The sequence below is a fragment of the Ornithodoros turicata genome, chromosome 7 (genome assembly GCF_037126465.1).
Source record: "Ornithodoros turicata isolate Travis chromosome 7, ASM3712646v1, whole genome shotgun sequence".
NCBI classification, from domain to species: domain Eukaryota; kingdom Metazoa; phylum Arthropoda; class Arachnida; order Ixodida; family Argasidae; genus Ornithodoros; species Ornithodoros turicata.
The window spans coordinates 4,133,285-4,277,463 of NC_088207.1; the positions used below are offsets into that span (position 1 = coordinate 4,133,285).

The following is a 144,179-nucleotide window of genomic DNA, read 5'->3' on the forward strand; positions in this document are numbered from 1 at the left end:
AACTGCTCGTAACTTGTATTGCCAACTGTAGGATGGGACAAGCCTAAGCTTACCCACATCACAGCGGAGCGATGGAACAGAACACCTCGTATCGCCAACTGCTCGTAACTTGTATTGCCAACTGTAGGATGGGACAAGCCTAAGCTTACCCACATCACAGCGGAGCGATGGAACAGAACACCTCGTATCGCCAACTGCTCGTAACTTGTATTGCCAACTGTAGGATGGGACAAGCCTAAGCTTACCCACATCACAGCGGAGCGATGGAACAGAACACCTCGTATCGCCAACTGCTCGTAACTTGTATTGCCAACTGTAGGATGGGACAAGCCTAAGCTTACACACATCACAGCGGAGCGATGGAACAGAACACCTCGTATCGCCAACTGCTCGTAACTTGTATTGCCAACTGTAGGATGGGACAAGCCTAAGCTTACCCACATCACAGCGGAGCGATGGAACAGAACACCTCGTATCGCCAACTGCTCGTAACTTGTATTGCCAACTGTAGGATGGGACAAGCCTAAGCTTACCCACATCACAGCGGAGCGATGGAACAGAACACCTCGTATCGCCAACTGCTCGTAACTTGTATTGCCAACTGTAGGATGGGACAAGCCTAAGCTTACCCACATCACAGCGGAGCGATGGAACAGAACACCTCGTATCGCCAACTGCTCGTAACTTGTATTGCCAACTGTAGGATGGGACAAGCCTAAGCTTACACACATCACAGCGGAGCGATGGAACAGAACACCTCGTATCGCCAACTGCTCGTAACTTGTATTGCCAACTGTAGGATGGGACAAGCCTAAGCTTACCCACATCACAGCGGAGCGATGGAACAGAACACCTCGTATCGCCAACTGCTCGTAACTTGTATTGCCAACTGTAGGATGGGACAAGCCTAAGCTTACCCACATCACAGCGGAGCGATGGAACAGAACACCTCGTATCGCCAACTGCTCGTAACTTGTATTGCCAACTGTAGGATGGGACAAGCCTAAGCTTACACACATCACAGCGGAGCGATGGAACAGAACACCTCGTATCGCCAACTGCTCGTAACTTGTATTGCCAACTGTAGGATGGGACAAGCCTAAGCTTACACACATCACAGCGGAGCGATGGAACAGAACACCTCGTATCGCCAACTGCTCGTAACTTGTATTGCCAACTGTAGGATGGGACAAGCCTAAGCTTACACACATCACAGCGGAGCGATGGAACAGAACACCTCGTATCGCCAACTGCTCGTAACTTGTATTGCCAACTGTAGGATGGGACAAGCCTAAGCTTACACACATCACAGCGGAGCGATGGAACAGAACACCTCGTATCGCCAACTGCTCGTAACTTGTATTGCCAACTGTAGGATGGGACAAGCCTAAGCTTACCCACATCACAGCGGAGCGATGGAACAGAACACCTCGTATCGCCAACTGCTCGTAACTTGTATTGCCAACTGTAGGATGGGACAAGCCTAAGCTTACCCACATCACAGCGGAGCGATGGAACAGAACACCTCGTATCGCCAACTGCTCGTAACTTGTATTGCCAACTGTAGGATGGGACAAGTCTAAGCTTACACACATCACAGCGGAGCGATGGAACAGAACACCTCGTATCGCCAACTGCTCGTAACTTGTATTGCCAACTGTAGGATGGGACAAGCCTAAGCTTACCCACATCACAGCGGAGCGATGGAACAGAACACCTCGTATCGCCAACTGCTCGTAACTTGTATTGCCAACTGTAGGATGGGACAAGCCTAAGCTTACCCACATCACAGCGGAGCGATGGAACAGAACACCTCGTATCGCCAACTGCTCGTAACTTGTATTGCCAACTGTAGGATGGGACAAGCCTAAGCTTACCCACATCACAGCGGAGCGATGGAACAGAACACCTCGTATCGCCAACTGCTCGTAACTTGTATTGCCAACTGTAGGATGGGACAAGCCTAAGCTTACCCACATCACAGCGGAGCGATGGAACAGAACACCTCGTATCGCCAACTGCTCGTAACTTGTATTGCCAACTGTAGGATGGGACAAGCCTAAGCTTACACACATCACAGCGGAGCGATGGAACAGAACACCTCGTATCGCCAACTGCTCGTAACTTGTATTGCCAACTGTAGGATGGGACAAGCCTAAGCTTACACACATCACAGCGGAGCGATGGAACAGAACACCTCGTATCGCCAACTGCTCGTAACTTGTATTGCCAACTGTAGGATGGGACAAGCCTAAGCTTACACACATCACAGCGGAGCGATGGAACAGAACACCTCGTATCGCCAACTGCTCGTAACTTGTATTGCCAACTGTAGGATGGGACAAGCCTAAGCTTACACACATCAGAGGGGAGCGATGGAACAGAACACCTCGTATCGCCAACTGCTCGTAACTTGTATTGCCAACTGTAGGATGGGACAAGCCTAAGCTTACCCACATCACAGCGGAGCGATGGAACAGAACACCTCGTATCGCCAACTGCTCGTAACTTGTATTGCCAACTGTAGGATGGGACAAGCCTAAGCTTACCCACATCACAGCGGAGCGATGGAACAGAACACCTCGTATCGCCAACTGCTCGTAACTTGTATTGCCAACTGTAGGATGGGACAAGCCTAAGCTTACCCACATCACAGCGGAGCGATGGAACAGAACACCTCGTATCGCCAACTGCTCGTAACTTGTATTGCCAACTGTAGGATGGGACAAGCCTAAGCTTACCCACATCACAGCGGAGCGATGGAACAGAACACCTCGTATCGCCAACTGCTCGTAACTTGTATTGCCAACTGTAGGATGGGACAAGCTCACGTTTTAAAAAAAGCGCCACCAGCGGCAAAGTAAGCGTAACTTTGTCATGAAATGTTAGTGCGGCGACTGCCGCGAACGGTGTGCTGCAGTCTGCCCACGGCCACATATCCTCAGTGCCAGTTATCCACCTTTGGCGGTGTGGCGGTAGCTTAACAATAAAAGTGTTAGCCTCTCACGCCACTTAGCGGTACGCAAAGAGGACGATGTTCCACTTTTGAGGGCAAATAAATGTTGGTCATGGTGCACCCTTAAAAATGAACTTCACTGCATAGCACCATCCTACGCTCTTAAAAATGCACTCCACCACATAGCACGCTCCTAGTCAACCATCATTCCGAATGACGCCGTTGTCTCCCCTGATTTGTTGAAAACGGGGGCACACTTATGCAGAAATGCTAATTGCCACAAAAAGGCGTACGCCCCGCGCTTTCCGCAAATCAAGAGTGATGAAGGTATCTCTCTGTACAATGGCCGGATTTCAGCGTGCTATCTGGTGAAGCTTCGTTTTAAGAGTGTGGCCATCCATCATCACGGATGACAACGTCGCCTCCCTTGATAGCATGAGTATGGGAGGCGTGCGCCTTTTTTTGCAGCAATTGTGCACGACATAAGGACAAAAAATAAAAATAAAATGAAAGGCTCCCGTTCTCGATAAATCGGGCGAAAACGCTGTCATTCGGGATGATGGTTGGCTAGGAGCGTGCTATGTGTTGCAGTTAATTTGTAAGAGTGCACCCTAGTAGTTCACAGCGCTCCCGGCGCATTCGTTATCATCCATGATAAGAGCGCGCTATCTTAGCTACGGAATCACAGAACGGTCAGCGTCAAAGTGTCAGTCGTGTTGAGAATAGATACCAAAGCGTCTCTTGTGGCTGTTCCGAATCTTCCTTTTCTTTTTTTACTTTCGTGTTAGCGACGAGAAGCAACTGTGGCTGTGAGCAGCGTACAGATGAGGACAGATGGAGAAAGGACAGCAGGAAGGAGTGGGGAACAGGAGGGGTTAGTATGCGTCCCGGGCCTACTTCAGGGTGAACTGTGCCGACATTCGTCTGGAAAGTCTTCGGAAAACCCAGAGAATACCTCAAACAGCACAGCTGGTGGTGGGATTCGAACCCACCCCCTCCCGGTCAGCACGACACCAGAGAGCCAGACGTCTTAGGGCCAGTCCTCACTTGGCGACGCCCGACGCGGCGTTGTGAGCGGGCGGCGGAAGTAGAGGCACATTTCCGCCGAGTGCACGATTTTCATGTTCCCACCACAGTGGCATTCCGTCGTCCAAAGCAGACGAAAACTCAGGAGGCGTGGCCTTTCTCTGTCACCTAATTGGTCGCCAGCTGTCGTTCTCTGCAGCTCTCGCCGACCTCGTGAAAGAAGGTCGGCATGGCACGTTTTTTTACATGCGACTAGCCACAGAGTTATTCCGCCCTCCGATTGGCTCACTGTGCGCAGGCGTGGTAGGACATTTCGAGCGGGTGACTGCTTCGCTCCCGTTTTCTTCTGTAACTGTGACGGACTCGTGGAGACGTGAACGCTACTTGAACTTGGAATTATGTATTGCTGACGCGCTCGTTTTGTGAAGGCATTACCAACCGGTTTGCTTCTTCGGTCTGTAAGGACTGTGTTTTCTCTAGCGCTCGTTCTTAATGCTGCGACGTCTCTTATGAAAAACAATAACATGCAGGCCTATTTGTTTTTGCTTTAGTATATTTAAAGAGATTGAAACATTTGTTTTACTGAAAAACAAGCTTTCGGACGGAGTCTCTCGTTCACCAGGCACTTCTTCATCCTTCTTCCTCGCACCTGATGAACGATGAACTCCGCCCTTAATCTTGTTTTTCAGTAAAATAAATGTTACTTACTTACTTACTTACCTTACTCACTTGCAAGTGCTAGACTTCTCCCATTTTTTTGGCTGTTAGTTTGCTTTTGCTTTGTAAGAATCGCCTGCTTGGCGATTAACAAGACGACGCCGGGCAAAGTTCACAACAATGAAGCTCTAACGTGACATTTTTCAAGTCAAGTGCGAAGATTTTTAGGAAATGTATAAGATTTATCATCACAAGTTGTAGTATTATTGGAAGTTTTGTACACTTTCAAGATAAACCTTAGCAAGTACGAACTAAGGAAGGGCGTAGAGAGTGGAATATATATTAACGTGGTTTGCTCACATTTTAGCTAAACAACCCGTTGTTAGGAAAACTCAAGTAAGCTTACACAGCCTCGCTCAGAGTGATGCGATGTACAACGCATACCTCCACCCAGAACTGGCCACGTCTACCCACGTCTCTCTGCGCCACGACGTCACCCGTAGACCTCTCCAGCTTCCGTAAGACGGCCCGCACCTCGTCCACACCCGCCAAGGCAACACTGTGACCATCCAACTGCCGAACCGCCGAGATGTCCTATCCATCGACAGGGTGAAGTCGGCCTTCCTCCTGCCGGACGCCCCGGCTCCTGTGTCACGCATGCCCCTGCCAAAACCTTCAGCACCTTCACCTGCAGCACCTTCGCCGACAAGGGTCCGGTGGGCGTCCGCCCCGCCTTCGGTGCGACTCGTGCCGTCGCGACATTAGGTCCAGGGGGGGGGGGGGGGGGCGCTTGTAGCGGCACTGTGCGTTAGCCGACGATGAAGATTTCACCAGGCCCGTGTTGCCCGCGCCCACGCTCTTCTGCACCAGCCACCCAGTCATTCTCATTCTTTTTTCCAGCTGTTCGCCAGTAAACAGCCTACACTGTAAACTGAAGAACACCCTTATCGGTGTAAATGACTTGTCCTATAACTCACACCGCTTTTTACACCGTATGGTCTGAAACACAGTATTTAGAGGGTGCATTCTGTGTAAAACACCATTTGAGAGGATGCTTTTCCTCGAAACCGCCGTCTTTTGCACCCTTTATACACCCTTGTTTGAGGGTGTATAACAATCTTACACCCTCCTAAAAGGGTGTTTAAAGGGTGCAAAAGAAGGTATTTCCAAGGTGAAGCACCCTTTCAAGGGGTGTTTTACACAGAATACACCCTATAAAAGGGGTGTCCCAGACCATATGGTGTAAAAAGTGGTGTGAGTTATAGGACAACCATTTACACCCACAAGGGTGTTTTTCAGTTTACAGTGTAGCCCCGCCTTACCCCTTCGGTCTCCTTCACTCTCGGCCTAACACTATAAAACGCTGCGGAGTGTAGTTTTCAACTGCTAAATAATTTGTCCGAATATACCTTCAGCGGACTTCGTATCATATGCGCTATAACAGCACAGCCTACCGTACTGCATTTTTTTTCTGGCTTTGTAACTTTCTAGACGAGTGATGATGGCTGGCGATGGCCGTATTTCTCAAGGGATATTTTTTACGCTGCAGCGCCTTGTTCCAGTCTCCCTCAATTGACAATGACGAAGGAGAGCATAACTACGCACGAAGATGCTGCAATCGAGAGTTCTGTTGAACGTGACCAATCGGGCGGCTCGTAAATGTTATTGCAAAATGCTACAAAATGACTGGACCAGTGTCAATTTGCAAAACACCTTTATTTCGCAGCGCCAAAGAAACGTCATCACTCCCAATGACAGCGTCCCTTGCATTCCGGTTGGTTACTGCAAAAACACAAGACAAAATTGCTACAAAATAAATAGTGTAGTGTAGCTTTAGAAAACGGTTTAAAGCATTGATTGAGAAGTTACGGGTCAAAAAGAACTCGTTACAAGTTAGGTTTCCGTGTGCAAAATCTAACTAAGTTCATAACGAAGTTCTTCAGCCTGAAATGTAGCTCGCAGTTACTGAGTTACTTAAAAAAAAGAAGGAGTTACTTCTAAGTTACTTGGGATACAAAATAGCATTACGCAGGTGCAGCGCGTGAGCAGTTGAGTTAGACCTTGAGCTGCCTGCGGAGGAGTGCAACACGCTTAGATCGTTTTCGTTTAGGTCCAACACTAGACCTCTCCCTGTTGTCAACAAATGACGTCATAGTGTTCGACAGCGCCACAAATTTGGTAGAATTGAACTACACTCGAAGCTAGAGGTGAACAAAGTCGCCCCCGAAAGCCACCGTCTTGAGGGGATTACAATATGGTCCCTTAAAGGGACGTGACCCTCGGTCCTGCTTTTCTTTCAGTGGGAGGCAGGGAACAAGTGCCCGTTCGTGGAACCCAGCCCGCGCCCTCCGATTTGTTTCGGTTTCAGTCTGTCTACCAATGTCATGATAACGTTTCTCTGGTTGAGGTCTATTCGAACGCTTTGCATCTTACTCCCTGTGGGCGCACAGTGGTTCAGCTTAATTTCAATGGCAGCGGTTCTTAGTCCTGAATAAAATACTGTCATTGATTGAATATCACGTTTTATGCACAAAAATATGGCCATGAAGGAACCGGAGAGAAAACAAGAAAATATTTGGACGTCAGTGAAAAGCGAGTTAAAAGTAACTTGGCACTTAAGTTACTTTGGCAAAGTTACGTGAAAAAGGAACCAGTTCCTCTGAAAGTTACCATGGCGCAAAAGTACCGAGTTAAGGTACAAGTTACCAAAGGAAGGAACTTAGTTACATTAACGAGTTACCTCGAACTCTGGTTTAAAGTGGCACTACGGACTAAATATCGTGTTATCAGAATCCTACAAAATTTATGTTACTGAAATCTTCTTGTCGCACTTTACATTCCTGCAAAATATTTTGGCTCTATATGACGCGAAAACTAGAGAAAATTAATTTATATTTCTCAGAACTGTGACATCACGTCCCGGCGTACCGCGCCCGGCTCTCATCTGGCAACGTTGTTGCCCTTCGCGGCTTCTGGGGGGGGGGCTAACTTTTTGCACTGCGTGAGCGGAGCCCCACGTGACATATGATCCGACCGTTCCGCCCTTGGAGGAAACACAAAGGAAGGAGAGAAGACATCTCTCCCATTTTTTCCCTCTTTCCATCAGTGGCACGTGACTTCTCCACCACGTGACCCTACCCAGACAGCAGCGTCGTTGCTAGGAGACGAGTGTCCTCTCCAGAACTTGACATCATTGCAATTTGTGCACTTATGATGACCTCATTCGGTCGTCGCGTCATCGAAACTTGTGGAGGCTCAGCACGTCATCAAACATTGACAGAAATGCACAGTTTTCGTGGACAGCCATGAACTTTTGCGTATGAAATGCTTGAGGCATCTTCTTTTCATCGACTGAATAACATAAACGCTGTTTTCTGAGTCCAGAGTGACACTTTGAAGAGTTAGGACGTATGCTGAAGAAGTTCCCACACTTCTGCGCAACTTGTGTAGGATAAATGTAAATGAGTGTTATTTTTATGACGTCATCTTGTATTCAAATTTTTCTTGAAAGGGGGCAATAAACGCGCAGAAAGTCTATACTCCTAATACAGAAAGTCATATAAACGTGACGTCACGGGAGGTATTCTATGGTAGGAAGGCGGGAAAAGTGTTTAGAGAGCCAATAGTGATGGACCTAGGCCCTCTATCTCTCCTGAAATCTAGGCTTCACGGCGAAGTCCTTCTAGAGCTTGTATCTCAGCAACATGTAGAACAATAATGTTGTACACTCGTTATGGCTTTAATGGAAGATGGCTGGCATGTATCGCAATGCACGCATAATATGGATATCTAGAGGAAGCGCACTAGACGGATACAAAAAGCACTAGATAGGAAAACTGGTTAATATGAATAAGTATAGCGTAATGAGCATAATATAATGAATGCAATGGTGCACATTAGTGAGACCGTTGCGGTCCCTTTGAATGCTGCAGACCGACTTTTGGCTCAAAGACACACGCTTCTGGGTAGTTGATTGATTCATTTCCGCTGCGTATGAACAGCGTGGTGTACGTGCGTTTTAGGCACTCGTATTCCCCCAGTCTACAATGTTCCGTGAAACATACATTGTTCCCATTTTGGGATCGAAGTTTAGATAAGGGACGCATCATTGAACTGTCTCACGTTTTGCTCACAGTATCACAGTACAGTAGACTGTTGCTGCGCGCCTTCGGTTTTCGTTTTAATCTGTTTTTTATACTTCGTCGCTTATGTCCAGGGTTTACTTCTGAACCGGCACTGGTATGAGTTCATGACTGTCGTATGACCGAAGGTGGACCTTTCCGGCTGGCACCGGCAACGATGATTTATCTGTCTCAGGTATATGTGCGAGATTGCCGGGGCACCTTAAAGAACCGCAGGCGGTCAAAATTATCCGCAGTCTCGCCCCGCGGCACATATAGCATGTAGCCATATAAGTGTTGGGGGGTCTCGCCTTACGTGTAAATTTATTTTCAATTGTTATTATCTGCCTCAGACCATTTGGAGTGCGTTGGAACACACACGCGAGGGAAAGACAGCGATCAGGTGATCGGAGTTCAAGCACATAAGTTTCATAAGTGGACAATTAAAGTACCACTACGGACTAAATCTCGTGTCTTCAGGATCTCACCAAAGTTATGCTACTGAAACCTTCTTGTCTCACTTTACATTACTGCAAAATATTTTGGCTCTGCGTAATGCGAAAGCTAGAAAAAATAATTTTTATTTTTGAGAACTGTGACGCCATGTTATGCTCCAACGGAGCACCCGGCTCTCATCTGGCAACGTTGTTGCCCTTCGCGTCTTCCTGGGGGGCTCACGTTCTGCACTCTGTTCGTGGAGCCCCACGTGACATACCCAACGGACAGTCTGACCTTGGAGAAAACACAACAATGGGAAGCCATCTCTCCCATTTTCCCCTCTTTCGATCAGCGTCATGTGACTTCTCCATCACCTGACCCTGCCGGACGCCGGAGTCGTTGCTAGGAGACGAGTGCCCTCTACAGAATAAGACATCATTGCAATTTGTGGGCTTATGATTACGTCACCCGCTCCTTGCGTCATCGAAGCTTGTGGAGGCTGGGCAGATCTTCAAAAATTGGCACAAAATGCACAGCGCTCGCAAACAGGATTGAAATTTCGCGTATAGAATCCTTTAGGCACCTTCTTTTTATGGACTAAATAAAATAAACGCTGTTTTTCGAGTCCGGAGTGGCACTTTAAGGAATAATGATTAGCCTTTTCCAGGCCAGCCAGTGTTACCTCCATGAAAGCTAGTCTTAACCTATCTCATCTCTCACTTCGACGCAGTGTTACTCGTCTTTGTCTATTTCACAAAATATTTTATCATAGCGATATTTTCGGACGTTCTTTTATTTCTCGTCCGTCACATATCTCTTCACGGCTGGACCATGAACAGAAGGTTGGAACTCCCTTTTGCACTACTAATACATGCTCTCGGTCATTTCTGCCCACAACTTCTTTCGAGTGGAACCACCTTCCCGGCTCTATTTCATCCATTACTGACCCTTCCATATTTAAGAAAGTTCTTTGTGATCATCTGAACGCCACGTAGTGGTTCTTTTTGTCTAATTGTTCGTTGTTTGTTTTGTATCTCTGTATCCATCCACTTATATTTGAACTTACTGTTACGCCTCTCCCCTCTCTAATGCTAATAAGCCCTGAGGGTATCATAAGTAAATAAATAAATAGTGTACAGTTTGCTTCCATGATGCGTGATTGCGATGCTTTCCATTCTTGATGTGTTGTGTCCACATACATGTCGAATACTTGTGTCACAAGTGTTGCAGTTTTTATTACGTGCTTACATTTAGCGTATTTTTAATTGTCTTGTTCGAAGTAAGACATATTTTTAAATAACGACTCCAAGTACCTCATCTAATGGCAAGTAACGTCTTATTCAGCCTTACACATATGCCTCCGTTTTACTTTTTTTGACAGACAGTACAAGACTTCATGTATGCTGTCTATTACAGCTTAGAAAGTAGTTCAAAGAAAAGGGTCCCTTTGCCATGTCGACCTCACCCCTCATCCACGTTGAAATTACGTTGGTCTTTAAACCATTTATAACTGTTGAGGTAAGCAAGATGGATTTAAACTTAGTTGGACTTGTTACCTCAAGCACAGATACTTATAATTTCCTTTATATCCGCAAACTGTTTTTGCATAATGCTATCCGCTACTGATATCGGGGCTTACCTTCTTTTCGGGTCCAGCGGCTAGGACACCGAGTCGCTGAAAAGGCAGAAATAGGCTCTCATAAGTTGAGAACTGACTCGACCATTGTCACAGCTATGTTCAGAAGCAGTGGAAACCAACTAGCAGGGAGTTTTTTCAACCCAGGAAAAGCAACAACTACTTGGTGGATGACATTCAAATGTTTGCGTTGTTGTCGACATTACCTCACCGATCCCAAAGATGCTGTCACGAAGATTCTGGTCGACCTAGGAACGTAAAAACACAATGCGCAGTAATAAATATCAGAACATACGTTGATGGCTCACTTCGTCATTAGCTCCCGCCGAGATGTTCCGCACTCTCATTGTAATCGTCAAGCGAGATGATTCAAAGCGATTTGGTAAGCCTCATAGAAAGCACAGCAAATAACTTCCAGTATGTTAGAATGAAATTAACTTCTCAAAGTACAACTGCTATAGTTCTTTTCGACAAAGTATACAACTATACGTGTGTTATTTGCAATGGATGTCTAAACCTCTGGGTGAGGCGTTTCATTGCCGCATGATCAGTTTAGAAGGTTATGGCTGCAGGTAACAGATTCAGAAATACTCTAGAAACAGAACTTGGACAACACAACACACTCAAGACCAAGCAGTAACGTCTGAATTGAGGAGAGAGGGTTTAACAGGGGTGACATTCAGAACACTTTAAAATATATTCATTAATGTCAATATATATATATTATCAGTATTGTAATATATATTCTAATGCTTGGGAACCACTAGCGGGTTTTGAATCTGGCTACCATTTACCCCGCATGGCGGAGGCGCCAATCCCCGATGAGGCATTTTGAAAAACACATTTTTAGAGGCATATTTTTGACAGTATATTTATTAACGTGTATTTTTCAAAGGGGATTTTTGAGCGATTGTGTTTTAGCGCGGATTTGTAACCGTATATTTGAGGTGATACATTTTCCGTAGTACATTTTCCACGATTGGTTTTTGACGGGATGGAATGGCAGTGGCTTACCCAGAATTTCGTCCTTGGGGGGGGGGGGGGGATCCGCAAGGGATGGTCCTTCATGACGAAATATTGCGCAAATATTGCGAATATTGCGACGAAATATTGCGCATTGACGAAATTGACGCATTTGACGAAATATTGCGCATTTTCACAAAATTTTAGGGGGTCTCCTGCTGATTTTTGGAGAGGGGGCAGATAGGGGGCGAAGGGGGGTCTGGATAAATCACTGTCGAAGAGTGTACAACCGTGGTTGGTGTAATCACACTCTCAAAAATGGTTGTCTTTTTATACCATTTAGCGGGGTACTGGCTTGTCTCAAACGTTAGCCCACAAATGTGTCAACTTTAATCGCTTTGACAGAGTTGTACGGTTCAACTCTGGACGTGGGTCCTAACTTTATGGACCTGTGTCAAATTTATACATTTGAAATATACAAATGGATCGTCTGAAAGCATATGACATTTAAGTTGTGGACAGTACGACTTCCTCGAAATATGCTCATAGTGTATGTTTTGTTGCTCCTTTTTTTTACGTTTTAAACATGATACATGCATACGAAATTCGTTATTTTCTCGCTAATTTCCATCTATATAGCGTAATTTCGCCGTAAAACTTCGACTTACCAGTTGTTACCGATGATAAACAGAAAAATCAAGAAATCTTCTTCACCGGCCGATCACGAGCGCAAAAAAAATTGCAAACTTCGTACACAAGGTCGTGCAGACATGTCATGAATTAAGGAACACACGCAATTGGCTGAACACAGATTCTATTAATAGGCTGCGACATCCCAAATACTGAGGTCCTATTCGTCTGACAAGCGACTTTGCAAGTGAGGGTTCGGAGATTTCCTCTTCGTAGTAACGGAAAATATGCCGCAACAAGTGACAACATTTCACATTAAACTACAACCGTGTTTCTCACTGTAGTTTCTACTTAAATTACACCTCAAATACGACGATACCGGCTCTTCCAAAAATTATCGCTGTGTCATGTAAGAGACTGGTGTACCTTGGGTGGTAAATTGGCTCAGTTACCACCCTAAATATGTTGTCGACCGAAAGATGGCGCCACAATCGAGGAAATAAACTGTCTTCCTTTCGGAAAGGAAACACTGCCTCCGGGAAATGTAAGAGAGCGGAGGATACCACTTTTGCAAACATTTCGAAATGAAAGTTGTTGGTTTGAGTCTTGTGTTTGTGTTGTCGTTCTGTTCATACTGTCAGTAGAAGCATCAATCACGAATACTCACCACGAACCCGTAGTGATAAAGGATAGCGCCCACCTACAGATTAGACAGGAACTTCATTAACGTAATGATGCTTCATGTTTGCGCGCAAAATACCGCACCTTCTATGCTAACATTTGCCTGGAGAAAGCCGTAGCATACCAACCACTACGGAAATCAGCACCATTCAAATGAACGACCTATAAACCAGCATCCGCGCGAACCTCTACCAGCTATACGACATCCCAAGCTTAGTTCAACATCGTGCCAGAACTGAGTTTTGCTGTGTCCAAGCTCCACTCTGGGTTCGACAAGCTTACTTTACTTTCTTTCATCATTAAAAGCTTACTTTAGTCATCAGGTGCAGTCATTCCTGCTGGAATGTATTTTGTGATGAAACAAGGAAGTCACTGAAAAGGTTAGCCAGCTGTAGGATTCGAAGCAACATCTCAGCCTCAGAACATCAATTGCCATCATGTATTTTGTGTCTGTTCGCGATGGTGTCTAGCCCAGCAAATGCAGTCTGACTTCAGTGTCAACTAAAATTTCAGCGTCAGTTTCATGTATCAGTTCTGTTCAGTTACTTCCCTTCAGTTCACGCAGTGAAATCGATGCTTTCGTGGCACCGCGAGAAGACAGGTTGGGACGCATTTTGTTAGAATTATGCTGGGTCGCAGAGTAGCAGAGTTCGGGAAGCACTGACGTACGGGACATATAAGAACAGATCAGCAGACACCTTGACTTGTTCACTTTTAGTTGTACAATTATAAGGTATTCAGCACTCACCTCAAATATCATACCTCCAAGATCCGACTGCCATTCCTAAGGTAGAATGGAAAGTAAAAAGAAAAAATTAACGATACGTGGTATGGATTCTTGGACGTAAACGATGGAAACTAACAAGATGGCCATAAACAATTAATGTACAGCGTAAAAGAATTGTTGCAACCGGCGGACGGCATCTGCGATTACATCTGGCGCAGTAGGTGTTCTGTACGTTTGCTGTCGATATCGAGGTGTTCGAGAACTCGTCTCGACTAAGAATTAATTTATTACTTATAATAAGTAATAAATAATTAAGTAGGTAAGTAATTTTTTTAGACCCGCGGAAATGTGGCAGGTGTAGCTGACATACAAAGCCTATCCTGTTGTTTCATAATATTACAAGCCCATTCAATGTTGTATCACTGTAGTTTGTTTTTGGGTTCATTTTTGCCATATTTCCAGAGGTCTCTCCGAAAACTCTGAAACCCGGAAGAAAATTTTGCTAGAACATAAGTTATATTGTAGCAAACATTTTCTTTAAACGTACGGGAGCCGAGCACTCTTTCGGAGCAAAATGGCAATAGCGCAAAAGTCGAGGACTGCATCACTGCACCTCTGCAGTGTCCGCGTTAATTAACGCCCCTCGTGGCAGTCAAGCAAACTTCACGCAACCGGCACGAGCTCCCGACAGGCCGCACCAAAGAAGCAAGCAAAGGGCTGTGACTTCATGAGGTAACACTGGACCAGTCGCCAGCTTCAGTCAGCTTGAACATACACAAACTATACAGATCAAGCTTACAATACCTAAAGGGTGATGTACACCTTTTATTCCAACTGGTCCTTATCAAACGCACAGAATATTGACAAATTGCCACTAGGTGTCGTTCTAACAATCAAGCATCGTTCTTTGACGGCAAATTGAATGTCATTCCCAGCGAATGACATTCGTTCCCAGTCACACAGTGAAAACAAATGGCAATACATGCGAATGATGTTCGACCAGAGAGGGTGAAGAGATGTGATGGTTCGATGTGAGGAAGCACAGTGCCACCTCCGGTGTCGAAGATGAGTTTTACCTTACGAAAACAAATAAAAAAATAAATGTATCGGGTGACTCTATCGGAACTGCCCTTATCTTGGGTTGCATTTTCTGTTTCCTTTTAATCTTTCTCCAGCACGCTAGAGGCGATAGTGTGCTCTTCCACCCTCTCCCGTTGGGGGTGAAGGAAAGACGCGTCTCGGAAGATGCGCAATGAACAAATAAAGAAAAAATGTGTTCCTTCACCAATTCTTTGCGGACGATCTATCGAACGGATTTTTGTTCTGAAAACTGCGCCGGTATCAGGTGACCAAAGGGACCAGATGTTCTCATTGGGACAACTTCGTATAGCTTTTATAGTTAAACCGTTAGTCATTGAAAGTTAATTAAGACTTTCTCTTACGAGTTTGCTAATGTATTTCTAAGGAGAGCCCTTCATGATATGCTATATTGCAATTGATTTCGTCTCGGAAAAAGTGAGATATACATTTAAAAGAAAATTGTTCGCATTTAGCTGGGACACCCTGTGTATGTATGTAACTGTGAGAGCATAGCACTGGCACAGTGAGCGGGCAGATGTGCGCTGGTTCGCCATGTGGAGAGCACTATGGGCACCACATCAAATAGCTTTCTATGTGCTGCTGGCCAACTTGTGATGTAGGAATGTGTCTTACCTGCTGGTTTGAATGGGAGTAGTATGCCTCTCTTAGCTGTTACGGATGAAAAATTATATAAATCAATGTTATGCTGAAACACGCACGTTCTGTCGCGAGCTCTCCGAAGGTATTCTTTCGTTTATATGTAGAGGAACACCGCCTGCTCTACATTTCACATTAGACACTTTAAGGCCTGTTCCGACATATAGCGATTTCTTATGCAGCCCTAGAAAATAGCCCAAAATTTTCCTCCCCATAGTGCTCCAAATCGCTAAAAATTAGTGCTTGCAGGAGGTGAGCTCATATCAACTTTTTCAGCGCTAGTATTAGCTTTGTATTCGTGTTGGCCAATGAGGAGGACCTTCAGCGATGACATCAGGGAGGTCAACGGCCACAGGCCAGGGAGGCCACATTCGTGAGGCCAACAACGGCAAGCTGGTTTACGCCACCACCACTACCATCAGGGAAGTCGTGGAGTTGCTTTGAAAAAGCGTAGTATGATGACGATCATTAACTTTAGAAAGATACATCTCCCGTGAAATATCCTCCACGCGCGCTGCACAGTTGCGCTACGCCGGGGGAAATCACACCCTCTATAGTCTAGTGGCTAGCGCGGCCGGCGGCATTCAACGCGCTAGGACGTCGTCCGCGCAGAATAGAGCATGTTCTATTTTTCCCCGAAAGCGCTCGCGCAGTCGGAGTCGCGCTGCTGCAGTCACAGCGACTTTGCGCATGCGCAACGGTTGCAGGCCACTGCTGACGCGCGCGCGCGCGCGCTATAAACGCAAATTTACCGGATCGCTTTGCTTGGCGTGTCTGACTTCGGCTGTCGCTGACTGCGACGCCAAAAACGTTGGACTATATCTGCGCCTTTAGTTGACTTAGCGCGCTCTAACATTAGGGTTTTCCTTTGTACACGCTACACATAAAGGCATCGCCACATTTAACCGCAACGCGGGGTCGCGTGCACTGTACTGACGTCAGCGCCGCCAGCATCCACGCTGAAATACTGGATCACTGAACACAAGCGTCTTCACTCAGGGTGGCCAGATATATGCATATTTGGCTACTTTGCTACTACTGGCTACCTCCAGACTGTCGTATCATCTAATTTTGAGCAATGGCGACTTGCTACACTCTGGTTACTTGTGTGGATACTTCTTCTGACTACATACAGGAAAGAGGACTTATGCCCAGTCATATAGCCTAAGCTCAAACTAATAGAAAAAACTAAGCATGATACATTGATCCCATCGACACGTACCACATTCAAGTATCAAAATCACACAAGTATCAAATTCAACATTATAATGGATCGCAGACGTTGATACAACAGCACGAGACATCACAACCTATTTGTTTGTCCCCATAAGGACCAAAACAGGAGATGCAATAAGGGCACGGATAGCAGTACTGACGGTGCATAACACTCCGAAAGAGCGTTAACAAACTCTGTAACAGTGCTCAACACTCAACAACAGCAGGTTGTAATGAGTTCCACTTTACGAGAGTTTCAGGAAAAGACCATGACCGATCGTGACTTTGTGACACAAAGGCATGGTCGGTCATTACTACTGCGAAAAAAAAAGAATAAAAATTACAGCAGTTACTGGCACAAAGTTTTTGCCAGTAACTGCAGTAATTTTTCTCTATGTTTTCGGTATCTGTCCTCAGCTTATAAAATAGTAGACAATCCAACACTGATTTCAGACCAGGCGTGATTTCCTATCTCCGTCTGGTCTTCGGTTTTTCCCAGACGAGGCAAAACCTTCGAGTACGACACTGTGCTCATGGCTGAAAACCGAATCGAAACGACTGTACCTTTGGTAGCAGCTTAACCATGGTCCAGTATATCTGAAAGACATTTTGTCGGTAACTATAATCGCGCTGTAAAGTCATCACAAATAGTGGACCACAAGAAGAACAAACGCGTTTTACTGAAGCGACAGTCGAAGACCCAAGCGACTCATACCAAAGATTTAAAAAATAAAATAGAAAGCTATGTCTGATGCTTTCTTTTTCATGGTCAGTGTCACCGTACAAAGTATTCCAATTTGATGCAATTCAGACAACTAGTTCTAAATGCACTTTGTTGTCCGCGCTCTGCCGCGATGCATTGTCAGTGATTTCGTGATCCACCGAGTCGAGACTAACCCTCGAATTCGTAGATGTGATATGATCTCTACTTGGCGTGCAGATACTTTGGAAGAGCGCCAGTGCACTTCAGAAACCCTGCTCGGCTTGTAGCGTTCTCACGCAGCGAGCTCGAGTTTACACGCGGTCAGTGCTCTGGCTACCTTGACCCTGACTTGAATAACGCTAGAGTACGGCAGCTCCGGGAAGTCACGTGACACTCAGAATCTTGCCTTGGCTTAGCTTAGCTTTACGTAAGCTGATTCATCATCAATTTGTGTACACATATTGTAAGTCAACGCTAAGAAATGTCGTTTTTCACACAGCAATGCAAATTTTAGGCGCTAACTTGAGCGAAAATGTCGCTCCCAGTCGTAATTAAAGTTTGCAGGCTACGGCTTGACGAAGTAAGCCAAGCGCGAGGGTTCATGAAAGACAAAAAAACGGTTTGAGCGATGACAAGTCTTGGCGCAGACTTGCACGAGTCAAGACGCGGCATCAAGTCAAGTCATATCTACGAACTCGGGGGTAAACATACTGATGATACTGTTTCCCATATCTCGAGACTCGTGTATCGTCTATATCGCGATCGTGCACCCTTGCGATGTCCGTTGAGGTGGGTAGCTGATGCTTACGTCACCGTGCAGCCGAAACAACCCGTAAACATGCAGTTCGTGTCTGTTTATTATCTAAAAATTAGTCTGTTTTGGCAGGACGTTTGAGTTGCAAACATCATAATGGCTTGTGTACGTACGTTCTGCCTACTGCTCGGTGCCTGAACAAGGTAGCCGGTCAGCTATAACGGGAAACATGTGGTGTAATCAATGAAGTGTGAGGGAGAGCAGAACACACGAGGGTAAACAGTTAATGGTGACATCATCCATACCAATGGAGGAATTCATAGCATGATTCCAACGTGATATGCAACTTCAAATGAACGCTCGCATCCGGAAACACATTTATGAAACACATGCTACTATGGTCGGCACCGGCTTATGGAGAAATGTTTTGCCCTAAAAGTGCTTAGATATTAAATGAACGAATTTTAAAGATCAGTGCTGCTTCTTCCGCTACAGTGCGCTGAGGTGTCAGATGCGAGCGTCATACGCCCCCACTGCTGCGGCGGCACTGCAACACCACCTAGATAGAACAACGCCTCTCCATGCTTCCCTCTTCCGCGCCGTGACGTCACGCAATCCCGCCCAACTTCTGCTGCCGCGAGATTTTACATTGCTGGACTCTAAAAATAGAACTTTACCGCATAGCACGTTCTGCGCCAACCATTGCCACGAATGATAGGGTTATCCCTTTGAATTCGAAGAGAAATGGGGGCGTACGCTTTTTTTGTGGCAATTTTCCTGTATCCAAATCGACATAAAAAGGCGTACGCCTCCCTCTCTACTCCAACGAGAAGCGATAACCGTATCATTCCTGGCAATGGTTGGCGCAGAGCGTGCTATGTGGTGAAGTTCAGTTTTTAGAGTGTATACTCTGAAAGGAGAACTTCACCGCATTGTAACGGGACCCGATACTTCATTCCGCGCTTCAACAACTCCCCACCCATCATCCTGAAATAAAGTTGTTGTTGTTGCTTCGGGTGCCAGACCAATTGTGACACGAGTGTGAAACGGAGAAATTTTAAGCTTCCTGAAGCCTGAAGAACACAAGCAATCATAAAAGTGCCAACTGTGTCAAACCACCTTTACATTATACTTGCGAGCTATCTCCATCAAGTAGTGTTACTACCCATGCACATAACGAATTGTTTGTTGTATACGAATGTTGTGTACGAATAACTTGTTGTTCCAGCCTCAAAATATCAGTTCTCCAATGAATAACTACTTCTCTGCTATTTTTCTCCCTTCCCTTGTGCGCATTCTTCAGCATTCTGTGGCAAGCAGGATGTCTTCCAATCTGAGCGGCAAAACTATTATTAGTTTCATGACGACTGGACTTGGTTAGGGCTGACTTCACGTCGTCTGTTGCAATCTATATTCTGATTGTCTTAGAGATGCTAGAGTAGAAGGGCATGAGTAATTTCTGGCATCTCCGTTGGTAAGTCCAGCAAAGATGCTCGCCTTTTCGGAAGTGAAAAAATTTTTCACTACGTAGACGACATTCTAGTAATCAGACCAGAGATAGACAGCAGCTGTTCGGATCAAGTGGCTACTTTCTATGAGCGAGCAGCCCCGGTACTTAGTTTCACAATAGAAAACATAACCAATGTCAAATTCCGAATCTTGGACTTGAGATTAATCAGAAAAGGCCAGAATCTACGCTGGAGGCACCGACAGAGGGGCCGGAAACCTAACATGCTATTCTACTCTAACATCTCTAAGACCATCAAAATAGGGATTGCAAGAAACGCCGTGAAATCAGTTTTAACCAAATGTTCTCCTCATGCGACTAATAATAGTTTTGCCGCTCAGGTCGGAAGACTAGTAAACGCTGAGCACAATGAAGATTTTCTGGTCAATATTTGCCACAGAGTCCGGGAAAATGCGCACAAGGCAAATTGGGGAAAACAAAGAGTGGAAGACGAGAAGAGGATATGTACGACGTCGTTGCTGTCCAAAGCGACACCATGTACCCACGTGGTCCCAAGGAGTGTGCGCTCCCGATCTTCCACAATTGACTGAGAGGCCTGGACGTTGTTGGCGTAAGCTCGCTTCGAAGGGATGTGTCTGTCGGTCACGCCCCTATTTTTGCGTGGTAAGTGCGACGCCGGTGCACTGAATACGGTTAAAAGTCGATGTGTGTATTATATGAGGGATAATGAGAAACGTTTCATCGGCGTGACATCTCTTCAAGTTTCAAGAACAGTGGTATTCTGATCGCTTTCCAAGGTGATGCACTTCATTTTGTTTAGTTTTGTGTGCTTGCATATCAGCCAAGGCAACACCAATAAATAATACAAAGCACAAATATACACCCACTTTTGTAGTTTCCATTTCATTTTGCCTCCAGAAGTTCAATGAAATTGGGATAGCGTGCTAGAGCTTCCTACTCGACCGATTCGCGAGCTGCATGGGTTGTCATGCAAGCCTGACAAAATTGACAAATATATAGGCTCTCGTCAGCTGCTCCCCCATTCATTAAAATGCTACTGTGACAACAACTGAGTTCCTTATCTGAAATTCCTGTTGAACTGAAGCGTGATACCCTCCCAGTCACAAATATATATGCAGCAACGGGTTCCGCAGGTAAAAGTATACGGAATACGCTAATGATATAAACGTACTGCAATGTGTCCCTGATCGTACTGAGTGGAACTGCTGGAGGTATATTCTTCTTGTTCTGTGCGTTACAATTGTCAGTTGGAAGTTACGGTACTGACAGAGCACAACTATATTACTCTAGCTCTGTCCGATAGGTTATTTCTTTTCTGCCACACAGTGCGCATCTCGCAAACCTAGAAAGTGGGTAGTTTTCTGTGTCGTCTCATCTCAACTACGGCTACCGGACTACAAGTTGTCTTACCTCAGCCAGAGCTGCCTGGTATGTGTAGTCCTGAAAAACAACAGGAAAAATAAACACGTCAGACGGTATACGAACCGTCGTGAGGCTCATTTTCCCTTTCGCGGGCATCTTTTATGAGCAGTTCCTTTATTTGTTTTTTTTTACGTATCTGTTGTTCATTGACCGTTCACGTTTAGGGTACTCAGCACTGCTAACGCCGAAAAGAATGTCCCTTGGCAACCATCACAACAAAATTGTTCTCTCTCGTGATACGTCATACGTACTGGTCATACACCGTTTCTTGTCAAATTCAATTTGCATAAAGTGTCACTGAAAGACTGAAATAATTGCAGTCGTCGAAAAACCCATACAGTGGCGAGAGTCGAACCCCACACCTCTCGATTGCTGGTCCCGAATGGTTGATAACCATTACGCTACGTGGAAAACAACTTCCCTACCAAGGGAGATATGACAAAAAAAAACACACACACACACACAAAGACAGACTAAGGCGACGACGAAAAACTGACACACACAAACAAAGTCTCAAATACAGCTAGAGCTTATTTGCAGAAGGATACAACTTCTAAAGAGTCCTCAAGAAGGTTAAGGCGGAGGGGATGATAGTCTCATCAAAGGGCCGAAGGTCGTGCCGACGGCTTACTGACACAGTTCCTACACGGACGGATTGAGAAGACTTCTCTCAAAAGCCGCCTGGTGTGATCATTACCAACAGCCTTTACAACAGTATCTTGCCACGTAGGAACACGAGCCGTTACAACATAACGATGCTTTGCAATATCAGAGGGATGAACGATATACTTTTTCAACGCATGTTCCTTGAAACGATCGTTTACGCACCTCTTGGTTTGACCTGTGTAACAGAAGCCGCATGCTTGCAAAATTTCATAGATGACATTTGACTGACATTGGACATAGGTCTTATGGTTTTTATAGGTTGCTTGAGTCTTTTCAGAAGGTGTAACATCATATAAGCGAAAATAATTTTTAAGAACAGTGACATTGAACATACGTGTTACAGACAGTAAAGTGACCATCTCCATATTCGCGTCGCCCCTGACGGCAAAGTATCGAACGTCGTATCTTTCGTCACAATAGACGACCGGACCCCCTACGTGATCGATTACGACTTGCCACCATGCCAAGGTAGTGGTGGTGGTGATGGTGAAAGCGCTCGCCGTTCTCCGCCTCACAGAGGTGGGCAACGTCACGACTGACGCCCTGGGGGAATGTGCGTCCTGGGCCGACTTCGTCCTGGGCCGACATATGTCTGAAAGCGTCTGAGGAAAACCCAGGAAAAGCCCTAGACAGCACAGCCGGCACCGGGATTGCTGGTGGCACTGTCAGCTTTATCAGCCTATCAGCCTACGCATTTTTCCCGCTTCTTGCCTACCACAGCAAAATATAACCTCGAACCGGTCTCGTCATGACATCACATGTTTGTGAACAGAGGGTCGTCTATAACCATGGGGACGCTATTCGGCCTGGCATGTTCCGTGGGAAATTAGCAAGAGACCGTTGTAAAAAGAATGCGGAAAGAGTGAAAGCGTATTCTACTCATTGCGAGTACAAAGCGTCGACAAGTCACGGCCTGAAACGTGTCCCCCAGCGAACATGGCAGTCGCCTGCAAGTGGCTGCGCATGCGCATACGCTTACACGGGAAAGGTCCATTGTCTGACTCAATATGAAAATAAGGTACTACAACAGAAGAAGAGGAATACGTGGCAGAAAGTGTCTCCTCGTAACTACAAAATTACTTAGGAGAGTTAAAAGTCAGTGATGTATTAGCAATTCGAAACTCTACCCCGATCATAGAATTTTCGTCTGAAGGATGTGAAGACATGCCGTTCATCGTATGAGTCGATGTTGGTGATTTAGATTACTCGATGCCTCATAAGGCACTGTTTGAGGCAGTGAGGGAGCGCATACAACTAAATGACAAGGTCAAGTTGCAGAACCTGCATGGTGTATCTGTAGAGAACTCCTTAGACATTTTGCAGATATATTTAATCCCTACCTACATCAGAGACGACGAAGACGTGTTTGTTCAAACAACAGGAATATGCAGAGGGTCGTGCATGGCACCTATTCTGAGCGATATTTTTCTACCATCTGTAGACCGTCAACTGTGCACTGCTCTGGTGCCCCTTGGTGATGTCCACGCGTTTAGATATGTTGATGCTTATCTGGTGTGTTGCAGAAATTGTTCCAATCCTCTTCCAATGGAAGGCGAACATATTCTTCAAATGTCTCACAACCATGCGTGTGTAGGGGTCTCACCTTTACGAGTGAGGCCTCGGAGGGCGGATGTTTGCAGTACACCCGACAACACCTAGAATACCAGCAAGTGTGCTTGCAGTATGAACCCCGAAATAAAAAGGGTTGTTCCCTTACCTATCAACCCATTCGAAAAATTCGCTCCAAAAGCTGGCGGTGTTGGCTGTACAAACACGTAGGACGCAGGCCAGAAACAGCATTCCACGAACCGATCTCAGACTTCACCGCGACCTACAGTCCCCATCATTCCCGCCATCACTTCCATCACACCCCATCACTCCCGGACGCCAAGGTCTCTCTGGCGCCCCCTGATTGGCCTCGTCCCCGCCAAGGGGCGCTCTCTGATTGGCGTTCTCCGAGTGACGTCTACAGAGAGGGAATTACGGAATGCTCTCAACATGCGTCGTGTGCTGTTGCCATGCGTAAGATCCAATTCCATAGAAACATCTCCACTAACTCGCCCCGGATTTTCGGCGTGATTATCAATGGTGAACGAGGAGTAAAATGGGACTGTAGATTTGCAATCGACCTCGGCGGATGCGATAGTCCCCCTTTAAGCATGAGACCATGTCAGCAATGCACAAATGACATGAAAATTCGCGCTATAGCATTAGAACGGAGAGAGACGGTGAGAGATTAGAACGGATTAGAGTCTCCGTGGAACGTACTTCTGAGATAACCTCCGGGGACCTTTTTGCTGAGTGACCTTTTTCCTAGTGACGTAATCCCCAGAGGCATTTTTCCGGGGACCTTTCCTCTAGACATAAAAGATTTTTACTATTATGTGAATCCATGCTTCTGGCCGGGGTGAGGATCTATTTGGCAGATCACATCGCTCGTTTCCAATCGCCAGCGGGCATCTCTGTTACCGGCTTTTTGCCCATACTTGAGCAGTATCTAAAATCAACAGCTATATACATTAACGGTCAGTTGTTCGCTCAAAAGACGGGTGTTTGTACTTGATCCGCCATAGCTCCTGTCATTACTGAAATCTACTTGAACACTGATTGTGTCTTTTTGTCGTTTGATGAAGATGTCATGAGTAAAAATGAGCGCGGGTGTCGGTATACCCGCGGATATCCGCGCAATTTTGTTCTTCGCGGCTAGACATTTCCGTGTCATCTCGGGTTGCCAGTAAGGCGCGGGTATACCCCGCTCTGTCTCCGAGGTTTACGCGGGTCTACCCGCAATAACCAGCAGGCGCAAAGCCATCCCCTCGGCTTTCTGTGCACGACCCGAGTCATTGTGAATATTTAGCACAAAGTACTTTCCAAAACCGATACCAAGACCTTCCGTGGTGTGACAGCATTCTAATTCACTGGCACCGCGTTTTATGCTTACTCTTTGACTGTGTTTGTACGGCTAGTACGGTTGGCGTTAGTAAGCTGGCAGCCATGTCAGCACTCGCAACAGCGTCTGGCGCCTTGGAAAAGTGGCTCGTAATTCCCGGCATTCCCACCAGCAATGGCAACAGAGGCTATTGTGAATGTTCTGGTTTCCCTTCAAATCAGCGTACGCGGTGGAGGGGGCAAAAAGAGAGACCGCTCTTATTTTTAGGGCGAGAGCAGCCTAAACACCTTTATCCTATGTTTGGTAAGTATGTACTTTCCATTCATATCACCGTGGCATCGTCACTGCGGATGTATCAAGTAAAAGTAAGTGCACATTATATTAAGTTTTAACAGTCAGAACAACGTACGGTTCATAAACGTCCCACATTTGTCCCAATATCTTGAAGTGACATCGCAGGGATATACCCGCGACGTTCAAACAATGCCCATATCCTGGTCTCCTAGATGTCACATGGATATCAATGGGATATTCAGGCTGATCCCACCAGGGATATCCTATTGTCCAAGAAGGACATCCTGCAGACGTTTGTCAGGACATCTGTTGTTTGTTGGGATACAGATCGAACTTCAGAAATTTTAAAGCGTCTTGTATGTCGTAAAGGCTGTTTTCTTATGTGGCAAGATACTGTTGTAAGGGTTGTTGATAATGACCAGACCAGGCGGCTTTTGACAGAAACCATCTGAATCCGCTCCGTGTGGGAACTGCGTCAGTAAGCAATAGCTGACCTACTATCCCCTCCGCCTTAACCTTGTTGCAGACTCTCTAGAGGTTCTTTCGTCATGTATTCAAGTCACCAGCTCACTTCGTTCTTAAGTCGTTCTTTCAGTATACCAAGGGACCTCATTCAAGGAACAGGACATGCACATACTCTCGTCACATCTTCTCCTGTACTGGTTTCTTGTATGTGCATAATCATACCTATACGGAGAGGACGAGATAAGGGCATCTCGTCCACATGGTGGAAAGTAACTATTCTGAGGTTGCAACACAGGCGTGTCACATCACACATGAGTGTGATGTGATATGAGTGCGAGCTCTCATTTGCCTTTTGGCTTTCATGACTTTGCTTTTTTGCACCGTCGTTTATAATGTGAATTGAAACATTTAATGCGATGGGAGGCTCACACAGTAGCTATACAGCATAGGAGAGTAGACCTCCCGAATAGGCTGGACTCGAAAGCAGCTCTTCCTCGACGTGGCCTTCCGTTTATTGCCCCTGGGTCATTATTAGAAAAATTCAAACCAACCCATTGATCGAGTACCGCGAAGTGGTGCTCGACCATTCTCAATTGCATTTCCTTCTCTGTGTAATTAAGAGTATCTTACAGGATATGGCTCAAACGGGTTCCGGAACAGCAGTCACCACAAATTCTTATATCGTTATGCTCACTTATTTTTCAATATATGTTTGTCAAGTCCCGGTGAAACTCATAACTTTTCCTACTCTGCCAAGACCGTCATGTTTACCAAAAAAGAAAAGAAAAGCAAAATTCGGTGCTGTCAGGTGCTTCATTACATCATGTCGATCCGCTGGCAATGAAAGTCCCCACTCATTACCATTTAAATAATGTTGTTCTTGGGAAAACTAACCAGGCAACCAGGCAACCATGTGGAACACTTTGTTGCGAGAGATACCCACAGGAACGAATGTAACGTTATGAAGAGGTTCATATTGCTTTTCAAGCGGTTTCTGACCCTTCGTCGCGATATTTTGCAGGTCACATCTATAGAAATGCCAATGGCCTCGTTTTCGGTAAGGTCAGTAACTTCCTACTGCACTTACCTTTTCCGCCACGCTCCTGATAACACCATTGAGCATCTTGAAAAAATAAAGTAAGAGCTACGTTAGTGCGCGCGACCAAGTTTGAAAGAGGTTGTCTCCCGAGTGATTTCTAAAGCATAGTCTAATACCCTAGTCAGACGGCAAACCTAAGTTCTTTAGCGGAAAGGCCGTTACTTCACCTGTAGTCCAATCATCATTTAGAATGACATCGTTCTCTGCCCTGATTTGTTGAAAATGAGAGAACGCCTTTTGCTCCAGCAGCCCACATGAACATATTCATGCTTATCTTCCCCCTTGCGCGTCTTTGGCGATATCATTTCGGTCCGAATCGAATTTCGCGATTATTTCTGACGTGAAAGAACCATATCTGTGTTGAGGAATATCACTGGTTCCGGATTTCAGAGGGCGACGCGCACCGCAGGCTGGCTGTGTCTGTGTAGTAGGTGTGTAGTGTCGTAGGGTGCGTCTGTGCCGTCCCTAACTGTGGTCTGCTTGGGCCATTTCACATTGTTTACCGGTGAGACTCATGCTATTGTTGCATTCTACGTACAGAGTGTTTTCGTTGAAGCGTTACAAATTTTCTAATAAAAAACGTTGAGAGTAGCACAGGCACATCGTTTTTGCACGTAAGTGCATAGCGAATTTCAGAAATGGATGTCTCAACGTATCAGTGGGGGGCAGTATCGCTGATACGTGTATCTTCGATACAATCTTTCGATACATTTTGTGTATCGGTATTAGGTATCGCGTGCCAAAAATGAGAGTATCGGAGTATCGGTATGGAAAATACATTTTTAGGGTATCGTGTATTTTAACGATACTCGATACTAAAAAAAGACGCAAATATTGAGGCTGTTTTGAGACTTAGGGTCGGCGGGTCTCGCTCAGGCGGTAGTACAAGCCAGGCCGCAGTGGCGTAGACATGTCGACCATACATTCGTTCGAAGCTTACGTCCGCGCGCGCGCTCCATCGTCAAGGTCGCCCGGAGAGGAGGCCCTGGGCCCTGCCCTGTGACGCGCTCGTGGGCGCGCGCGGCTTGTAGTTGGTTCCAGAAGAATCTCTTCCGTCTCTTTCTACGGCGGGCGCGCCGAAAACGCATTACACAGGACCAACCTCACGGCTTCTGGAACTGCGCTGCCCGATGTCCCCCTCCTCAGTGCGCAAGAGCACGTCCACTTGACTTGAAATGTGGATTCCGCGTCTGCCATGCGGAAAGAATAACCGCCGGCTTAGCTTGAGCACTGTAACCCGTTCTACAGCTCACAATTCACAACGGCCAACTAAGAAAATCAAGTCAGAGGCAAAGTCAGAGGCTACCGGGTAAGTACTGCAGTACCAAACGATAAAAGCAGCAAAAAAAAAAGTTTCAGGTTTATTCGTATGTATAGTCAAGTGCTCACAGACCGGTACGCACGAAGAACATTGTCTTAAAGAATTGTTTTTTGCTAGGCTGCTTATTGATGCGATCGTTTCAACGTACCCACGGCTTCAGTCTAAAGTTCTAACAAGACTAGCTGATTAGACAGTGCAGCCTCATTAAATCCGTGCGGTCGGATACGTTCAAGCCCTGTCAGAAAAAGTGCGCTATAAAAATACACTAAAGGCTCTAGAAAAAACGAATAAATGTTCTTACTTCCCTAATCATATTACCAGCTTTATTATATTGTTATTTCAGTGATGTAAACTTCGCGAATCATAACACCAGCTTGATTATATTGTGATTTCAGTAATATAAACTTCGCTAATCATAACACCAGCTGTATTATATTCGGGATTTCAGTTATGTATCGAAGTAACGACGATACAGTACCGAGTATCTGTATCGAAAATCAATTTCGGTTCTGTATCTTGTATCGGTATCCGAAATACAATTTTTGAGGGTATCGAGTATCGGCATCGAAGATACTTTTTGAAGTATCTTGCCCAGCCCTGCAACGTACGTGCTGATTTCAGGATGTCGAAAAATATAGTAGCTTCCAGCGTGGATTTTCTTCCATTCTGCTGCCTCATTTTCGCCCAGAATTACTGAGCTAAATGAATTGTAGTAATTGTTTATCTAGTAGTTACACTCTGTTCCAGAGGATGTCCACCTCGCCGTACAACTGAAATGCAGGAACAACATTTATGCTCCTCTCATAGCTTTTGTTTAAAAAATATGTTGCGAATTAAGAAACCCGTATACAGGGTCTCCCAGAAAGCGTGCTCATAAATTATATTGAGGAGACTACGCCACCTAGAATCACGAGGTCAACGACATTTGTTCTTAAAGTATTCTTGCCAGCGCCCGATGTGAATATAATCTAACTTAATTATACGTCAGTTCTTACGAACTGGGCTCGGAAATTTGCTAAGGTCGCTTTCTTACCCCATCGATATGAAGCGCGTGCCGAATTTACCCAAGTTCACGGTAATTGGCACGGATATTGAGGAATAGCCGAACATACTTGCGTTACGGAGCGCCCTATAGCCTAGCGTTCGACAACTGTTAGGGCGCCCTCGCTCTCAGTCCGACGAAAGGAGTTTGGTAAATCCAGCCAACCAATATAGTGGCGTTCTCAGCCATGTTCGAATCGGCAACCTTACGATCAGGAAACGGGAGTGTTGCCGCCAGTTTGACGCATTCAATATTTTCCGTTTTTTTTTTTCTATAATCAAACTCAAACTCAAACACAAGCCAATTTGACGCATTTCAATTCAAAATCATGTTCCGACGAAGCCGGTATACTGAAGGCTCAGTTCACAGAACCAATATTCTACATGTACCCAATCTAACATGCGTCAAGTTACCACTTAACGTATAATTTATAGCGACGGCGTGATACATGAGGATTTAACACATTTAAAACTATTTACAGTTCGAAGTGACCATATGTCCTGGTGATGATTATGATTGAAACGATGAATTCAGAATCAGGTTCGAAATAGTATACTTCATAGATTTCGCACAAGTTCCCGTCTACGTGGATGCTACGTGTAACCGTATCTTACCTCCAAGCTATAGTTTCCAAAGTCCCTCCAAGTTGGCAAGTCCTGTGTGGGCAAACCAATTCAAAGATGAGGATTCAACGTTATGAATGGCAAGTCAAGACAAATGGCATTGAAAGGGAAAGAAGATCCGCTAGATAAAGAATAAACTTACTGGCAAAACGCAATGGCAACTGAACCTCACTGTTAACAGAGAGCTCCACAATATAACACGCTCCCAGCCAACCATATTCTACCCCATTGCTGGTGGGTGCAATGGAATAATGAGGCACCTCACAGTGAGGACCGAAGTGCTACGGGATCCAATAAGGTTAGAAGTGATTTTAGGGCAGAACGGTGATGGGCTGGATTTGGCCACGGACCAAGCAATCTTGACATAATGAGAGGGCAAGAGTGCAGGTGATTTAGAGACACTGAAAGTGTGGATCTGAGAGCTTCGTAGCTCGGGCAACCGAGAAGGATGTATTTAGAAATACCAACAGAACCATTGCCATTACGATTTGGAGTGCAGGCTATACACATGATTTGGAGAAGATTCGGGATATCTGGAGAACGAGAATACTAGATTACTCGCAAATATTCTCAAATTAGCTTTGTGGCCCCAACAACAACAGGTACATGCGTGACGATGGGATACAGTGTTTCGCCGCAGGAATTGCGATACCCTACCTCAGCGCATCTGGGTTAATATGTGAGCGGGATGGCGATGAAGCTTTGTGGCAATTATGAAAACACTTCTCATGTTCTCACTCACACACACACATAGATGGAATGATGATGTGGTAGTTCATTCATCGCCGTTATGGCGGTACATTGCTCCATTGCGCTTGTGGAAGGGATGAGAAAGTGAGGACGATGGAAAGGGGTCCTATTAGAGTTCGTTCATGTTCTCAATTAGCAACGTTGATTTTGAAAACCCAGATATTAAAACTTGATGCATTGACAAGGAAGAAACGTAATAACATGACTTACCCTGGCCAAGGTGAGAGTTTCACGAAGCTCCCTTGACGGTCTCAGCCTTAGTAGTTGATTGCACAGCGTCTACAGTATTGCACTTTCTGTTAGTAAAAACGCTCCAAGAGCAGGACGTTCAATCAGTTATACCAAAAAGCTCAATCACTTATGTTCCTCTTTCTCAAGCGCTATTCTGGTGTTAAGGTGTGTGGGACAGCGATACCGTTCTCCGAAGTGTTCACCCAAATAGACTCTATACTGATCTACGCATCCGGGCCACGTCCATAATCAAGTTTGTTTGACGCGCTTCTTTGGTTTCAGCAGTCCACCAACATTGGACCAGTCCACCATACTAGGGCTTGGCGGCCATTTCGACGTCTTCTTCATCAGTAACACTTAAGAATCCACGCTTCTGATTGGAGAGCTAGTCCTTCATACCCTTTATGGTTTAGGACATGATGTTAGCCAAATGGAAAGTATGGCACAGTCTTTCAACATGGTGGCATTTTCCCTTCATGGACACCGAGGTTCACTCGTGAACCAACCCGTTTTCTAACTTCCTCACCAGCCAAACACAACACCAGCCAATCACCTAGCACATGTGCTGAGCTTTAAAAAAGCATTTTTCTTTCCGTTCACAGAAGGAAATCGACTGCACCGTACCGCGAATGCGAAAAACGTCATAGTTATCTGCTCCCATGTGAGCGCTCAACGTCGTATCTACGCGTGCACAACCGTGAGGAATGTCCTGCTACACAGCCACAAGATACTATTCCATAACGAACGAGAGGAAAAGACGGTGGCGATGTCATCAGCTGAGTACGAAGTGCACCTCTCATACTTCGTCACCGTGTGAATGCTCAGTATAATACGGGGAGGATCCTCTGCTTCGTGAGCAGTATTTTTGTTTTTTCTTCCACTACAATCTTCCGTAATGAACATCGCGCGTGTGAAAATACGGTCAGAGTCAAATTTTGTAGAGTTCCCGTACGAAGTTCGTCTGGAAAATTAGGTATTTCATACGAGTGGGAAGTGGGGGGGGGGGGGTGCATGAACAGTTTCAGGCATACACCTTGTACAGCAGTTACCCAGCAGTAATCCGATACAGTAGTCGTCTATTCACACGAGCGACATCTCCACGAAATATCCTAGTCGAAGAAAAATAAGAAAAAAAATGCTCAAGAGCAGGAGGTGCCAACGCGTGCCAAGTTGAGCATTCCCACGGCGCCGGAATATCGGGAACGGCGTACGGCAGGAAATATTGTGTCGTCTGCTATGGAATAGCTTGTGGTTGAGCTGCGATATATTCCCCATGATTACGAGAGAAATATGACGTTAAGCACGTGCCAGCGCAAAGCTATGACGTTTTGAGTTGACGAAGGTGGAGCAGGTGCCAGGGGTACTTACGCTCAATTAAAATATTAAAACTCCACTGGCAACTACCACCTTCAAACAGTTAAAATCATAGCTTTCGAAACTCATACGGGTCTCTTAATCGGAAATGAAATACCGTGCCATTCAATCGCGCTATTTGTCAAGCAGGGCATATAGCAATCAGGAAGTGGACGCGGATGTTTGTTTGTGCGTTCCTTATTCTTTTTTATATGCCAGATGTTTCCTTACTTCCCAACGTCCTTCGTTTGCCAGAATGTTAGGGAAGTCCAAGTTTACCGCGTGACCTGTTTTTCGCACGTGTCCGCAAATCTGAGTTTGTCAGTGTCCTTAATAATATGCCAGTGTAGTAGACCGCTACCGGTAGCCGGGTAAGCTACGCTTTGTTCTGGTAGGCATTGTAAGTTAACGGTGACGTTATCAGCAGTCTACTAACACTCCCTCAGCTTACTTACTCCCTCAACACTCAGCTTATTGTTCAGTCTTCTCATACCATACAAATTCTGAAGGGTTTCGTGAAAACAACAAGGAATGTGTAATACCTCTAAAGAGCACGCTTTTCAGAAATATGAGAAGCTTTTGCTTACCCATTTGGCCCATTCACCAAGTTCGTTGCCCTTTGCAGGTTCGCAAGAAAAGAAAACAATGAGAGTCACACGTTACGCTTAGGTTATGTTTCGTATTAATGTGTCTTTGTTAACAAAGGCGCCGGAACGCTGTTCCATTAATCAAATTATGTCTACCTACTTACCGAGAGCCCAGTTGTGTGATATATTATTTTGTCAAAAAGCGTAGAATTATTTCTCAGAAAATTAAAAGTTCAACAAGAGAGATCGCATAATGCTGTACGGGATAGTCTATGCAAAATAACACTTTGTGTTATTGACATTCCAACAAAGGATACCCGCTAGAAGCGGTCTTGAACATTTTCATCACGAAGCCACCAGCTCGCTTGCTTTTCATCTATTTTATCATTAGTAGCAAGGCCGGCGAGAGAAATTACGGGTCTCAGGGGTGACTCTGGACGAGTCTGGCCCCGGTACCCCCCCCCCCCTCATGTCTCCTGGTGCTGGCAACCGTCAGGCCTTGGATAGGGTGGGCCCTCTAGGGCCCTCTCTCCGGTCCTGATTATTAGACTACATTGTTGTAATCATTGTGCCTGGGTTGTTTCATCGCGAAAGGCCATACCGTGCTTTCTTGCCCCTGGTACTTTGGTTGAGTGAACTCGGAGTGAACTCTAAAGTCCTACTTTGCACATTTCCTCTCGCGAAGAGTGTGTTCGTTTATGTGAATGTGGGAGCGACTGGCAACAATGTAAGGGATAATCTGTTGACGGCGAGTGCGCGCCCCCGTGCTTTCTAGCGTTGCTTAGTGCGTTAAAAATGAATTCACACAAACGTTTCTTGAGGCGGAGACGCGAAGCGCTTCCAACCGTTTTTGGAGAACCGCTTCGTGCTGCAACTTTGGCGCGCGGCTCGGCAAACGCGTTTTCCTCCAGCCAATCGGAGCCCTCGCGGACGGGCAGAATGAGGCTTGTGCAGTGACGTCACGTTTAGTCATGTGACTCCGGAAAACATATTGCCGCACCGAAGTTACAGTAGGAGGGCATGTCGTAAGTTTTGTGGTATGCGTGATATTGGAAAAACACATGCTGTTACCTCATTCGGCCCGCAGTAGGACGCATGTGACGCATCCACATGTTTTCCCGAGTCAAGTGGCTCAAAGGCGCTTAAAGGCTGCGCGTGACGTCATGTGCACGAGCCTCATTGGTGGTGGTGGTGGTGATAGGGCTTGCCGTTGTCGGCCTCACGTATGTGGGCAACGTCACGACTCATGCCCTGGGGGAATGTGCGTCCTGGGCCGACTTCTAAGGGAACTGTGCCGACATATGTCTGAAACCGTCTGAGGAAAACCCAGGAAAAACCCCAGACAGCACAGCCGGCACCGGGATTCGAACCCGGGTACCTCCCAGTCTCGACGTGACATGGCCAGCACGCTAACCACTGAGCCACGGGAGCTGGTAGCCTCATTGGTTTTCTTTGGCGCTGGCTGATCTCCCAACACAACAGCAAATCCGCGCGAGGTCCATCTGTCTTTTTTGTGTGTGTCTAAACAACAACTTTATTTTTAAGATGATGAATGTGGAGTCTTTGCCTTGTCCCGCATGAGGATTTTCTTGGAACTGCTGCAAAGAACACCAAACAAACCGCCTTCACTGCGGGATGTGAGTAAGTGTGTCGCAGATCATCTGTGACCCATATTTGGTCCAGGGCGGTACCGGAGTGAAGATTAAATAATTGTTTTCCCCTCGATAACGTGTACTCCGTGACACATCATCGATAAGGTCACTATTTCGTGACGATTTCCACTGTTTTCCACTATGCGGGCCTGGTGTCATTATGCGTTGCATTATGCACGCGAGCTGCAAGCTGGAATCTTTGAGAACAAATGCTGGTTCATGGAGTGTGCGGATATTCAGGAGTAGGCGAATGAAATACTTCGGTTTTCTTATTCGCATCTCACTCCACTGCCCGAAAGAAACAATTTTAAAGCCGCGTTTTCCAATCAGAAACTGAATAGTCATGAACGAGAGTACCCTTTTGGAGATCGGGAATGCCGACGCTGATTAGTACATATGATCACAGCCGAGCGGCTACCAAGGATATGGATTATCTTTTTTTGGTTCTGCTTAAGAGCACTGTAAAGTGAAACACGAATCGTCACGTTTTGAGATACCATCATGCAAAACTTGGATTTGGATTTGGAACACACAAGTCATCAGCTCTCAGTTCTTCATACTTTTTGTACTAATTAGTTTTGAACTCTTTTACACCGCGCTTTCGATCGCGAACACTTGAGAACGCTCGGTATATCGCACATGCAAAACCTCGCATGCAGCCAGATGGCTAGCCTAGTTTCTCACGATCTCAATAGATGACGCGTGAGCCGTCTCAGGGTTACCGCATCATCAAGTTCGAAATTTTTGCATGGCGCAATCTTCGAAATTAGATTGCTAAGGAAATGCCGTCCAAGTTACACGTTCTCAGAAACGCACACAGTTTCTACTAGTCTACCATTTTTTTACAGTCGCTTTATCAGACCCCAATCTTTGACTCGCACATAACAAGCGTTATCGCTAGTTTTAAAGGAGCAGGAGTCCGACAATCACAGTGGGGGCCTCGGTTTTTTTACATCTGGCGATCCGTCGAGGACAGCGAGATCAATTCTTAAACTTTTCGAAGAGAATAATTTATTATTTTATTTATTTATTATATTTCTCGGATGACCATGAACGGCGAAATGGCCTCTCTACACTGCATCCATGATGACACAATGATCGGCCTAGCGTCAACAGCAACTGCTCAATGGAGATGAAATAACTCTATGCGCAAAGGGACCACGGACAACTTTCCAAACGAACGTACGCTTGATTGAAAGCCGCTGACGTGTCTGCCTTTCATCTATCCGGATTCCTCGTTATCCGGAAATCTCGCTAGAAACAGTCAATGCGGGATAAACAAGGGTCGAATGTATTACGAAAATTTGTTGAACGTCTCACCTTATCGCGTTTTCATTTTCTTGCTGAATGCTTATAACCCCGACTTAAACTACAACTCACGTCGATATGTGCTATTCGTTGCTTTATGTGAATATTATGCATTCAGGTGTTAGAAAACCCGGTTGAAAGCTGATCTGTTTGTTATGCGAGGAAGATATTTGTGGTTCGTTATGCTGTCTATATAAATTTACAGCACACTTATAAAGTGTGTAAAGGACGATGACAAGGAAAGACGAAAGACAAATCAGCTTTTGGCATCTCAGGTAAACAACGTGCAAAGAATGCGTACGTCTCTCCTGTGATTTGGATCACCATTGTGTTCTCCTGTATTACTTAAAAGTACTCTCGGGCACTGCAACATCACAAGCAGCACAATGTACTGAAAGTCGAGTGCAATAGGGGTGGACGGTATGTGTCTTATCAATGTTCTTTAGTTTCACGAGTCTGTTCAAGGCCTTCCACCTACCCGTCCACCCCTATTGCACTCGACTTTCAGTACATTGTGCTGCTTGGGATAACAACGAGTGCTTTATCATTTTTATGATGCAGTGACGGAGTGTACTTATGGGACGAACATGCCTCTCCTTCGGCTTGGACTGTTTTGAAATGTTGTATTTATCGCTTGAAACGCGATGGCGCACCTGCAACACCGTGTCGACTGCTGCTACAAAGAAGCCGCCTCTCAGCACGAGGGATGACATCAAGAGAAGTCGTAACCTTTTTGCCGTTTGAAAACCATATCCATCCTGTGAGCTCCAGTTGTACGCGTATCGTGCGAGGCCCCAGGTGGCAGGGATTTTAACGTTCCATCCTTTAGATGCCGGGAGAGTCGCCGTTCATAGCGTCAGTAAGTTTGGGGTCGGTCTGCTAAACGTGCTTGCTTCACGCACGTCGGATACGATCAGGTATAGCTGCCTTTGCATTAGCATTTCTTCCGTTGGAGAACAGTTTGCTAAAACTCTTTAATATAGCTCAAAGTGGAACGCGCAGCTTACCTCTAGAATTGGAATTCCGGATTGTCCAGACATTGTTAGAAGAGCCTGGTTGAGAAAGTCGAGGCATTATAAATAAGAGAAAGAGGGCAGGGAAAAATAGGGCAAAGACCCAGACAGAAAACCATCTCACACGGACGTCCGAAATAGATCCCAATGTTCATATCGGAATACGTCCGTGGGACTCCCCTGGGATATTTATGGAGGGACACCCGTAGCCGTAGGTCTGCGGAGACATAGCAGAAGTCTTGTTGCGTCTGTTTCACGGACTGTCAGAATCAGCTCCGTGATGGGATGCTGTATGGACCATGTATTGCACTGTTCTTTTTCTTTTTGTTTGCTTTTTTCAAACACCCAATTGCCCCTCATGGGAAACAAAGAGGAGCAACAGAAAATAAAACGACCGGCGATGGTGGCAGATATTTTTAAAAAAATGGCGCAAAGACGCTTTAGATTCCACTACAAAGCATATGCTGACATCTAAAAAGAGATAAAGTAACACTCGCAAGATACAGGCTGCATCCCAAACAGCTCCTGCTTACGTCGGTATCTCCTGGTTATGTCCGCAAGGTGGACGTTCGTAGGAAGTTCGAAGCCCGGCCTAGTGGATCTCCGTAGTGTATCTGCTGGAGCAATATCATTATTCTACGGATATCCCTACCTCCGTCAAAGTATATCCGATGGACATCCGTGGGACATAATTTTCTGACTGCGATTACTCCAAAGCTACCGAAAAAAAATTGCTATTCTTTGAATAGCACGCAAAACGCCTCATGTGTGTCCCTTACCGAGGTCACTTCCTCTCCGATTGCAGCCGCTGCCTATACAGGATCAAAACGCGTGCAACAATGGGGTGAGTCATGGCATAAATAAAAGAGAAAATTTCAACGACCTCACCAACTTATATTATTACGAGATGTTTTTAAATGGCTAAATAACTAGAAATATTCATTGACTCATCCTTCACGAAACCGCTCCGAGGTTGCTTCATTACCTTGCGAACCTGAGACACGTGCCCAGTCCAAAGAGATATAACCTGCAAATAAAGTCGCAAACCCAGTCATACTCTGCCGTGTGTAATTACCGAAACTGGACATTGCTTATCGCATTGGTATTACAACGGCCGTTCACCGTCAGTGAAACGAAAATTCTCGAGTTCATCATTTTAAGGCTCGCCAGACATTGGTGCAGAAAGAATGAACCATTCCCGTTCACAACGCGAGATCCCAAGATTGGAAAATAAGCTCGCCTTTTTCACTTCGTTAATGTTAATGAACGGAACCTACTGCACACTACCGATTATGGTGAAGGTTTGCAGAAAGTATATCTCATTATTCTTTGGCATACATCTGGCACCTTTCAAAATGTATATCCCAGTTAAATAAAGAAACGGGTCGCGGGAATGTTAGCATTAACACGTTGAAATCAATACCGTAATGCACGCAAATATGTGGCCGTGGAGTAACCGCGATTAGTCGACGACAACGCTGCATGTATATTTTTGAGTCTCCAAGTAGTTGAAAGTGTCTCGGAAAATATATGCGTACCAAGGCGTTTGTCTCCACCTTCACAGCCTCTGCGTTGACGAACTGCAAATAGAACGATTCATTCTCTGAATTGCATTATTGCACAGTGTGATCATTGAAATTCAATTACAAGCAACGGAATTACGACTGAGCTATGCTGAGAGGATGTAGACTTGCACAACCGATTCTCGCCTCTATAACTTCGATGTCGAGCGGGAAAGGTGTGAGTGATTAAGGCTACCGTATTTTCACGCGTATTGGCCGCACCGCAGATAAGCCGCAGGACTCGTTTTTAGATACATTTTGAAAATGTTTTTGCAGATAAGCCGCGGGTAATACGACGCGACTGCTTTGTGCGCTAAACCAGTGATGCACAAACAAAATCAATAGAGACGCTCAACGCTCGTCGACGCCGTACTCCCTGCCAGCTACCCTATTCCCGTACTGGTCCGCGACGTCGACGACTTTTAGTTTGAAGCCGCTGTCGTATGTGTGCCTCCGCGTTGGAGCCATGCCTCACCTCTTAACTGCCGTGCCCGTGTCCACGAATGCTGGTGCTCTGGTCAAATGAGAACTGACGCTTAGCTGACCACGTTTCATCCCGATGTCAGGTGTATTGAACCCTTCCAGTGGGTCTGCCGACAAAGGAGACCGTAGGGAAGGCCATAAAGCCTGTGGTCCACATTCCGGTGTCGGCATAATGTATAACAAAGGAGGTCAGTTCTAGTGTTCTACTAAGATCGGATTGTGCCCTTGTTGTGTGTTTTTCGTGGATTGACGAGTTAGTGGTGTTCCAGGAGACATTAACCACTGTCACCCCTTTTGTTAAAGATGCGTGGGGGAATGTATTCGGAAGGTCAGTCCACTCGAATGTGGACCCGCCCCTGTTCGGTATTGTTCGTGCACTGGCAGGGCGGTCCTGCTCCTAAAAACATGAGGCACTGCCGGCCCTTTCGTTTAATCCGGGGTATGGGGAAAATACCGGCGAAAAATAGCCATCGGATAAGTCGCACCCAGGGATAAGCCACAGAGCGTCCGCGGAAAAAAAATCACGCATAAGCCGCGGCTAATACGCGTGATAATACGGTACATATCTTGTACAGTGTATAGAGGTCAACACTTCCTTTATCTCCCCATGAGCGAAAGTTGATGTGTCAAATGCACGCGACAGTGAGAGAACGAACAAGGAAAATATCATTTTGCAAAAAAAAGAAGCCTATGAAACCATTATATATCTTTTTGTCCCTCACTCCCGCTTACGGCCAGCACGTGCAGTAAGTAAGTGAGCATTGCTGCAATGTCCTGCAGTATTTACTGCAGATGCTGTAAGTTAGCCCCGTGACTGGTGAAGACAAGGGTAAGCTGTTCACATCACCACCTAAGTTACCTTTGTTAGTTCTGCGAGGGCTGCAACGTACTCGAACAAAGCCTGTAAAAGAACCAGTTTTATTTCCGCTTAAGTGGCAACAATGAAGATGGAGTATTTGTCTTTCTTTCTGTCCCGTACCAAAAGTTCGACAGTGAACAACACATTGGACTTAACCGTAGAGAAACATCGTCTGCTCTTCTCCTGTATCATGTGAACGAATTAAGATTACATTATTGGTTAATCTATTCAAATCCGTACTGAAGAAAGCATGCCGTTACGCGAGCACGCGCGTGCACTCCATATGACAAGTGCAGGGTCGGATGACTGTCAACAAAGCTGTTCTTATGCTCGTTGGTGCAATCTGTTTAGTTTGAAATGCGCCAAGTACGAGAAGGACTGGGCATGTAAGAATAACACACGAAAGATGCACGGTGGTGATGTATGTACATTTGCGGCGAAGAGCCGAAAGACACTGGCCTTCGTTCATAAGTAGTGGAAGCTTGCGCAGTCTTTCACGTTATTCTCTCTATCCCATCCTTCTCTTAAGTAGCGCAGTTCAAACTAAAAAGGAAAAAAAAAGAAAAAGGAGCGAAAGAAAAACGTAGCAAGTGGCTGTCACTTGTCCTCGCACTTTTTCGTGGTACAGCAATTCCAATGGCAGCGAAATGATTATCAAAATCGTATCGAACATTGAGGAAAGTTTTATGCACTTTGGGATAAAGTGATATAGAAAACATCATCATGGAAGGCGAGTGTCGTAGATTGTTCTCCTTCGTTGGAGGGCCAAGCAAAGGAGAGCAAGTGATTCCTAAAACCCCGGCAGTTGCCGAACAAATTATTTACATATTCTATCGCAGGCGGAAAAAAAATTATTATTGGCGCAGGTGGTGCCAGTTGGCATTAAGAACGTTGTAACTTTCCGTTATGTAGGATAGAATGCTACCACAATCATTCTGCCGCATCTGGCCCTAACCCATAATGCAGAGGCGGCACCGCATTTTCAAACTCGTGTGTGAATCAGCCTTTAGAACAGCGTGAAAAAGATGTGTTCCTCTGGCCAATAAAAAAAAAATGTTCATTAAGGGTTTGAATTGGGGATAGAATTACATCTCCCCTGTCATCATTAGTGGGACGTGTTGAAATGTTTAGGTTCGTCCTTCCTGTTCTCTGTTGGTGCTATTCGGATCGAGTTGTATCCTGAGACACGCAGCGCCCTCGAACATGTTAGCGAGCAATACACACATGTATGGGACACGCTAGATTCTGCGACCTTGAGAACATGAACCAGCATCTAGATGTAAGCCATTGTAAATCTGAGCAATAATTACCGCTTCGGAGTCATCTTCCGCCGGGTATTTCTGGGGTTCGATCTGTAGAGGGTAATAGTTAAAAGGTAAAGGTAGCATGAAACAATGAACCCACAGAAAAGCGTACAAGCACTCCATTGCCGACGTTAAGTCAAATTGCGATTGGCATCATACCGCCGAATTGGTATTTTAGATTCAAAACCCACGACCAGCTCCGTCGTGGGCCTGCACGAAGGAAAGAGAGGAGGAGCCCTACTGCTCCGAGAAGTGAAGCCGAGATTCGCGGCCACTCCAGTGACATCACCGCTCGCTTTCCTGTTTCGGTTACATATATCTCTATGGGAGCCCGCAACGCATATACAGGCCGAAAATGGGCCAGGGGCTAAAGAAAAAACGGATGCTCTACACGAATGGAACCAACTATACGTGCTTGGCAGTTGTGTGGTCTATCAAAAATTATGTTTTTCATCGCCCCTTGTCAATTAATTAGCGGAATTAATTTTCTAACTTTTTAATGATCGGTTTTAGATCTTAGATGTCAATGAGGAAGTGTAGTACATGTCGAAAAAGACACAACTGAAGTGGTTCGAGGTCGCTAATGTTTGTGGTTTCGTTTTTTTTTTTTTTTTTTCGGTTTTAAAAGTTGGTTTCAGATGCTGGGCGGATCGCAGATCGCTGCACACAATCGCGCGACGATTCCAGCGCTCTCCGGCGTACATTGTCCTTGAGATTAGCGCTTGGAGACCATCATTGGGCCACGTCACACAAGAGGAAGATATTCCACCTGTTTCACGGCACATCTATCAGAGTGCACTGGAATTGTCGGCCGCGGGCGCCGAATTATGGGGAGCGCTCTGTGGTGCGCGCGGCATCAGAAACCAATTTTTAAACACGGGAAAAAACGAAACCACAAGCTATAGCAACCTCGAACCACTTCAGTTGAGTCTTTTTCGATACAATACTATATACTATATATACTACAACGATATACTACAACTACTCATACTACAACTTCCTCACTGACATCTCAGAGCTTAAACCGATAATTAAAAAGTTAGAAAATTAATTACCGCTAATTAGTTGACAAGGGGCGATGAAAAAAAAATTGGATAGACCACACAACTGGCCAAGCGAGTACAGTTGGTTCCATTTGAGTAGAGCTCTCCGTTTTCTTGAAAAGAGGGCAGAAGGACTCACCACAACATGCTTGAAGAGGGATGTTCCCTCGCATGCGTTAACCTAGGCGAGAAATAAAATGATGATGTTCCCTGCAGCAGTCGGTAGAGTATCTCTGTCATCTGGAAATACCCCACCCCTAGCTATTTCTATCTCAACGCCGGTATCTGCAGGCGGGTAGCTAATTCTGTGTTAGGTGCCAATATCCCTTCGCCGCATTAATGAGCATAGGATTGATATAGTGTAAGAAATGGTGGACGTTGTTCGGGAAGGGTTTGGTATACACCCTAATTCCGACACCCGTTGCGTACCTCTTGTGTACCCCTCGACAGCAGCGGGATCGATGAGGTACACAACCGGTCTGTCGACAGAGAGTGACAGGGAGAGGGGGATAGGAAAATTCGGTCGCAAAACTCGCGCACCGCTCGAAAATTGTGCAGCTTCTATATTTGTACTGGAACATAGAAAAACGCTGGAGTTTCAGTTCCACAGCGGACTCGGCTCCTCGGGGTTGGGCTCTACAACATTGCAAATAGCACTTGCAACATTGCAATTGCTATTTTCACCACTAACTATGAAGATTAATTATGAACGTTTATTAATTGCTACAGTAATTACTGATAAACCTCTGGTAATCACACTGATACCTTTGAGCAGACTGTAACAGGAATAGATATATTCAAACACCCTTGGAAAATAAAATAAATCGCTAATTAATGAAAATTCTAGAAAATTACGTGACGGACTGTGTATATCCCGAAGTAGATTTTAGATTGCTTCGAAAAGGTGGTTTATTGTTTTATTAATGCTTCAATATCCTATATCATTGAAAGTTCCGTCTGTTTCTTGCGCATGCGACAGCAAGCTCGGTGCCACGCATCGCTGCGGAGCGGTCATCGCCATCGATATCACCCGAAGGTTGTTGGAACGTATGTTGCAACAGGTGTAGAGCACTAGAAAAACAAGTTTCAGAGTACCGCCAGCCTTTTCCCTTGCCGCCGCGATGGATATTGGCCGAATCCACCCACGTGACCGTAATGCACCATATCCCTTCCAATTCCATCCCTTTATCCCTTCATTTGGATATCTCTTGTACCTGTTATGCTGCTGTTGCTCACTGGCACTGTTAATTAAAACACTGCATCTGTGTTTTTAAATCAAATTATTGTATAAATGAGATTATATTATCGCTACCTAGGAAAACTTTTTCGCTTTGTCATTTTCCAGGTCCGTATATCTGTACGCACAGTAGTTTCTGTACCGTCTAGGACTGTCTGGCACAAGTAGTCTTCCGCGAGTCTACATAAAATTGAATTTGTCGCACAGCGTTAACGCAGCGGGACATATTGGAGTGGAAGGGAAATGGTGGCGTTGCCTCGTTACGTGAGGTGAAGTCAAGTCAAGCGAAGCGATCGGCGGTACTCTGAAACTTGGTTTTCTAGTGTTATAAACAGGCGTGCATCGGTGCTCGCCTGGTGGTCGCCCATGAAATATGTAGGGGGTAAGGGGTAAGCTTATCGTGTGCTTGTTGGTCGTCTCTGGGCTTTCCCGAGGTGCTGATGAGGCTTTAGTTATATTCATACCAGGACTGTTGTGCTGTATTTCCTCTCGAGCAGCCGCTCCAGTTTGCGCCCTGTCTGATAAGCGTGTACAAGAGTAATGACATCTCATACGAGATGATGGCTGGGCTATACCGGTGCAGCTGGCTATACCGGTGAAGTTACGGCTGTTCCGTTTATGACCTTAAGTTTGCTGTCTGTCTAGAATAACGAACTGTCTAGTTCGTGTTGCCTCTCCTAATTTCAATCTCGACTTTGCCGACATCGCTGTGTGAAGCGCAAATCTGGTTAAACCAACATATTGTTCCCGTGATGACTTTACTCATCTACACTTTTAACAATGAACTTCACCACATACCACGCTCCTGGCAGACCATCATCAGGGGTGACATCGTTTTCTTCCCTGATTTGTTTGAAAAGGGAGGCGTGCGCCTTTTTGTGACCCCTATGCGAAAATATTAATTGTTACAAAAATGCGTAGGCCCCACGCTTTCCACAAATCCAGCGTGATAAAGATATCACTCCGTACAATGGCTGGCCTTCAGCCTGTACGTGGTGAAGCTTTGTGTTTAAGAGTGCAAAGATTGCTCATTTGTGCTTGAACAGTCCATTTCAGACCCTTTCTCTCCTGTGCCTCAGAAACTTGTGAAACAGAACCAACCTCCGCGTGCGCCAAAACAATCACACGTGGGTATAGCATAAAGGACCAAACCGGTCTTGGAGTAAGGTCGACATATGCTTGCGGTGTTCCCACTGATCCCCAATCCCGTCGTTCCCATTCAGAACTATCTATTGAACACGGAGATGACTTGGTCCAGCGCAAGCCCAAGGTCATCCGCGCCACAGTGCATGCGCATGAGCAGCTGTGAAAAAAAATCTACTGGATAATAAATGTCCCGTGATTAATCGTAGGTCATCAGAAGAACGTGAGCGGACAGCAGCGAGTCATAATGGCTGTCCGTTGTCCGATGTCTTCTGACATTGAAGCTTGTGTGCCTGTGTAAAACGCTTCTTGACAGTGTGCGTGGAATGTTTTGTATGTATGATGGTGCCAACACTGTATACCACTTTCAAGGTACGTATTCTCAGAATAAAATAGTTTCTTGTGTAGAGCCTAATTTCACACATACACTAGCGCGGCACAACAGTGTTAAATTTTACCGAAACTTGACAACATTCTCTCTGATTAGCAATGTCGCTATATGCGCCACGACAACGAAGGGAATAAGCTTTCGTGGAAACATTGCGCTACAGGATTATAGCAGGCTACACCGTTTCGTCTCCAAATTGTTGGCACCATGCTTTGTAATAATAGTTTCTTGCTTTTACGTGCTCGACTTCATACAAAAAAAGTCATCCATTTATTAAATTTATTCCTTTCGAACTTTTTTTTCTTAATCTAAGTCCTAGGCGTGTAGCGACACTCTTTCCCCCAAGCATCGAATGGTAGCACCAACAACGTTACACTAATAGGATATATTTCACATACCTTGGGTTCGTTGATGACATCCTGCAGGGTCACCTGTGTGTGGCGGGAACGCAAGCTGCATCTAAGCCATCTACTTATTTATTAATGCACGATGTAGAACAAAAACCTTGAAGGCCAGAATGATCGCAAATTCCACTGGTCAATCGCAAGCGAGTACCTGAGTCCGCTACGGAGCAACAAAATCAGGCACGCATACCGACCAGGGAATGCACCAGAAAAGCAATGGCGCTTCAACCAAGATCCTGCATTTTTTAATCAGAACTTCACCGCACAGCGCGCTCTTTGCCAACCACCATCCCCAGTGACAGTGCCCCCTGATTGGAAGGCGTACGCCTTTTTGTGACACTGATGCGGTTATCCTAATTGTCAAAGGGTGGTGGTCCTTGTCGTAGCCGGCCACGCTCACTCGGGCAAAGTCACGGAAGGGGGCCTGCGTCTTGGGCCAACTTCTCAGGGAACGTCTGAGGAAAACTGCGCATTCCCCGTGCTTTCCACTAATCAGGAGTGATAGCTGTATATTTTTGCGCAATGGTTCGCCTACACCGCGCTATGTGGTGAAGTTCTCCTATAAGAGTGTTCCTGCACTCGGCACCGTATTTGTGGACCCTACTTCATACAGAACGCACCGGAGAAAGGCGTTGCTGATTGGTCCGGTTAGAGGGGATGAACTGATCGGAGCGGACAGCGCGGTAAACGGGCAAGCGTGGCGCGGGCAGGTGCACCACTCAGTATTGACACGCCACCAACCAACCCGACGGGAGCGGTCGTTTATCGTTTAGATATTCGTAACTCCACAAGGAAAGCCAGAAGGACAACGAGTATTCCACGCCAAGGGAGTTCCAGTATTTTTTCCAGGTTTTAACTCAAGTCAGGGCAGATAACGATATCATTCCAGATGATGGTTCGCTAGGAACGCGCTATGTGGTGAAGTTCATTTTTAAGAGTGCAACGTGCCAGTCCGAAAAGCCCCCCACGCTCATTTTGAGTTGAAATACGAAGTTCATTTGAATTCTGGCGCCAGGGGCGACACGTACATGCAAATGGTCCGTTTAGGTTCTGAAGGACATGCTGTTTTAACGCACCGCACATCCGCTGTACTCCCCGGATCTTGCCCGACCGAGAGCAAGGTCTTTTTTTCGAAGCTTTATGGAGCTTCAAGAACGACGTGCCAAGGGCACTAAACAGGTTAATATACCGAACTGTAATATAGAATTATGACACTTCCTTGACGGACCGAGAACATTTCAGCATCCCCTGGTATGGTATGTGACGATCGAGTACAGGACAGCCGGCTGGCTTTTAATTGTGTTCTGCTCTCTAAATATATAGATATTCATTGCGTCAGCAGGAAGCCTATCGGATAAAGTATGAACTTCTTTCTTGTCTTCTTAAATATACCACGTTGCTCATCGGTACGCTTTCTGCACAGCAGTGCCAAAATGAAAGTGCCAATTGTAAATGTACTACGATATACAGCCTGCCTCTACCGTCTGGAAAGTTTCGACGCACTTTCTTATCGTTGATATTTACATGTGCGACACTGTTGACGTCAAATACCCTCCACCCCCCACCCCCCGTGTGCAAGAAGGAACCAAGCTACGCAACAATAACATCTTTCGCCTTTACCAACATGACTGTCGTCATCCGCCATTCACTGATAACGACGGACCGCACGACAAGGTCCTCGATCGGAGTAAAACTGTGTCGCTCATTTCCACTTCCTGTCGGCTGAGCCAAGAGTTTCGAAAACGGAAATTTCACTGGGCATGCTTCGCTTAGCGACTGAATGTGAAATACTTGTAGAGATATTGAAAAAAAAAAAAAAAAAAAACACGTGTTTTTGATTGGAATAGTGTGTTACGGCTATGGGCTTCCGAATTCAAGAAGGAAAATGCTGCCTTTGGTTGGCAGTTTCTCGAGATTAATTATGCAACTTAGCTTAATTAATACGTATCATGAACGCAAACGGCCTCAATGTGTGGCCAAAGTCCGTGTGAATGTATTTTAAGTGGTTCCATAATTTTCTGAAGTAAAACACACTTTTAGGAATTCAGTAGCTTTCTCTCGTGCAGCACCCTGTATTACAACGTTACAAAGCATATCTTACGTTTCATTTTATCATACTGATCTGATAAAATGTGATTGTTGGTGAGCTGGTAGTGCAAACGTGATGATCAACGTAGAGCACCCATTTTAGTATGAGGGTGTCACAAATTCTGCAGTATGATTTACCTCCAAAAACAGTTGCAGATCCTTCATGGGCCCACGGGACTGGTTAGCGTTCTGAAAGTAAATTCACAATGTTAACCAGGCTAATGACAATATTATACAGGGTGGTCCACCAACCATGATAGAAATTCATAGTAAAAAACGTAGGCCCCGGAGAGATATGCGGTCAAGGGATTTTTTTCTGCCAATAACTTTAGCCACATATTGGTAACATTTTTATTTCATTTCAATTGACGGAAAGTTAAGTTCTTGAATTGAACTCCGAAATTTCCCAAGGCAACCTAACGTTTTCTTTGCGGAAATGGGTTCCCCATGGTCATCTTTCTCAGAATAGCACATAATCCCACTCGTAATGCAATGGCAATTGCCGAAATAAATTCGCCGAAAATCCGTGGAAATGAGCCCTTGGCTCCGCCTCTTTTTTGACGGCTCGTAGTGTGAGCGCAAAGCTGCGAAGAAAGAAGGTTACATTGACACGCCACACGAGGGGAGAAAGGGTTACTAGCCGTCGTGCGACCTCATTTTTGATAAGATAGCTCTGATTCCCGCACTCACCGCGCGTGTTTGTTCCGTGGATAAGGCTTGTAAACCTTTCCCCCCTCGTGTGGCGTGTCAATGTAACCTGCTTTCTTTGCAGCTTTGCGCTCAAACTACGACCCGTCAAAAAAGAGGCGGAGCCGAGGGCTCATTTCCAGGGATTTTCGGCGAATTTATTTCGGCAATTGCCATTGCATTACGAGTGGGATTATGTGCTATAAAATGACCACGGGGAACCCATTTCCGCAAAGAAAACGTTAGGTTGCCTTGGGAAATTTCGGAGTTCAATTCAAGAAATTAACTTTCCGTCAATTGAAATGAAATAAAAATGTTACCAATATGTGGTAAAAGTTATTGGCAGAAAAAAATCCCTTGACCGCATGTATCTCCGGGGCCCACGTTTTTTACTATGAATTTCTATCATGGTTGGTGGACCACCCTGTATATTGAATCATGCATTACCCAAGGTTCCGTACACCATAAGACAAGAAGCGGAGTAATTGCAGCTTCTAGTCCCTTAGAGTGCAATTAGTCCCAATTTTAGTCCATTAACCCCGGCATTTACTCCGCAGGAGCGCGAATTGTCACTGAACTTGGCAAATGGCCTTCCGAATGAAACAGTCTACGTGAATATGTGCTCTTGGTCAACTAATTTGATGGCATATGGCTGCATAACTCAGCCGACTTATCAATTTTCCACCCACCCAGAGTAAGAAACAGCGCTTCTTTCTTCGCAAAACGTATGTCGCAAGATTTTATATGACTGGATATATCATGGTTGACCTTTTGATTTAGAGTATTTTCATGCATGGACACGAGCTATGTACCTGGGACTCTTAGAACAGATTGTGAAACGCAGCCTCCACTCTGTGACAGTCCCGAAAGGGACTATTTTGGTGTCAATGCATTTAGTCCCCAAAATGAGTAAAGTTGCTCCACTTGTGCTTAGAGTGTACTAGGCTCCCTGTTATTCTTGATATGAAGTAATGGCCCACCCAGGCAGCACAAACCCTCGGGAAAAGAATGGGAACGCAATGGGAGCTCCGGCTCCTGAACGGGCAATAGTGCCCGACTGGTTCCCAGCGGTGTGGGAACTGAGGAGGTAGAACATAAGAGAAGATAAGGTAGTCCCCCGACCGTGCCCTGATCATTTCCCGCTCTGGTCTCCTTTTGGTCATGTAAACAATAATATAGGATCGCTCCCCGGTGCTGCTCTGATCATTTCCCGGTCTGGACTGACCTTGGTCATGTGACCAAAATATAGGATCGCTCCCCGATGCTGATCTGATCACTTCACGATAATCAGTCACATGACCGGGGTGCAGCAACGGATTTCTCTTTCCAGACAGTCAGGCGCCGAGTGATGCAATCACGTAACCGACAGTTTCGAATCTGGCCAATGATGTTCCTCGATCATCCAGCCGTGTTTGCACTGTCGGAGTCCCCGTCGCTCTCGCTGCGAGAAACGAATGTATCCGGCCGTGCTCCCGAAACTTTTGAGGAATTCCAACATTTTTAAGCGATTCATCGAGTGGTAAGTGCTATATCTATTTGTGGTATTCCTCGCATTGATAAATGTTACTCATAGATGCTTTTCAACATGAGTGACAGCGTTCTAGAAGGCTTCTCTCGAAACTTAGCATCGCATAGTTTCGATTTCAGTGATCCATTGTGGTTTATGCGTTGCTTTTAGGATAATGGACTCCGTTTTGGTGAAAATATGGTTCAGTAAAGTGTGGAATCGTATGTATTGTGTATTTGACATCAAACGAAATGTACCTATTTCTCAGGATGACTGCGTGCTGCAGCTGTGCTTTTCATCTCCTGCGTGCGTACAAAACTGGAATGCTGGAGGACTTCAGCTCAAGGTTGGTTTTTGGAGTCAGTCTAAATAAAAGAAAAGAAAAAAAGGAACCTCCGAAGCGAATAAATTATTCCGCTTCAATCCGTTTGCGCAATGTGATCGACGCATGATATGTCAATTTCTTTGAAACTGTGAGTGGATGAAAGCTATCCTGATCTTTCATTCAGAATGTCATGCTGGACCACTACCAGAGCGTGCTTAAAGGAATCAATGCCTTGATGAAGGTATCACCGAAGTGCCCACCACCAGCTCTCTGCCTCAGAGCCAGTGATGATGGTCAAGATTTTTCTAGCGGATCTTGTCATGTCATGCTGAAAACTGTAAGTTTGGCTATTTGGTCTGTATTCAATGACGTGTGCATCATGTGGTGTGGTGTACTTTTCTCAGTGTAACCCTGACCTCGAGCTATCTTCCACTTTCAGAATCTACCCCGCACTTCGGTTACAACACTATGACCTATCGCGCTGTGATGATTGCTTGAAAGGAATACAGTCTGGTATGCTGTGTTGTTTTTCTTTTAAAAGAACTTCAGGTATCCGTAATAACAGGCCTTCCTAGCAAGAAAGCCATAAGAAAAGGCATCTTCTTGATACATTAATATTTCTCCTAAAGACAAGGGTACGAGTCACACTACATGTGCCATACTGCACTCTCAGAAAAAAGGGTGGACCTTTTAGGAGGTAATAGCTGTCGCATATGTTGTGCCTAAAAGGTTGCAAAGTTCTACCTGCTACCTCACTCTCTGCCACGAATAATAGGGTTACCGCTTCTGATTCGGTGAGAGAGGGGGGCGTGCACCTTTTTGTTGTAATTTGGATGGATGATAATTTTTTTTACCAGCTTTTTACACCCCTTATCATGTTGGCTTAGGAGGTAACTAAGGAAGTTACCACCTTCTCACGCCTTTTTCCTTAGATTGTGGTTCCCAAATTGTCTCTATGTTGTCCTCGTATTAGCAAAGGTGCGCGAATATTTCTTCAATTTTCTTAAAAGAAGGTATAGAAAGATCATGCCACATGTAGTACGGATTCTCAAGTTGTTCACGTGTTCCATGTTGTTGGGCGTAACTCGTTACCAGTAACTCGATACCGTAACTAGGCTACTCTGCTTAGCTATTTTCAGTAACTTTTTGCATAGCTCTTTGCTTTTGGGCTCCAGTAACTTCTTGAAGAGCTCGTTCCTTTCCCTTTTTCTTTTGTTTCGGGGGGTGGGGGGTTAAGTTCGTCAAAGTAACTTGAAGAATGTTCAACGTTCCTTTTGTTCAATCCTGGTCTACAAACATCGCAGGCTGAGTCCTCCCCCCATGACTTGAGATGAAAGATGGCACGTGCATGGCGCGACTAACTCCGGTTACACGGTGTTGTTACACGGTGAATGTTACAAATTATGTTTTAGCCGAGCATTAGGAAGCTCAGGTATCGCGCATCTTAACGATTAGAAGTGTATTGATAATGATAGAGGGCATTGAGTAGCAGGATTAAAACTTTGCACAGTTCTACGATATGTATGTTGGGGACAACTCGTAGAGCATAAACTTGCTTTGTGCTCCTTTTTCATGTGCCTTATTACGAGATTAAAATCATCAAATCCCTTCCTAAAGAGGCTCGTAAATGTAGGCTTCTTTTGTCGTAGCAGATATTGATATCATTTTTGTATATCAAGACTATTTTGAAACGTCTTGAATCGCCCATTGTGACAGCAAGGTCTGAATTAACCATATAGACAGGTCAAGAGCTGAAAAGTATATATATTGAGTAGCAAATAACTTGAAGGTAACCTGTTACATTTCTAAAGTAGCTTAACTTCACGTCAATTTGCATTACGTTTTATTACGTGTAACTGCATTTGAAATTTAGTTACCGGACGGTTTCACGTCAGTTCAGGCAGGGAGGTCCCATCGACCTCCTGGGTCTTCAGTATTTTTGATATTTATAAGCTTATCGTATATTATGATCAACTTTTTTGCCGAATAGCTTTCGTGCAAAAAAATTGAGAAAATCCGGCCCTGAATTCCGATATTTCAGTTTTGCCGTGTTTGCACGCGTATACCTCCCGAGTGTTAAGAGATACTGTTGTGAATTTTTTTTTATGCTGCTTTATTATGTATACAGGCCAGCTGTCAGAGAGCAAATTTTAGCGCGCAGGTGCAACGCTGTGTGCTATAAAAAATGGCGAACATGCCCTTTCGCGCACTTTTGTCCTGATTTCAACGCCTGATATCTCTGGCTATAGATGTCCCTGATCGCAATACTTGGTATCAGCTCACTCATCTTTTAATGCTCTTTCATCTGATATATCTATCCTGCATATACTTCCTAGCGGCATGTGCTTAAATAGGCAAATGTTTAGGCATATTTCGAAATAAACGTGGATTTTGCGCGTGTATTTCTCAAAAAGGTCCCACTTAATTTCGTATATATTTTCCCAGGATATGGCCCGATGTTAGGCCTTTCACCTAACGCAAAAACTTCTTCTCCAAAGGCGTATACTACTGATTAGCGCGTTAAAACGCGGCCCCACTGCGTACGAACGTGTCGGAGATATCGACAGCCAGAGCAAGAAGCGTCGAAGTTTGAACAAAAGTGCGCGACATAGCATGTTCGCCGCTTTTTATACGATACAGTGCTCCACGTGTGCGCCTAAATTTGCGCTCGGAGTGCTGGCAGGTAGGTATACTAAAGCACAAAAAAAATGCACTACGATATCTTGTAGGACTCAGGATGTATACACGTGGAAACACGGCAAAATTGCAACAATCGAATTCAGGGCTGGATTTCTCGATTTTTTGCACGGAAAGTATTCGAATGATTAATTCTACCAATGTTGATCATCATCTGCGATGAGCGTCTAAATATATATGAAAACTCATGAAAATTCAGAAGGTCCATGGGACGTCCCTGTCTGAGCTAACGTGGAACCGGCCTACAATTATGTTCTGGCTAACCTTTTCAGTGGCTTCCATCTTTCAACAGTTAGAACTTAACTGGTAACGAGTTCCAACTTCTATCTCTGTTCCATATAATCTGTGTTAAATGAATATCTGTGAAGTAAATAGTACATATGCGGGACTGGTGGTTATATACTTTCAATGTAACTCTCTTTCTTTCATTGCTGGTGTCCTGCACTCAACGCAGGGAAACATCCCACATCCTCATCATCCATTCATCTATGTTGTTGTTGTTGTTGTTGTCATTGCTGGTGAAGTGATGCATTAAAGAACCCATGTATTTTGTGACTATGATGCAATAAAGAGTTTTCTACAATGACATATTGATTTTGTTTTTAAAAATCGCGCAAATTAACTCTTGTTTGGGGGGTAGGAGGTACCCGCAAGTGTGCATTGGCTGCACCTCGGGCAATCGTTGGGGTACGATACAGGCTGCCGATAACGGACCATTAACATCCCCGTGTTGCAAACCGTATGCCGGACCATGGTCGGGAGCCGACCCGGTCGGGTCGGTCGCCGCCGGCGCACCGACGTTGGGTCGTCGCGCTGTGCTGCCTGGGCACCAACTAATATTTCGTCTACTGTCAGGCTGTTCGCAGATGATTCAGTTATCTACCCAAAAATTGTGTCTTCCTTTGATCAGCGTATGTTACAAGACGACCTTGTGAACGTGTACACGAGTGGTGCGTAACAATGCACACGTACTCTTAGCAAAAAGGGTGGAGCAGTTACACCTTTTAAGAGGAAATAGGTTGTCGCATATGTTGTGCCTAAAACGTTGAAAATATTCTATCTGCTATCTATGAATGATAGGGTTACCGCTCTGATTTGGTGAGCGATGAGGGCGTACGCCTTTTTGTAGCAATTTAGAGATATGATAGTTGATTTTTACCACCCTTTTACACCCCTTATCAGACGCTACGTTGACCTAGGTGTAGAAGTTACCGCATTTTCACGCCTTTTTTTCGATAGAGTGTGCCATTAAACCTACACATAAATGTAATATTCCCTTATGTGGTCATCGTATAGTCTTCGTGCCGCGGATGATTTTATGTACACGATTAATGACACGATCATCCCCTTCCCTTACTGTTATAAATATCTTGGCGTTTCCGTATCATCCAACAGTACATGGAACAGTCACGTTGAACACATTTCTACTAATACAGTAGGCGTTGATTTAAAAGAGCACCCCCTCACCTAAAGCATCTGGGACACACTTGTTGCGTACGACCAGAACTGGAGTACGCCTGTTCTGTGTGGGACCCTTCACAAAGTTATCTGTCCGAGTCCATTGAGCGCATCCAGAACAGATCCGCCAGTTTCAGCGCTAACGACTTCTCTTTCTGTACATCTGTATCGTCATTAAAACGTAACTACATTTTCACTAGGGTGCCTCAATACCCCCCCTGCATCACACACACACAGAGGGGGCTACTACGGCCCGCAGGAAGAACATTTTGTATGGGAGAGAGTTCAGGATTTTAATTCAGTCTTTAAGGTGGTACTGAACGACTCTCGAAAATAGTTATTCAGCATTATAGGCAAGAAGGAAAGAATTGCAAGCGCATTTTATTCACAGAAAAAGCTCCGCGCCGCAAACACAACCGTGCCGTCGTTTGTCTGGAAGTGCCAGAGAAAACCCGAGACTACACAGACGGCCCCCAAGTGGCACAATGTACTGAAAGTCGAGTGCAATGTGGGTGAATGGGTAGGTGGATATAAGGCCTTGAACAGGCTCGTGAAACTAAAAGCATTGATAAGACACATACCGTGCACCCTTATTACACTCGACTTTCAGTACATTGTTCTACCTGGGGGATCTCATCTCTTGGGGAAACATAAACGTGGAAATTATCTTACCTCTATAAAGGCGTTCACGCCGCTCGCCATGTAATCGATGACCTTGGAAGGAATAAGACAAGGGTGCTATGTTCATTGATATAACTGGAAGGGCGGAGCGTCCAAGTCTAGGATCATGCGGGAAGTCACAGTGTTTTTGCTCTGTCATCCCAGTATAGATGCGCCTCTGAGAACCCTAGATATGTCGCACAGGACAGGAACCACATTATGGGGTAGTGGCACGGATATCAAACACTCTTCGAGGATCAGCATTATCATTGAACCAAAGAGATAATGTGTGCAGGCAAATATCACGGAGATGACTCTTAGGAATGGCTGCCGCGTTCCAGGGGTTGTGATACTTTCATAGATGTGGTCCATTATCTCACGCACAAATCGTATTGCACACTGGAACACTGAGGGGGGAAATGATTTATTCTCCTGTGTGCAGTACTTGGCGAGATGGGAACCCTTAAACACACGCACGCGTTAAGCTCTGACATTAAGAGCTCCGGCCTTTCCCATTGGTATTTGTAAGCAAGTGACTTCTACCGCGCTTCCTCCCTCTCAGAGACCTGCTGTGACGTCAGAGACGCATGAGTTCCGGTATATTTGCTCTGTCTGTTTTCTACGCGTATATAACGTCCATTACTGTACAACATGGAATACAGGTTCACATCGATGTAAACCTGGTTACATTTACGTTTATGGGGAATAACTCGAGATGAAGTGTTGCAACCTCCTTTAAAGGAGCATGGAAGTGACATTTCATATGGCTCGACACCCTGCTTCATCCCTCTTCATCAAGGCAGTCGTGGACGAGAGACCCGAGCCACGCGTGACGTAGAACCTGCTCAGTGCCTGTCTGCTTCGTTTTTTCTACTCGACTCACGCGCCGCTTATACATGCTTGAGCTGTGCCGTTGGACGTCACTGGTGACGTGCCGGAGCCCGTGATATGTCACGACGACTTCTGCTTCGCCGATGCGCTCTTTGGATGTGGAGAGGTTTTTTCTAAAGGTGTGCGGAACAGAGCCCTACGCGTGCTCTGTAGGTCACCGGCGCTCATCGTTTTTTTTCACGGGAGCTCATTTTATGTGTTGGAGAAGACGGCGCAACGAAAAACTAAAAGTATTTTGGGCGTCACTTCTATGTTGCCTTAAGAATTGGATTGTTTTTGGACGCCGTGAAAAAGAAAGCTGCGGTGCATATACACGCTTAGACTCTACAGTTCCCACACTTCCATTAGAACTTTCGACTAATTTATACCTATGTCAGGCGATCACTGACGAGGCGTTAAAGAAGCAGAGAAGTCACGCCCCAAATACTGTTTGTTTTTCGCTGCGACGTCCTCTGCAACGAATAAAACGAGCTCTTGCGTAAGAACGTTGAACGAACGCGCAGGTGACCTACAGAGTACGCGCGAGGCTCTAATCGGCACACATAAAAAGAATCTTCTGCACGTGCTCTCCAGAGCGCACGGGCGAACGAGAAGACGTCGTGACGTACCAAGGGCTCCGGCACGTGGCCAATGACGTCTAACGGCACAGCTCAAGCATGTGTATAAGCGATCCGTGAGCCGAGAAGACAAAACAAAGAAAAAAAGGCACCGAGCACTTTCTACGTCACGCGGGAATCGTGTCTCTCGTCCGCGAAGTGCTTTCCCCCACTGCGTTTTGTAAATTTTATTGCGCAGTGACAATACGCCGCAGAGCGAAAATATTTTGCGTGGTGACTCCTAGCGGACAGCTTCACAGATGAAGCACCGTTTCGAGCCACGTTAAATGTCAATTCTATGCTCCTTTAAAGGAAGGGGACTTCAAAGCCCGTAGCGGCATGAAGGCCTTCCTGAGCATGCAGCATTGTCGGACGGCAACCGCAACTGGCTTTCAGTGACATTTGCAAGGCGTGCGCGTGGATTGGGTAGGCAAACATAGGGAGGAGAATATTACCAAATAAATATACAGTATTGCTATGGCAATTGCTACTTTTTTTTCTGTGCCATTGGGTTCAGCTGATTTTCAATACGGCAGAGAGCAAAAAGATAAATGCAGCGAAATGGTGTCAGTACGTGTTGGTACTTTTGATCGGCAGGAATAGAATCACTATCTTGTTACATTTCTATCCAACATGGCGCAAGTTTCCATATCCCCATACTAGCGCTTGCTGGCACTTTTTTGTTTTTTTTTTCGCTGGAGCCTGTACTACTGACTTTTCGATAATTACCTTTTCTGCCGCTTGTGTATAGTTCTCCAAAGCCTGGAAGTATACAGAAGGACAAAGTGGATTTTGAGGAACGTTTCGTGATAGTGTAATATCGATACCGCACAACCAGGAATCACTGAGAACTAAAACTGATAATTTGTTCGTCGCAGTATTGCACGCACAGTCTCCACATTTTCCTACATATTACGCTGTATGCTATGTGGGGACAAGCCGTGTTATTTTCCTTTGTGTGTGGCGAGCGAGATCAGCGGTAGAGAGCCTTCCAATACCGTGCGCACACAGGAGCCATCATAACATACCGTGAAGGCATTCCTGGTGAGGGATATATCCTGCGAATAATATGCAGGGTTGACCAGGATAAAGTTTCGGCTTTTTAATGACGATAGAACAAAGAATATTGCCTTTCGGGAACTTAAATATGCATCGGACGACGTATTCTATACCAAAATACTATATCAGTCCAGCCACTCCGTTGAAATTACTGCGAATAATTCGTGAAGAAAAGAAAAAAAGAAACGGCGTCTCTATAACATTTTTTTATATGACCAATATCGGTTTCCGTTCCTTCCGCTGGTTGGCGCCACAGTCGGAAGCGACGTTGAAGACGAGATTGAGGGCCAGCTCTCACTTGGCGACGCCCGACGGTCGCTTTCACGACGTCGGGGGAGGTGGCGAGAACGATACACTGGCAACCAATAACGTGACAGAGAAAGGGCACGCCTCTTGAGTAGTCGCATGTTTTGGACGACGGAATGCCACTGTGGTGGGAACATGAAAATCATGCGCCTCTACTTCCGTCGCCCGTTCGCTACGTCGCTTCAGGCGTCGCCATGGCAGAATTGGCCCTGAGAGCAATGGAGTGCGTCGAACTTGATGCACTAAAATGCGTGTATAAAGCTATTTTGTACAAATAAATGAAGTTATAATCCGGTCGGGTTGGTGATCCATACTAAAAGGGAGAAGAAAAAAAAAACATTGCTATGGGGTAACGAAAAGGACAAAGGACGAGACAAACACAGCACTGCCAACCAAGGACTTTTATTTGTGAAACATCCCCCTTTTATAATAGAACAACCCTCTCCCCTTCCTGCTCCTGTCGAAGATCCCAGAACTGCCGAGCAGCGCACCTAGGTCACCAGAAAGTTCATCACCTTATCGTAACCTTGACGTTAGTAAGTAATGCCTTGCACCCAATACACGCGGCCAAATGTTCCCCCAAGGTAAATGATGAAAGATGGAGGTCACTGAAAACGTCAGCCAACTGTAGGACTCGAACCCACATCTTCTGGATTACCGGCCCAGGGCTCTACAAATTGAGCTAAGCAAACACAACTCCCCAGCGACTTTCAATGGCGCGTCATCAGAAGGGACAAACCAGCCACTCTCTCCCACTCATCCTCCTTTCACTCTTACATTTTTGCTAACTCATACACACATTCATACGACGGTATCGACGCAAGCGGCATCAGTTCAACATGAGACAATTGATGACATCATTTGAAGCTCCATTGGAAGTCGCTAGGGAGGTGTGCTAGTTTAGCCTAGCTTGACATAAAATTCTAGTGCATGATAAGTCCCTCGATGTCCGGAAAGCCTGTATTTCCTCTTTAATCGTCATTATAATCCCAGAACATTACCTTCGACAACGCTATAGTACGCAGAGTGTGCGCGCAAGGGCACTCATTAGGAGGGCATTAGCACACTCCTAAGGCAAAGTCTTAATCAACTTTTAATAATTAACCTTTGAATTATAAAAGCTACGGAGTGGACCCAGCAAGAAAAATCTGGTCCCTTCGGTCACCTGATGCCGGAGCCGTTTTCCGTACAAAAATCCGTTCGAGAGATCGTCCGGAAAAAAAATCGTGAAAGAACACGTTTTTTTTCTTTCAGTGTTTTGTTCATTGCGCATCTTCGGAGATGCCTCTTTCCTTTACCTCCAGTGTGAGTGGGTGAAGGAGCAGAATGCCGCCTCCTGCGTAGAAGATGAGCTTTAAATTGAGGAAACAAAACAAAAACAAATGTATCGGGTGACCCTAGCGGAACTGCCCTTATCTTGGGTTGTGTTTTCTCTTCTCTTTTAATCTTCTTCCAGGACGCAAGAGGCGATAGCGTGCCCTTTCACCCTCTCACATTGTGGTTGAAGGATAGTCGTGTCTCCGAAGATGCACAACAAAGAAAATAAAGAAAAAGATGGTGTTCCTTCACAATTTTTTTTTTGTTCGGACGATCTATCGAAGAGATTTTTGTTCTGAAAACGGTTGCGCTATCAGGTGACCGAAGAGATCGTTTCTTGTCATTGGGACAACTTCGTAGCTTTTATAACTAAAAAGTTAAGTATTGAAAGTTAATTAAGACATTGCCTTAGGAGTTTGCTAATGCTCTCCTGAGGGGTGCCCTTCGGCATATGCTATATTGCAATTGATGTCATCTCGGAAAAAGTGATGTATATATTTTGTTCGCATTTAGCTGGGACTCCATGTATATACTTGAATGCATCACTGTCTACTACGAAGTAACATTTGACAACATTTGGGGGGGTGGGGGGGGGTGGTAAACATTGCTTGAAGCACCGTGCGTCGGAGATCTCCGGCACACGTCAAAAGAACCCCAGGTGGTCCAAATTATCCGCAGTTCTATACCCTGCGGCGCGTGCAACATGTCGCCACACTGCGCAGACAAACCTTACGGGTAACATCACGGTATCCTTATTACCCTCAATCTGACCTCCCCTTCATATCTTGAATACTTATCGTACGAAGTCGAGGTCAATAACAATATGGGTAAGCTGAACATTGCCTCCGGCAATGTTTGTCGAATGTTTCCGGCGCAGTGCGCAAGACCCCGGGTCATCGAAATGATCCCGTACTCGTAGCCCGCTCCGCGTGCAGCGCATCGCCACACAAATATTGGCAGACTAAGCTTACACTCCTAAAAGAGATATCGACTGCATAACAGGTCCCTTCCCAACCATCATCAAAATGACATCGTTCTATACGCTGATTTGTCTACAACGGGAAGCGTACGGCTTTATGTGACACTTACGCAGTAACGTTTCCTCAGACGCTTTCACACATATGTCGGCACAGTTTCCTTAGAAGTCGGCCCAGGGCGTCAGTCGTGACGTTGACCAAATCTGTGAGGCCGACAACGGCGAGCCGTTTCACCAGCACCATCACCATCACAACCGTAATGTTAAAATTACACTAGAAGGCACCAGAACGCAATTATTTCTCCTCGCGAAATTAAAAAAAAAATTGTTACCTTGACACCAGCGCAAAAGGAACTAGAGTAAACTGATACGTCGTTAGTGATATATGAGCGAAAGAAGCCACAACTGACGCTTTATCCCTCTCCTATACGCAAGAAGCTCCACAATGAGGAAAGGCCCTCCGATTGGTCCGCGCAAACGATCGATCCAATCATCGAGAGAGGTCGTTAAGTTGAAACCAATTTGTGCCTCATCCGGCATTTTGGGAGGGATAAAGGCCAACCTTCATGGAGCGAATTTTTTTGAACGAAGTTCGCGCGGCAGACTACCACGCGCGTTCAGCCCACAGTTGTACGCCGTCACCAGCTCCATGGGTGGAAAAACTAGCGGACGGCGTCGGAAAGTCACGCCCTGATGTCACTGTCAAGGTGAAAGCTGCTCAGTTCATCAGTTGCTCGAAACATTGCATTTAATGTCACAAATTTTGCAACTAAATCCATCAACTGCCTAAAAAAGCGTGCCCAGTAACGTACCGAAAGGCACATTCACTACTACGAAAGGAAAACATGTTTCTTAGCAGAGAATGCCTGGCGTTCTTGCAATGCAGTATAGGCGAAACAGCGAGCAGACGACAGCATCCCATAGAGAAGAGGACGACGACCACGACGACGATGACTCACGAGAGCAGACGACTACTTGCAGACGACAAGACCTAGCCGGCGTAGATTCGAAGCAGGAGGGCGCTTTCATTGGTTCATCTGCAGTTGACGCTTCCAGAATCGCAGACACTTGGCGAAAGTATCTGGCAAGGATGGATTGCCAGCGAACTCTCACATTTTTGACGCCTCGCTCAGGGCGTCCGACGCTGAGCGAAGTTCGCAGCTTTTTCGCTCTACATTCGCTCCATGGATATTGGCCTTAACGCGCGTGTTGCAGTTTCATTTCGTTCAGCTCATAAATCCCGAAAGACGCAGCGGATGAATTCCGCTCCTTTTCTGTTGGTGTCAAGGTAGCGACATCAGCAAAGGGAAACTTTGTCATTTTAGTGTCCCTTTAATAGTCGAGAAGAGTCGTCTCGCCTATTCGGGATATCGGATGTGATCTTTCTGTTTAATGATCCGTTATGCCACGAGCTTCTCTTTTAAGAGTGCACGTGTAAACGTACCATTACTTGTAGTTGAAAGATAGAAAATCCAGCGAGCCAATAAAGAAACGTGAACAGATACTTTTCGTTAATAATTATCAAGAGCCTCATCCTTTATTTATTTATTTTTTTTTTAAATCCGGGTTTTTGCCTATGAGCGGCATACAGTCGTGGAGAGAGGGCACCATTAAGGAGTGGGGGAATCCTGTGCTGGCTTCAGGGGGAAGTGTGCCGATATTCGACTGGAAAGTCTTCGGAAAACCCAGGGAAAACCTCAGACAACACAGCCGGTGCCGGGAAACAAACCCGCGTCACTTCCCAGCCTCGACATGGAAGGCGATCGTTCTAACCGCTACGCCATGCGAGCTGGTTGACTTCAATATCGTCGGCTTTCCCTCTGGGCCCCCCATTATTCCTGACCCACAGTGCGCACAGCGGGAAGAAACCTATGGTTATCCGTGTATTCACACGGACGACATCCCCACGGAAGATTCTAGTGGAACGAAAAGCGAAAACAATGCTCACACAGTCGAAGTCCCGTCCCATCCCATGTTACGTGCAGAGTTCATACGGCGCCATTCATAGCAGACGACCCTTGGCAGACGACACCGTCAGCGTCTTTCCCTGTCGTCTGCTACGGAATATCTTGTGGCTGTGTCGCAGGATACCCTACGGTTAGCAGTCTACGTGAAGACACGACGTTGAGTGCTCGCGCTCACGTGACAGCAGAAAGCTATGACCTTTTTTTTTTTTTTGCATTCTCCGCTGTATTCTGGGGAATGTCCTTCGTGTGAATACAGAGTATGGATCCCAGGAATAAACGTCTTTGATGATGCCAGTACTTTAAGTGGGGCTGTGATCAGCGCTCCCTTCTAGCCGTTCACGCGGTTGTGGTGAGGCCTACTGTACGTGCTTTATAGCCTTCCAATCTTGCACAGAATTTCCACAACGTCATTCAATACTCTTGGCGCCCTATTTGCCAGAAGCCTTTGCCGCTGCTTTGGAATTCTCAGAATGTCTGAAACACGGCAAGCCCTGGCTGAACCTGGTGAACTCCCGGTGGACGTTCTCCGTGAGCGTGAAGTGGCTCGGCACTTCCTACGCTTGCGTGCGCGTCAACCACTTCCCTCGGGAAAATTCGATACCGTGCTGAAAGCGATTTCCATCGAGTTGGGCAGAGGACACGCCGCCGGACAAGGCTTCACACCGACCCCCTGATTCCTTCTTGTGCCACTCACCTTCCTCGGTGGGTGGTACGGGTGGCAACCGACCAGCTGGAACGAAGAGGTCAGGTTCCCCCACAAGTTTTTCGAGCCCGTTTTTATGCTCTGGTAGACGCGAAGTTTCCTACCTCTGCCGCAGCATACACCGATGGCGCTCAGCCTCGAAATGGCAAGTCCGCATCGGCATTGGTCATCCCAACCGAAGGCGTAGTGGAAGGCCGTCGCCTTTCTTATTAAACCTCCTCCACAGCTGCGGAACTCTATGCCATACCTTTCATTCTGCAGCATGTCGTTGATCTTATCCCGCGGGAACGGGTTGTGTTCACTGAATCTATGTCTACGCTGCTAGCAATTGAAAATTCTAGCATCTGATGCTTATCCGCACAGTTGGTGATGGATGTGTTAATGGCTTACAACCTCGTCTACGAAGCAGGGCACAGGCTGGTTCTCCAGTGATGGGTTCAAGCCCATTCCGCCTCGATGTGGCTTTTACAGCGCAGTGGGGATACCGCTTGAGACAAGTTGACTCTCCACACTGCTGTCACTGCTCATTTTAACAGTTGCAATCTACTTCTGGACATAGTCCAATGGTTCAATACAAGTATTTTAATACAAGTACAGAAGAGCCGAGGAGCAAGTGAACAATGTGAAAGTTTTATCCCCACTTTTTTCTTTATCACATCACCATCACCATCAAGGTGAAAGTTTTCTGTGATTTTCCATGGCATTCAGATACTTGATTATTTGAAATATTATTTATTTGATTATTTGATTTATATTTAATTATAGCCATGCTGCCTGTAAATAAGCTTTAAAGATGGAAGAAACTGTGTACAGATTCACGTTTGTAAAAGTAAACTGTATTATAAAATTTATAATGATTAAAATGCGTTGCATATTTCCACAAACATTTACGAAGCGGCGACACGAAAACCCTTCAGTGCCATGAAAGTCGATACCTTCGGCTGATTTCGTTGTCATGTTTGAACTCAGCGCATTAGAATAATTAACTAGTGCGGCACTTCATGAACCACAAAAGTTAGAAAAGAACGAAGAAAAGAAAAGAAACGTAGACCTGTGTTTAATTTCACCGTTTCTTCCTGTGCTTCATGCTTCTTTTTATCTACCAGGTTACCGGCACAGAATGCATTCTTTCAGGGCATTCCTCAATAGTTATGCAAACCATCACCCGCCGCCGTGCAAGATGATATGAGATACACAGCAATTGGAGTTACGTATATTATGGTGTCTTAAAGTGCAGCTCCGCTGCTGTTCCGAAAGTATGAAGACGTTGTGATATTCAGAACCGTGGTCCCAACTTCATTCATAAACGCACATTGCTTTCCAAATTTCCATACTCGTTCGTGAGAAATTTGAGAAAAACTACCGGGCGGCGGTTCCACTTGTGACGTCATACTTGGAACTGCGCGGATTGGATAGCCACACCTAGCCAGCTCTGCCTGGCAACCAGTTTGTGTTTACACTCCGTCATGGCCTCTGTATCGTGCTGAAATAGCTGTCACGAGCTATCGGTGACCACCGCACCGTTTTATCATGTTTCATAAGGAATACTTCGTCTTCGAGCACGTTCTCGTTCTCAATAGCTTTGGTGGTGCTTTCAGCACGCGCAGCAAGTCCGCGCATAGTGCGCTGCCAAAGCTATTGAGAATGCGTAAGTGTACGTCACACGATAGGTGTTAGGTCTTGTTGGTAGCATGAAGCACAGTGCGGGCACAGAATGTCCGCTCACGACGGCCGTCGTTGCACAATGAGGCCATCCTGTAAGGCTCGTTAAAGAAGACCGGCAAAACTATCTTTGAGGCTATTAACGACAGCAATTATCACGGAACACACCCAAAACATTCACCTTCGCCCATAGATCTCCGCCATCGCATCGACAATTTGGCGTTAGCCAAGCCACGAGCGCGGCTAAGCCAGGACGAAGCCGGGATTGGTCAGGGTTTGCCGACCACAGGACCGCCGTGCCAGGGAAATTTAAAAAATTATTTTCTTAAAAACTACAAACAAATGGGTGAAAAATTTTCACATGTATGCTCCCTGTGCGGAAACGAACGCACAGCCCAAGCATGGCTTCATTCTGTCGCAGTCGAAAATCGGCGGAGCTGAGCTTTAAAGCTCAGCTCCGCCAATTTTCGACTGTACGATGTACGAGCTGCAACGAGGCACAGTCGTTAGCGCCGAAGCAAGAAAGAGTCCTGTATATTTTTGATGGAAATCTGGTAACGGAATGAATCAAAGGTTTGAATTATGATAACAAGTAGACAAAATTAACATAGCGTAGAACGTGATTGGAAGTGAAATTGTTATCGCATTCTAATGGGAACCTTTTAGGGTGTGCTAAGGGTGTATTAAAAACTGTGGTTGCAACTTACGACACCGATGGCATCAAAATAAGCCTTGACGTAATGCAGTCCAAATTCTTCACTGCTGATGGCTGTCCCAGGGCTCTGCGTACAAGAGATATATATGTGGTACTTAGAGGACTACATAAAAAAAGCTAGAAGTACCTTCCTAAGGAACGCAATGGTGCAGTAAAAAAGCATGAGTTGCGGCCGTAAAGAACGGTACTGCATCATTTACTTCACACACAATAGGGAACGTATATAGTATACACCACAGACGTGGGAAAATTGAGAGGGAAAGGACGGCGAGGGACAGAGGGAAGACGGGTCAAGTACAACAAGGTCATCACAAGACCTTTACAGGATGGTACTATAAGCCACATGGATATACACTGAGGGCACGCTAACGGAACTGCCCAAGCTCGGGCGTTGTTGCCAAGATAGGGCTTAACCTATCGAGTCCGGGGCACCGACAGAATGTGTGTCACCTGAAGATGGCGCATTGACCACTTGACGTCATAACGTCATCACGGGGTCGGCGATTCTGTCGAGAGAGAACGTGGTTAGGGGTGCTAAGTAGGGAGTTCACGTTACTCGTCGGGGGCGCTGCGGGCGTCCGAGATGTAGTGACCACAGGGGTGACACAAGCCCGCCACTGTTATACCTACCATGAAGCGGGTGTCTTTGGCAAAACCGCCGTCTTGTCCTGGTCGCACGTTATAGAAAACGTCATTTTGAGGTCGTGTGACCTTGTTTACATGCCGTTTGCCGCCTGCCACATATTTCCGTCGTTGCCAGCGTAAACTACGCGGTGCTTCTTCCGCAACGCGGTAGCTCATTTCTCATTAGTTTAAGTACATCGCATCGGCACAGTGAGTCGTAACGCGCGGTCGTCATCACATCTTTGGAAGTCGTCAACTTTACGAGGCCTTATGTGCAAAACTGCGCGTTTTACTGCGAGATTATCGGATAAAAATAATGACCATGATCGAAAGACATTCAAAACGTCGCGCAGAAACAACAACCGCATTGTTTACAAACGGTTTGGCCGCCGATCACGGGCGCAGCCATCTTTAAGGTCACGTGTGCCTTTACGCTTGCTGTGACGTGCGACCAGGACCTGTCCAGGATGCATTGCGTTCGCCGAGAACGCTTTCGTCTACAGAGCAATACACTGAGTGCCATCCATGTGGGACTGACGGCGGCGGCGATGCGAGCAGCGCATGGAGCGTACTAGCGAGGATGCCGTCACGGTAAAAATAATACGGTGTAAAAATGGTGTAAATGGTGCGACTGTGTAAACACGTTGTAAAAATAATAACGGTGCTTTAGCGACAGTCGAAGCGTCGCAGATCATTTTAACTCTGATACGATACTTTGACTTTTTGGTCAGTTAATAACACGTTTGCAACTGCAGTATGGAGTAAGAGGATAAACGGCGCTATTGATTTTGATACAGTTATTGTTGGTTTGTGTATAGTGGATGCTGATTGTGATATGAGGAGCTACTGCTGCACGAGGGACGCTGTCACAGTGCATTGGCGCTCCATTAACCGATGGTTAATATTACATAATACCTAAAACCGATATGGTTTTGACAGTTGGGCCGGTGAAGTTTAGACCCTTTTCCATGTGATTTTGATACACAGTTTTTGTGATTCGAAATCCGCGCGTACGTATTTCCGTACGCTACGCACGAAGAACGGTGGCGCGTTCCAGTGCAGCAAGCACTTTTACCAGTGGCGATGACACAACTGGCTACTATATCCTGTAGTTTTTCTGATCAGTATTGCATGTAATTTATGCCGTCCGTCGCTCATATATCTAGTTCTAGTTTCGCGTATCTGTAATGTGCAATATATTATTGATGACGTACCAATATTACCACCAATATTATTCTATATGTGCTGTGACCTACGAGTGCATTACGGAATCCTGCAGCTCTAATTATTTTGTAGTGGATTACGTAGGGTCTTAAGCCGTAACTGTATTCTCTCTTTTCCTATGGCTGTGTTGTCTACAGCATTATGCAGAAATTTATGAGCGTGCGTCAACAGCAAGCCCCTCGCGGCTGTTCTTGAACACGTATAATATAAAAAAAAAACGTTACTATTTTAGTCGTATAACGGAGCGTTCGCAACTGCAGTATGTATCAAAGGAGGTAAGAACTCCTATATTCAGGTATATTTACTTACGGGTGTAATATGTTTAACACTGTTCTTCTACGTTTCGTAATTCTACGTACAATTTATTGTTCAATTCTTCTCCTTCATAACGTGTGCAGCATTAATGCAAAAACTCACTCTTTTTTTTTGGGGGGGGGGGGGATACGGGCGAGTAGACGCAGTGCCATCCAGGATACCTCTATCCATTGCTACGTCACTTGAAGAATTGTAGCACCCAATCAGACGCCAACGCCGAGGTACATATAACGTTCTGCTCAACGCACTTCACCACATAGCACTCTCGTAGCCAACTATCATCCCGAAAAAGGACGTTCTCATCCCTGATATGTTGAAAACGGGAGGCGGAGCCTATTTCGTAGCCATAATGCTGCACGTAATCGTATACAATAGGTTCCGCCTCCCGTTATCAACAAATCAGGAGCGAGAACATTGTCATTTGAGATGATGGTTGACGAGCAGCGTGCCACATCTGGTGAAGAGACGAACCAGTCAGATTGATTTATACAAACGGTTATACGAAAGTCAACAAGTTAAAATCGCTGTTTGGAACCGGCACAGTCGGCGGGCCTGCTCAGTAGAGTTCATAGCCCCTTTAACACCGTGATTTTTTTGTACGCTACTATGACGGTGACATAAGCTACACAATAATGTTTAGAATGAAAGCTTTTGTAACTGCAGTATGCATGTGTTTGCTACGGTCTTTGGTATCAGCAAAGAAAGTGTTTCTTATGAAGGTGCGATTTTATTACGGAGGTGCCTTCTTTTATACGTTATGCACTCCATAATGAAGTTGTGTTCCAGCGCAGCATTTTGCAGATATTGGAGTGTTGGTCATTACGCCACATTTCTGTTACTTTGTGTACCATGTACACTGAAATTCACTACCATGGCGCAAGCACTGCAGCGCATTCGTGACAACAAAGCACTTGCGAAAAAAATTTACGTTTACGTCATCGTGTGGAAATTCACTGACGGGACACGAATTCACTCTCATCACACACTCTTCTACATTTCTTGTAATTCACACACACACACACCCACACACACACACACACACACACATATATATATATATATATTTATATATACCACGACCAATACACGACCGTAACACTCGCCCGTTCGCCTATGGGACTTCCGTCCGCGGCTCGAGGAGCGGAAGTGCCGTATTTCCGCGCGGAGAGCCCACCAGGGGTGCCAATTGCCGTACCCTGAAGAGCGCCTGTTGTAGCTCAGCTGTGTGCAATATGAGTGGTCCTTATGGTGAATTCTTCCTGCGTACATGTTTGTGTATCGTCGCAGGTCCTCTGTCCATGTAAAGCTAAAAGTTATGAAACAAAATACTCAGAAATGGTCTGTGCTCTGAAGCGTAAGGTGGCATGCAACACTGTGAAACTCACGCACTATGTACCGCACATCGTGCACATAAACTTAGCAGCAGCACCTTGTGTGCTGGGCCAGTTCTCATGCGTTTATGATTGTCAGACGCAAGCGCGTTCAGAGTTTACGTTTCGCGTGAGAGGCATTCCATGTTAACATGCAGAGCAGTTACAGAGAATGGGTGAATACCACCGTAAGAAGAAACTGTTCCTGGCAAAAGATGACCGACACCAGTTATGGCGTCCAAAAGAATTTGTTGTATAAGCAAACACTTCAGTTTTGAATCAGCAGTTGCTTGTTTTGTTTTCCTACTTATCGGTCCTTTTTTTTTCGGTCTGCCATTACAAGGCTCTGCTAACCTTTATTAAGCTGTTCGGATAGAAGCCACTTTGAGAACTTTTCTTGATGGTGGCTTTTCTGCGACACTACCTTGTGGTGCCTTCTTTGTGTTCCTTTCGCACTCGTGGGAGATGCAAGGCCACCTCAACTTCGTGATCATTAAACTTCGGCCTTGAAATGCCGTGAACACGCTGTCGAGTAGTCTGTCGGAGGCAGGGATGGGCAGTGTTTAAATACATTGTAATTAAAGTACTACTTAAAATATATGCGCTTCACTGCGACCAGCTGCGACCAAAATATGTAAACCGAAACCAATTAATTACTGCAACAAATGACCCGCTTCGGTGGCAGATTTTTCTCTAAAAGGTGTCCACTGAAGGTCCCAAAAGGGGTAGTACCCAATTTAATGCCGATAGCGCCCTGCTTTAGAAGTTATGTTTTTCTACGAAACTCGTTTGAATTTTATTTAAATAATGAGCGCCTCCCACTCATTCACACGGTGCGTAGCTTGTAGGTGGTATCGGACAGATACTTGTAAAAAAAAGTTCGTCGATTGGTGCACCTGTTCGCGAATTATTTAGCCCGGGGATTTAACTGAAACACCCGGTATATAAACGACACGTATGTAATTATATTCAAATATCCGTTAGGGGGTATTTATCCTTGTAAATACTTTATAAATACTCCTAAGTATATACTCCTAAAAATATACTGACTCATGTCTTAAATATGCTGCACATTTGACCTTTTGGGAAGAAGGGCGCGTTTAGGGAGCGCCTTTAGGGAAGAAGGGCGCAGTGTTTGGGCTAACATGCAGCCGAAAAACGATTTTAGATGACGAGTTTTTCCTGTTGTTGGAGAGAACGGTCGCGGCTGATTACCTTGTTGTACAGCTTGGGACAAAAGTTTACGGAACACGCGAGCCACGTACTTTTTCTTCGGTGCGACACCCTAGCGGCTGCCGGAATCGGGTGAGTTCACTGTTTCAAAGGGGTGGACAGATGCGCTGTTAGCGACACACAGTGGTGGTTCCAGTGTCGCTTATGCGTGCCTGGGAAGTACAAGTTACCGCTATGTGTCGCTAACAGCGCACCCTTCCACCCCTCCGCAACAGTGAACTCACTCGCTTCCGGCAGCCGCTAGGGTGTCGCACCGGAGAAAAAGTACGTCGCTCGCGTGTTCCGTAAACTTTTGTCCCAAACTGTACCAAGCATATTCGTCAAATTTAATGCAAGCCTTTGTTCATCGGCACCTGCGAAGACGTTGATGTCTTTTGCGAATCAGATTGTACGGCCTAACACAAGACGCCGAAGTGATGCAGTCTTGAAAAGACTTGTAATTTTAAAATTACCATGATAATCTAACAAATAAATACTATTTTTCCTTCCTGATTTGTTATGATCATCGTTACTGTAGTTCCAGATGACATCTTCCTCACATTATTTATGATAGTAGTTATGGTGTTTAGATACTGTATGTATATTTAAACACCACTTTCAACAAATTATTTTGTATTTATATTTAAGTATTCAAAGGTTGTACTTATGCCCATCCCTAGTCGTAGGCCACAGTTTACCATGCGTTCTTTCAGAGAGAGATGCGTAAAAAGTAGTCAGCTACTAGATACAACTATTTATGGTACGCAATGCCGTCCATAAAAGCACACCGTATGGAAAGAAACAATCGCAATGAAGTTACTTGTGTCAGGACCCCGTGATATATTTCGAGCCACTTCTCCCGTAAGGCAGCATTTGAGCGGAACTCGTGGAAGGAACTACTTGGGTCCGACCCTGCCTTCTTCGACTTGCAAAGCGGGACCGTGCAGAACACCATCACGTCTCACGTCTGACAAACCCTGCACTGGAGACGAACACTGCCCACCGCGTGGAAACCAGCCAAGAGCCAAACGCGAATGACGGCAGCGACGGTATCCGCATAGCATGCGTCGTCTGCCGAGGGTCCCGTATTCAGCGCCACAAACGTGCGGCGGCCGCTTGGCGAAACTAAATCAGCGGCGCTGGGGCTAGGTGCGAGTGTTATGGTCGGTATTATAGAGATGGTCGAGATATATAAACAAGACACAAATTGGAAGCATCTGGTGAACATGACGGAAGAGTTTTTTCAGAGGTTGATGATGATGATGATAATGGGAGGTTTTTGGCGCAAAAGCGACTGAGACCATAGAGCGTCAAAAACTATGGTTGTAAATGACTCAATTTAGGTTCTGAGGTTGGAACATGGAAGCACACAAGCACAACACAAACCTCAAACTGCCTGGGGCCTGCCAAAAGTTGAGGATCCTATTGTGCGTCTTTCTTTCTATGTATCGCCTAAACTGCGGCTCTGAAAAATCGCGGCGCAATGACTTCCACAAAAGGGATGACATCCGCGCTCAACGAAGGCAGAGGACACACCGGACGCGACCATCTATAGAAAGGGGGCGCTTCACATGAGGAGGGAGTTGGCGCTGCGGTCGCCGAGCAAAACTTTAGTGCGTGAGGCTCATGCCAGTTGCCTGAGTTACCGCCGCCGCCACATACCAAGAGAGCCTCTATCGTCCGCAGCGTCCCCGCAACGATAGCACCCCGTAGCAGTGGGCTTCCTACTTCGCACCTCTATGTTCCCGTGTGTCTCTCGACGGGGTCGCTGGGCCCGCGATGACGCCTTGACGTCGAGTAGCCAAAGCGCCATCTTCGTATGACCCGCCACCTGTCGTCACAATAGTAAAGCCCTCTATTCGTTGGGGATAATCCCTCTCTTATGGGCCCTTTTGGCAACAATTAAATCAGTACAAAAGACGTGATCATGACATGTTCGTCGAACTACGCTCTTACCACACCCCTCCGTAAATTGTGAAAGAAATTTAAAGCGAAATGATATAGAGCGCAACATACAAAAGCAGATAGACAGCACAAGACACAGCATAACATGATTTAAAGACCTCCATAAGCACCCTGTTCTTTCAAAATGTAACTCATCCGTGTATTGACACGAGCGACATACTCACGGAATATTCTAGTGAAAGAAAAATGCCAAAAGACTTCTCACAGAGCCGAAGTTCCGTCTCGTGTTATGTTGAACATTCACACGGTGCGGAATATCGGGAGTGGCGTACTGCGTATTTAGCAGACGACACCGTCAGCGTGTTTTCCTGACGTCTGCTACGGAATATCTGGTGGCTGTGTAGCAGGATATTCCCCACGGTTAGCAGTGTACGTGAAGACGTGACGTTGAGCGCTGGCGCTCACGTGACATCAGAAAGCTATGACGCTTTTCCCATCTTCCGCTTCTGGGGATGTCGCTGGTGTTGTTGTTATTGCTCCTTGAGCGGGATGGCGCTTATCCGTAAGGCAGATTGGCCAGGACTAATGAGGTGCGATCATCAGGATGGTAAAAACGAGTTAGAATACATGGTATCCCCGACAATAGGCGATTTCAGATATTGCCCTTGTGCTCCGCACGGGGGCCCTCCGTCGCGCAAGTCACGCGCATCGCGCAATGTGTTGTGGGAAATGGTTTGCATTCGTGCTCGTCTGCCTGTTTCTTGAAGGTGCGGGAGGTGAAGGAGAAAGAAAACCGAAACCGTTTGTGCTCTTCTCCTTCTCTCTGAATCATGAAAACTAAATCCCAAGGTGCAGCGGGGCTTTCGCAACACGGCGCTCTCTGGTGGGCCATCCATGCAATTTCGGAAATCGTCTATTAAGAAGAAGAAGAAACGTTGAGGCTCGCGCGCATTCGTGTACTTCCAGTGTACAACGAAATGTGGACTAGGTCAATACATGGACGATACTAAAGACACTATAGTATATACCAGTGTCTTACATAACGTCGTTGCAAGGGACGGCGCAACTCATATCGGAAACATTCTTTCGGCATGGAAACTCTTTAAAACTGGAATCGCAAAAGCATATACAGACTCTTCGATATGTTGGTTGGAATTTGCAATAGGGGTCGCTCAAACTCCTCGTCTGCCATCTTACTGAGGTTTCTCCAAACCGTACACTGGTACGCGCCAGGCGAACCAGTGACAATGAATAAAAGTAAGAAATATGGCCGGTGCAGAAGAGGGGGGGGGGCACTATGAGAGTATATGTATCGGTAACGACACGGAGATCGCGTTACCACAAATTTGTAGCCGAAATACTATTCCGGTATCTACTTAAAGAAAAAAAAAGTATCGCGACCCACACTGTGTTGCCGAACATAGAGTATCGATTCGATTACGGTAACGGCGTTGCGTACGTACTCAATTACCTACGAAATTAATCATGAAAGATGGAAGTCATTGAAAAGCTTAGCCAACTGTATGGTTCTTAATATTTTACACCTTTTAGTATGCATTAGGGGTGTAATCCAAAAGTGCGATAATTCACATCCTTTAGGGTGCACTATAACACTGTTTTTCCACAGGTTATAGCCTGTTTTTTGACGGTGTAGCCTGTGGAAAAGGGTGTTATATTACACCCTAAAGGGAATGAGCTATCGCCCGAATGGATTACACCCTTAATACACCCTAAAGGATGTAAAAAAATTAAGAGTGATTACTCGAACCCACATCTTCTGGATTACCGGTCCAGAGATCTACCAACTGAGCTAAGCCCTTCAGCTAAACTTGGTAGAACGCTGGACCGGTAATCCAGAAGGTGTGGGTCCGAGTCCTACAGCTGGTCATTCTTTTCAGTGACCTCAATCTTTCATCGTACTATACTGCTTTGTACAGCCGCCCAGTAGAGTCCTCTGAACCTAATCTTCTCAAGTTTGCTTACCAGCATGAGTGTCCACACTAAGAGCAGTAGTAACGAAGCGTACATGACGAAAATTCTATGCCACGCAGCGAGAGGAAAACTAAACGAGTTTCAAAAGGGGTGCCCTGCAGACCAGTTACTGCATTTGTGAGTGAGTTATTAAAACGAGCTCGCCGTTTCTCTTCACGCAGGTGGTGCGCATTAGCGCGAGTATACTAATTTGAAGTCGTGACGTCAGCCGGGCGAACCCAATTTCTTTTCGTACTTTATTGAGCAGTTGCTGTTATACTGAGCGATGTTAACGCCACAGGGTAATTTCAACGGTGGTTGCTGTCCAGGTGTTGGGAGCCCGTACATAAAGCGAACGAACACGCGCGAAATTGGATGTTTTAAGCAGGCCGTACACGGTATTTACGCCTCACTAGCGCACGTTTTACTCATAAACACGGCGCCGTGGTGAAGGTTCCTTATTACGAAGAGAAATTGTAGTCATTGCACTCTGCACTCTTAAAACATAACTTCACCACATAGCACGGTGAAGTTCAGCCATTGCACGGAATGATAACCACCACGAGACAATTGATGTTCTGAGGCTGGAACACTAGTATCATAGAATATCAATTTCGTGATACCGCCCCCCCCCCCCCCTGGAATTTATGTAATGCGCGGGTCCGGATGCTTTTTTTTTATCAACTAACATAACTGCATAGTGTCAGCAAAAGGGGTACTGCGCCCGTTCTTAAACATATATTGGCCAGAACGTGTTCGCCCAAGTGGTGGTTTGCTGAGAGCGTGCTATATGCGGCGAAATCCTATTTTAAGAGGCTATCGAACATATGCTGACATAATGCCGCGCATGTCACAGTAAATCATTTTACACCTTTTTTGAGTAAACTGCTTCTCCTATAACTGACTCCTTTTTTCACACCAAAGTGGCTGGTGTATTTTAGTACGGCGTTTACTGAAGTCTATTATATAGGAATCACTCCTATAATAGGTTCTTTAAGAGCAACACTTTTATTAGGGGCGTAATCCATTGAAAATATCATTTTGGAAAAGGGTATTCTATAGAGGATTCCTTAAATCTTATCGCGTAGGGTACTACGTGCTGCAGGAACTGCAGGTTCGCATTTTCACTTTGGTGGCAAGCACCACACAAAAAAGAAATGCGGTAATTCATGCACTGTGTTGCCTGCCTGTGTATCACGTATAATACCGCACAACTTTGAACAGTGAGTACTTGTGCACTTGTTGGCAAAGTTGATGAGATACTGAAGTTTCGGCGGACTGCTGGCATTGCCTGGATCGCAGTATCGTAACGCCGTCCGCTCTCGTGCAATGAGCGCCGTTCCGATGCGGGGATCACCAGGCGATGCCAGAAACGCGCTCGGTCACCATCGCGTATTGTCATCAACAGCGTGTGTATTGTCATCAAGCAGGAGAGCTATCTATATGGAGGTAGTCCCCTTTGGACAGATACTAACTTTACGTTACAGTCCTACAAGCTAGATAACAACATTCTCTAGGAGAGTTTGCTTTTCGTACTGACCACACCAGGTCAGTACGAAACACGGGAGCAATCCAAACACGGGAGAGCCGCTGCTGAGTGCAGTACGATCACAGCGAGCTGGCTAGAACACGATTTGCCACTCACCCTGAACATGGCGGAAAAGACGAGTAGACGTCAGCCAGCAGCGAGAGCACTCCACAAGACCATACAGTGGTTGCTCACGGACAATGTGGCTATGAAGCCCTGCCCTGACAGCCTGAAATATAGCTGCGTATCCGAAGTCTGCGCAACCGAAAGCCAGCCGGCAACGACGGATCCAAATTTGAAAGTTGATCTCGGTAATTAATAAAGCTAATTCTTTACGCTAAACGGGCGGAGCTGGCAACGGTTCCAGGAACTGTACGGTGGCCCAGGCGACAGTCGTCAACTGAAATATCTGGGTTACTCTGCGCCACAGCAAAAGAGGAACACGACAACGCCTGAAACACTCTGCTCTGTGGTTTCACACATCCCGCAAGACGTGCAACCGTCAGAGCGAGATGTGAAAACGGTGTAGTCGCTCACGAAGAGGAAGAACACCGTGGGCCACCTTCCACTGAAGGCTGGCGCGGCGGGCATCAAGCCAGCCCGCCGTAATTCGACGCCAAGACAGTTTCGTCGGTACCGAAGGAACAGGAAGACCAGACTCCAACTCCCAGATAGCTGTATAAAAATCGCTGACAGCCCATAATTGGATGTCAGCGTCCGGAAGCTGGAGTCCCAAACGCCGTACAACATCAACACAGGCACTGTATTGATGAGGCAGGACTTCGGACCTAGGCCGAAAGCTAGGGCTCTCGACGAACCACCTGGTAGCACATCCCAGAGTGTACTGCACTAATGCGCACGGCGGGTGTTCGGGAGTGTGCAACGCCTCAAAATAAACGCGCGATTGAAGTGTAAGATACTTGTCGAGCACCACGGGTAAGGCTAAGCCGCCCTGGTCACGTGTACGGTGCAAGCGCGACCACGCGACCCACTCTACCGAACTGCCCCAGAAGAAACGGAACGCGTGCCTAGTGACGGCAGTATGAATTAGTGGTGGTGGCGTGGCAACGACTAACAGAAACCACAGGCGACTGTAGTACCAGGCCACTAGCAGATGAGCGCGAAAAGTGGTAGGCAAATCAACAAACTTAAGCTGCCGCAGGACAGCTCTGCAACGATTAAACACTCTTGGCCAATTTACGCTAGATATACCAGTGCAATCAAAAGTCACACAAAAAATTTCGACTTCTGGCCTCACTGGAACACAGAAAGGAGCCCCGCGGGAAGGCTGGAGGTTCAAAAACAGTGCTGCACTTTTTGATGTATTCAGTCTTTCCCCTGAAAGAGCTCAAACGCCTTCAAAACAGGCCCTAGGCAACGCGCACGAGAAACGATCACAGAGATGTCGTCCGCGAACGCAAAACCAGGTGGGTGGCATCCATTGGGCAGCGGCAATGTAACACGAAGCGAGTACAGTCTCTCGAGTAGAGGGTTGATGGCAATGGCGTACAAGGCGGGGGAGAGATAACATCCCTGACGGACCCCACAAGTTGAAAGGCCGACGGCAGTACGCCAGCGACAGAGACAGCGCTTCTAGCGCCCCTATAAAACGTTTCCACATACATGGCCCAAGCAACAGCGAACCCATATGCCCTCAGCCCAGAGAACAGGTATGCGTGGCGCACACGATCAAATGCTTTGGACTGATCGAAGGACGCCAGCACAGCGGGAGCATGGCCACTCTTAACCCAGTGGATGCCATCGCGAAGAGACATTCTATGAAGGTCTGAGGATCTGCCGGAGACGGAACATGCTTTGCAAGGATGTAACACCTTCTCCAACAGAAACAGAAACGCGCAATAGAAGAATTTTACCTAAGACCTTATAATCGCTCGTCAGTAAAGTAATCGTACGATAAGCATCTGGGTACAGTTTGCGAGACTTGTGTTTGCACAGAAGGACAACAACACCATTCTGCATGCTGGGGCATAGCAACCCCTGGGCTAAGCAGATGTCAAAAACCCGAATCATGGAAGAACCAATAACACTTCAGAAGCGCTTGTAAAACTCAACTGGGAGGCCATCAATGCCAGGGCACTTTCTGGTCGTCATTGAGGAGACAGACGGAAAAACTTCATGTTGCGTGAGCGGCCCTGAGTCAATACGCTCTCTTAGTTTCGCCGGCAGTAGGCACTCTCGGCTGATAACAGGCTCGCCGTGAGGTGACTCCTGATAAAGGGTCGCGCAATGCTCACGCATTGCTTCCTGGATGCCACCAGGATCAGTTTGAGCCGTCAGCTGACCGGAGCTCAGTAATTCGTAAGTCGCGTTTTCTGCTGCATAGTGCTTGAGTAACACACGGGAGCAGTATGCCTCCCGCACCAGCGCACCACATAGTGTTGCGCAACAAATTTGCGTCTGGGCTGCATTCGGAGAGAGGCCGGGCGCCTCCGCACGTCCACGATACCAGACGCAGATTCAGGACTGCGTGAGTCAGGATTGCGAAGCATAGCCAACACCTGCCAGAGTGTACCTCTACACTGCCGGTGTTCACGCGCGCGCTGTCTGCCCAAATGCTGAGAACGGTGTACTACATCCAGCTTCAGAGCCTCCCAGTGACTGGGCCCGAAATCGGGTGCGGAACAAAGATCCGGAAGGCACTTTTTTACGTCGTATTTAATTTAGGGGTCGTTGAGCAAAGACACGTTCAGGCGCCAAAAACTGGAGCCAGAGCGAAAATTTAGCAGGCCAGATAAAGATAACAGAACACCAACATGATCCGTGGGACCCCAGCAGGTCGCGTCACAGAGCGGGAGATGAAATCCGAGAGTCCTGGCGAGATATAAAATCTGTCCAGTCGGCTGTGGCGGCCCCGGGTAGCAACCCAGGTGAGTTCATAGGCATTCCCGTTGTCGTGTGACAAAGCATCCATGAAGCCAGCAGAACATACTAAGCGCGCAAGTCCTCTATTTGCTTGTCTGCTGTGCTGTCCGTATATCGTGCAGTTGAAGTCGCCCGCAAACAGTACATTTTGGTTACCAGAGAAAAAAGGGTCAATTGTGCGAAAGAAATCTGAGCGCTCACTGCGACGGGCAGGGGCGTAAAGATTAACAATGCGAAAACCACAACTGCCGTACTCTAACTCCACCGCCACAACCCTACTTTCGGTGACTGTGTCGGACCATCGCACGGTACCCCGGAATGACGGGAACACTAAAATACCCACGCTTGCCTTGTGTGGCGAGCCAGGACTGAAGAAAGCTGTGAGCCCATGTAAATCGTCAAGGGACTTGATTGCACGCCCGTAAGGGCAACCACTCTCATCAAGCATGTCAAGATTATGCATGTCCACACCTGCCAGCTTTGCCGAATCGACAACCTCCATATGCTTGGCCTCCCTGCCAATCCCCCGGACGTTTAAGGTTGCAGGACTGAACAGAGGCATTAAGAAAGGAAATGCAGCGAATTTAAAAGTAGGACTCATTGTCCATTTGAGAGCCATCATGCACTTGGGAGCTGTCGGAGGACACACGCATACGTTTAGCGACAGAAGCCGGAAAATCCTTATCTCCCACGTGCACTCTCTTAGGGTCCTCATCAATCACCAAGCGCTCGGAGTCTGAGGACACAACACTGTCATCCTCGTCGCTGATAGCTTCGGTAATGTGGGAGTCGCGCACTGCCACAACGCCACCAACGACAGCACTAGCGTGCTCAACAGGAGAAGCATCTCTTGCATGAAGGGCACCACAACTGACTACAACAGCTGAAACACTAACAGCACCAGCAGGACTGGTAACGGCGCTAACAGCAGAGACGAGACACCTGCGACGGTGTCGTCGTTATCGGCACCGTCACCACTAGCTGCGTCTCCACTACCATTTTGACTGCCAGCACGAACCGCGAAAGGCACAGAGGCATTGAGGCACTCCCGCTGAACATAACACCTCAGCCGTGAAACTCTCGTTCGCTGGCGCCTGCACGGGAGGCGCTCCGATGGGAGCGGTTGATAGCACACCGCTACCAGAAACAAGCGATGCCCCTGTTGTAGCCAAACTTTCGGATACAGCGTGACCCCTACCACAGCGCTTAGAGACGAAGCATTGCACCTCTCGTGCCCCAAATCACCTCAGCGAGCACACACTGGGAGCGCGCAGTCTTTTTGAAGTGGCCCTCTGCGCCACACCGCATACAAACTCGTTTCATACCGTCATAGTAGACAGTCTCACGCTTACCATGCACACACTTATGAAATTCGGATCTGGGGTCCGCATTTCCATAAGAGCGCGCCGGTTGCCAGTTTCAATACCCTCTAGCTCCTTCTGAGGGAAGGTCACACGAGCAACTTTGGTGACAGTACCTTACTCAGTAAGTACTCTATGAGATGGTAGTCAAAAGAAAAATTATTTTCCGGAAACAGTACCGAAAGATTGAAAAAAAATCTTTCCGGAACAGCACCGCAAGCAGTACTGCCTCCACAACCTTTTTTATATGCCGCGCAAGGACACGACCAACCCAGGGGCGGACCGCGTTATCGACGGGCCCTTCTCCACTACCGCAAGCAATAGTTGAATGTTAGTGCGGAGAGCTACCTACAGAGGTACGCTAGTACACACGTGGAAGCGTGCCTCTGTAGGTAGCTCTATTATTATTCTAAATATTGCTAGTGCGGCGACTGTCGTAAACACTGTGTTACATGTGCCCACTGCTACATATAATCAGTGCTAGTTATCTGTCTTTGCCCGTGTGGTAGAAGCTTCACAGTAAAAGTGCTCGCTAAAGGACTCGCCATTGTCGGCATCACAGAGGTGCCGGCGGCTGGGCTGTCTAGGTTTCATCCCCTCAGTTTTCGTCAGACGCTTTCAGACATATGTCGGGACATTTCCCTTAAGTCAGCGTAGGACTGACATTCCCTCAGGGCATCAATCGTGACATTGTCCTCCTGGGTACCACATTGCCTATTTGCATAAAAGTTGAGGGTGCGCGCCCACGAAGCACACAAGGGAAGTAGCCAAGACGTCCGATTGAGCGTGGTGGTGGTGGTGGTGGTGGCGATAGGGCTTGCCGTTGTCGGCCTCACGTATGTGGGCAACGTCACGACTGATGCCCTGGGAATGTGCGTCCTGGGCCGACTTCTAAGGGAACTGTGCCGACATATGTCTGAAAGCGTCTGAGGAAAACCCAGGAAAAACCCCAAACAGCACAGCCGGCACCGGGATTCGAACCCGGGTACCTCCCAGTCTCGACGTGACCCGATTGAGCGTGAGATACTTAAATGTCATGCAAGCGGCAAATCAGAATGTGGCTGTATGTACTTCAGAGAGGGGGGGGATATGTTTATTAAGAAAAAAAGAAAGGAAAGGTTAGCCAGGCAAAGAGCCGGCTTGCTATTCCGAAAAAAAAAGCGGGAAGGGGCAAACGAAAAAGAAAGAAACGAAAGAAAAGGAAGGGAAAAGAAAAGAAAAAGAAAAAGGGGGATCGAAACAGAGGAAAGAGGAAAACAAAAAGAAAGGAAAGGGAAAGAAAACAAGAAACAAAAAGAAAGGAAAGGAAAGGAAAAGAGAAACGAAAGGAAAGAAAGGAGAAACACAAAGAAAGAAAAGAGAAACAGAAAGAAAGAAAAGAGAAACAGAAAGAAAGAAAAGAGAAACAAAAAGAAAGAAGAGAATAAACACTAGCACAACGTTACAGGCAGTTCACGAGTCCTGAGACTCGGAGAAAACCGAGGAGAGCGGCAGTGACAGCCCACTGGTTGGGGTGCAAGACGGGGCCAAGAAGAGCGGCCAACGAAAAGTCGTTACAACCAATCTGGAGCAGACGGCAACGGAGGGTGTCCCTATGTTGAAGGTGCTGCTGGCAATACAGGAGTTGGTGTGGGATGTCCGCTTCCACTCCACAGACATTACAGTTTGGTGAATTTAGCCGACCCATCTTGAAGAGAAGTGAGGGTGTACGGGCAACATTGAGACGTAGGCGGTGGAGATGGGATTCTTCTTTACGGCTGCGGTGGCAAGTGATGACGAACTCCATCAATGGGTCGATAGACCGTAGGAATGAATTGTAAGTCGTTGTTTCGGCACGGAACTGCTGAGCACATGTGGCACACCGACGGCGTATGTATAGACGGCATGTTGAGGCTGTAAGCGGCAGAGGTGCCAGGGCCGAAGTGTCATCAGACCCAGCGCGTCTCGCTACTGCGTCTGCTCGGGTATTTCCATACACGCCTACGTGGCCAGGGACCCATTGAAACGTGATGTTGTAACCAGTGGCGAAGAGTTCATTGAATTTTTGAAGCGTCATGGTATGCAAATCGCTTATTATGCTGGGGCGAGATGACGACAACATATCTAGTGATACCTTGCTGTCTGTAAGAATGACCCACGTTCCGTGCCCGGATTCTGTAATATGCTCCAGTGCTGCCAGGATACCAAACAGTTCGGCTTCTGTCGAGGACACTGTATAGGGGAGTTCGAAACCGTGGCCCAGGTCTTCATCCGGAATGTAGAAAGCCGCGCTCGAACTACCTTCGGTTACCGAGCCATCTGTGTATATATGGCGACTTAGTCGATGTGTTGAGGCGAGGTGCTCCAGTGTGAGCTGGTGGGCCACGACTGTGGGGACGTCTTTCTTGCGTTGGAGTCCAGGGATTTTAGAGTGAATACAGGGTCTTTCAAGAGTCCACATCGCCGGTGCATAGGATGGTGTAGACGCGGGAGATGGAATGCTCCCTTTCAGGCGGGCAATGGCACTGCCGAAAGCAGACGCCGGGCAGTCCTCATCAATGCGACAAAGAGAGTGGAGCGGGTGCCGTGTAATGTAGCGTGTATAAGCGCGGAGGGTATCACCATCCCGCAGTATGTGAACCGGCTGCTCTCGCGCCTCTGCCAAGACAGAATACGTCTCCGTTGTCCTGGGGACTCCCAAACAGACACGGAGACTACGGGCCTGGATGTTGAGCAGTTCCTGTTCTTGGGTTCGACTTAGACCATGCAGGATGGGTAAGCTGTACCGCAATGTCCCCAACACCAGGGCCTGATGGACACGATAGAGGTCAGAACATGACGGGCCCCAGGATGCACCAGCAATACGCCTGAGTACATTTACCAAACCGTTTGCCTTGGTAGCAAGCAGCTTCACATGCTGGGACCACGTCAGGCCACGGTCAATTGTAATCCCCAGGTACCGGCAGGTCGTGACAAAGGTCAGGGGTGAGCCATCAATGAAAAGCGGGTACTTATGAAATGATCTTCGTGAGAATGCCATGGCTACTGTCTTGCTAGGCGAGACAACCAAGCCGCGGTGCAAAAGGTATCTTGAAATGATGTCTAATGAACCTTGTAGTCGGCGTTGGATCGTATCACGCCGAACGGCGGAAGTCCAGATACATACGTCGTCAGCATATATTGTAATGTGAGTGTGATTATGAAGCTGCGCAGGAAGAGAAGCCATAATGATATTGAATAATAAGGGGCCGAGGACGCTCCCTTGTGGGACACCACGGTGCACGCGGAACGTCGCAGTGTCCCCGTCAGCGGTGCGCACAAACAGGGAGCGGTCAGCCAAGAAGTCTTTAATCCATGACCAGGCGCGGCCCCCGACTTCAGCTTCTGAAAGGGTCGCCATGATTGCGCTATGGAGGACACTGTCGTACGCTTTCTTGACGTCAAGGAAGACAGCGGCTGTCAATAAACCTTCGGCCCTTGCCTGTTGTGTCCTACTGGTTAGAGTTATGACGCTGTCTATTGCTGACCGTCCTGGGCGAAAACCCGCCATCTCCTCGGGGAAAAAACCCGTGCTCTCAAGGTACCAGCTCAGGCGATTGAATATTATACGTTCCAAGGTCTTCCCCACACAGCTGGTAAGAGCTATTGGGCGGAAAGAATCGATGTGATGCGGTGATTGACCTGGTTTCAGTAAAGGGACCACCATCGCGGTCTTCCACTCGTTAGGGACTTCCCCTTGGCTCCAGCTCTCGTTGAAGATCCGTAGGAGGGATGCTCGCCCTGACAGGGGAAGATTCCGAAGGGCCTTGTACTTAATCTGGTCTGCTCCAGGGGAGGTATGCAGAGGAGAGTCCCGTAGCGCAGAGTCGAGCTCGAGAAGGGTAAGGGGCAGGTCCAGAGCCGGGTCTTTCGAAGCCTGCAAAGCGGGTGGAAGACCTTGAGCTGATGAGAGCACGCCTGGAGGCTGCGCTGTGAGGCGCACGCAGTAGTCCTCCGAAATGCACAGTTCAGAACGCGAGGTGGCCAAGGACAGGGAACGGAACGGGTGCCGTTGAACCACAGGAGTAGAAAGTCCCTTCAGCACTCCCCAAATCCGAGACATAGGGGTACGGGGAGAGAGAGATGTCGAAAAACGACGCCAATGATCCCGTCCGAGTCTACACAAGTGCCGGTGGACAGCCTTCTGGACACGTCGCGCTTCTTGGCGGTCGTGTGGTAGATGGGTGCGTCGCGCACGCCGTTCCGCGCGGCGACGAAGGGCACGGAGCCGCTCGTATTCGGCGTCCACTGCAGAGAAATGAGAAGGGAGCCGGAATGTCCTTGTAGCCTCCTGCGTCGCATTAGCCACTGCGCGAGGGAAGTCCTGCTCATTTCGGAGCCCACCACTTGAAGAAGCAATCTTGATGGCGTCTTGATAGTGTTGCCAGTTTGTCCGTCTAACGCAATGTGAGACAGATGACTGACGGACATGTCGTATACTGATCAAAACTGGTAGGTGGTCACTACCAAGGGTGTCAGCATCCACGCGCCATACAGACCGGCGGGCTACTGATGGCGATGCAACGGTGAGGTCAAGACACGATGAAAGGTACGTGGTGTGAATAAACGTTGGAGAGCCATCATTTAGAACACTAAGGCTCCTGTCGGCAAACAGGCCCGCAAGTCTTTCACCTCTTGCATCACAGCGTGTGCTGCCCCAAATCACATTGTGGGCGTTGAAGTCCCCACAGAGCACAAAAGGCGAAGGGAGCTCATCTATAAGTGTTCCCAGTTCGTTCACGTTATAGTTGACCGCCGGCGGGAGATAGAGAGAGACGATTGTGAGGTCAAAAGGGGCGAAGCGAACTGTGCAGCAGACATATTCTCCAGTCCCAGTCACACGCAGATGGCGTTGGATGACCGGAATATCAGAACGGACAAAAAGCGCCGCACGGCTTGTCCTACCACAGGGCTCAGAGACGAACGTAAGGTAGTTGGATAGTCGAAAGTCCTTGGTGATACCACATTCTGCGATGCAGAGCACGGGAAATTTGTGCCTCCATACAAATTGGCGAAAGTCCGACGTCTTCGAATTCAGGCTCCGCGAGTTCCACTGAAAAATAGCCGTTGTTTGATGCTGAACTGTTGGTGCAAGTGGTGCTGCATTATTCATTGCGGGTTGCAAGGGGGCCACGATTACTTAGTAGAGGTTCGAGAGCAAGCACGGCTTGAACCGCTGGTAGGTCGGCTGACGCAGGGAGTTGCTGGACGATGGCGCGTAGCGCAGCAAATAGCATAACGAGTACAGAATCAAAGACGTTGTCTTGTCCCTCCGGTTCACGGGGAGTTTGCTGCTTGAAGCTGGTCGTGCGCCGGCCAACTTCCTTAGGTGGCAACTCAGATAAAGGAGCGCTTGGCTTTGCTTTCTTGACGGCGGAGGCGAAAGACTACGACGATCCCTTACTCTCACGTGTGGGCTGCTCACTGCTGCCCGGAAGATTCGGGAAATGGGCCGCAGAAAGGTCTGCACAACCAGGATGTGAGCGGTTAGCTCTCAGAGGAGCGGTGTGTAGCTTCCCACTCAGAGCTCGCCGCCGGTGAGCGGCCACAGCCGCCATGGCAACTCTGCATGCCCGATAAGTCGCGGTATGATGCCCGCCGCAGTTTGCACACTTCGGCTCACGCCGAGCTGTGCATTCCTTGTAGTCATGCGACCCAGAGCACACTTTGCATCGCTGAGATCCACGACATTCTTGAGCGTAGTGACCGTATTTCTGGCATTTGAAACACTGAACAGGGGGGTCGACATATTCCGATACAGGGTAGTATGTGAACCCAAGCGCGATCTCCGCAGGTAACACGTGTCCAGGTTCAAAGGTCAAGAGGACGCTGGAGTTGACGATTGCGTTTGCAGAGCCGTCGCTCTCGCGGGAGTATGCCATCTCTCTCTTGACGCCAATGACTCCACTGGGACTGAAGTATTCTAAGAGCTGTTCCTCGCTGTATCGGCGAGGTACTCCAGTAATTCTACCCATAGTGCGCAGGTATGACTCCGGTATATAGGGTTGAACAGCGACACCTGCGAGTGTCTGGAGACCCAGCAGCCGGTGCGCCGAATGTTCGGATGACACGTGAACTATGAGAGTTCCTTGTTTGTTGATACGGTGATGTCGGACTTTCTCTTGGGTCACTGTCAGGATATCATGTGCTATAAGGTTGGGGTTCACTTCCCAGAAAGAGTCCGAGGTGGTCACACACCGGAAAACGACTGGTATGCCGCTTGGACGACTTTTCCTATATGTCACTACTTGAAACGCCGCATCACCCCTCTGTTCACGGGCGTCCTGAACATCCATGCGCAGGTTGCTGCCGCCATCTGGCTGAGACCCTGCACCTTCGCTGTCTAGACCCTGAAGAATCTCAGTTTGGGATGTGCGAGGTGTGGCCAGTTTAACGTCGCTTGAGCGCCTTCCAACCGGGGACCGACTCCTGTCGCCTGACTTAGAAGTGCCCGGGTCGTCGCCGCGGCAAACGGGGGGCCGGCGGCTCCCCCCACCCTGTTCCATGGGTGGGCCCCTTCGTAAAAGGTTTCGTAAAGAAGGAGTCTTCGAAAGATTGCAGTAAATGCAGAGGAGCTTGATAAGAACACTTCCGTTCAGCACGGGCTTCTTCTTCAGAGAGGGGTGAAACATGCAGCTGGCACTGACATCAGATGTATGTGGCAGGCACGCGCTCAGATGCTAGGGGTCATATGAAAAGAAAATCATTTTCTTTCAGAACAGACACACTGTGAGGTAATCGGCGTCCATGACCCACCTGGTGGATGAATCCGTAGAACCACTTCTATAAGATGGCAGTCGTTGCGCGAAATGCAGCTCGAAATACGGGGATGTCCTTAAGGGAAGAATGGTAACTGAGTAACGAGGAAGAGGAGATTTATTTGTGTTTGCGTTGGCGTCACGCTATTTTTTTTTCCGCATATTGTTCTTAAATTTCCTAATAAGGGTTCTGCGCATACTAAGTATACGTGGCCAGTTTAGATGACGAGACGTTAAAAAACGGGGGTAGAAACAGCAACGAAATGCAGAACGTGATCGGAAGAAACGTCGCATTGAAGAAGTAAAATAGGCCGGGAAGACTTCATTCTCGGGAGCTACTCAAAAGCCTGTGAGGTTCTCTCTATTGCGTAACTTGCCATTTCGGATGTAAAAAAAAATTATTGCGCACATGTTTGAATGTGCACTGGAGTGGGACACTTATGACGCCAGAATAATACAGGGCGGGTGCAAATAAAGTAGCCCCACATTTTCGCACATAGCCTGTTCCCTGCATACCGTACGAACTTGCGGCGGCGCACGACTGTGCACTTACGCGGTCCGAATCGAACAGAAAATACCGTGATAGCCAAACCTGACGCACGCAATAAAATCGTTAGCAACGCGAACTTCTTTCCGTGTTTTTCCAATGGGACATAGCGGTGTAGCACAGTCGCATGAACCTACCGCTGGGGGTGCCACTAACGCAGAATCGAGACTAGATCTTGAAGGACGCTAGCGCTAGGTAGACGTAACTGTGCCGTGACCGCCATATTGATTTTCGTATAAGAAAACCGGAAATCCTTTCAGCGCTATGCTTAAGGTGTCATCTACATACACTCCAACAACGATACCTTCCAGGTTGTCGAAGCAGATACAAGGATTCGATTTCAGCCTGATGAGACCGACGCTCTTGGAAAACATGTCAAGTCTCATATTCCACACCCGGATGGAGTAACACGTACAAACTCCTCTTCAAAACGCAAGACGTCATCTCAATTTTCTTCATGAGACAGCGCTGCTTGCTCTATGTAGATGCGTTCTTGCAACGACCAGTTCAGGTGGACGGCCGCAATGTCGATCTGATGCGCGGGCCACCTTTTTTTCCTGCTATAGCAAAAAGTATACACTCTAAAAACACTGACGCCTCAGTGACATACGATATTGCTGTGGCACTTTTGGGAGAGACCGCACCTGGACTTGAAAAGCCTCGTACAGCATCAAGAGGAAACGTGTTAACGCTTATGAGCGAGGAGGAGCGGAGCGGCAGGACACCATGAGCCAGCTTCTACTGCAGATTGACACGACGAGCGCCCAACCAGCCACGTGTGATACATCGCCAGGCACCCACGAAATGTCCACCCACGGCACCAGGACTGGAGGGAATCACCACTGCCTCTATAAGTGTGGTGTAGAAGTCACTGGATTCCCAGAGAGAGACGTCAACGTCCAGGGACATCTCACGTACGCGGCAGACGGCATCTACTCAAGCTGCGAAAAGGGGAGGAAGGAGCCCCTGCTCTCGAATGGCTGTCAACGTTGTCGGTGAAATACCGGACGGCATGACGTAGGAAATAGTGCACAAAAGCGCACGCTGCATGATCAGGCCTGTGAAGTGCCTCAAAGAGACCACGGATCTGAAGTGCTAGACATAGCTCCGTTTTAACCGGCAGGCCCAGCCCGGCCCGATCACGCGTGACATGCAGATGTGACCTCCTGCTCCCATTCAACCGAAGCAGAGCACATGAGGCGGATGGCGTTGCGATTTATGGCGACACGAATTACTGCAGGGGGCAGACATGCAGCGGCGAAGAACCACAGACGGCTGCTGTACCAAGAGGTCAGTAAACGGGCGCAGAAAGTGAGGGCCAGGTCTACAGATTTGAATTCACGGAAAACCGCGGAAGAATGTTTAGGTACTCTAGGCCAATTTACACGAGGTATCCCACTAACATAGAAGACAATACCGAGCATTTTGAATAGGGTTTTGGAGGGTACGCCATAGGGAGAAACGCGAGGAGGTCGTGCATTGATGTAGAGGGAGGGCACCGCTCTTAGACCGATAGAGTAGTGTGCCAGACATCTTAAAAAATCCTCGAAAGTCTCAGCACATGTTGAAGGGGAGCTTTGGTACTGAACTATTGACTGCTGGACAACTGAAGGACACTGGACTTTGTATAGCAGTCAAGAAACAAACATGAGTAATGCACGAATGAAACAGTGAAGACCCTACAGCCCTGCTTCCATAATATATAGATAATTCATAGATATCATCTGCATACGCGAAAACAGGAGGGGTAACCACCAGGTAATCTAAGGAGAGGGAGGGAACTTAAACGGGCCAGGAGCGGGTTGATTGCGACAGCGTACAATACACAAGAAAGGTAATTTCCATTGGACGTGATAGACAACCCGTAACGGAAACCAGGCTTTTCGCACCGAGGTAGAACACTTCCACAAAGCGAATCCACGCTTCATGAAAGCCGTAAGCTGTAATCGCGGAGAACAGATACGATTAACAGACTCTGTCAAAAGCCTTTGCCTGGTCGAACGAGGCCAACACCGTTGCTAGCTGCCTCAGGTTTAACCACTGAATGGTGTCACGAAAGGTCATCCAATGGAGGACCGATGACCTGCCTAGAACCGTAGGACCTGCCCAGGACGCCTGCAAGGGACCTGCCTGCCCAGGACGCAAATTCCCCCACGGGGTCCGTCGTGACTTTGCCCACCTCTGCGACCAGGCGACCGAACAGGCTTGCCATGGGTGCAAGACCTTCTCCAACTGCGGCGAAACACGTAGGTGAAGTGTCCTGGCTAGAATTCAAGTGTAAAGTTTTTGTATTGTTGACTCTATGAGATGAGCCACGGAAGAAGAGGTAGTCGAAAGTGCTACAGGGCGGTACGCATCCGTCTCCTGCTTATTGTTGACAGATTAGATGAACTGTTTAGCTTATCCTTATTACCTCCTGCTTCGTATTGCCAACTGTAGAATGGGACAAGAGAAAGCTTGCCCATATCATACTATTATTGTCTCCTGTTCAGACAATTTCATTTTACAGGTATATATGTATTGGCATGTGTGTGTATTGTCATCAAGCAGGAGAGCTACCTATGGAGGTAGTCCCCTATGGAGGCATGTCTCCTGCCTGTGTATTGTCATCAAGCAAGATAACTACCTATGGAGGTAGCCTCTTTTACACAAACTCTATCTTGCATACCAGATAACAACGCTCCAAAGGGAGATTGCTTTTTGTACGTGCCATACCCTGCGAACAATCCTGAAACTCCGGAAGAGTCGCTACGGGGGAGCAGTACAGTCCTAGTGGGCTTACTAGAACTTCATATGCCACTCACCTTGATCATAATCAAAGAGCCGAGTCGCTGTAAGCCAGCGGCGACAGCACTCCACAGACCCAAATAGTGGTTGCTCACGGGTAATATGTGCACGCAGCCCGGCTCTCACTGCCTGAAAAACAGCCATGCTCCCAACATCTGGGCCACCAAAGGACAGCCGGCATCGGCGAATCCAAATTTGGAAGTTAATTTCCGAAATCAGCAATGCTAGTTGCTTTCGCTCTGCGCGTGCGACCGGCAACGGCTCCAGGTACCTTACGGTGGCCCAATCAACTGCTGGGAGCCCAAATATTTGCGCCGCCCTACTCCATAGTAAAAGTGGAATATGGCATCGCAAAAAAACAATGTTCTGCTGTCTCAGACATGCCACAAGATGGACAACCGTCCGTCCGACATATCGGAAAACGGTGCAAACGTTCACGTAGTGGGAGGACACCATGGGCCAGCTTCCACTGGAGACTAGCGCGCCGTGCATGAAGCCAGCCAGCAGTGATACGCCGCCAGGCGAATTTCGTTGGCACCGCTGGCCTTGCGGGACCCGGTCGCATTTCCCTGTAGGCGGCGTAGAAATCACGGACGCTCCACAAGGAAATGTCTTCATCTGGGCATTCGACACGCAAGCGCCGCATGACAGCAACACAAGCACACAAATAAGGAGGGAGTACTTCCGCCCTGGGGCGAAGCTCGGGACTTTCGAGGAACCACCTGGTGGCGTATCCTAGGAAATACTGCACAGGAAATACTGCACTGCGCAGGCCAGGTGCTCTGATGCACGGAGCGCCTCAAAGAGAATACGCGATTGAAGCGCCAAGCACCTTTCTGGCACAGCCGGTACTCCCAAGCCACCCAGATCACGGCTTCCGTGGAGTTGAGACCTACAGACCCATTCAACGGATCCGCCCCACAGGAAGCGGAACGCGTGTCGTGTGATAGCTGCTTGTATTATCGATGGCGGGGATGAAACAGCCGCTAAAAACAACAAGCGACTGTAATACCACGCTGCTAACAGCCGTGCCCGGAATGTGATCGGCAATTCAACAAACTTAAGTTCTCGCAGAACAGCACTACAGCGGCTGAATACTCGAGGCCAGTTGACAGCTGAGACCCCTGCACTGTCAAAAACAACTCCCAGGATTTTAACCTGAGGTCTTACAGGAACTTGAAATGGTGCAGCACAGGTTGGCTGAACATTTAAAAAAAGAGCGACACTTTTGACCCATTCAATCATGCCCCAGAAACTGTACCGTAGTCTTCGAACGCTTTCAACACTGGCTCTAGGGAACCCTCGCGCGGTAGTATGACGGAGACATCATCAGCGTACGCAAACACAGGCGGTGGGCATCTATTAGGTAGCCTTAGGATAACTGAGAGAGAACACAGCCTCCCGAGGAGAGGGTTTATGTCAAGGGCATACAAGGCAGGGGAGAGAGGGCATCCTTGTCGGACACCACACGTAACGTCAAACGAAGACGATAGACCACCAGCTACGGAAACGACACTTTTTGCGCCTTTGTATAGCACCTCAACGAAGCGCACCCAACCATCGGCGAAACCATATGCCCTCAGTGTTGAAAATAAGTACATGTGGCGCACACGATCGAATGCCTTCGACTGATCGAAGGAAGCCACCACTGCTGCTGTGCGTGAACACATTATCCAATGGATGGCATCACGTAGCGCAATCCTGTGGAGGTCTGACGACCTGCCAGGGACCGAACACGCCTGGCACGGGTGTAGCACCTTTCATAAGTGCGGCGAAACACGCAAAAGAAGTGCCTTGGCTAAGATTTTGTAGTCGCATGCCAATAGAGTGATAGGCCGGTATGCATCCGGATCTCGTTTTCTGGACGGGTCCTTGCACAAGAGGACAACAACTCCACTCTGCATGCTAGAACATAGCATTCCTCGGGACAAGCATAGATTAAATACCCGAGTCAAGGAGTTACCAATTACCCGCCAGAAACGTTTGTAGAACTCAACTGGGAGGCCATCAACGCCGGGACACTTTCCGTTCGGCATTGAGGAGACAGCTGCTAGAATCTCTTGTTGCGTGAGCGGCCCTGAGCCTACATGCTCTATCTTTTCCTCCGGCAGTGGGCACTCTCGGCTGATAACGGGATCGGCGGGTGATGACTCCTCGGAAAGGGCCGCGCAATGCTCACGCATCGCTGCTTGAATGTCATCAGGCTCGGTTAGAAGTGAGCCGTCAGCTGACCGGAGCTCGGATATACTCGAGCCCGGATTTCCTGCCACATAGCGCCGCAATAACATGCGGGAGCAATAAGCTTCCCGACACCAGCGCTCGACGTTTCTTTGCGCTACGAACTTGCGCCAAGAGTGCATACGAAGAGACGCAAGGCCCCTTTGCACATCCTCTATCTCAGAGGCAGTATCATGGCTGCGAGAGCCAGGGTGGCGAAGAATAGCTAATACCTGCCTGAGTGCATCTCTACACTGCCGATGTTCACGCGCACGCTGTCTCCCCCAAGACCGAAGACGGTGTGCTGCTCCCTGCTTCAAAGCCTCCCAGTGATCTGGCCCAAAATCGGGTGCGGAACACTGTTCCGATAGCCAATCTTGCATATCACTTCTAATTTCGGGATCCTCGAGCAAGGACACGTTCAGCCGCCAAAAACAACAACCAGATCGAAAATTTAGCAGGCCAGATAGGGACAAAAGAACGCCGTGATGATCTGTAAGATCCCCAGCAGGTCGGGTCGCACAACTAGAGATGAAGTCTGCCAAGCCTGGCGAGACATAAAATCTGTGTAGTCGGCTGTGATGGCCACGTGTGTTAACCCAGGTGAACTCATATGCGTTACCATGCACGCGGGACCAAGTATCAATTAAACCAATCGAGTTTACCAGCCGCTCCAGCTCTCTGTTCGCCTGCCGGCCGTGCTGGCGGTCTATCGTACAGTTAAAATCACCTGCAAAAATTAAGTTCTGATTTCCATTGTTAGTGCGACGGCTGTCGCAAACGCTGTGTTGCAGTCTTCCCACAGATACATATTATCAGTGCTAGTTATCCAACTTTGCCGGTGTGGTGGAAGCTTAACAATAAAAGTGTTCACCTCTTAGGCCACTTAGCGGTACGCAATGAAGACGCCGTTGCACTTTTGAGAACTGAAATAAATGTTGATCGTGGTGCATCCGAAATAATGAACTTCACCACATAGCACGCAAGTGGCCAACAATCATCCCCAGTGCCATCGTTCTTTCCTTTGATTTGCAGAAAACGGCGGCGTACGCTACTTTTACTTACTTGATGACAATACGCCATTTTTGCGTAACCAAAGATGGCGTACGCTGTTCGTTTTTCATGAAATCAACGGAAACGACGTCGCTATACACGATGGTGGTGGTGGTGGTAGTGACGTTTATTAGGAAAATAAGTCCACAGCAGTCTACCTGCTCAGAATAGTGGCGGCAGTTACATTTCCAAGGGAGGATGTAGGGGACGAAGAGATTAAGCTAACAGTTTAGAAAAAGGAAAGAGGAAGGAGAGGGGATGGAAGGAAGATGGAGGTTGTCGAAATACAGACGGGGATCCGCTTTGGACCTGGTTACGCCCACGCTCTTCAGAAACTCCCCAAGTCTCACCTCCACCGCCTGCCTGACTGACGTAACCCGTAGAAACTCCTACCAAGGCCAGACGTCATCTCTATTTCCTTCCTGAAACATGTCTGGTAAAAGCTCTGGAAACAGAGTCTGATATTCCCAAAACACTCTGGGTGGACGCCCTTGTAACTTCCGGTTATGTACGAAATACGTGTTCCTCCAGCTCGGTGGGCGGGCAGGTGCCAGACCAGCTGTGGTTTGGCAAAGAATCCTGTAGCGGCCACATAAGGGCATGGATGCAGATCCCTGGGTCATAAAGAAGCAGCGTCGACCATCCAAACTGAACCCAAAGACAGTAGAATGTATGTTCGCCGCGTACCCCGAGGGCGTAAAAAGGGTACAACTTGTCGGGCAGAGAAATCGACAGTTTCTTCGTCAGCCGTGGCGATTTCTTTTACGAAAATTGCTTTCCATGCAAAGGCATAAACGGCACGCCGGCCCCACCTTGTCAAGCGGGATTCAACGAGAGTGCCGTGGGTTTACGCTTGGATTGTGATACCATTGACGGCAAAAACCTAACGAAAGCGCTACTGGAAACGCCGGAGTTTGCGCCAGCGACTACAGACATGTGCCCTCCAACTGTTGACGTTGTCACTCGCCCATGCCCTCAACATGGTCCGCAGTCAGCGCTGCCCAGGCATTCCTAGCTGCTAGCCACCAAGCTCAAACAAAGTTATTAGTGCTTTGCAGCAAAAATAAGCGATTTCGTGCTAGATCCAAGAATTATAGAAGAAGCACTCTCAGCTCCTGACGGAACCGAATGGAGAAAGGCTGCAGAAGAGGAGATAACAAATTTTATTTTTTCAAAAAATCTTAAATCTTAAACAAACGGTACTGCCCCGACGATCCTTTTGTCGGCCTCGCATTCAAAGACAGGGCCCACACGGGGGTGTATTTAGATCCGCTAAAGAGCAGAGCGCAGGGAGGAAAAGGATGCAGCTGATTGGTGGAGAGTGAGAAGGTAGACGCGGAAGGGAGCGGCTGTGTTTTTCTGTCGGCCTGCGCCGCCGTGCGGACGCCAGCGGACGCCTTGTAAGCTTTCTTGCTTGCTTACTTGGGAAGGCAGCGCAGTGCATATCTGTTTTGCGTGGTGGTGTTCGTTTCCCAACGAAGAGTACGCAGTGGTTGTGCGCTGAAATGTTGAAAACTGAATGAACTGTGTTTCAAAGCGAAGTGGACAGACATCGGTGTGCGACAGAAAGAAGACGTCGATGAAATGAACGATGATGCGGCGCATTGAGATAACTGGACAAAAAAGTAGAGAACTCCGACTTAACATAACAAAATAGCAAGTTTTACTCAGACGTTTCGTCCGTCATGCGACAGATATCATCAGTGCCAAACTGAATGAGAGATTATACAACCGGTCGCTATTTAAGGAGATGGGAGTATTGTTCGAGAAGGAGGCCACGGTGTTTGTTACAAACCGAGGGGTCACCACGTATGTGCCACGACTCTAGAAGCTTCCTGGGTTCCCATCTTTGCTCGCGAGCCAAGGTCACCGCTTTGTCGAAGTCGAAACAATGTCCCGTGTTCGAACAAAGCTCTGTAAGCTCCGTCTTAAACCGTGTGGCGTGGGTCGCGCTCTTTATGTCCCGTTTATGTTCTTTGAAACGAGTGTTCCGTTTTCTGCCTGTGTCGCCAAAGTAGCACGTGTCACAGTCTTGGCATTGTACTTTGTAGACTACTCCAGACTGGTCTTCCGGGGGGACGGGGGTCCTTCGGTTTCGATACGACACTTCGAAGTTTAACATGCGGTTTGAACGTAGTCCTGATATCCAACCGAAGCAAAGCCCTGCGGATAGATTCAGAAATGCCTTTGACATAGGGGATGACAACGCGTGTATGGCGGGTGCGGTTCCCGTCGCGCGGTCCAGATGTTTGTATGCGCTTGCGAGGGTCCTCAATAAATCTACGTGGGCAGCCACGTTTGTCCACATAATCGGCGATCGTCGCGTCCTCAGGAGCTTGTAACTCAGTGCAGGATGATAACTGTTCAGATCGGTGAAATAACGTTCGTACCACACTCCGTTTGTGCTCCGTGGGGTGGTGTGAGTCAAAACCAAGAAAACTGCCGGTATCACAAAGATTTCGGTAAACACATGTTTGAGTGCCTCCCGAGCTACATCGGCGCGCATACACATCCAAGAAAGGAAGCTTGCCATTTTGTTCCATCTCGTAAGTGAAATTGATCGATGGCGCAATGCTGTTTAGAACTGAGTGGAAGTCATCAACGTGGTCACTGTTGAGAATCACGAACGTGTCGTCGACGTGGCGGCGATAGGATTTGACCGGGTGGCAAAATCGTTCCATGGCTGTTTGTTCAATATGCTCCATGGCGAGATTAGCTAAAGTGACTGACACGGGGCTACCCATGGGACAACCTTCGATCTGGTGGTAAGTCCTGCAGTTGAAGTTGAAGTGCGTCTGATTGAGGCAAAACCTCAAAAGATAACGACCTCTTCAACTGTGAGCGATGTTGGAGTTGGCAGGCTGCTGTACTGGCGTAGTCGTGCCTCCGCCACCTGGACCGCAAGATCCTTAGAAACGTTGGTGAACAGAGACACTACATCAAAGGATACCATAACCTCATTTTCGTTGAGAACTTGCGTCCGGACGAACTCTACAAACTCATTTGAATTGCGAACCGTCAGGCTATTGTTACCGGTGACCGGAGCTATGACTTCCACCAAGTATTTGGATAGGTTGTATATCGGTGACCCAACGAACGAGACAATGGGCCTCAAGGGGCATCCTGGCTTTGTAACATCATCAGTGTAACACATGTCACCGTGTACAGCGCAGGGAGCCTTTGTTTACTTTTGTCGGCGTCGGTGAAGATCCATCATCAAAGAACCTCGATAACCCTCAGAACATCACCAGCATCTGGCATTGATACAGGTACATAGCAGAGTTGATGACCAAAAGCTAGCTTCGAGATATCACGAAATTTTACGGCAAAATATGCACTTCTTAACGTGACTTAACGCAAGGGAAGCCTTCTGCGGTAATACGCACAATTGGAATCATTTGTGGCCTGCGCGAGGAACTGAGGATATTCTTCGTTGTCCTTGAGGGGTTTGAATATTATCCGTTCGGAGGTCGCTCACAGCTAAGAAGAAAAGAGAAAAGTAAAGGGCAACCTCCATGGAGCGAATTTTTGCAACCAAGTTCGCGCGGCAGACTGCCACGCGCGTTCCGCCGCCTGTTGTTCGCCAGAACCAGCTCCATGGAGCGAAAAACCAGTGGACGGCGTCGGGAAGTCATGCTGTGATGTCACTGTTGCCAGGGTATAAGGTGAAAGCTTAGTGAATTCAATTGCTCGAAAAAGTGCATTTAATGTCACAAATTTTGCAAATAAATCCAGCATCTGTCTGAAAAGATGAGCCCAGTAACGTACCGTAAAGCATATTCACTACTGCGAAAAGAAAACATGTTTCTTGGCAGAGAATGCCTCACGTTCTAACGATTCAGTTGGCGAAACAGCGAGCAGACCACAGCATCCAGTTGCAAGAAGAAAACGACGACGATGATTCACGAGAGCAGACGACCACGTGCAGGCGATCTGGCGTAGATTCGTAGCGGACGAGCACTTTGATTGGTTCATCTGCAGTTGACGCTTCCGGAATCGCGGACGCTGGGCGAAAATATCTGGCATAGGCAGATCGGCGGCGGACGCTCACATTTTTGACGCCTAGCGCAGGGCGTCCGACGCTGAGCGAAGTTCGCAGCTTTTTCGCTGTACATTCGCTCCATGGAGGTTGCCCTTAAAGGCATGTCAAGGTCCCTGCACTCTTTCGCGCGCTGGCAATGGCTTTGCTGGCATAAAACTTCGCTGTTTTAACTGAAATATTGTTGCTTGCCTCGACTGAAGCAGCTTGAAGAACGGAATCTGCGTCTGTTGGGAATGGATTGAACACAAAACGTACCTGTTTGCAGATTGGCTACCTTTTGATCAGGAGGCAGCATATTTCTATTTTTTCAAGATACGCATTGATAAGAGTGTATTTCTCATCACATGGTATAGTAACCAAGTGAGTGGGTAGCATGAGTGGGTAGCATAAGTGGGTATAAGCTTTACCACCCTCTCTAGGCGGTGCACCAGGGGTGACGGTGACCTGTGCTGTGTGTCTCCACCGTAATCAATTTCGTGGCCAGCATTACCCCTTCATGTCCTAGTTTGTAGGTATATGCAGTGACAATTACAGATTTGTGAGCAAGGATCAATAGGTCTGCCTTCTGTTATGCCTATTGATGTCAATGATTCATATACACACTCGTTGGCAGCCCAGTAATCCAGCCTGAAAATCGCGAGGAATATTTGTGGTGATGGTGGTGTTCTTTACTTTTGTGCTCAACTTTGTAGCCAAATTTATATGATAAACCATTACTTCCTGCCAATGCCATCTTCTTTCCGGTAGTGGAGAAGTAATTGGGCTTGCACGCATAATGCCTGTTCGGAGTTAGTGTGGTGCATAAAGCCCATTGGTTTGTGACAAGGGAATACATAACTAAACACGCCCCCAGAGCCAGTGCCTGTCTTCAACGTTGCACTGGTTTCTCCTTACTATAGTAAGCTACCTGCAACGTGTTCGCGACACGCCGCTCTGCAACATAAATTGTGGGTGCAGCAGCGTCTAATTGAGAGTTTGGCCAACGAGTGTGTAGGTGAATCATTGATATCAATAGGCATAACACCAGGACGCAGACCTATGAGGTCTGGCACCTCCACCGAGGTGGAGGAACGCGTACTTCGTACATAACCGGAAGTTACAAAGCCGTCCGCCCAGAGCGTTTTGGGAATACCAGACTCTGTTTCCAGACCTTTTACCAGACATGTTGCACGAAGGAAATAGAGATGACGTCTGCCCTTTGAGGAGGTTGTACGGCTTACGACATGTCAGGCAGGCAGTGGAATGTGAGGCTTGAGGAGTGTCTGAAGAGCGTGTGCGAACCCAGGTCCAAATCAGGTCCCCGTATCTATTCCGAAAACCCCCCTCTTCCTTCCATCCCGTCTCCTTCCTCTTTCCTTTTTCCTAAGTGTTAGCTTTATCTATTCGTCCCCTCCCCCCTCCCTTGGAAATGTAACTCCTGCCAATATTCTGAGCAGGCAGACTGCTGCAGACGTCTTTTCCTAATAAACGTCACTTCCACCACCACCACCAGCCTGTATTGCGACGTTGTTTCGGTTGATTTGATGAAAAACGAACGGCGTACGCCATTTTTATGCAAAAAAATCTGTACTGTACGCTGTCACATTCAACTCGCTCCAGGTTCGTTTAAGCTTTTTGTGCAAAAAATAGCGTGTTGTCATCAAGTAAAAAAAAAAAAAAAACGCTCGCCCCCCCCCCCCCCCCCGTTTTCAGCAAATCAGGGGAAAGAGCCATGTCACTGGGCATGATGGTTACCTACGTGCGTGCTATGTGGTGAAGTTAATTATTTTTTCCAGGGTACACCACGATCAACAGTTATTTCAGTTCTCTAAAGTACAATGGCGTCTTCATTGCGTAGCGCTAAGTGGCGTGAGAGTCGAACACTTTTATTGTTAAGCTTCCACCACACCGCCAAAGTTGGATAAGTAGCACTGATAATATGCAGCAGTGGACAGACTGCAACACAGCGTTTGCGGCAGTCGTCGCGTTGTCGTGGGGCTTTGAACGCGCGGCCGATAACAAGGTCGTCGGGGCAGTACCGCTTGCGGTGCTGTTCCGGGAAGATCTTTTCTTGATCTTTCAAGCGTCGTCGGTGCAAGGTCGTCGGGGCAGTACCACTTGCGGTGCTATTCCGGGAAGATCTTTTCTTGATCTTTCAAGCGTCTCTGGTCTCCCTTCAAATCCGCGTATTGATCTTTCGCCTTTGGGCCAGGATCTTTCGCGGTGGAGGGAGGCGAAAGGGAGCCGGTCCTTCGTATTTGGAGAAGGGCCCCTTGATAACGCGGTCGGCCCCTGGGTGGGCCGTGTCCTTGAACGCGCGGCCGATAACAAGGTCGTCGGGGCAGTACCGCTTGCGGTGCTGTTCCAGGAAGGTATTTTCTTGATCTTGCAAGCGTGGCGTGGACAAGCTTTCGCTTGTTCCCATGGGCCCGCTCGAAGTTCCCATGAGCCCTTGCGTGCCACAGGTGGCGCTTGCGATCCCAATGAAGGCCTCTGAGGGATCTCAGGCGGTTGATATTTTGTGGTCTATTTTTGAAGCGTGATGTGGGCATGCTAACGCTTGTCACATCCTACAGTTGGCGATACAAGCTTTCGCTTGTCCCATCCGACAGTTGGCAATACGGAGAAGGAGACGATAAGGATATGGTAAACGACTCATCTAATCAGTCAACAATACAACAATGAGCAGGAGGCGGATGCGTAGCGCCCCGTAACACTTTCGACTTCCTGTTCTTCCGTGAGTGAACAATACAATAACTTTAGACTTGAATTCGAGCCAGGACCTTTTTGATACGTGTTTCGCAGCAGTTGGAGAAGGTCTTGCACCCATGGCAAGCCTGTTCGATTCTCGGCAGGTCATCGGTCCTCCATAGGATGACCTTTCCTGACCCCATCCAATAGTTAAACCTGAGACAGCGAACAACGGTGCTAGCCTCGTTCGACCAGGCAATAGCTTTTGACAGAGTGCATTATTCGTATCTGTTCTCCGTGATTACAGCTTACGGCTTTCATGAAGCGTGGATTCGCTTTGTGGAAGTGTTGTACCTCGGTGCGAAAAGCCTGGTCTCCGTTGCGGGTAGTCTGTAGCGTCCGATGGAAATTACCCAAGATGTACGGCAGGGCTGTCCCCTTTCTTCTGTACTGTACGCTGTCACAATCAACTCGCTCCTGGTACTTTTAAGTTCCCTCCCTGTCCGTCTTACATTGCCTGGTGGTTGCCCTCTCCTGTTTTCGCGTATGCAGATGATCTCACTCTGGTGCTACCAGAGGAAACTCGCCTTGAAGCTGTCCTGAAGGCTGTCGACGATTTTTGTAAGACGTCTTTCGCATAACTCAATCACTCTAGGAGCGGTACGCTCCCTCTACATTAATGCACGACCTTCTCGCGTTGCCCCCTATGGCGTACCTTCAAAACCCTAGTCAAAATGCCCGGCGTTGTCTTCGATCTTAGTGGGGTATCTCGTGTGGCCTAGAGTAGCTAAACATTCCTCCGCTGTTCTTCGTGAACTTAAATCTGTAGACCTGGCCCTTACTTTCTGCGCCCGTTTACTGACCTCTTTGTACAACAGCTGTCTGAGGTTGCTCGCCTGCAGTAATTCGATTCGCCATAACTCGAAACGCCTTCCGTTCCCTGTGGTCTGGTTCGCTTGAATGGGTCAGGAGGTCACATCTGTATGTCACGCGTGATCGGCCCGGGCTTGGCCTGCCGGTTACAACGGAGCGATACCTAGCACTTCAGATCCGCGGTCTCTTTGAGGCGCTTCACAGTCCTGATCATGCAGCGTGCGCTTTGGTGCAATATTTGCTGGGTCATAGCGTCTGGTTGTTCACCGATAAAACTGATAGCCTTCCACCCCTTTTCGCAGCTTGCTTACCTGCGATCTGACGCGTACGTGAGATGTCCCTGGACGCCGACGTCTCTCTCTGGGAAGCCAGTGATTTCTACGCCGCAGTCACGGTGTCACTGCTGATACCCTCCCTGCCTGGTGCCGTGGGAGGTCATTTCGGGGGTTCCTGGCGACGTATCACACCTGGCTTGTTGGACGCTCGTCGCGCAATTCTGCTGTGGAAGTTGGCTCATGGTGTCCTGCCGCTCCGCTCCTCCTCGCTCATAAGCGTTTCCTCGTGATGCTGTGTGACGCTCTTCAAGTTCAGGTTTTGTCTCTCAAAAAGTGTCACAGCAATTTCGTGTGTCTTAAGTGCCACTGTTTTTAGAGTGTATACTATTGACTTTAGCAGGCGAAAAAAGGTGGCCCGCGCACAAGATCGGCATTGCGGCCGTCCACCTGAACGGGTAGTTGCAAGAACGCATCTACATGGAGCAAGCAGCGCTGTTTCATGGAGAAAATTGAGATGACGTCTGCGTTTTGAAGAGGAGTTTGTACGGGTGACGTCAGTCCGGGAGTGGAATGTGAGACTTGACAAGTTTGTCAAGAGCGTGGGTTTAACCAGGTTGTAAGGGAATCATTGTATCTGTTTCGACAACCTGGAAGGTAACGTCGTTGGTGTGTATATAGATGACACCTTAAGCATAGCGCTGAAAGAAGACAAAGTAAGAGAGCTGAAACAAAGTACTGGACCCACCTTTGATATCAAAGATATCGGGGAAATTAGCCACATTCTCTCTATGAGAATAGAGCGTGGAGCTGATGGAAGTTCGACCCTGGATCAGTAGGGGTATGCTGAAGTGTGTATTGTCATCAAGCTGGAGAAAACAGCGATAGAGAAATAAAAAGATAGAGAAAACGATAGAAAAAAAAAAGTTTTTGAGTAGCTCCCGAGAACGAAGTCTTCGCGGCCTATTTTCCTTCTTCATTGCGACGTTTCTTCCGATCACGTATACTTAGTACGCGCAGAACCCTATTTAGGAAATTTCAGATTATCATCTGAAAAAAAAAAAAAAAACTAGCGTGACGCCAACGCAAACCCAAATGATGTTTTGCTCGTTATCCAGTTACCATTGTTCCCTTCAGGATATCCTCGTATTTCGAGCTGCATCTCGAGGAACGACTACCATCTTAGAAGGGGTTCTACGAATTCACCCACCCTTCCTGGTGCGTGTGGAATCTGATATGTATGGAAGGCACGCTCTCTGATGCTAGGGGTCAAATGAAAAGAAAGGCATTTTATTTCAGAACAGACACACAGTGAAGTAATCGGCGTTTAATGCCTTCCTGTCTTAGACGCCGATTACCTCACAGTGTGTCTGTTCTGAAATAAAATGCCTTTAATTTCGTTTGACTACTAGCGTCTGAGAGCGTGCCTTCCACACATATCAGATGTCAGTGTCAGCTGCATGTTTCACCCATATCTGGAGTCGATATAGGCACATTCTGATTGGCCTTTTGCATGAAAGTTAATTAGCTGTCTCACACTCAATCGGATACCTTGGCTCGCGCACCATCAACTTTTATGCATATATGCAATGTGGTGACCACGAGGGCAACGTCACGACTGACGCCCTGGGGGAATGTGAGTCCTGTACCGTCCTCTAAGGGAACTGTGTTGACATGGGTCTTAAAGCGTACGAGGGAAACCCAGAAAAAAACCCAGACATCATCGCCAGCACCTCTGGGAGGCCTACAACTGTGAGTCCTTTCACCAGCACCATCATGTTCCCACGCGACCACCTGCACTGTAAACACAGAACTTCGTCGCATCACACGCCGAAGGCCAACCATTTTACAAATTGATGCCTTTATCACTGCTGATTTGTTGAAAACGGGATGATATTCCTTTTCCTGACACTTAAAGGTGGTGTCCGTACAAAAACCGCAGTGGAACTGAAGGTACGATCGCAATTGCTGGCGCCTGAAATGCATGTAACCGGAATATTTCGTTTCGAAACAGTCGGAGTGATTAGAAAACGAATTTAATCAGATTCTGCAGCTGGCTGGGCGCTCCCGACGGAATTCAGGCAACAGTGTGCGAATCGATGCCACTGGACCTCACATCTCTGGCGCGCTGCATTGCGCAACATACCGGCGTTTGTATTGTTTCGGTTTGGCACGTTTGTGTCATCCTGCGACTATAGAGCTATCGAGTGTTATCTATGTCCAATCTGCATCATCGTTCACCCCTGGCATGAGTGGTACGACTTGTGTTGGTGGTGACTGTAAGAGAGCATCGGTGAAAGATCCCAGTCTTTTATTTTTCCGTTTCAAAAAAAGAAAAAATGCGGAATTACGCAAAGCAAGGTTAGATGCTTTAGGAAAACCGCGTGCGAAGACGGGCAGAGGATGTTCCGCACATTTCTCAAGCGATACCTTGAATTGGCTTGTCGTTTAAAGTTGGAGTTCGGACTGGGAAAACCTCGGAGAACACTGACGTTCCTGTTCATAGTAGCGAGCCTTGTCCAGAAGACGAAAGTGTGAAGCTCCCAAAACGGAGACGCAAAGAGACATCATTTTTTATGCTGTGCATATTTTTTATGCTGTGAAGACTGCAGGGAGCCCGGAAGACGACCAACTTACAGTCCGTGAAACAGTTTATTTTCCTCTCTCACAATCTCTAAATAAATACGTGTCGACACAGTTTACAACAATTCCCACTCTTACTTGTTTTTATTTGATGTTTGAAACAACCTCTCATCAAAATCACTGACTGTAGTGTTAGTAAGAGCCCCTGACTGTAGTGTTAGTCACTTTTTGAGGTAACTTCGCAAAAGTATCATGAGCAAAGTTAGAAATTTCTATTTCGCTTCACGTCCAAGCAGGCAGAACGCACAACGCGGGCTCCTTTCTTTTTATTTTGCTGCTGAAAAATCCGACGACAGTGACCCCGCCTCTTGCACGTGCGCGGCGCCAGCAGCCTGTCTGCTCCGCCTTGTTGCAGCGCGATGTACTGGATGTACGCAAACGCAATTCCGACGTGCTTCTGAGTTAGGTCGCAGCAGAGCGTTCCTTTGGAGTGCGTGGAGTGTATTGTTTTACGGGGAAGGTGATAAGGCCACTGGCAACGTTCTATGAAATGTGCGCGGAAAATGGGAACTCGCAGAACTTGGAATTCCAATTCTCACTTTGTGCCCAATTGACAAGGTATATTCGGAACTCCGCTCCCAACTTAATTGCGGCAGCAAGCAATTTTGGTAGCAATAACTTTCATTTCTCACTTAATTTCATTTTGATAACTTGAAGGTTGTAACTTCATTAAATATTTAGCTTAATGACGTAACTCGTAACTAGCAACTTTTGGGTGGTAATTAACTTCCCCGCCCTGCTGAAATGTACTTTATTGGCGATAAATATCTAAGAAATAGCAGCTGTGTGCTCTGATGGAACACTTGTGCCCGATGGATGCTACATGCATGCCGAACACATAATTCCCCAAAACATGACCTATGTACCTCAGATAAATAAGAGACCTATAGTGACCTCTGTGTATTACATTTAAAATAAAAGACGTCCACAAAAACAATGCCAGCCTGATCTTGTCCTATTTGGATCCCAATCACACAAAGGAAAAATAAGCAATCTAAGGAGACACAAAATATGCCTAATAAAGCACACTTCGTCAGCACGACAGCAATCTACTGTCGTCTAGTAAAACGCGCGTACGCGACCGAAGGCGGAGGCTCAAATCCAAACCCATCCAATATACATATATACGCACATTATAGCTGTAGGCGAGCAAATGAGTCAAACTGAACAACCGCAATGTGCAGACCGCGCGACCGCAGAACGCCAAATCGCACCTCGATCTAATCTACCGCTCACATTCGCAACATACAGTTACCTCCGGCTACGTGACATTGCCCTCCGCGCCCCACTACGCCAGAGAGTAACGCATTCCAAACACTTTCCCTCCCTGTGCAGTGTCAGGCCCATACGCCCACACCAGACACGAAACGCGAAGCGTTTATGTTCGCTCGGTGCACTCCAATACACATTTGCCATTCACTCCGCACGCGTTCGCACAAGTAACAGTCACGATAAGTGAACGTCATACATTGACTAAACATTGTCGGCTTCAAAACCTATTATGAGGACTTCGAAACCTATCCGTCATCTTCAAAATCCATCGCGCAGACTTCAGCTTCAAAACCCATCCCGCTGGCTTCCCCTTAAAAACCATCGCGCTGACTTCAGAACGCAACACACGGACTTCGACTTCCAAACCCACACACGCTGACTTCAACATCAAAACCAATCACGCTGACTTCAACTTCAAATCCCACCACACTGACTTCAACTTCAAAACCCATCACGCGGACGTCAACTTCAAATCCCACCACACTGACTTCAACTTCAAAACTCATCACGCGGACTTCAACTTCAAATCCCATCACACAGACTTCAACTTCAAAACCAATCACGCTGACTTCAACTTCAAATCCCACCACACTGACTTCAACTTCAAAACCATCACGCGGACAACTTCAAATCCCATCACACAGACTTCAACTTCAAAACCCATCACGCGAACTTCAACTTCAAAACCCATCACGCGGACTTCAACTTCAAAACCATCACGCGGACAACTTCAAATCCCATCACACAGACTTCAACTTCAAAACCCATCACGCGAACTTCAACTTCAAAACCCATCACGCGGACTTCAACTTCAAAACCCATCACGCGGACTTCAACTTCAAATCCCCATCATAGCCCTTCATTCAACTTCAACATCAACTTCACATCACATCATAGCCCTTCATTCAACTTCAACTTCAACTTCACTTCACATCATGCCGTTCATTCAACTTCAACTTCAACTTCACATCACATCATGCCCTTCATTCAACATCACATCATTCTCTATGAGGTGATGGTGAATGAAGTCGGTGAAGGCCATCATGAATGAATTCGCCGACCTATGCTTGGAGTTCAACTTCAAAAACCCCACCACCGACTTCAGCACCCATCATAGGAATTCAACTTCAAAACCCCATCACAAACTTCAACTTCAAAATCCATCACCGACTTCAGAACCCATCATAGGAATTCAGCTTTAAAGCCCCATCACAAACTTCAACTTCAAAATCCATCACCGACTTCAGAACCCATCATAGGAATTCAACTTCAAAACCCCATCACAGACTTCAACTTCAAAATCCATCACTGACTTCAGAACCCATCATAGGAATTCAACTTCAAAGCCCCATCACAAACTTCAACTTCAAAATCCATCACCGACTTCAGAACCCATCATAGGAATTCAACTTCAAAACCGCGATGGGACCTGAAGTTGAATTCTGATGATGGGTTCTGAAGTTGAATGATGGGTTATGATGTGATGGATTCTGAAGTTGAAGTTGAATGATGTGATGTGATGTGATGTGTTCTGAAATTGAAGTTGAATGATGGGTTATGATGTGATGAATTCTGAAGTTGAAGTTGAATGATGGGTTATGAAGTGATGAATTCTGAGGTTGAAGTTGAGTTACGGGCTCGTGATGTGATGGTTTATGACGGTGATGTGATGTGATGGGCTTTGCGGAAAACTGACCATGATGTGATGTTGAATGAATTCTTAGCAAAATGCCGACCTATGCCTGGCATATCCGTTTTGAAACTCGAAACACCGTCGTCGTTTCTCTCAGAAAATTCCCAATTTGTTCGTCTTTGACTGGTGCTTGGGTAGCCTAGTGGTTGTAGACGTGCACATGCTGGAGACTACTTGAGTCGGTAAGCCTCCAAACCTGTGGTGGGTGAGGCTCTGGGTGGATTTAAGAGGTCCGCGATTTGCCCGCGCCTTCACCACAGACTCTCTGACCACTTTCCACTCTCCGCCTAAGGAAATTCGGCGATCTGCGCGTGGTACTACACAGTTAGTTGCCACGCCTAAGCAATGTTTTGAACTCAGTTTCTATGTGACATTGCATCTGAACAAGTACGGAACGACTGTTCAGGAGGCTATATTGAGATTTCAGTCAAAACGAGATCCTTCTAAGAACAAAATAATTAGGGCAGAATAAGAAATTTTACATTAATTTTTGTTGGTGTTTCGTCTGGTGCAGTATTTGAACTCTCGATCTCCAAAGAAGGTCAATTATAAAATTTTCGATAATCATACCAGCAGTTCAATAGGCATGTACACCAGAGCATCCTGATGCACTTTGACTCGAAGAGATTTAAAGTAGAATATCATGAGTGAAAAATTACAAACGCGACAGCCAGCAAAATGGAGAAAAATATTAGGCTATGGGAATGAGCGTTGGGGCTATTGGAAGAATACAGGAGGAATGTGCCCCAGGGCGAGGTAATTTTTGGATCACCTCTCAAGGATCATGAGAAGCTTCATCAAGTGACTTCGATCAACTTGAGGTGACTCCTGACAACTTCAGGTAACTTCAGATGACACCAGACGTCTTCAGGTGACCTCAAGTGACCTTAGTTCGCTCGGAAGGTCTTTGAGCTGACCCTTGACGCGTTGCGGTGACTACAGCCAACGTCAAGTGACTCCAGCTGACTTAAGGTGCGTTACTTTGAGTCCCTTTAGCTCACTCCTGGCATCTACAGCTGCCTTGAGGAGACTTTAGGTGACTACAGATGTCTTCAATTGCCCTCAGACACCTTCAGGTGACTTCAAAAGACTTCAGACGTCTACACATGATGTCAGGTGACTCCTGGCGTCCTCGGGCGGCTTCCATTGACTTTAGGTTACTAATGACGTCTGCAGGTAAGTTGAAGTTTTGCCGACGCCACCATATGAGACAAGATGCCTTCAGGTGACGTGACGTGACGTCATACGACTGCAAGTGAGATCAGACATCTTCATGCGACCTCAATTGACTTTAGACGTCCTCAGGCGACTTCAGGTGACTCCAGACGTGCGTGACCCCAAACGTCTTCAGGGTGACTCCAGCTCACTCCAAGTGACTCCCAGTAAATTCTGGTGACTCCTGACATCCACAGGTGTCTTTAGTTAACTTCACATGACACCCGACGTCTTCAACTGGCTCCTGATGCGTTCGGGTGTCTTCAGGTGACCGCAGTCGTCTTCACGGGACTGCAGGCTCCAGACCTAGCCAAAACTTACAAACGCGACAGTCAGCGCAATATAGAACAAATAGTTGACTATGGCAAAAAGCATTCGGGCAAATGGGAGTGTTTGGTTCACACAGAACTAGCGTAGAAAGAAAGGCGTTCTTTCTCATATTATAAAGTGCGCATCTGATAAGCCCTAACGAATAATTATTCCACAGAACAGCTTCTGTACGAACTTTGCTTGCTTTGGTTTCGAAATCTCTCGTCGTATTTTCACAGAGGAACTGAAATAGCATGGCTAACCAGGAAATCCCAATCATCAAGATGTAGACTATGAGATTCCAGAAGCATGGGGTATTTGGAATTGCACATAATGGTTGGCTAGGAGCCTGCTATGCGGTGAAGTTCATTATTAAGAGTGTGGGCCAGCTTCCACTGGAGATGCGTGCATCACGCCAGCCAGTAGTAATAAGCCGCACAGGAAATTTCGTTGGCACTGCTGGTGCTGCGGGACCCGATCGCATTTCGCTGTAGGCGGGGTAAAAATCGCGGACGTTCTAGAAGGAAATGTTTTCACCTTGCATCTGACACCCAAGTGCCGCACAACAGAAACACAAGGACAAAAATAAGAAGGGAGTACTTCCGCTCTCGGGCGAAGCTATGGACTTTCTAGGAACCACCTAGCGGCGTACCCTACGAAATACTGCACTATATTGCGCAGGCCGGGTGCTCTGACGCACGGAGCACCTGAAAGAGAATACGCGATTGAAGCACCAAGCACTTTTCTGCTCAGCTGGTACTCCTAAGCCACACAGTTCACGGCCTCTGTGTTGTACTTACAGCTTGTACTACCCGTGCCCGAAAAGGGATCGGCAGGTCAACAAAGTTAAGCTCACGCAGCATAGCATTACAGCTGCTGAATTCTCGAGGCCGGTTGACAGTTGAGACCCCTCCACTGTCAAAAACAACTTCTAGGATTTTAACCTGAGGCCTTGTATCGCCAACTGTAGGATGGGACAAGCGTTAGCTTGCATTTCCATTTGTTAGTTCCATTTCCAAGGGAGGGGAAGAAAAGATCAACCTAATAGTAAATAAAAAGGAAAGAAGAATGAGAGGGGATGGAAAGAAGAATGGATATTCCACATTGTCGAAATAGATACAGGGATACGCTTTCGACCTGCTTGAGCCCAAACTCTTGAGAAACTCGTCAGGTCTCATATTCCACTGCCTGTCTTGTAAAAGCTGATAAAAGCTCTGGTAAAAGCTCCAGAAACAGAGTCTGGTATTCCCAAAACACTCTGGGCGGACGCCCTTGTTAATTCCGGCCTTTTGTCGGTTTCTTTGGCCGCGCATTCAAAGACAAGGCCCACCAGAGGGCGGATCGCGTTATCCAAGGGCCCCTCTCAAAAATCTGAAAAACCAGTTCGCTCTCGCCTCCGTCCAGCGCGTACGCGGAGTTAAAGACAGACCTGAAGAACAACGAAACATAGGAGGTAGTTCCTTGCCGAGCGGTCGACATGTCATCAAAAGCAAATAGGTCTCCCGATCTAGATGGTTATAAAGCAAGGCTGGTCACGTGTGGCTTTTCCCAGGTTGAAGGAATTGACCTCAAGGAGACATTTGCGACAGTAGTCAAGCTGTAGTCGGTTCGAACACTCTAAAAATGGTGGCACTTTTGTGACGCGTTGCAAGCGTCACTTTTTGCAAGCAAGTGACTCTTTGCTCAAGTGTCACTTTCAGACGCTTTGTGTTGCTTTTCGAAGAATGTGTCACGAGAGTTCTCACAGCAAGTGTCAGGAGCAAGGTCACGCACTTTAAAAGCGGAGGTGGTGGTGGTTGGTGAGGGCTCGCCGTTGCGAGTATCACAGATCTGGGCAACATCACCACTGACGCCCTGCGTCCGTTGCCGACTTCTAAGGGAACTGTGCCGACATATGTCTCAAAGCGTCTGAGGCAAACCCAGGAAAAACCCCAGACAGCACAGTCGGCAGCAGAACTTCATCGCATTGCACGCCAAGGGCCAACCATGGTACATAATGATGCATTTTAGACTGTTGAATCGCTGAAAACGGGAGGCGTACGCCTTGTTGGGACACTTACGTAGTTATGTTAAGTGTTTCGAAAAGGCTTATCTTTCCGCTTTCAACAAATCAGCAGCGATAACGGTATCAACCTGTGGAATGGTTGGCATTCGGCGTGCTACGCGATAAAGTTTTGTGTTTAGAGTGCAGGTGGTCTCATGGGATCCCGATGGTGCTGGTGCTCTGTTGTTCCTCCTTTTCCCTACGCTATTAAAGGCTTCTGCGACGACGCTGACACATGTATCGACTGCTTGTCTCTCGTACTGCTACACCTGCGTTTACTGCTTAACAACATGCCCAGTGACATCGTTCTTTCCGCTGATTTGTTGTTTGTTGTAAACCAGAGTGTGTATGGTTATCAAGCATGCAAACTACCTAATGAGGTATATTGTCACCAAGGAGGAGAGCTACCTCCCAGACAGAACACTATCTCCTGCGGATGTCCGAAATAGATCCTAACGTCCATGTCCTGAAATGGATGTCAGGTGGACATCCCTCGGAGCTACATAAATGGACATCCCTAGTCGTACATCCGCAGGATGTACCGTAATGGCCGTTTGAAGAATTGTCCAAATAGGGTCCCTGACGGGATGTTACGTGGAGCATTATCGCAGAAGAGAGAGAAACATGGCAAGGCGCATCGCGGCGTGAGTTCGACTTCCGATGAACGAACTAAACGCCTTACACCAAAAGAAGTAAGAAACACAAATGTTGCATCATAATGAGTTAATGCGCCAAGCAGTTCTTCAGTCCACTGTGATTGGTATACGCAATCACGTTAAAGTTGAACACCCCACCTTTTAGTTTGACTCGCAGGCAAACTTGACTCTCGAATTTGTGGAAGATCGCGAGACAAGCAATATATAGTATCTGTTTTCGCTTTGGAAAGGTATGCCACCACCTTTCTAAGTGATCTTCATGGTTCTAAGAGATTCTATATGTACGTCTTTATTTTTGTTTTTTTTAAATTTCGTGCTCATTGTCCGTAACGGAAATACGAGAAACAAACGAAAACGAGCAACGAAGCAGTGGCCGAACCCGAAACAAAATGGCGGGAAATAACGCCTACGGGCCTAGTGAGAATCTATCCACTTACGCGGCAACTCAATAAAGCAGTATGAATAATAATGGGAAAATGCAGGACCCTGAGCACGTACGCAAGTAAGTCCGTGCAACGTCCGGGTATCTCCGTGTAACTTCCTGTGAGGACAAACCACGGATATTTGTGGGAAGTCCAAACCGTGGCCACGCGGAGATGTGGGGGACGTCCGTCGGAAAAATGTCTGTCTCCCAGGGAGACCCGAATTTCCGGGAAAGGATATCCCCAGGAACACCATGGGAAAGTTTTTTTTTCTGTTTGGGCTATGGAGGTAGTCCCCTTTGGACAGATACTAACTCCGCGTTACAATGCCACAAGCTAGATGTGCGTTGTCATCGAGCAAGAGAACTAGAGTGTATTGTCGACAAGCACGAGAGCTACCAATGGAGGTATAGATCAAGAAAACTAGATAACAACACTTTTTTTGTTGTATGTGTTGTATGCATGTGCAATATACAATTAGCTGTCTGGCAGTGCTAGTTATCCTCCATTGCCGGTGTGGTGGAACCTTAACAATAAAAGTGTTCACCGCTAACGCGAGTTAGCGGCACGCAATGAAGACGACGTTCTACTTTTGACAACGGAAATAAACGTTGGTCATGGTGCATCCTTAAAATTGAACTTCACCACATAGCACGCCACCTAGCCAACCATCGTTCCCAGTGAGATCTTTCTTTCCCCTGATATACGGCAAACGGAGCGTACGCATTTTTTTCTGACTTCATGATAATACTGGTAGAAAACAAAACGAAGGAAAGAGCAGCCTCTACCACCATCGCCAATGTGAAATGAAAACTTCCCTCAGCGGCCACAAAGGCCAGATAAAACAAGGCAAGCACGAACGATCACAGATCCACCACCAGACGTGCCTCCACCGCCTTCAAGTGTGTGGACTACCAAAGAGCATGCCGAATGTTACAAGCCTACACCGCCACCCACTACCACCATGGAAACTCATCCCTCGCCCAGACACGAGGGTTCCACCCACAACAGGTCTCCTTGGTCCTCTAGATCATTCCTTTTGTTCTGTCAGCATTTAGGGGTATTGTTGTGTCTCTTACACAAGTCCATCAACTTCCCGAGGCAATGCATGCTATAGCCTTGGAGCCTCAGGTGCTGAGGGCCATTACAAAAGCCAGTCATGGATAAAAAGTACAACACTGCAAGGATAATGCAGTGGAACTAGAATGGGCATCAGAGACGACTCAGTGACGTGATAAACTTTTTGTTACGTTACGGTGGCCCATTCGACTCTTGCTCCACAGGAGCTGGTGGCCACTCTGCTCCACAGTAGTAGCGGAATCTGAGACGCAAAGAAGTAGTGATCCTGCTACTACGAGATGCCGCCTGACGGCACAGATGGCAACGACGGATATGGAAGCGGTCTAGACGCTAACGCAGCCGAAGGTCACCACGAGCCAGTTTCCACTGAAGACTCGCCCAACGAGCATCCATCCAGCCAGCCGTAATACGTCGCCAGGCACTCCCGGAAGGAGAACCCACTGCACCAGGCAAAGAGGGAACCAGCAGTGCCTCCTTGAGTGCGGCGTAGAAATCTCTGGCTTCCCAGAGAGAGACGTCAGCGTCCAGGGACATCTCGCGTACGCATCATTCGGCAGCTATGCAAGCAGCGAAAAGGGGGGCGGGAAGGAGCTTCTCCTCTCTGACGGCAGTCAGTGGCATCGGTGAACCATCGGACAGCATGACGGAGGAAATAGTACACCAAAGCGCACGCTGGATGATCAGGGCTGTGAAGCGCCTCAAAGATAGCACGAATCTGAAGTGATAGACATCGCTCAGCAGTCAGCAATACAACAACCGTTAGGGTGAAACGATAAGGAAGGTGTGTCAACAATACAACAAAACATCTTTTCACATGAATTCTAGCCAGGGCACTTCTTCTACGTGTTTCGACGCAGTTACAGAAGTCCTTGTACCCATGTCAAGCCTATTCAGTTCTTTGCAGGTCGTCTGTCCTCCATAGGATGGCCGTTCGTGACCCCATCCAGTGGTTAAACCTGAGACAGGTAAGAACGGTGTTGGCCTCGTTCGACCAGGCAACAGCCTTTGAGAGGATGCGTCATTCGTATCCGTTTTCCATGCCCACAGCTTAAGGGTTTCATGAAGCGTGGATTCCCTTTGTGGAAGTGCTGTACCTAGGTGCGAAAAGCCTGGTCTCCGTAGCCTGGTCTCCTGGTGGTATATCGCGTCCGACTGAAATTACGCACAGTGTACTGCAGGGCTGTCCTCTTTCTTCTGTATCGTACGCCGTCTCAGTAAACCCGCTCCTGGTCCATTTGAGCTGCCTCCCTGTCCTTCTTAGACTGCATAGTGGTTGCCCCACCTGTTTTGGCGTATGCAGATGATATCGCTCTCGTGCTACCAGGGGAAGCTAGCCTTCAACCTCTGCTGAAGGCTTTCGACGATTTTTGTAAAGTGTCTGCCGCACAAGTCAACCAGTGTAAGAGCGGTGCCTCTATATTAATGCACAACCTTCTCGCGTTGTCGGCTATGGCGTACCCTCAAAAAGTGTAAAAAAATTATCGGTGTTGTCTTCGATGGTAGTGAGGTATCTTGTGTAAACTGGGCTAGAGTGCATAAACGTTCCTCCGCTGTTCTCCGTAGACCTGGCCCTCACTTTCTGTGCCCGTTTACTGACCTCTTGGTACAACAGTCGTCTATGGTTCCTCGCCGCTGCATTCCTGCACCCTGCAGTAATTCGAATCGCAATAACTCGCAACGCATCCTGTTTCCTGTGGGCCGATTCACTTGAATGGCTCAGGAGGTCACATCTGGAACTCACGCATGATCGGGCCGGGTTGGGAGGGCCGGTCATCTCAGCCCGTCAGTTCTCCTGCTTGATGACAACACACTTGTAAGAGTGTTTGGCATTTGTTCATTGTATTATTGTCTGGCTTTCAGGCATTTGTTCACTCTCTCAATAAACATTTCTTTTTAAAGCGTGATGTTTGCGAGCTTACGCTTGTCCCATCCTACAGTTGGTAATACGACGCTGAAGGTGCTGCGTATCTTCTCCGTACGGGTTGTTCGGCGTGGTGTCGAAGCTAGTGCCCTCCAACCGTCTTTTGGACTGGGAAGCGTTATACTTGTGTCTAAGAATGTTCGCAGCCCTGCAGATCCCCAATCGTGGAGGCCGATCACGCTCCTCAACAACGACTACAAGCTCGTCATAGTAGCAATTGCCTTTCAGGTCAGTCAGATGCTCCCGCTGCTCCTTCGCGCTGTCCAATCATGGGGTGCGCAGGTCCGTAGCCTGTGTGACAGCCTGAGTGGGATTCGCGACCTCTTGCAGTAGACACGCCGACTGGCAGCGTCCGGCGGTCTCCTTTCCTTCGACGAGGCCAAAACATTTGACAGAGTGTTACACGCATGCCTCTTTTCGCTGCTGAGCGCTTATGGGTTCCCAGAGATTTTAGTGTCCCGCATACGTCTTCTGTACGCGAACCACCGCAGCCAGATGTGTGTAGCAGGACTGTAGTCCTCTTGCTTCCCCATCGAGCAAAGCGTCCGCTAAAGCTGCCCATTGTCTCCCGCCCTCTACGTCCTGGCATTGGACCTGTCTTTTTCACAATGCGTCAAAGCGTCCCATGCAGTCAATGAAGTCCCCCTTCCTGGAGTGGGAAGTTGGAAGGTTTCTGCGTATGCTGATGACGCATACCCTTGGTGACCGATGCTGAAGATCATGACAACGACCCATGCTCGCTAATGCCAGTCCTGCAGCTATACCAGCAATACGCAGCAGTATAAAGCAATCAACTTAACACCCAAATGTCCAACACTCTCCCTCACGGATCGTTTTATGTCGAGCCCAACTTCCCGATGCAGCATTGCGCGAGCATGCGCATCCTTGGCGTGTTTTTTGATCAAGATGGGTCCACTCCTCTCAAGTGGACACTAGCAACTCCTCGGATCCAGGACTCGTGTCACGCAGTGCAGGAGTACGACTTCTCGTACAGAGAGCGAGCAGGAGAGCGAGCATCTCCTCCGGTGCGTCTCTCTAGGCCACCTTTAGTTTCCGCCCCACGTTCTTCTGCCGCCTGCTACCTCAACGTCATGTATAAACACGGATATCCTCACGTTCTTCTACAGTCGGAAAAAGCAGTTCTCGATCAACAGGTGCTCTGAAGGCCTCCACAGAAGGTGCGTTCGATTAGGCCTGCATTCCTTGAACCAATTCCTGGAGGTGCAGGGAGAGTTCTGAACAAGGGCTGCACTAGGCCAGCTCAAGTTCAACCGTGCAACACTAGTGCGCCCGCGAATATCGAAGTGCAGCGCTAGTGCAGGTCTTCTGCTCTCCGCGAGTCTTTAGACCGCTACGGATTATAAGAACGCTCTGACATTTCAATCACATGCGCATTGCTGCTTTTTAATTTCGAACACAATGAACTGTTCAACAATTGTGCAAACAGCCATGGAACTTGTGGATTCTGACAGCGAGAACGGAGAATTCGACGACCTGGTAACCGTGATAGCGTTGAATCTTTTGCGAACTGACAGGAACCTTGTACCAATGTACACCGAAACTGTAGTGAATCGTTATCTCGACTTCGTATTCAAACGTCTCTTCTGGCTCACTTGGGATACGTTCGAGAAATTACATTAAAGCTCAGCTACGCCGATTTTCGAGTGTTACAGAATGCAATGGTACTGACACGATGTGTTCATAAGGGAATACTGATTATGTGTGCAAAATAGTTTTCCCAAACTCCTCGCGGTTTTTCTAAAAAGTGAGTTTTTAGTTTCACTGACATTCCGACTGTGTCGACGACACATTCGTGGTCTGCCCGCGCTCCGGCTTGGCATGACTTATGGCTTGGTTTCTTCCGCCAAGCCGGCCAGTTTCTTCTGCCGAGCCGTCTGCTGCGCAGATTCACATGGGGGGAGTGATAAACAGTTCGCTATTAGGGAGCCAGTTTATTTCTGGACTTCACTAAACCCACGAGGAACGTGAGTTTTGCTTCCTTCGACTGCAAAGCATTTGCTAGGCCAGTACAGACTTCCTGGTGTGATTCGTGTTCTGTGCTGCGTGCCGAGAATGCGTGAGCGTTTTGCTCCCGTCTGCAAGAACACTTCAGCATGCAGTTCCAATGTTTCAAACCACAATTTTCCGAAAGGCGAAAGATAAATCTATTGACTGCAACAATCGGTTACAACTCCGACTGGGTGCCACCTTCGAAAGCAGCGATTTAATCTGTTCATCTGTCTCATACGAATGTTACGGAAGCAATGTGCAACTTGTTTCACAAGAAGCCGAAGATGTCTCGTCCGGGATGCTGTGCCAACCTTATCTGCAGCAGGAGATTGCAGGGGCAGGACTAGGCAGCAGATAAAGGTAAGACACGTAATGTTAGACAAGTCAGTCATGCGGTGCAAATTGCATCACGTAGAAGAGAAAAATACGCTATCTGTCAGTTACTGCTTCATCCTTTAGAGATTAGGCCCCAGCGGGTGTATTCTCAGTACAAATTTGGAATTGCCTTATTTGTTAAATGATTGCGCAGGCATTCTGGCACCACCGAAAAGCTTGCACTCCACGTCTCAACTATCACTGTCTGGGTTTCAAGCTGAAGGCTGTCACAAGTGCCAACCAGACGCCCCTTCAAAGTTTATCTGTTTTTGTTGACGGAACAGTGACACCTGGTACTGAGACATTTCATTTTCTGATTAATCAAGTGCATTCCATCACTTGTGCTCGACTTCTTGTGTTCGCATACCCTCGCTGTTGCTCGCTAGCTGAGAGCAACCATGCCTGAGGTGCCACCGCTTTCAGAGTACATTTAAGCAGTATCATCGTATCATATGCACGGCAGCACATCATGTGTCTTTTGAGTAAGGTATAAATTGAATGTTGGCTCAGCTGTTGTATTTTGGTCACAAATAAGGAGTTCTTCGAGAGCGCTCGAGGGCAGTTCAAGCAGTTTCATGTGTGCAACAGCACATACTTTTTCTCAGTTTTGACTAAGGTAAATCGAAATCTTCAAGTTCATGTCTCTCGGTCATAAATTATGTTTTTCGAGACATTCAAACAGCATCATGTGTGCAACAGTACATACTTTTTCTCAGGTGAAGTAAGGTAAATCCGTCCGCCGTGGTGTTCTGGCAGTGCAGCAGAAGCTTGTGTTGCATTCAAGTGGTATCATGTATACAAAAACTTGTTTTATGCCTTTCTGTAGCTGCTGTACTAATATTGTGAGTACAGAGACATTCCTGCAGAACATATCGGATCATCTTGTGTGCTATTGTTTGTATCATCTGTAGCAGTATACTGATAATGTTAATTATTCAATGACTTCAGCTAACATTTACATTATTACTTCCAGGTGAACCTGTCATGCAGATGCCCTACCCCTTGGTATGCATAGTTCAAGATTGTACCGAAACAATCCACCTGGAGCATTATTCTTCAATTGGCAGTGGCATTACTATCACAACACACCACATACTGCATGTCTATGGTGCGTGTACAATGCATCGAACCTATTCTCAGGTAGAGGCCAGCTGGTACGCAATTACAACATGAAACAACTGACACAGAGACCGTAAAGTCATGCCTTTTCCTCCGCGCCTCGGGTTTCATGTTATTATCCTCACATGCAGCTCAATTCGCCTGTGCTGTGCAGCATGAGCAAAAGCATATATTGTTTGTGGTCACATGACACGGAACATAAATACAGTGAAACCTTCCTATGTTAGACACCAGCGGTGCAGCCGAAGCGTCTCCTACTTATAGAGGTGTTCGAGTTACAGAATATGACGGCAACAAAAAATGGAAGAGATCACAGCTGTGAGAAATGTCCCCCTTCTTGAATTTAAGGTCCTTAGTGGTACCTGGTGGTGGTGCCTGGTAGTGGTACCTCTACCCACTCTTCACTGATAATTATTACTGATTTTAGTATATTCTATTCCGTTAAGATTCTACTCAATGGCATTACCTCTGCAGCTTTTCGAGCAGCAAGGACATGTCTCTGAAGCGCCAGCCCACTCCTCATAGCTTTGGTGCAGTGCTCGTTCAAAGGCTCTAGACAAGCTGAAGACAAGTGCCCACATAAAGAATTACAATGTAGACTGACAGCACTTGTTTTTGGACTCTAAAAACTAAAGCAACAAAATCGCTGAGACCAGTATAGGGGAAAAAAGGGGCAAAAGTCAAGGCCACTGGCTCCTTTTGGGTCTATCTGGTGCAAAGATGGGCCAATATTGAGGTAACTTGGCCAGGGTTTTGTCCGACTTTGCAGGGAAAGCCCTATACTACTTCCAAGATTGGGAGGTGTCCGACATAAATAATTTTGTCCCATGTAGTTTCAATGGGAGCCTGCCCGTGCAATGAAATCATGGGGAGTTGTCCGAGGTAGGGAGGTGTCCGACTTTGGAGGTTTTACTGTACTATAGAGCATTCTATATCATGTAATCTAACAGTTGTTCACGTTTGGATATTTTAACCATGGAATTTACCCTGCATGCACCATACCATGTCCAAACACGAACAACTGCTAGAGAGCAGCATGTACTGTTTCCGTATAGCACTTATGGCTTGCGTCCTGTGATCGGAAACAGTGGTGTCTTTTTTCTGCTACAACCAGTAAACTACAGTAAAAATTTAGAAATACTGTGTCATACCATAAAGCACTATGGGAAATGGCAGTTTGAAAAACTGGAGAAGACGGGGGAAATGTTCTACGGTGAAATTTTTTACAGTGTGTGCTGTACCACGTAATGCACCGCAGGCCTACCACAGTATGGTAACGCTCTGAATACTGATTTGCTCAAAAAAGGAATGTGTGCGTTTCTTGTACTAACTTCCCCTTATGCAAGGTTGTAGAAGAATGTTTTCAGCTAATGGGGGGGAGGGAGAGGACATCACTCTGGAGCCTCGTTGACCTACAATATGTCGTGTGTGAAGGTCATTTTGAAGAGTGTAGGTGGTACAAGACTGTGTTCCCACATTCTTGGCAGTGTTGACTAATAACCATAATAAAGTAGAGGGTACATTTGTTCCTTCATATATTTGTGTCATGGCAAAGTATGTAGAGATACATCTGTCTCAACATGCAGGTGACAAAAGTGCTTTTTATGCATAAACTATGACAAATAGTTGTCTGTTCAGCACCACTAATCATAATAATAACTTTATTTTTGTTATGGTACCCAAAAACAACCACTAGGGTCTACTAATTGGTGCACCACATAAGGTTATACATGTGAACAAAGAAAGTAAAATATACAAAACGACAGTAAAATACGACAGTAAAATATACAAAAAGCCAACAAGCTTAACGGTGAAACAAACGAAGTTAAATAGAAACAATGGCACTAATACTAGTAAGAAAATCACTAGAAGGAGCGAAAATGTCGATGTCATGGTGTTGTAAGGCGGAGTTAAACATTAGTTGTAAACGATTGATTGGATGAAGCTTTGCAAAAGAGTGAGGATAGAAAAGAAGATGAGACCTCAGAGAACGCGAGGGCACTCGAAAGTTGATGCACGATAGTAGTTCGGGGCAGGCGATGAATGAATGTATGAGCTTATACAAGAAATGACAGTCACGAATCGTTCTGCGATGAGATAGTGTGGGGATCGAGAGTTTGTTCAGTATATGATCGTAGTTATAGTAAGTGCTGCAGCCAAGATGACGAAGATGAAAAACAAAGATGAAGCGTCGCTGAACGTTTTCTATGTCAGCGGACTGAGTGATACTGAGGCAGTTCCAGGCCACCGATGCAAATTCAAGAAGAGGGACTACGGTGGAGAAGAATAGGCGAAGGAAACAAGATGGATCCTGAGAGTTTTTGGTGATCCGCGAGATTACGCCGAGTTTACGCATCGCAGAGTTGCACAGCTGAGTAACATGCGTGTGAAAAGTTAAAGAGCGGTCAAGATGAAGACCCAAGTCTTTAATGGACGATTCACGTCTAATATGAACAGAGTCGAGAGAGTAAGTATAATGACATGGATGCTGCTTTCGAGTGAAAGAGATGACAGCTGTCTTAGAAATGTTCAGGTTAAGCAAATTGTTTGAACACCAACGATGGATCCGTGAAATGTCATCTTGCAGAGCGGTACAGTCGTGAATGTTATCAATGACTCGAAATAACTTAATGTCATCAGCATATTGCAGGACGTGGCAGTTAAGTACACAGGTTGGCAAATCGTTAACAAACATGTTAAACAGTAATGGCCCAAGGGTAGATCCCTGGGGCACACCAGATGTCATGTAGTAAGGATCAGAATATGCATCTTTGTACCGAACAATGTTGTACCGGCTGCAGATGAGATAGGAAGAAAATCATTTGCAGAGTGAAAGTGAGATACCATATAGTGACAACTTTGTGATCAACAATTCATGATTAATAGTGTCAAAGGCCTTAGACAGATCAAAATACACAGAATCAACCTGCTTATGGTTTTCAATGTGCAAGCTAAGATAGTTAATATAAGTCACAAGATTAGTTTCCACGGACCTGCCAGTAGTAAAACCATGTTGTGAATCAGACAGAAACGAATGAAAGTAAAAAGACAGATGTCGGAACAGCACCTTCTCAAATATCTTAGAAAAACAAGATAGCAAGGATATGGGCCTAGATAGCAAGGATCATGTGCCGGCCTCCATGACATGTCTGTGACATTCCAAAGTGATTAACATGTCCCATAGATGTGTGCAATGCTGAAGATGACTGTGTACCTTCTATGGATTCTTGATTCAAGAAAAGTACTGTGTGATTTGCTAACAGCAGACTAACAGCAGTGCAGCTAACAGCAGTGAAGGTACAGCGCCTGGCTGTACCTTCACAATTCTACAGAAAAATATGTAAAGTTTGCCGAAGGAAACATCATGAAGGTTCATAGCGAAAAACCCTGAGACGAGGGATAGAAAGGGACATACACAATGTCTCAACATAGCGTGTTTATGTCCCTTCTTGTATCTCCTCTTCAGGTCTCGCCATCATGGACACTATCACCAGCCCGCTTGCTGTTGAACCGTTCTTTCAACGATAAGGGTCACTTTCATGGACTGGATGGCAGCCAACATGCTGTCAATAAAAACAACAATGGAAGGAGCTCAATATGATCCTTAGGCTGTGCGTGGTCATTGCTTTCTGACAAATGGTGACTTAGAATTTCAGGACAGTGCCTGCAGTGGTAGTATTCTTGTGTTCTCACCCTTGACGCCCATTGTGTGTCATCGGTCACCTGTAATCTGCTAATATGCACATAGCTAAAACAAAGTATATTTGTATTTCTTTGAATACAGTTGGTACAGCACATTGTTTTTTACATGTTCTTTGGAAAATATCAATAAAAAATCCTCTACTCTGCAAGTCTCCTGTCAGCTCTACAGAGCAGCTTCAAATTTCACTAGAAGCCACGTGTGAAACCTAGACCAAACTAGTGGTGAAGGTCCATATAGGTCATAGATAGATACTATTATTATTATTAGATCATAGGTCAGGCTTAGGTCCTGGTTGGTAGCAACGCATTTGACTCTTATTAAAAATTGGGGCAGGAGGTGACCAACATAACTAAATACACCAACTGACTCTCACAAATTTTGTGGTGTTATACTTTTGAAACAACATTAATATGCCGCAGTGGTCTTTTCTCCTTTGTTCCTTTTAACCTAGAAATATTAGGTATTCAGCATCACCAGCCTTAGTTGCTGAGCATGCAGTTATTTACGTTGAGCACTGCAGTTTCATATTTGTTTCTCTGGATGAGCAAGCCCGCTTCCCCATTTTGATAAGAGTCTTTCAGCTTTGACAGGGCATTTGTGGACAAGGAAAACATTTGGACTATTGTGTTTTTTGCTATGAAGTGCTCCGTACAAGGCAGAGGACACCATCAAGCATGTCCACCAAGGTTATTAAATTTGTGATAAAGTACATATACCTTTTGTCACTGACTAATTTGGTGGCAAAGTTACTTGAGTGGCAGTTGTGCAATTTTAAGCACATGTTTAAAAAAAATAGGATATGGGAAGTGCTGACTTGTTGAACGTGTGGAGTACCCAACATAATAATTGGGGGTTTACGTCGCGAGACAACTGAGTGTGGAATACACAGCACAGTGTAATGTTCCTTATTCTGGCAATGTTAGCATGGTTCAAGAAGTGGGAAATATAGCACTACCCTTAATAACGTCTGTTGGGCCCAGCAAACAGGATACACATACCCTGATCTGAAGACACTATGCCTAACTCAAAAGCAATATGAGATCGACCCGTACGTGTTTATTTGCCAAACTACATATTATGAATGAAATATGGCCTCTGTGGTATAGAACAATGCGCACACTCAAGTAAACATGGAAAAAATACGTATAAGGGTTCTCGACCTACATGCCGCGATGCGCTCTACGAGATAAACAACACACTACAAAACTACATCCAACACTTTTTATGCGGGGCAACTCTAATGCGCACTTTCATATAACCGACGAATGGTTCAAAGAATGCAGTTCGGGTGGTCACGATACATTCCTACGTCGTTCATTGCAGTCGCGCTATGATGCTGCACAATAGATGTATCTCGTGTAACAAGCCTGGCAATCGCACGATGTGCATGGGCAGAAATACGGCCTTCTTTCTTTGAAGACCAGTCCTCTGCAGGTATATGCTGAAACGATCACCAAGTCTCACGTTGTTGCTCAATCGCTCCCATTCCTGCACTTGTAGTAAAAGCAGCAAACGGGTTGACATGAATGGCAGCTGAACGGTTGAACTGCGAAGTTCTCGAGCACATAATCACAATTTCACGCCGAAAATGATGTTGAGGTGAGTTCGCGGTTGTTGTTTCCATCGTTCAATAGTTTTCGGGATTACCTCGGACGAAACGCTCATCGTAGCCGGCGGCCATAACTGGATTTCCTCGCAAACAGGAGATGACGCCAGGGAAGTCAGAGAAAGCCTCAGCTTTCATCCAATCAGACGCACGATGCTCTATCTACGTAGATGGAGCAGGTTTATCCCATCTACGTCACAAAAATGGCTGCGCCCATGGCTTGTTTTGGTTTCTTTGATGAATTAATTTTCGTAATAGGAAGACAAAATTGAGAAACGAAGGTGCGTTTCGGGGGCAGTTGGATGTGCTCGTTCTGAATATCACAACCGATCCAACACATCGGGAAATCGGCGTAGCTGACCTTTAACTATTATTTGCCTTGTGTCTTCTGCTGCCATTGCCGCCATTACTCTTGAACGTTGAACTAACCCCTGTGGGAGTGCAGAGTTTCCTTACACTAGGGCTACACTTGGCGTGGACTGGTTTGAAACGAACGAGACGGTGCAGGGGGTGCTCGGCTACACTGCCGAAGCGAACGGGCGAGTGCAGCACCACCGGAACTGGTTCAGGCAGTGCAGGCCTAATCGAACGAACCTAGAGAGGAAGCTGGGCAGTGCCCGATGTTGGCATTGCTTGTCGGAAAGAAATGGCTGTCCGCCTCTCGAACTTCTTCAGACCAGCCGTATAGTGTCAGCGCATGCGTATTACGATAATACTGGGACTTAGTCCGCCGAGTGCCTATAGGAGGGGAACCCTCTTTGAGTGGTACCTTTCAAGGCCCTAGGTGCGTCATAGTTAACCCTCACACATCGTACCGTGACTTTGGTTGTCGAAAAATCGTAGTCTAAACATGGGGCCCCCATTCAAAAATCGACGAAATCGCCATAGGCACAATGCATGAAAATTCATTTGGCCAGGGGGCGCTAGATTTATATAGTGGTGTATTAGAGGATGACATCTTAAAATTTTTAATGTGTTTTGGTCTTAATTGGCATAAACGCTGTCTCCCATTGTATCACATCTTGTAAGGCAGGTTCTCGCGTAGCGGCTGAGCATAGTGGCGGAGAGCGCCGACGGTGACCGCGAATTATGGGACTGATACAATTTGTGTCGAGCTGATAGAAAGCACAGGAGTTCCTATTTATAGACATATGGTACTGTTTCTTCGTTGTACACTTGAGCAACAACTAATACATTCTATGTGCACATGAATGAACATAGGTATAAATGCTAATCGCATTATTGTGACTTATCGTTTATACTTTTTACTTATCGCTTATACTTTTTAATGTTGCACCACTGCTTCTACGCTGTCAGAGGGAAACGTATGCAATAGGTATAAAAAGGTGTAAACCATGGCTGAAATACAGATTGGGACAAAGGCTTACGCAACACGCGAGAGTCGTACTTTTTCTTCCGTGCGCCACCCTAGCGGCGGACGGAAGCGGGTGAGTTCACTGTTTCGGAGGGGTGGTAGGGGTGCCCTGTTAGCGACACACAGTGGTAGCTTCCACTTTCCAGACACCCAAGAGGCGCCGGAACTACTACTGTGTGTCGCTAACAGCGCACGCTTCCACCCCTCCGTGCAGTAACCTTACCCGCTTCCGGCAGCCGCTGCGGTGTCGCACCGAGGAAAAAGCACACCACTCGCGTGTTCAGCAAGCTTTGGTACTAAGAAGGAAGGAAGCGCAAGGAGCAGCCCCTCCGACAGTTTTCCATCGGAACGAGCGCAGCGGCTTCGTATTGCATTCTGGGATACTCCTGTTCTACCACGTAACCGCTCACGTGACCCTCCAGACAGCATGGCGTCAACGGAGCAGACGACGCGAGCTGTGTCACAGTTTATATGGCAGTATTACGTTGAACGCGTGCCTGCACGTTATATCTGCGTATTCGAATGTTTGCTGTTGTATTAGAAGACCAGTCACAGTGTGCAGAACGCAAAAGGAGTAGGCGGGACCGGAAAGATTACGTGTGGCAACGGTTACTTCCAAGGTACGTACGTTCCTTGATTAAGTGGTAAAGAATGCCGTGCTCAAAATACCATTAATCAGATTTGTACAACACTGCGGCACAGTTTGAGATCCCAAATGAACTTTTCAAGATGACTCGAGCACACGGGCGACTAAAACAACTGACCATGTATTTACGAACATCGCGTTCCCGTAACAGAGCTGGCGCATTATAGCCTTAGTTGCTCATGCGCCATAAAAACCCGAATCATCATCATCATCGTAACAGAGCTGATTTAAGTTCAACGAGAGCCGTAGAAGGAACAGGAACACATTACCACACGTCGTGTCTACGATGGTGCTCACATTTTCACAATAGAACACTTTCAAAAAGCAAAATCATATGGAGAGCTGCGCGAGAAAGAAAGCCTTGCACAACCGAAACTTTAGAGTGGTGGACAGGAAGCAATGGCGATTTTGACTCGAGTGACCGCTAGAGGGTGGCTACGCTGGCCTGGCGCGAAGAACCGCTTCGTCCACGTTTTGTTCCAACCTTTACTGCAGTGAAGTGAACTTCTCAGGTGAAGACGGTTCCGCATATTGCCAAGCCGTCGCTTTGTGCGCTCCACCAGTAATATGTTCCTCTGCAAACACATCGCAAGTGCGTCAGAATTGTGCGCTTTTAGTGTCCCTGTTTGTGCAAAGGAGCTTACCTCCATAGGTAGTTTTCCTGCTTCATGACAATACAAGTCATAGGTTTATGCGTGCGCAAGTATTCTCCCCCCTTTCTTTTTTGTTTTTCTTCCTTCGTTGTTGTGATTTCGAGACCGAAAGAAGGTCTACACGTCGCACTGAAATAAATGCAATATTTCTGGTTTCTGAAGCCACAAAAAAGAAAAAAAAGAAAAAGTCTATCGAACTACTGTATTGGTTAGGCGCAAACCCTGCGTAGCCTACGAGTTATCGAAGGTGTAAGCTCAATCGAAAATGAAAGTGGATTCTATTTGTTCTGTTTACGACCTGTATATATTTTCCTGTATACAGTTTCTATGAAAACTGGTCTCCAAATTGCAAATTGGTTAGGATTAGATAAAAGCTGGCTTTTGTACATACCCTGAGACTTTTGTATGCAATTCCTGTAGAATTTAGACACATCTTTTTTATAATGAATAATTCAGAAGGCATTCTACATCTATGGTGACGTTCAAACCAAGCACGGCATCGCCTCTTTTCGTGCCTATATCGACAACAACAAAAAAAAAGACGCATACTGTTTCAAACATTGTATACAATGTGTTCGTGTGGTACTTACGCTCGACAAAATATGCTTCCTTAAATAAGCCTATACATGCCTTTATGCAACGCTTCCGGTTTGTTGCCCAAGTGACATCCGGTTTGCAGTGCACGCGCTCTGCGCGAGCCACTATGGCGATTGATACAGTTATCGCTGCTGATTTGAGGAGAGACAAGGGAGTATACGCCCTTTTAATCGCAGTTGAAATTGCCACAAAGGAGTCTGTCTCCAAGTACTCCCCATACTCCCAAAGGAGTATGTCTCCCATTCTCAGCAAATAGGGAAAGTGAAAGATATCCTGCATGGCGGCTGGTTCCGAACGTCTTTACTCGCGGAAGGACCGGAAGTCTTCGTGGCACCGGAAGTCATGACGGTGGCTTGTGTACGTTTACCCCAGAACGCATGAGTGTTTGAGCGTATGATCAGTGCACTCTGAAACAGAGCTTCACCACATAGCGCGTTCCTAGCCAATCATCATCCCCACAGATATCGTTCTTTTCCGTAACTTGCTACAAACCGAGGGCGTACCCCATTTTTGAGGCCGACAACGTCGAGTCCTTTCACCGTCAGCACCAACACCAGTGGCATTATGGATTAATTGACACACATACGACACACATTGACACACATTGACACACATACGGGGGGCGTACGCCCCCGTTTTCATAAAATCAAGGGGGAACGTTGTCATTCAAAATGATGCTTGGCTAGAATCGTGCTATGCGGTGAAGCGGTGAAGCTAAGACGGCCGCTATCCTACTATGCATCTAGTTGTGCCACCACCATGTTTTTTATCCATAGGTTATGTTGACTTTTATGTCGCGTTAGTGATTAGCTGTGTCGAAAATGGTCGTTCTTTTTTGTTTTTTTCGTAAACATTATTCGAAAAATTCGGAAAAAAAGTTTGTTCTTAAATAGAGTTTCATCAAAATGAGCAGTAGTCTGCACACAGTAGCTTGAGCTGCCATTACATCACACTTTGAAAACAGAGCTTTACCGTTTAGTACGCTCCCGTTTTCAGCAAATCTGGGGAAAGAACGATGTCACTGTTGAAGATGGTTGGACTAGGTGCGTGCTATGTGGTGAAGGTCATTTTCTGAGGGTGCACCACGATCAACATTTATTTTTGTTTTCGAAAGTGAAACGTCGTCTTCATTGTGTACCGCTAAGTGGCGTGAGAGGCGAGCACTTTTATTGTTAAGCTTCCTCCACACCGGCAAAGTTGGATAACTAGCACTGATAATATGTAGCAGTGGGCAGAATGCGCACAGCGTTTGCGGCAGTCGTCGCACTAACAATGTTTTTCCTTCTCTAGTTAGTTGGTTTCCTTCCCTTTGGAGCGTTGTTATTTGGTATGTAAGATAGAGTTTGTGTAAAAGAGGCTACCTCCATAGGTAGTTATCTTGCTTGATGACAATACACACATTTCCTAGTTAGGCCTAACTACTTTCTTGAGCCAGCAGAAGTCCCCGGGACCCTGTTAATTCGAGTCACCGGGGGCTGTTGGAGTCTTCAGCGGGCTCTCCATGCCTAAGGACTTCACCCCCACGAAACATCATATGCTGACGTCGTGACGTCGTGGATGCTATCACCGACGTTGTTGGGCTGGATGGCCTAGATACCGTCCAGTACGAAGGTGGTACATCGTTTCTCGGTACGTTGTACGCAACTGCCGCCTACCATAAGCTCCTCAAGGTGGGTGGCCTCGTATTTGGCGAAACACGGGTCCCCGTGAAGCCAGTAGCGCCGCACGTTATTCGTGTGACCTGAATGTATCTACACCTGTACGTCCCGGATGAATACCTCCTTCGTGCCCTCGCTCCGTTTGGAAAAGTCGAAAAGTTGGAGAAGATGTACTCCAAAGACAGGCCAACGGTCAAAAATGGACACAGAGTTGCATGTATGCAAATGAACGAAAATAACCAAGTCCCAAACATCATTAGGGTTCTTGGTCACCGTGTCACCTGCGACTATCCACACAGTAAATTCAGGAACACCCTTTCTGGGTAAAAAAGGTGTTTTTAAGCAAATACACCTTTTTTAATTCCACAAAGATAACCAAAGGCCGCAAAAAGGGTGCTAAAAATGTGTATGAGAAAATACACTCTTTATTACACCAAGTGCTGTATCAAAAAGGGTGTTTTTATGCGTTTACACCTGTCTTTACACCCTTCAAGTAACACTGGTGTCGAAAAAGGTGTTTACGTTATATACACCCTTTCTACACTGGTGTTGAAAACGGTGTTTTCATTCGTGAGAGAAAAATTACATTGGCTTGACAGCTCCGCTTATTAGGAAATCACATTACAGACGATAGCTTGAGTTGAAAACACAATATTTGACAGGGAGGGATGTCAGAAAGTGCGCTGATATCTTTGACTCGTTAGAGGCGTACGTGTTAATTGCAAAGACACATTTTCGTCACCGTTACAGACGAGTTTTGCCGCACTAGGCTTAGCGAACGTACTCCAACGAACTGCTTTTCAGTATATGATCAAACTGGTACGCCAATTACTGGCGAGCCATTATAAGATCTTAGCTAAAACTCTTCTATTGCGCGTTTCACCTCTGTTGGAGAAGGTGTTACATCCTTGCCAAGCATGTTCCGTCCCCGGCAGGTCCTCAGACCTTCATAGAATCGCTCTTCGTGATGCCATCCACTGGATGAACAGTGGTCATGCCCCCGCTGTGCTGATGTCATTCGATCAGTATCAGTCCAAAGCATTCGATCGCGTGCCACACGCATATCTGTTCTCTCGGCTGAGGGCATATGGGTTCGCCGTTGCTTGGATCAGGTATGTGGAAACGTTGTATAGGGGCGCTAAAAGCGTTGTCTCTTTCGCTGGCGGACTGTCGTCCCCCTTTGATGTAACTTGTGGGGTCCGTCAAGGATGTCCCCTCTCTCCCGCCTTGTACACCATTGCCATCAACCCTCTACTCGAGAGACTGTGCTCGCTTCCAGTTACATTGCCACTGCCCAATGGATGCCCCCCACCTGTTTTTGCGTTCGCGGATGACATCTCTGTGATCGCTTCTCGCGAGTGTTCCCTAGGGCCCGTTTTGAAGGCGTTTGAGGATTACGGAGCCGTTTCAGGGGCAAGACTGAATAGATCAAAAAGTCAAGCACTGTTTTTGAACCTCCAGGCTTCCTGCGGAGCTCCTTTCTGTGTTCCAGTGAGGCCAGAAGTCAAAATTCTTTGATTGACTTTTGATTGCACTGGCATACCTACCGTAAATTGGCCACGAGTTTTTAATCGTTGCAGAGCTGTCCTGAGGCAGCTTAAGTTTGTTGATTTGCCCATCACGTTTCGTGCTCATCTGCTACTGGCCTGGTACTACAGTCGCTTGTGGTTTTTAGGAGTCGTTGCCACGCCGCCACCCATAATCCGTACTGCCATCACGAGGCACGCGTTCCGTTTCCTCTGGGGCGGTTCGGTGGAGTGGGTCGCGAGATTCCGCTTGCACCGTACACGTGACCAGGGCGGCTTAGCCTTGCCGGTAGTGCTTGACAAGTGCCTTGCACTTCAGCCGCGCGTTTATTTCGAGGCACGTGGTTTGCCCATTTGTACTGAGGATGCTGCCTGGATAGGCGGCGAAACGTCTACTGTAGTGTTGTTTTAATTGTTGTGCAAGTCGGAGCAGTAAAGGTTTTACAGTATGTATTTCGAGGCATTGCACACTCCCGAACACCCAGCGTGCGCATTAGTGCAGTACTCTATGGGATGTGCTACCAGGTGGTTCGTTGAGAGCCCTAGGTTTCGCCCTAGGTCCGAAGTCCTGCCTCATCAATACAGTGCTTGTGTTGATGTTGTATGGCGTTTGCGACTCCAGCTTCCGGACGCTGACATCCAGTTATGGGCTGTCAGCGATTTTTATGCAGCTCTCCGGGAGTTGGCGTCTGGTCCCCCAGTTCCTTCGGTGCCAACGAAGCTGTCTTGGCGTCGAATCACTGCGGGCTGGCTAGATGCCCGCCGCGCCAGTCTTCAGTGGAAGTTGGCCCATGACGTTCTTCCTCTTCGCGAGCGACTACACCGTTTTCACAACTCTCGCTCTGACGGTTGCCCGTCTTGCGCGATGTGTGAAACCGCAGAGCACTGTTTCTGGCGTTGTCGTGTTCCTCTTTTGCTGTGGCGCAGAATAACACAGATATTTCAGCTGTCGACTGTCGCCTGGGCCACCGTACAGTTCCTGGAACCATTGCCTGTTCCGCGCGTTCAGCGTAAACAATTGGCTTTATTAATTACCGAGATCAACTTTCAAATTTGCATCCGTCGTTGCCGGCTGGCTTTCGGTGGCCCAGACTTCGGAGACGCAGCTATATTTCAGGCTGTCAGGGCAGGGCTTCGTAGCCACATTGTCCGTGAGCAAGCACTGTATGGTCTTGTGGAGTGCTCTCGCCGCTGGCTGACGTCTACTCGTCTTTTCCGCCACGTTCAGGGTGAGTGGCAAATCATGTTCTAGCCAGCTCGCTAGGACCGTACTGTACTCTGCAGCGGCTCTCCCGTGTTTGGATTGTTCGCTTGGTATGGTTAGCACGAAAAGCAAAGTCTCCTAGAGAATGTTGTTATCTAGCTTGTAGGACTGTCACGTAAAGTTATTGTCTGTCGAAAGGGGACTACCTCCATAGGTGGCTCTCCTGCTTGATGACAATACACAGGCTACCGAGGGTGCTCGGGCTCATTACTGGCATCGCTTGTCCCATCCTACAGTTGGCAATACAAGGTCTGAAGATGGCAGCATCGTAACGCCGCTCATTTCACGAGCACGGTCGGCGTTACGATGTTGCGATCTTCACCTCTCCCTTACACATGTCCAACTGTTTTGCTTTCATTTTATTCGAATTGATTTTTTTGCTCACTCACAGTGTTGCTAGGACGATGAGGGTTCGCAGTGACGCGCTGCGCTCCAGTTTAGGTTCTGCTGTGCAACCACGGCTGGAACTGTGCCGTCGCTAGGGTGGTTGTAGGGTGGTTCGCCGAGATTTGTTATCTGGCGCTTTCTCGACTCCAGACAATGAGGGCCGCGTCATCGCTGTGGACATAAACATTGCGGGGAACAGACTTCGCACAGTTAATGTGTATGCCCCTGCTCAGATGAACTCCACCAATGCATTTTTTGCTGATCTTGATGTTCACCTGTTAAGCCCATCTTCTACATTTCTTGTGGGAGACTTCAACTGCGTCTTGAACGGTGTGAGAGATGTCCGAGGGCCTGGTGCTGGAAGACCGGTGTGGAATGGTCGAGAGTTACTCAGAATTGTACAGCAATTCCAATTACAAGACGCGTGGGAACTAACACGCGGTAACGAATTCGTGTACACCTGGCACCGAGGACAAAGCAGCTCGCGCTTGGATCGATTTTACGTACCACAAGAATACACAAGCTATGTGCGGAGGTGTGATGTATTTGAGGTTTGCCAAAGTGGAAGGTATGTGTCAGATCACCGAGCCGTCGTGATGACGCTACGTGTACCTCAAAAAGCAGAGCAAATTCATCGACCGTCGAGATTGTCTCACGCTTTATGCGACGAAGACACGATAACGACAGTGAACGAATTCTTGTCTGAAAGACTACTTGCAACAGAGACGACATTCGACGGTTGGTGAAGATCAAGAAAGATCTCCGTCTCCTCTTCACAGCAATGGGTCGGTCGAAGGCTCAGCACAGTACCAACCAACTAACTGTTCTGACAAAGAAGATACGCATAGCTCGACGTTCCAGTGTGCTCTGTTCGAAAGCAAATACATACCTTGACTGCCTGGAGGCAGAACGAATGGCTCTCTTGAAGTCTAGCACTATGGCAGCGCGACTAGAACTTTTCCGGTCTCGGTCTGTTGCAGGGCCAGGGTCCTTGCGCTACCTGCGTTCCAGGCGATTTATCAATCCGGAGGCAACTACAGCTGCTGAGTACATTGCTCAGTCAAGAACAGACCGCCAAGCTTTCCAACAGTTCTTTTCTCGACAGTTTTGCTCTGAGGCAACTGCAGAGGTCCCTGCCTAAGTACTGCAGTCCCTGCCCAAACTCTCAAACGAGGAACGCTCCTTGTTGATATCTTCTTTGACTAAAGAAGAACTTGACAACGCAGTGAATAAGCTGAAAAGCGGATCTTCTCCAGGACAGGATGGGTTACCGAATGCCTTCTACAAAATGTTTTGGCCTGCACTCCGCAATTACTTCCACAAATATCTTCGGTGGACTAACCACCTCCTTATGGAACCCCGAATTCATGGCCAGTTACGTTGTCATGATTCCTAAAGACAACAGTAATCCCAGTGATCCGTCAACATGGCGCCCAATTTCTCTACTGAATGGTGACTACAAGATCGTCATGGCCGTCCTGACAGCAAGACTAAACTGTGTGACGGAGAGCATTGTACATCCAGCCCAAGTGCGCAGTGTGCAAGGTCGAAGTATGTACACAGCACTCTCCGGCATTCGGGACATGATACAATACACAGGATTTCGTCGTTCAAGTGCAGCACTTTTGTCTCTGGATCAGTCGGAGGCGTTTGACAGGGTAGCGCATTCTTTTCTGTTTTGCCTCCTTGACGGGTATGAACTTCCGGCACAGTTTTTCCAGTGGATCAAAACTGCATACAACCAGCAAACAAGTACTCTACTGTTCGGCAATGCCATTGGTGGAACCTTTCATATAGAGGGCGGTGTTAGACAACGCTGCACGCTGTCACCCCTACTATTTGTTATCAGCTTGGACCCGTTTCTTCGCAGTATTATGTCATGTAACAGAGTGAATGGGTTGCCCCTCCCTGGTTCTGGTGCTTGGAAGGCGACAGCTTATGCTGATGACATCACATGTTTCTTACACGACCCGGACTCACTCATGCACATTTTGGACTTGTTTGATCAGTACGCTTTGTATTCTGGTGCAAGCTTGAACAAAGACAAGAGCAAGCTCCTCTTGTTAGTTAGTTTTAGCCTGAATCAACTAGATTTTGCCGTGTGCCCTACACTTCGCGTCTTAGGCGTTCTCTTTACAGCTAAGGCATTATCACGGTCAAACTGGACACAAGCAACCCTGGAAATACAGAAAGAGATAGCCAAGGCGAACACGTTCGCACTCTCCTACAGAGATAAGGCATACCTTATATGAGGAGTCTTCACGGCGCGACTGTGGCACCTGTCACAAGTGAGCGTTCCCCGTTGCTCTGTTGTCCGTTCACTGCATTCAGACCTCATCAAATTCTTCTGGAGTGGTAAGACATACTGCGTCGCACGCCAATATCTTCATTGTCCAACTTTGCGGGGTGGATGGGATTTACCCGAAATAGGTACAGTGGCTAAAAGCCTAGCACTGCGACAGGTGTTGCGTATAGCAGATGCACCTGATCATCCGGCTGGAAGACTAATGGCATACTGGATGGGGCCCCTCGGCAGAGCTGCTTTACCTCGGTCTTCATTGAACATGTATTTTAAAGCGGAAACTCCGGCTGCTCATTACGCAGTTATCCTAGGACTATACTCCACAATACAAAGACTAGAAGGCGTCGATGCCAAAGAAACGCCTCCAACAAAAATATCAGAGGTGCTTGTTATGGCCCGCATTCAAGACGAACCCCGTCTCGGATACCGCTGGGGCGCCGTCGCGCCGCTATGGCTACCAAGTTCTGTTCAAGATCTGCGATGGCGCACTGCCTGGGATGCACTACCAACGCGGGATGGGCTCAGCCGTTGGGGAGTTTCTCGAACATCCACCTGCGTGCGATGCCGAAAAGAAGAATCTGCAGTGCATGTTTTCCGTGAATGCCCTGTGGCCCGCAGAGTATGGTCAATGCTATCTCGAAAATATCGCTTGCGGCTCCCTGCTGGGCTCCTGATAAGATCGATTGATTTTCATGTCTGACACTTAAGTAATCACTCTGAATAAAACCTTTTCAGAAAAAAATCAAATCCGCGTATTGATCTCTCGCAGTGGAGGGAGGCGAAAGGGAGCCGGTCCTTCATATTTGGAGAAGGGCCCCTTGATAACGCGGTCCACCCCTGGGTGAGCCGTGTCTTTGAACGCGCGGCCGGTAACAAGGTCGTCGGGGCAGTTCTTGATCTTATCGCGCTATAGTACTTTTGACTTGAAAGTTTAGGAAGATGAGTACACAATATTCTGTGGCTCATCTCATAGAATCAACAATACACTTGCTCCTACTGTTGCTCATCTCCTAGAGCCAACAATACAACAAATGTTGACTAGAATTCTAGCCAGAACACCGACGTCAAGCCTATTCGGTTCTCGGCAGGTCATCGGTCCTCCATAGGATGGCCGTTCATGACCCCATCCAGTGGTTAAACCTAAGACAGCTAACAACGGTGTTAGCCTCCTTCGACCAGGCAAACGCTTTCGACAGAGTGCGTCATTGGTATCTGTTTCATTCATTTCATTCGTTCATCTGTTTCATTCATATCTGTCCATTGCAGTTCCACTGCATTATCGTTGCACTGCCGTAGGTTCTATCCATGATTCCCTTGCGTGATGATCCTCAGCAGCTCAGGTTCGAAGGCTAGAGCCTGCTTTACCTCGGGACGTTCTTGGGCTTGTGTGAGAGACAACAATAGCCTTAAATTCTGCCATGATCTGGAGGACCAAGGAGATCTGTTCTGGGTGGAATCCTTGTGTCTGCCCGATGGATGAGTGTCCTCTGTGGTACTGGTGGCGGGGTAGGCTTGAAAGCTTCCACAGACTCTTTTAGTTGACGACACACTTGGAGGCGGTGGAGGCATTTCTGCTGCCGGTGGGCCTGTGGTCTGTTGTGCTTGCCTCATTTAGCCTGCATTTGTGGCAGCTGAGGGAAGTTTTCATACATTGGCAATGCTCACAGGGGCTAGTCTCTTTTGTTAAGCATTTCGCTTTGTTTTGTTTTGTTTTGTAACAGTATTGCCACGAAGCAAGGAACGGTGATGGTGATGGTGAAAGGGCTCGCAGTTCTCTTCCTACTGGAGTGTGCGTCGGGCCGACTTCTAAGGGAACTGTGCCGACATACACCTGAAAGCGCCTGAGGACGCTGAGGACACACTTGAAGACGGTAGAGGCATTTCTGCTGCCGGTGGGTCTGTGGTCTGTCGTGCTTGCCTTGTTTTATCTGGCCTTTGTGGCAGCTGAGGGAAGTTTTCAGACATTGGCGGTGGGGGTAGAGGCTCTTCTTTCGTTTGTTGAGCGTTTTGTTTCGTTTCCCTTTGTTGTTTTGTTTTCTAAGAGTATCTAAGAAGTAAGAAAAAAAGCGTACGACCCCGTTTTCAGCAAATCAGGGGAAAGATTAACGTTGCTGGGGATGAAGGTTGGCTAGCTTCGTGCTATGTGGTGAAGTTCATTTTTAAGATTGCACCATGATCAACATTTATTTCAGTTCTCAGAAGTAGAACGCCGTCTTATTTGCGTACCGCTAAGTTGCGTGAGAGGCGTGTACTTTTATTGATAAAGGCAAATATTTGGGCTGCCAGAAGTTAATTGGGCCACCGTAAGGTACCTGGAGGCGTTGCTGGTCGCACGCGCTGGCTTGATGCACGGCGCGCTAGTCTCCATGGAAGCTGGCCCATTGTGACCTCCCACTGCCTGTATGTTTGCACCGTTTTCGGATATGTCGCACGGACGGTTGTCCGTCTTGTGGCATGTCTGAGACAGCTGAACATTGTTTATTGCGATGCCATATTCCACTTTTACTGCCGAGTAGGGCTGCGCAAATATTTGGGCTCCCAGCAGTTGATGGGCCACCGTAAGGTACCTGGAGCCGTTGCCGGTCGCACGCGCAGAACGGAAGCAACTAGCATTGCTGACTTCGGAAATTATCTTCCAAATTTGGATTCGCCGGTGTCGGCTGTCCTTTGGTGGCCCAGATGTTGGGAGCATGGCTATTTTTCAGGCAGTGAGAGCCGGGCTGCGTGCGCATATCATCCGTGAGCAGTCACTATTTGGGTCTGTGGAGTGCCGTCGCCGCTGGCCTACAGCGACTTCGCTGTTTGGTCATGATCAATGTGAGTGGCATATCAAGTCCTCGTAAGCCCACTAGGACTGTACTGCTCCCCCGTAGCGACTCTTCCGGAGTTCCAGGATTGTTCGCAGTGTATGGCACGTACAAAAAGCAATCTCCCTTTGGAGCGTTGTTATCTTGCTTGATGACAATACACACCCAATGAAGGTAACTGAGGGAAGTTCGGATGTTTTCTTTTCTATCGAGTTGTGCCGTGGGGCCACCGAATTTCTTACATGGAGGTAACACCGGTCCCTCCCCGACCTTTTGTGCAATGTCCTAACACTTGCCTTCCTCTTTACGCACATTTTTTCCCATCCCCGTCGAGTATGTACTAAGCCAGTTGCTTATAACCGGATGCACAGATCTTCCGAAATCAGAAATTTCGCAGATGATTCCGAACCAGCTGCAGAGGCCTTGGCATAAATCTGTTACATGGTGTCAGCATGGTGCCTGTAACTGCTTTCATGGTTATTCCAAGGAAATGTATTAAAATGGAACTGCCTTCTGGATAGGTTTAAGTGTTACTCCAAAAGGGAGTGTTCTACGGGACAAGCCAGTACTCCCCCAAAAGAGTTGTGACGACAGCATTTTTGCTCAAAATATGCTCCTACAGCGGAGGCAGTGTTCGTACCTTACCCGCTATTAAGGGAACTTCCTTGGAACATACCGAAGGAAGTCGTCAGGACAACATCTGCAGGTGCTGGCCTCACCCTCCTTAGTGGTGTTGATACAGCTACTGCAATGGGTGGCACGGTTATGCCCCACAAATGGAGTAGCACGTTGCTCCCCTTAGGGGTGTAACTTAGGGGGACAAGCCATTTACTCCCTTGAGGGAATCGTGACGCTACCCTTTTTTTCAGAGCGTGAAGAAACACGTACTCCTCTTCAAAAGGCAGACGTCATCTCTATTTCCTTCATGAAACAGCGCTCGTTGCTCCATCTGGTTGCGTTCTTCCAACAACCCGTTCAGGAAGACGGCCGTAACTTGGTGCGCGGGCCACCCTATTTCGACTGCTAAAGTCAAAGGTATACACTCTTAAAACGTTGACACTTAAGCGACACATGAAACGGCTGTGACACTTTTGGGCGAGCCCAAACCTGGATTTGAAAAGAGTTACACAACGAACTTGCTCCCTCTCCAGCAACAGGAAACGTGTCATCGCGTGTCAGCGAGATGGATGAGGTGTCATAGCTGATTAGTCAAGCCTGGGGACGTTGAGACGTGTGACACTCGAGTTGTGACATTTGCCATATCTGCGGCCGTTGACCGTGGTGGTGGTGGTGGTGTGTGGTGAAAGGGCTTGCCGTTGTCGGCCTCACGTAGGTGGGCAACGTCACGACTGACGCCCTGGGGGAATGTGCGTCCTGGGCCGACTTCTAAGGGAACTGTGCCGACATATGTGCCGTTGACCGTGACCATGACTGTCTGCACGCTCCGAGCCCGTCCCGTCTCTCTCTTTTCTTCACTTTTTCGTTTACGTCTGAGTTTGTTGTCTTCACGTGTGGTTTTAAGTTGCACACTGTATTACAAAGATCGAAAGCGACGGACCCGTCATCAAGCACAGTCCTTTAATAGAGACAACGATGAAATAGCAAGGAACGTTATTTAATTTTGTTGAGTTGACTTTTTTATCATTTATTTGAACCGCACATGGCTGATACAACTCGAGAAAATGCGCAAGCTGAAAAACAGATATCGAAATTGTGTGCCTTTGTCTTCTTCACAAGCTATTTCCGTACCGTGAGAAATATGCAGTGATGCTGGACAATAGTGGGGAGGCACCCGTGCAATGAGGCAGTGTAGAACCAGCAACCAAAACGAAGTAACGGGATACCATGACCCCCTACCTTACAACTGAAAAAAAAAAAAAATCAAGAAGAAAAGCAGACAGCGCAATACAATACAAGCGACACTACATATTTTAAAAACTAACGCAATACCGCTACCAAGCGCTCTCAAATAAAAGTCACGAAAATACTATGCCGATGTAGGAATCTCATTGCCGAAGTCTCTCCAATATTGATGTTTCCTCTTCCCCCGTAGGAGGGCCGTTCTAGGTCAATGATCCAGAGCTGCCACTCTCCTCTCCCTAGAATTTTATGTGGATTTTTAGGTGGGTCATTATGACTACGGATCGGAACCGCTTTTTTTTTTCGGTTTGATCCTTACGATTCTCAAATGACACAAATGCACTTTTGTAGATGTTGTTGCCGACACAGCAGCGTTTCACAACAGCACTGCGTGCTACAGATGTACATTTGACGTACAACCTTAAGGTAGCATAGTGTACCCTCTAGTTCACAAATCGCGTGCACCTTGTTACATCCTGGCCCCATGGAACTGGCATCTTGGGACTGTCCGTTATTTTCACAGCACGAAATAAAATCTTGGGGTTGCTGGGCGACAAAAATCTCGTACAAGGAAGCCTACAACCAGAGAAGAGTAACGGAAGTATTTTCGTTACCGTTTCCATATTCGCTACTACTATGTTTTCGTTTCCGCTACACGTTCCTGATACCAGCTTTTCAATTTCGTTTCCATTACGTTTCCGCTACTGTTTCCGGTAATGGAACGGCAGTTACAGAGCTGCGGGAGGACAGCCTGTCCTCAGCACGCTGTTTTGCAGAAGTGCCGCTTCGGTGCCACGCGTTCACACTACACAAGTAATATTGCGTCGTTGAGATGCGCACACCTGGTAAGATTTTTTGAAGAAATGTACGAACATGTCCGATGTTATGGAGTTATGAGTACTGGGAGGAGTAGGTAAGCGAGGAATGCGTCTTCGAGATCCAATATTGCGCCTTTTTTCCATTCTCTCGTGCTGATTTAGAGCATTACAGGAAATTGAGTCATCAAAATACAAAAAAGGAATGAAAAGTATCTGGAATGTGATCGCACAACAAGAATACTATTACTCGTATTCAATACTGGACGATAGCTTTCCTTTCTGTTTCTGGTAATGGGGGACCGTGGTATGCGTTTGTTTTCGTTATTGTTGGCATCTCCAATTTCAGTAATTTGCCGTTTCAGTTTCCGCTGTCATTACAACTGTTAAAACGAACAAGAGTTGGACGGCACATTGATCACGCATCTAGAGACATACTCACACGGAGTTGTTCGATCAAAAAACGTGCAATTTGCCGAATTTTCACATGTTGGCGATTATTTTCTGCGGCTTACAGTGCACCCGCGGCACTCATTTTTTTATGTGTGCTTAAAGGATAAAAGCTGGCGGTATTCCCAGGAACACTTGAGGAAGAAACTCCAAAGGTTAATATGGCAAAAAATAATTAATTCACCAATCTTTTCAAATCTCGCGTACGCCACAAGCACGTCGAGCGTGTTGGGTGCGACGATGAAAAATAAATAGGTAAAATGAACCATCTCCTATCGAGTAGTCATTCGTCGCCGTTGTATTGCACATCTTCAGCGGTTGCATAGAAAGACGAGCACAACACTATACATATTGTTTTGTTTTTGTGCTAAAATTTATACGTCTACACAGGAGCTACTCATAATGATTTTGTGGGCAACTGTCTGCCACTACTAGCTTTACAGTAACGTCACCAACAAACTCGAACATACACAAAGAAGGCTACACACCAACTCTTAATTGAAATTGTAGAAGTGAAGCTTTAATTCACAAATTATTCCACGACGACAGCCGAAGAATTCGTCTGCTATAGTCAGGACAAGGTATTCGCTTAACAAAAATTATGTTATTATAAATACCTCTTTGTATGGCTGAGACTTCAGCCATTATAAATACCTCTTCGGTATAAATACCTCTTCGTTTTGTATGGCTGAGACTTCACCCACACATGCCTGCATATTCGGATGGGAATGAAAGTCTAAAACGACATATGTAGAAATATTCTTAATTGGTAACATGAACATAGATTTGAACGTCCAAGTTTGCAAAGTTAAATAACCGACAACCACCCAATCCTTAAAATGTGAAAACACCATTATCATGCATGATAAGAGAAGTGGGATGTTAACACATTCTTTGACACATATGGCTGCGCCACGCCATGTCTACTGCAGTTCAGTAAGCAAGGTAATATCCCCAGAGTCAAAACCCGATATTTCACATATTGGCTGTTTTTCTCGAGATAGCCCAGCGCACGTGCCCGAGATCCACGCTGTAGCCTTGTCAAACAGATATTTCGAGGCAGGAAGTTCGTTTGTTGCTCTGAGTGATGCTCTCGGTACACCAGCAAGTGTGCGAGAAGAACAAAACGTGTACAACGTGGTTACTAGCACAGGGTACCTCACGTGGTGCATAGTTCTATGAAAGCCTACCAGAGGCGATCCGATCGCGTATTGGCAAGATGCAGTTGGCGTCATCTATCGCCAGGCACATCGGCGGCTACACGCGACAGCCGGCCGATCATTCCTTCCAGTCCTTCTAGTTAACCATAATGAAGCTCTGCCTTTAGTGTGCGTGACCTTGCTCGTGACACTTGCTGTGAGAGCTCTCGTGAGAGATTCTTCGAAAAGCGACAAAAATCGGGTGAAAGTGGCACTTGAGCAAGGCGCCACTTTTCTGCAAAAAAGTGACGCTTGCAACGCCTCACAAAAGGCAAATTTTAAAGTGTACGATATTCAGCTTTATCACGGGCGAAAACATCTCCTTCAGGTCAATTCCTTCAACCTACACCGTAAAAACATAACTTCACCGCATAGCACGCTGTGCGCCAACCATTGCCGCGAATGATATGACTATGGTTTCCGATTCGCAGAGAGAGGAGGATATGCGCATTCTTGTGGCAATTTGGAGAAATGAAAATTGTCACAAAAAGGCGTACGCTCCCCTCTCTCTTCGAATCAGGAGCGATAACTCTCTCATTCTCACGTTTAACTGCACCAACAGTTGCAGCAAGAAAACTTCGAATATTGTTGCACTGTTGCCGACTGGCTTTTGCGCACTTCTCTGTCGGTCAGAACCCGTAATTTTTGTGTAACGTCATCTGGACGGACGAGGCAAACTTCACCCGGGACGCGCAGGTGAACCTGCACAATGCTCATTATTGCAGTACCACCAGTGCCGGATTTACAGTGGTGGGGGCCCCGGGGCACTGTGCTGTGGGGGCTCCCTCGTGTGTTCTATGTCAATCCAATGTCTTATTCGGCGTTGATATGCGTGGACGGAGGACAGATTTTTACCAAGTTTCCGCTCCAGGGATGCGTTTCAGGCATGCAAAACAGATTTCTCTTGGACAAGACCTTTACTGGTGGAGGCCCCGGGGCAAGGGCCCCGTCTGCCCTCCCCTAAATCAGGCACTGAGTTCCACCGATCCCCATTGGCTTCGCAAGTCCCATCATCAATACAAATGGTGCCTTATAATCTGATGCGGCATTTGCAACGGGACCCTCATTGGACCCGTCTTTCTTGATGGGACATTGACCGCGGACAGATACCTAAATGAGGTTCTTCGGGGCCCCGTGGAAGAGTTCTACGCCAACCTCCCACTTGCGCGATATGGCCAGCTGTGGTTTCAGCACGATGGCTCTCCCGCACGCAGCTCCAGCCCAGCTCGCGCCTATCTCGACCACGCATTTCTTAACCTGTGGGTGGGAAGGTTCAGACTAGTGCCATGGGCACCGGACCTTACGCCTCTGGATTTCTTCTTATGGGGGTATATGAAGGACCGCGTGTACGTTGAGGACACGACAACACCTGATGCCCTCAAGGCGAAGATCACTCAAGTTTGCCGCGAAATCCCCGAGGACATGTTGCGGAGGGCGACCGAGAACACAATCAGGAGATGCCGACTTTGTGTGATGACGCATGGTGACCTCTTCGACACCTGCTCTGAATGTCCATAATATTGTTTCTGTTATGTTGGAATACATGTGCGAAATGCAGATTCACTTTGTTCTATCTTAAAATAAGTTGTCATTAAAATAAGTTGCACCAAAAAGAGGCAATTACTTTTATCTTGCCTTGCTCTTTTCTGTTTTCCCTGTGCAGCACTTAGGGGAAGCGTCATACCCGCTCGCTCTTCGCTGGAATAAAGCATTGTTTGTGCCACAAACCATTTTACAAAGAGTGGCTCTAAATGAGTAAACGTTAAAAGACCGGCTGAACATATGCCGTCCGCGTCAGGTCTTCCTTGTGTTTTCTGGTTTGCTTGCTTTTTTTTTCTTTTTGTAAACACATGCTACAGGTTCAAGGTGCTTCGGTTGAAAGATAACATTCCTTGCCCGTACTTTCAGTTGCATCACGGCGAAAGAAGAAAAAACAGGAGGGAATCAAACAAACAGTAACAAGACAAAGCGCCGCGTTGTCATCGTCACTGCGCCATCTGATCGTCTAGCAGATACGACACCATGCAGAGATAGATAAGAGTGTAGGTGGAATGGATCGCATATCTCCTTTTTCGTCAAGTGGACGTTGGAGGGAGCTGCGATCGAGCGCTCTTTTAGCGTGACAGAAACATGATCCATCCAAGTTTCGGAAGTTCGGGCGCGTTTCTGAAGACCCGGGAAAACAGGTGTCGTTAGAGCTACAGTGTTGCAAAGCACTGGATTCGTTTTCTTATGGCAGCGCATACAACTTCACAGTTGGCATCTTCGTTGTAGTCCTCGTAACTATGAAGTTATAAAATTAATTTCCACTAATTAATTAATTAATTGCGGTACAAAAATACTCTGAAACAGTTTAGGCTACTAGTAATACTATGCAGGTTTCGTTGTGATGCATTGAGCCGTTATTTTTTTAAGTTGGGGTTCCAGTTAACTGAAACACCCTGTATACAAAGGCACAAGGTATCAGCAGAAAAACACGAAATTGTATACAGGTGTTGCAGTGGCGTTCGCGTGTACAGGACACGCGTGGACCCTCAAGAGTCATCCCCCTGCTTGTAGCACCACTATAGTATGTGCTCTGCACGCACGCTTTTAGTGTTGATCAATAGAACAACGGAGTGTTATATAAAACAGAAAAAAAAAGTGTCGCACTTGTATTATTAATCGAAAATTATTTAATGGAATTGATGCAATACAAACGTTCCTAGAACATCATGGTAAATGCGTAGTCGGGTAGAAGTCCGGTAGCGAACTGGTAGTGAAATATGAAGGGCATTGGCTCAGGACGAAAGCCGCGGCTCTCGTCCTGAAGCAACTCCCTTCATGTTAAATTCAGGTTTTCCACCGCCTTAGCCACCTAAGAGGCTGTTAACGTTGTCATTATACAAGAACAAATACATTGATGATGACAAATTGGGAAATTCGCCACCGGGGTTGTGGCCCACTACCGACAACTACAACGCCAATATTATAGAATTAGAGTTTCAAGTTGAAAAACCTAATATAGGTGCGCCCTATCATCTGCTAATAAGTGTGTGTTTGGTGTGCACCCCCTTTATATTACTTCTGTCATGCTACCTTCACTAGTTCCGAAACGTTTGTCCTACATTTTGCACGTTAACTCGTTCACCATATGTGCATCTGTTTGCCTTCTTAGGCGCGGTGGGGTAGCCATTCCGACGCTGTCTCGGCTCATATCCCCATCTTTTTTTCTTACTTCACCGTCACCGTCATCAGGTTATATTAAAAAGGGTATAGAGCAGTTACAAATGAAACCTGTTGACATTGAATACGGTAGGATATAATGTCATGATTGTTGAATATACAGTCGCACCTTGCGATAGTCGTGACGTTGACCGCCTAAGCGTGGCCAACTACGGCAGCAGTTACACGCCTTCTTTCTTTAACACATTGCATGGTTACATGATTTCCAACAGAAACACATAATCAAAGAGTTATTCTTGCGGGTGTAAATTAGGAAACCTTAACAGTAGTTGGAGACTTCATGAATGGAAATGCACAACTGGATATTGGCTGTTGCTATGACCTATCCCAAGTCGTCAAGAGCTATACTAGAATTCCAGAATATTCTGCTTCAATACCTCATCTGTTCCTGGTGTCTAACACCTTTGACTGAAAATGGGACTGCCAAGTACTTCTGGACTTTGAAATTACAAGATGGTTGTTTCTGAGATGCACCATATAAAATTTAAGCATGATATACCTAAAATCCCAACATTCTACTGTTTTCCTAGGGCAGGTCCTTGTACAATTTTAACAAGATCTGTAGCACCACGAGAAATGTTAATGGTCTGAATTGTTTTCAAAGCCACTGTACACATGTAGATAACAAGGTTCGTGGCCAAAAAGTATTGAAATGTTTACACTCGAAGACCATGGATAACACGCGACGTTAACATCTTAAACGTCGCATCTTAAACGTCGTGTACCCAAAATTCGACGGCGATGTAACCTAACCCTGGTTTGACGAAGGCTCTAAACGAGGAGTTAGGCTAAAAACAAGTATTGTAGCCACGTCTTTGCTGGGTACCGCCAGAAAATTTGGCGTATGATTACTCTAAGTATCGAACAAAACAGGAAGAAATGACGCACGGCAGAGAACAGATAATATACAAAAAGTGGCGAACTCCTTTAAAGGGGCCGTAAACAGGCCACCAAACATTTCTGAAATAATGACACCCCATGAAAGAACACAGCTCATAATACCCAAATATACATTTCGTTCGGCTCGTGCCAGCTCATTGACCCGTATAACTGCTTTCAAAGATGAGTAACCAGCGAGCCTCTCTCCACAACGCATACGTCACATGGCTACGTAGCGTTTTGCCGTCCAATCGGGGGGCCGAGCTGCGCACATGACGTTTCAAATTACCAGCCAATAAACATACTTCGTTATCAGCTGTGAGTCGGAGCGCTCAGTTTGTTTGTGTGAAAC

The 144,179-nt window shown here is 47.0% G+C and overlaps 1 protein-coding gene and 1 long non-coding RNA gene across 3 annotated transcripts; one reads left to right on the plus strand and one right to left on the minus strand.

Annotated features, from left to right (window-relative positions):
* Positions 1-6,336: 6,336 nt before the first annotated feature.
* On the minus strand, positions 6,337-73,291 carry LOC135400171 (uncharacterized). 2 transcript variants are annotated; one of them, XM_064631908.1, is made up of 26 exons: positions 73,120-73,289; positions 64,479-64,553; positions 56,511-56,543; positions 54,307-54,348; positions 47,099-47,149; positions 44,867-44,899; positions 41,840-41,881; positions 40,664-40,705; positions 39,354-39,395; positions 37,988-38,029; positions 37,435-37,476; positions 37,229-37,261; positions 36,444-36,488; positions 32,477-32,506; positions 30,516-30,584; positions 29,547-29,588; positions 26,558-26,593; positions 21,144-21,173; positions 18,418-18,459; positions 17,352-17,384; positions 15,549-15,584; positions 13,857-13,892; positions 13,095-13,127; positions 11,041-11,082; positions 10,838-10,873; positions 6,337-6,421 (listed from the first exon to the last, which is right to left on the minus strand). In XM_064631908.1, exons 1-26 carry the CDS (start codon positions 73,162-73,164, stop codon positions 6,419-6,421), a joined length of 1,035 nt encoding a protein of 344 aa, XP_064487978.1. In that variant the 5' UTR covers positions 73,165-73,289; the 3' UTR covers positions 6,337-6,418. The 2 variants fall into 2 exon arrangements, with proteins under 2 accessions (XP_064487978.1, XP_064487980.1); XM_064631910.1 differs by lacking the exons at positions 37,229-37,261; positions 37,435-37,476 and having other exon boundaries at positions 73,120-73,291.
* Positions 48,985-50,454, plus strand: LOC135399475 (uncharacterized). Its single transcript, XR_010424292.1, has 4 exons — positions 48,985-49,166; positions 49,423-49,500; positions 49,664-49,816; positions 49,919-50,454. It is a non-coding gene; the product is annotated as an uncharacterized LOC135399475 (long non-coding RNA).
* Positions 73,292-144,179: the final 70,888 nt, after the last annotated feature.

Excerpts from the sequence above, each read along its gene's own strand:
- LOC135400171 (XM_064631908.1), bottom strand. The coding sequence starts at position 73,164 with ATGTACGCTTCGTTACTACTGCTCTTAGTGTGGACACTCATGCTG. Across the intron at positions 47,150-54,306 it reads GCGTGAACGCCTTTATAGAG|AACGCTAACCAGTCCCGTGG; the intron begins GTAAGATAATTT and ends ATTTACTTTCAG. Across the intron at positions 10,874-11,040 it reads GCATCTTTGGGATCGGTGAG|CGACTCGGTGTCCTAGCCGC; the intron begins GTAATGTCGACA and ends CTGCCTTTTCAG.